Source organism: Nansenia antarctica (assembly GCF_963989245.1).
Source record: "Nansenia antarctica genome assembly, chromosome: 5".
Lineage (NCBI taxonomy): Eukaryota > Metazoa > Chordata > Actinopteri > Argentiniformes > Microstomatidae > Nansenia > Nansenia antarctica.
The window spans coordinates 21100417-21244595 of NC_137690.1; the positions used below are offsets into that span (position 1 = coordinate 21100417).

The window sequence follows — 144179 nt, forward strand, 5'->3', positions numbered from 1 at the left end:
CAGAGCCACTTTCAAGCCATCCATGATCTCCTGACCACGGCTCTGAACCACACACTTGGAGAACCACCTGGAAATCAAGAGGAATCAGTTGGTACTGGCTACCAACATTGGTGGTAAAGAGCACATTCATAACCCAAGGCCATGCTTCTCCATGCTCATCCACATACCTGGACATGCCCTTGTTGAGACTGGCCACCAGAGCTCCAATGGACCTCTTCCCTGCAGCTATGTCGTGGTAGCAGTCAATGCCCACGATCATCAGCTGCTGGAGCTGTGAAACAGAGGCAGGTGAAGTTACACCTTACAAAGTTTGGTTTAGCACATGCTTCTATTGAGATACATGGGGTGGAACATAAGATTGTGGATGGAGATCACATAGGTGTGAAATGTGTGGTTGTAGAAATAGAACACGCTGTAGAAATTGTACCTGCACCCATGTGAGGTAGTCAGTCAGATAAATGTTATCCACATTAAAAAGGGAAAGTTTACCCAAAATTCATGTTCATGTGTATTTCTGGTCAATCCATAATGCATACCGTCTCAAACTATCATAATTTCAAAACGTATCATAGCTATCAAAACTCAAAGTCTATGTTTACTTCCTAAAAAAGCCCCAGAGTTAATATAATCTGGAATCGGGAATCTTGAGCAATTTGGAACATCAGGACTGATGACGGCATTCAAAGCGAGATATCTTGACCGTTTATATATATATATATATATATATATATATCTTCATCATTTTTAATGTGTCTATTGAATAATGAAAACAACAAATAATAAAATTCCACTTTAAACGTATCATGAGCATTGGTCTGTATGTGCACAGCCGTTTTTTTATATATTGGGCCCCAACAACACTTGTGACTTTGGGTTTATTTCAATTCACTGTGCGACTTACTGGGATCTCCACACTCCAGAGCTCTCCTCCCATCTTGCAGTTCATCTGCAGGGCAATCTTGGTGGCCACAGTCATGACGACCTGTTGGCGGGAAAGGGTGCGAGCCAACACACACTGGCTGGGGGTGGGACAGTCCACACACAGGTACTTCTTCACACTGTCATACTTATCCTTCCTGTTGCTGGGGAGGATCACCACCACCTGAGGAGGTAACACACATGCTTTAGTCCTCATTCAACACCTAGAGGTGGTTACCTGGACACAGATTAAGACGATTGCTAGACATGTTATGCTCAGAGACTAACCATCTGGGTGGTCTCTGTAACGTTGTGCTGCAGAGCCCTGAGCAGAGACTCCTGGCGGTCCTCGTACTCCACCCTGTACACAGACCAAAACTGTCAAAGCACTGGGACATCTAACCAATGGGACTTCCACTGATGATACCATGTTCATTTTGAGATAACACCCAAGTATGATTGGCAAAGAATACTCAAGGCTTTGTAAAACACCTGTGGTACAATACTGCAGCTTAAAGTGCTCATTAACTCAAGCTTGGAACCTTAATTCTAGCTGTGCCCATTCACAGCTGGACTCACCGTTGTAATTAACTTAGGTATCATATGTTGCTCCCTGACACTAGGTGGTGCTATAGCACTGTGTGTGTGTGTGTGTGTGTGTGTGTGTGTGTGTGTGTGTGTGTGCCTCCTTCCAGTCTCCTCCAACCCAGAGTGAGAACTCACATAACAGGCCTCTGCATGCGGATGCCCATGGGTGGGGACACCTTATTTAAGCCGTCCAGGAGGGCGTGGGCTACGTCAGCGTTGCGGTGGGTAAAGAACATGATCCAGTTGTCCAGTGGCCGGCTGCTGATCAGGGGGATCCCCCTCATTTCTTTGGACCAGTCTGCTGCCAAAGCGTTGTAGTCGTACTGGGAGACAAAAGAAAAAGGAAAAAAAAGGGTTTTGAGTTTGTTGCAATCACAGATTATGACAGGCATATACATGCAAATACATGACCAGCAAACATTCTTGTTTGGAGCTAGATCAGTACATGTTGCAGTAAAACAGAAATGTTTAGCAAGAGCTTCAAACTGCAGGTAACAAGTACTGTAATAAGCCACACTGGGGACATCATTTCTGATGTATTCAATACCGATCTGGATCCTTGGATAATCTTCTCAGTAGGGAGGACTCTGCCTGTGAGGTTCAGGAGTTTGTTGTCAAAGTTGAGCCCCCAGGTATTAATTTCAGCCTCAGCCTCAGGGTTCCTGCAAGGTGGTCAGTTTTGCAATCAACGTTGTGATATCAATATTGTAACCACTTAAAGCTGGGGTGTAGAGTCAACATTACATCAGTGCAAGGCTGCCATAGTCAAACCATATAGAGTGTGACGTACTTGTGGATGTTATTGACAAAGCGATTGAGACGCTGCTCCCTCTGCTCTGGGTTCAGTCTGGTGTGGGTGGCCAGGTCCTTCATGATGTTGAAGTCACTGCGCATCTTGTCCGTCAGGCCTATAAAAAAAAAAAAATAGCAGTGTATATAATACTAAAATAAATACTGTCCATAAGTAGTGTTTGTGAGGTTTCTCTAGTGTCAAGTCAGTGGTACCTGTAAGGTAGCAGAACTCTGGGATGAGCATGGCTGGGCCAGGGGGCGGCCCCCCAGAAGGGCCCATCTTCTTCACATGGCTTACCAGAAGGGCCTGCCGGTTGTCGGTGATGTCCAGACTATATTGCTGAATGAAAGTGTTAAATCATAATGAGTTCAGTGGTTACTGTGACACATGGTCAGTGATATGGTCTGATAGTTTATGAGACAACACCTACAGTTTTGTAGTATTCTTTGAAGGAGATGTCAGAGTCCCCTCTCTTGAATGTGTTAGTAGGAGTGTGGTCCCATGCGATATCATCAATCCTGTAGGTCTTGTTATTGTACCTGAGAAAAAATTCCCATAGACAGTTGGTTGTTATAAATGTGAATGTTTCTTTGCAACAATGTAAAAGTGGTTATTATAAGGTTGAATAAACATTTCGTTATTTTTTTACAAATAAATATGAATATGCACAAATCAAAGTAGAGCTTAGTGCTTAGTACCTACTCTGCATTACTGTAAAGCGTTACCGTAGAGAAACAACAGTTGTATCTCTGCGTTCATCTAGTGGTGGGTCTTACTTGGTGAGGACAATTTGGCCCACCAGCTCCTTGGTGCAGGCCTCCATGAAGCGCTGGTCCCCACACTGCTGCTTGAGATTGCCCATGAAAGCGAGCACTGTTTCACTGCGCAGCACCTTGTGGCTCACATCCATACTCAGCATGATGCTCGACTCATACTGCAGGATGGTGGTGGTGAAGCCAGGCCAGATGGTCAGTCTGAAGAGCACATGCATACAACATGCCACACAATGAAGGACACAACAACATCTTTATTCTGTCTCTTTTGTCTTTATGGGTAAAACCACTGCCGAGACAGGTAAGGCACAGACCTGTGCTGGGGGATATTGAGTGGTTCATTTGGGTCGTAGTAATGGCGTCCAATTTGTTGCATGTTTAGCATCCGCAGCACCCTAGAACAAACAGAGAAAAACATTTTTACAGACAATGACGGAATAGAGACCGACAGAGAAACGTGAGTTTGTGTCTTATTATAGGTCAACACAACCATAACCTTTCACTGGGTGCTCTGACCTTCTGAAGATGATGTTGTAGAACTGCAGGCACACTGGAGAGGTGGGTGGCAGCTCATTGGTCAGAGTGATCGTGATCTGGACATCCTCTCCATGGTTGGTCCGAGACTGAAGTACAGTCTCCTACAAAATACAATGGAAGCTCTGTGTCAAGGTTTCTCAATGAATTACAATTAGAACATGCTTCTCAAAACAGCATGTGGGAGCTGATCCATCAGCTTTAGATCATACTGTAGTTAGTATGTTTTTCACTCTTGCTCCAACAATTAACAGTTAACTACTTTGACAAGTTCTTACATGCCGTTTGGTAAATTATGATCTTAGTCTATCACAAATCCGAGTGATAGAACCATCAGAAGAACCGAACCCTCTCGTGTACTGTACCCGGTTCTCAAGTCTGTGAGGCAGGAAGAGGAGGGCTCCATCAAAGGTGCGGGCTGAGCCTAGCGTCTCGTTATGATGATACAAGAGGGCAGAACGCATGCGGCGGGACTCTATGGGGGGCTTGTAGTCCACATGGTACTGGTAAAGCACCCACTGAGGGCGGGAAAGGATGCGGAAGAAGTTGGCTTTCAGTTGAATAGGAGAGCCAGAGGACCCTGAAGAAATATCACAGATGACAGCATTATATTACAGAAAACAGAACAATGACATTCTTCTGCAATGGGTTTAATGAGGATTTCATATATGGATGTATCATGTTGTTCATTATTCTAAAACTACACTATAATTGTGACCATATAATGGCTGGCTAACACACCAGTCTTGGATTCCTTGACATGTTCCATGGCCTGCCTGGTGTTGATTCCTACATCATGGAAATCACCACGGCGTCCACCCCTCTCTCCGATCTTCACCTGCTGAAAGCCTGCAGATATCTTAAGAAGATCTGTGGAAACAAAGGGCAGAGAAATAATGCAGTTTCACTCACTCTCATTTCACATTAAACACATTGATTGAACACATTTCAAATGTAAAATGTTAGGCTTGACTACTGGTATAGGAGAGGAAGAATTAAAAGTAAAAGTGCACTTAAGGCTCGACAGGTAGACCATATGCGCAGAAAGACATGATTAATCAATGCTTGCAGTAACGTTTCTGTTCACTGTTTTCGTTCCCTCAACTCTCAAATCCGCTCGCCATGAACAAACATTTGAACAAGTTACAGAAGCAACTGCGTTCCAGACAAACTGGACCTCCGACTCAATGGAACGCATCATACACTGAAAATTCACTGGTGCATATTGAACTGTGGATGGCGAACCATACAGTTCAATATAAACAGAGAACCGTTGCACCCCTAATATGCATTAGCTACTTTAAATGACCATAGAACACAGCACCTTCTGAGGACACAAGTCCCGGGGCAATTTTCTGTCTTCCACGACCCACAAGTTGACCCTCAGAAGTGGAGTGAACTGGCCGTGCTTCCTCCTGAGGGGGAGCCTTTAAGAAAAAACATTAAAATGTAATCAAAAATACTTTATTGAAAGCCCTTACCAGTTCCTATAATAACTCATGTTTCATATCAACAACACTCCACAAAATGACTGTGAAAACTCATAAAGGTAAGTGAAGTAATCTTAACCACTCAATTAGCAGTGCAAGAGCATTCAAATACAGTCAGAACTGAATTAATGATATGCCTAAAAACTATTACAGTGACAGAATACAATAGTGACCTTATAAATTCAGCATTACATTTGTTGTCTTCTGGCAGAGATAATCATAGGATTATTTAGCCTGATCCATTCTCATCCTATTATATTTATATCGAGGATACACTACACAATTTATAAAATCTTCATACCGGAAAACCTCAGACATTTTGTGATCACCCTTGCCCAAATTATTGTGTCTTGCTGTTGCTCTCTCCAAGATCAGGGGTTCTCACATCACACATTTAAATGTATACATTTACATAAGATTTGACCATCAAGACCCTACAGTAGCCTCCCTCAATTCATACAGCCATGTTGGTACAGCCATGCGTAACGGCGAAATCCTGTGGGCAGAATAAATTCCTACAATATGTTGGTAATTGATGTGTATAAGGATTATTAATGAACTCACCGACACCGCCCCTGGTGGCCCAGTCTCTTGACCGCGTGCAAGACCCCTCGACCTTGCTCTGGCTCGACCCGTCATTTTAGGTTTTGGGTTACGGTAACACTGGAGTGGAACTGGAAGAAACATACAAATTAAACTTCTCATTCTACAATTTTAACATAGCAAAGTTTGACATGACTACCACGTGTACATTTGGAACACAGTTAAAGACAGTCACGAGCACATGTCGTGCGTGACCACATACTGGCGCAAAGTGCTGCTGCACGAGGCAAGAGACCAGACGTAGCTAGCTAACTAACAACCACTTTGTACTTCATACATTAGCCAATGGAGTCATCGTTGCTTCTGTAGTCTACAGTTAAAATTCATTGCTTTAGATGTATTAATTACTAACTGGCTAATAGTATTGAACATTTAAACATTGCGTTAGAACAGGCGGCCTGTCTAAACTAGCTCGTCACAACGGGCAACTGGACTTGAAACCATCTCGTGTGGCTCAATTAAAAGCTTATATTCTTTAATGACTTTGACAGTGATTATCTGGCAGCATGTAAGGTCATAAACATCGTGTAGCTAGCTCTATTTTCTCACAGAACACATTAGATGTACTTACATGGTGACTTGACTTCTTTCAACTCTCAACTGTCTGCTAAACGAACTGCGTCAGGTGATTTATAGGGCTTCTCACTCAGTATCACTGCGCACTGCGTATCACTGCGCACGTCTATACAGATGGGTAGGAGAGGGACTATTTTCTGGTAGTGTAATGGCGCAGTAATCACTGAGTATCACTGCGCACGTCATCCAATTCTCCTGTCATTCATTGGTTCACAGAATACTGAATTCTATAAATATGTTATTTATTGAATACACGACGGGCATTATTTTCGACTCAAAGGAAGTAAAACAAATGTCTTACTAGACACTGTACACATACTCATTGTATAGTGGGCTATAGTATCTAGTCACATGCGATTTGCTCCAATCTAAACTATGTCCACTAGTTGGTATAGTCCGGTTAATATGTGAAAAAATAGTTCACTTTTTCATAAAAGCACCAAACTTGGTACACTTGTACAGTTTGTTGTCCTGAACATTTTCAGACGTGGAGCCCTCGCAAAAACTCCTCCTAGTGGCCATGGCGGGCATTTTCCTTTCCGCCATAGCCGCATTGTGCTTCATATCTCCTCAACCAAACATGATAACACAGAACAGGTGATGTCTACCCCCATGTTTTGAAGGTCAAGGATTACAATGATACCATATACAACATCATAAAATGTTCTGGTGAATAGTTAGTGGTGAAATCAGTGACGTTGTGACTGAGAATGATTAAAATGAAATCGCAGTATCTGAGAATATGCATATTCAATTTTCATAATATATTTCATATAATAATTTATTTACTATAGTTCTCTAAGTCCAGAATTGTCTATTAGGCTATGAATGTAGGTATTTCAGTTGTTGCACCTTACTTGGAAAGTGTTGATAGAGTGGATGTGGTGTGGGACTGCTATGAAGCATTAATTAATTAATTAAAAATTAAATTAAATTACAATTAAAAATTATAATTAATTAATTAATTATTAAGCAAACAGCTTAAAGTCCCAGACAAGACAGAAGCGAGGAACGGGCACAAGAACAAGAGTGGATGCAAAAAACAAGATACCAACCAACTGGAAAGGCTTTCTGAGAGTGGACGAAAACAAAACAGAACTGTTTCACTTCCTGGCCAGGAACCTTGTGGAAATGTCAACGACCAAACAAGTTGTTTCCAGGTACGGACCCAATGCTCTGTCAACTCACCCACTACTAGACACACATCATCTTTCCCCTTGCACACATGAGGAGGCAGATACAAGGATGCTACTCCATGTGGCGGATGCTACAAGAAAGGGGTATAGAAAGATCATCCTGCGCACTGTGGACACAGTTGTGTTGTGGTGCTAGCCATTGCACACGTGTCTGAGCTGGACATTGAGGAGCTGTGGGTGGCGTTTGGGACTAGTAAGAACTTCAGGTACATACCCATCCATGAGATCAAATCAAAGGCTCTTCCTGTGTTCCATTAAACAAATTAAATCTATGTTAAATCTATGTTCTGATAAATCATGCTGTGTCTCTGACATGATCTTTGGCATTATTCATTGTGGCTATGTGGATGAGACACGGCATCCTCTGGGGTCTTCTTAGAGGAACAATCAATGCTAGAACTGCAGAAATGCTGCCGTTGTTGTTGTTTTGTTGATGGAATTAAGGTAGTGATTCACTGTCTGCTACTCTATTATGAAAATAAAGTATATTGTGTGCAATGATCAAGTCAAGTCAAGTTTTATTTGTATAGTGCATTTCTCACAAGATGTGATTCAATGCGCTTCACATGATGACAGAACGCAAGCAGGCAAGGGTAAAAAATCTGTACACTGTGCATCCAGGAAAATTCCCTTGCTTTTTTTGTACTCATAGAGCAACTACTACCAGTTTGCCTACCAGTGCACAGCAGTGGCCCCCAACCCCCCCCCCCCCGGGGGTCCCAGCCGCCCCACACACCCGATCCGGCCCAGCCAACCAAGCACAGACCATAATAGCCCGCATCAAGCTAGCTGAACCAGGTGCCCCAGCGAGAATAAAAGTCAGATTTTTAATTTTTTTATTTTTTTTTATTATTCTGAAAAAAATAATTTCTGAATAAAAGTCTGAAAAATAAAATTTCTGAATACAAGTCCGAAAAATAAAATTTCTGAATAAAAGTCCGAAAAATAAAATTTCTGAATAAAAGTCTGAAAAATAAAATGTCTGAATAAAAGTCAAAAAAATGTAATTCTGAATAAAAGTTTCGGAATAAAAGTCAGTAAAAAGCAAGAGCAAAAAACCTGTGCACCGTGTATCCAGGAAAAATTCCCTGCATCTTATCAACGTACACACTGCCCACAAATAATTTAAAATTATTATTACGTCGTCGAAACTGCTTTGTCCAGAGATCCTGGTACAGGTCCTAGCGCTGGTACAGCCTTGTACTTCAGCACCCAGGTCCTGTCAACAGAAGATCTCAAGCGCAATTATGATGCAACAACACAACAACACTAACAACAATACAACCTGGTGCCGGTCCTGGTACAGCCTGATGCTGGTACTGGTCCAGGTGCCACTGGCAGCTATCAGTGCCCCATCAGCACCCAGGTCCTCTTTTCTGTCAACAGAAGATCTCAAGTGTAATTATGATGTAACAGCACAGTAATCCTAGTTCTATAATCCACAATTTGCCAACTTTCTCCCTAGTTTCAGAAGGCGAGATTGAATAAGTAGGTTTTGAGGTCTCGCTTAAATATTTCCAGAGTTTTGGACAATCTCAGGCTCTCAGGTAGGGTGTTCCACAGTCTAGGAGCATATACTGAAGGCTGACCCTCCATATCAGATTAGTTCTGTGGAAGTTTGTTGTTACTGTAGGGGATCAACTTCTCCAGAATCGATTTAATTGAGTCGTCACTTACAAGCGAGTTCATTCTCAACGAGACGTCCTTGATATCACTTCTTAAGATAATATGATCCAATCAAATATTAGGCACCACTACTGAACTGTTCATTAAAATAATATTTATTTAAGCACATCAGCAAGCAATAATAGTTCATTTCCATGGAAAAGTGGTCCCATCTAGTTTCACCTCTGCAGGCCCGTATCAGCTAGCCGTCAACAAGTTAACTGCAGAAGCTCCACCAAGCAAGAGTCCCTCTCGCCTTCGTACATAGTCCTTTATCCATTTGATTTAACATTTGGGGCTGGGCTGTCCTTCCCCCCCCCTATCTGGTAGTTTTTTAGTTGTCAGCATAAAATCTGTGGCAGCTGCGAGCAAGTGTTCTAGTTAGCGTGGCCTTCAACTCCTCTTCTGTGTGGGTGCGAGAGTGTACTGTGTGTTATCTCCTTCTGGCCTCCCGTTGTCATGGTGATATCCGTACTTGTGTGAGCAGAGCAGTGTGTCCTTATCAGTGGCATGTGAATAGCTTGTGAAAACATTTGAACACAGTCCTATGAGTTTAGGATTCGATTAACAAGTTAACATATAGTATAGAAGAATAGACTTATCATTAATCATTAGTTATGAAAGTATAAAATCAGTACAGAAAAATAGAATATCATAACAGTAGGTATAAAATGGTTGTTAGCACATAGGTAAAAATAAGTAATTTACAGGCAGTTTGAATCATAAAACGTTCTTTTAGTCAGGAGCTTGTCTTCTTGTCGCTCAAAAACAGAACCTCTCTTTTGGCTTTGCGTGACCTTCCTATTGTTCTCAACTGACCTCAGTCACATATTATTTAAATGAGCACATAGTACATGATTTATCACTTCTAGTTATTTTAACTAGATTATAACTGTGAATATAACATGTTTAAGAAGAATGATCACACTTTATGTACTTTTTCACTGTGGGAAAGTGATTAAAGTTTACTGCCAGTAAAATGATCAACAACAATGATCACATTTTTCAGGTGTGGGTGTTTTTTAAAGTCTAGGTTGAGTGAATACAATGTGTTGCCTACGTTGTGAAATCATGATGAGAAGTTAAACATGCAATACAACTCTTTCCCGGAATTGTTTGCTTTGGTCATTGGTCTGGTCTTTTTATCTTAACAAAAAGATAAGGGCACTTTTCTGGTTCGGCATTCGGGTTCTGAGGAGGTCCTGGTCAGTAATCATATCACCACCAGATGGCAGTAGAAGTGGAGAAATAAGGAGGTCTCCACTTCATTGTCTTCATTACCTCCTTCTCCTTGTAAAAGAAAAAAAGAAGAAAAAAAAACGAGTTGTAGGAGTCTGAATGTAAGTTTGACACAATGACATAGTTTTCTGTGGAGCTCTCTGGATACACGTACTCTGCCCTACTCACTAACAATAAGACTGGGGCAACAGGGGGAGACTAGCGGCTCACTGCATGCGCAATCTATGCCTGTCTCTGACCCATTGATGAGAGTCTCCTGACTCAATTGAGACAGATTGGATCCACAGCATCTGCTCTTCCCACAGCAACCATCACACAGACACACTGCTACCTTTTGGATACCTTCTCTTTTCAATGCTGAAGAAGACCGGAGGAAAGTACAGCAATAAGGAAAAGTGTTTTTCTCAAATAGTTTTTTTCAAGGTGGTTTTACAATATTCATCCTTCCATCTGAATGAGCTTTTCCCCAACTGGAATAATGTCTTTATGTGGGTGCAAAGGTTCATGTTTACCAGTGGTATTTGGAGCTGTGCTGGTGGTGCTAGCAGCTGGTAACACAGGGCCGAACCAGGACAGGGGACAAGCTAGATCATCCTGCTTCGGGGGCTTTGACCTCTACTTCGTTTTGGACAAGTGAGTTTGTCATTCTCTTCTACCTGTCACGCTCACTTGGGGCAAGCATCTGTCGGGGAACTGAACTGTGATGGTTGCTGGGGTCACCATGCAGAACCAGTGAACTTCAACAGTAAGGGTATGAGACAGAACCAGTAACCAGCATCAGTGCAACCAGTTGTTCGATTTCAGAGAGTTGATTATAGTTGCTGGAATATGGTTGAAAGGATATCATGCCAGTTGACATTCTATTCCATCGTGTTTGGCATCAATACCTGAGCAACTTAAACAACGTCAGCAATCGAAGACACTTGCTAGTTGATTTTACCTGTTGAATAGTGTTTAGGTACAGGAGAAGACAGTGGTTGGTGGTCTGCACAGGCCCATTGGCTTCTATCATGGCTGTCATATCTGCTAATTCCAGTCTCAATTATGTCAAAGGCTGTCATGATGTCAATTATTGATACTTACAGGAATGGAATTGTTATTACCACGCCCCCTGGAGCAGCATGACGTAACTCATTTGTTATCGTGTCTAACTGGTCACGTTTAGATCAGAAGTTATAATGACAAATAATAATACATGTAACAGATTTAAGTATACAATTTGTTTTTCTGATTACTTAGACATTAATTTGTTATTGGTTAAAATAATTTATTTAATCATCCTGCCACAAAACAGAACATACAGAACAAACATTTTGATCAAGCAGTGGGTCCAACTCTTGTGATTATAGGTAAACGGCAATTGAATTAAACAAATGTCCCATTTGGGCAGGTATGGGAGGAGTGAACAGATGATCTCATTTAAAGGCCTTAGGCTACACTTAGTAGACATGTACACTCAAGATTACTGGTGAATAGTGGCAGATTTACATAATAAACCCCAGAAGCAGTTGTACAGGCTGAACACTATTTGAACAGTCACACGATTTTATGTTTTCGCCATTGATGCCTTACTACATTTGGGCATAGAAACTAATTGCAAACAGACTTGACTGCTCCATTTGGGGTAGGTGGCACACATGGGGAAACACTTACATCAGCATCTTTAAAACTAATCTCAAGAGCAATGTTTACCTGTCCAAGTACATTAATCTGGAAGCATGATATCCACACTGTTTGTAATTGTGACACATGTGGAAAAAGTGAAAAAACATACTTTAATTATTTTCATTCTCTGTTATCTTTGAACTGATTCTCAGTGATAAATTTGTATACATCTGGTTCATGACTTAAGACTCGTGCTTAGCAGTCCAACCACAATCCAATACCTGATGTATATTCCTGTATGACGTTTACTAGTTTAGGAAGACTTTCTCAGTCACCTCTACCTACAGTAGGTCTCCATCATAGCAACCAGACTGTGAAAGAGAAAGACCTAATTATTGAATAGACAAATCGAGCTCCATCTGGTCCATGTGGCTACCCTCTTGACTGCAATACTTTACAATCACAATTATTACGTTAATGTCTGCCTGATAATGTGTTTAATGTGGATGAATGGATTAGGCCTACTGCTTTTTGCTCTCACGTCTGTCTCCCTTTCCCCCCCCTCCTCTGTTTCTTGCTCATGGAAGGAGATGGATTTTCCATTTGCCCTACATCAGAATACCAACTCCAGGCAGACATTTCTGTGGTGGCACAGTACTTAGCTTAGTGGACATTCAGCAGAGATCTGGAAGTGTAGGATCCAAAAGACTGATGTAGAGAGTGTGAACTCTGTGTGCTATGCTTTTCCTATCATATAAATATGAATGCAACTCCATTCTAGATATTGATGCACAGTGTTTTATGTCGCTCTGGGTATTTGCCATTCCTCTGCTTCTCTTCATTCTCTTCATTCCTCTGTTCTCCTCAACTGCTCCAGTCCAGACCTGATGTTTCTCCCCTGAACTGTCTCTCTGCACTCTGTCTGATCTAGTCTTTCTTTGTCTTCTCTCTTTCTCTTCTCTGTGTCTGCAGAACCCTTTCCCCATTAGGTCCAGATGTTCCAACGTTTCAGCCTTTTGGCTCCTCTGTCTGTTCTGGGACTCGTATCTTGGTAACAATGGAAAAAAAGGTGTTTTGAGAAATGCTGTGAGAAGGAGATGGGGAGAGCAGGGAAATATGAGCAGAAGTTAAATGACAAACATAAATACCTAAAAAGATAAGAGTAGATATCTATTACTGTAACTAATCTGTAAGAAGGATTGACCCACGACTACCTCTTTTCTATGCCATTTTTCCTTGATTTCCATAACTACATTGCTGAATTTCCCACTCCCTGAACCCTATATCCCTTTATCCTCCATTCCCATATATGGTGAGAACATTATGCTAGGAACAATTATTAGGGTTAGAGTTCACTGGGTGAAATATAACCATTAACGAAACATAAACACTTATGAACTCAATCAAGTTAAGGACAGTGAGGTTTAAACCATAGCGTTCAGTGATGAATTGAGAAAAATCCATATTATGACATGAAAACAAACAGTCTGGGCCTCATTGTGTCAGCTATGAGTAGGATAAGTGGTGATGTGTTAATTGTAATTGTAAATACTGAACCACTCAGGAATTTGGGATAATGATTCATCATTTACCTGACTGCAATAACATTGAGATCATTACTGGTGCATTATAAAGACGTTGACAGTAATGTGAGGAAAATTATGTCACTGCACTCAACAGCATGACATCATTTGAGCTGTCTGAGAATGGCAGCTATCTAATCAGTCAGGATGAAATGTTGCACTGTTGCTATCGAGCCAAGCTGGTTCCATGCTCTAATGGTGTGAGTACGCCAGAAGCAATGCTCTCCTCTTCAGGCAAGTGGAAACAACAGACAGTGGTGTCTCTGCAGTAGAGAGGCAGACAGCTTGAGAAACTGTACACATCCATGTCAAGGCATCTCAACAAATAGTGGTACAGTCGATGGGAAAAGGTGTGGATGTAGAGTGAAACATAGAATATAAACTCAGGGTAGTTTTTATTATGTGTAATTGGATAAGATTATGTCTGGGTTTACTTATGATTGCCTCGGCTGCAGATATTGACATTCAAGATCATTTCTAGAAACAGTACACTGGCCATGACCCATCCAGATCTCACTCTCTTATGAAGATATTTCTCATTCTTTGTAGATCTGGGAGTGTGCAACACCACTGGAATGAAATATATCACTTTGTGGAACATCTGGCTCAAAAGTTCACAAGGTAAGAAAGAAAAGTATGTCACTGTGTTATGAATGGCAAATACATTGTACATAACTGTATATCCTATACCACAGATTTATTAGAGATTAAGTGTAAATTAGGTGTTTGATAAAACAACAAGCTGTCTGAGATTTGTTCATTTCTGTCCATTTCAGTCCACAGCTGCGCATGTCCTTCATTGTGTTCTCCACAGAGGGAAGGATACTGATGCGTCTTACAGAAGACAGGTGAGTGGACACTCTTGCCCCCAGCACAGTTATGTCAGGTATTTCGACGACAGGTTTTTTTTTGCCATCAGGAAGGAGCAGTCCATATTGAGCATAGATACTGAACTGCTTATCAAACACCAGGGTCAGAATCTAGACACATACAGGGTACTTTATGATTCACTTCTGTTACCAATAAGAGACAGCACGATACTCTCTCAACAGACTGGGTTTAACTGACATTGCTGTCAATCTGGCAATAGACTTCAACATGTGGTTCTCAATATATATTTCCTTGCAAATGTCTCTACTATTTCCTCAGGCACAGTTTCAACATAGCCACAAACATCTTTTCAATGTTTATGGTCTTCCTGCTATCTCATTTCACACAAGACTCATTTACAAGTTTCATTTTTCAAATCTCTAGGACACATAAATCTCACTCCTTGAAAGGGGATGCCTTCTCAATATATAATATATTATGACAGTCTTCGTTTGAGTTGTTATAGTCTTTGTCATTTTATATACCGGTACTACGTATATACTGTATATGGTCAGTTTAGAGAGGTAGAACACCTGATCACGTGAGACTAGGCCTAGGGAGAAGGCTGTGCCTCGTAAATGACATTCTTCACAAACAAAATAATCTATAGATGTCAGTGCATGGTTACATTTTTTGTGAAGTAATGTGATTCACAATCATGGTCAGCTAGGCAGGACTATTCTGTGCCCACGGTTTGAGTTTCAACTTGGGGCTGTACAGAGTCAGACACATCAGGAATGTGACTTGCTCTCTCTATGTATTATGTTTGCTCAGGGAGCACATTCAGAAAGGCCTGGAGGAGCTTGAGAGAGTACTTCCAGGAGGAGACACCTTTATGCATGAGGGCATCCAGAGGGTGAGCTGTCTGCTCTTAGCTGAGCTTTGAGCTGGAAACTATCTCCATTCTGGCTCAAGAACAAAGACCATGGTTCAGAGCCAAAATGGCACCTGTGTCAGTATGGAAGAGTTACTTTATTCACAGAGCAGGTTTAGTCTGTATCAAGTTTCAATCCAATTCCTCTTTTTTTACAGGCCAGTGAGCAGATATACTATGGAAACTCTGAAGGTGTGTAGTTCAATGATAGTACTTTTTAGAGTTTCCTGCAGAAAGTCCTACATAACTTGTCTTGTTTCGCACATCTGACTGTTGGTGTTCTAGCTTTAAAGCAAAGCTCTTAGCAGCATTAAAGCCCTGATTGAAAGTTCTGTGTTTGTTGTCTGTTGATAGGCTACCGCACTGCCAGTGTTATCATAGCTCTTACAGATGGAGAGCTGCACGAGGACCTCTTCTATTATGCTGAGAGAGAGGTAAGAAGACACAGGCTTAGAAAGACAGGGAGAGAACAAAAGAGAAGATTGAGAGAAGAGAGGGACAAATTGTAAACAGAGAGATGGGGATCTGTTGGCATAGATCAAACATCACCATCATATACATCACATCAGGAGCACTTTGATCCTCTCTTTTTAGTGAAGGAAAAGGTGGTCAAAGTGTCTGTCAGATTTATATCTCCCATCTGCCCCATGAATGAAACAGGCCCAGTTATTTGCCACACATCTGCAACAGAGACCAGTGATTTATCCCCCCAGACTGGGCTGGGATTGCAGGTGGAAGAGTGCAAAGGCTCGGCTGTTTAATCAGCCTTGAGTGCCCTGGCTGGGACACATGCGCAAATATCTCTCTCAGTAGCTTTGAAAAATTGTGAGGAAAGAATGACTTACCTTGAACAGTGTGCCTCATAATGTATTAGGCTTCATGCCATCACTCATATGAATGATATTGTCAGGTCAGCTCTGTAGGGTCTTTTTTTAGAAGCTAGGTCTCTGTTGGGCTCTGAAGTACATGTTTCTTCAATTTATTGTGATTTTTAGCAATGACATTATACTATTATTAGTCAATAAGAAGCTAATATCTGTCTAATCTCATAGTCATTTGTCCAATCTTGGCTTCAGTGTTCAGAGCAGCTAACCCAGTGAATGAGTGAATGTGTTTTGGTTGACCCCATGCTATGCAGTGCTGTAATTGATTCCATGTGCCTTAAGAGTCTTTCCTGTTTTTGATCTCATCTGTGAATACCTGACAGGCCAACCGCTCCCGGAGTCTGGGTGCCTCAGTGTACTGTGTTGGGGTGAAGGACTTCAATGAGACACAGGTGTGTGTGTGTGTGTGTGTGTGTGTGTGTGTGTGTGTGTGTGTGTGTGTGTGTGTGAGAGTGTGAGTGTGAGTGTGAGTGTGAGTGTGAGTGTGAGTGTGAGTGTGAGTGTGAGTGTGAGTGTGTGTGTGTGTGTGTGTGTGTGTGTGTGTGTGTGTGTGTTTGACTGTGTGCTCTGATTTGGCATGGTGTATCAAACTGTTTCCAAACAGACAATCAATTAGACAAATTAGACTTCTATTTCATTTTATTTTGCAATGTGTATCAAAAAGATTTTATGTTTTGACAAAAATGTTAACTTAACTTAAGTAAACTTAACAATTGTGAGGTTTTGTGATCCATATTGTATCTTCATCATTTTATTATACCCAAATGTACTAATTCATTTCTCTCAGCTGGCCAAGATTGCTGATAGTAAGGACCATGTCTTCCCAGTGAACGATGGCTTTGAGGCCCTGCAGGGGGTCATTGATTCGGTAAGACCTTACTATTTACACATGGAATGTCCAAACAGTATCTTTAATATGCATCCTTCACTAACTGTACTATTCATCCAGAGAGGGGTTTGCTAATCAGATTATAGCTAACCTGTCTTGGAGGCTCAGAGGAAATGGTTCTTCATGGAACTCATATCATTTACCTCACCACTTCTTTCAAACTATTAACACATTGATCAAATAGTGCACATGAAATAAGAGAAAATAGGATGAGAGAACAATAAACAGAAATATTCCATCCCTCAAGACTCACCAGGGACAGTATTCCAGGAAAACCTGCTGTGACTCTGACTTGCCTGCGTTTGATCCGAGCTACTGGAGTCTATCCAAACACGATCAAAGAATGAGCACTGTATCTTTAGCTTCCTCCTCAAAGGTATTGACTTCTATTTGTATCCGCTCGGCTGAATGAAAAAGATGAGGGATTAAAAGAGTTGTCATGAAAAGGTCACTGTAGCCAGTGGGGAACTTGGTTTCTGTAGCTGGGATACAGTGGTCAGACCAGCTGACTGATCTGGTGCCGATTAACAGCACGCTGAAAGCTATTGGCTCAGATTCAAGGAAGCAGGGCAGTGTGTCGTAAATCAGTCCAATCTTCAGCCATACAGCGCATACTTTCCTGAACAGTAGGGGTATAGGACGCTCAGAGCACATGGAGAGAGAAGGGCACAGAGACAAAAACAGGAAATATAAAACATGCAGTGGAGGCTGGTGGAGGTAGAGGACGGGCTCATTTTAATGCATAGAATGGAATGAGGAATGGTATTAAACACGAGTTTGATACCATTTCTCATCCATTTACTGCATTACAATGATTTCTTCCTCCAAAAGTTTCCCCTGCAAACAAACTACTATCAGAGGCTCACAGTTTACAGGATGTTTGATGCTGTTAATGAAATGACAGGCATAAAGAGTAGAGGAAGTATAATATAACACTCTCAACAATACAACATAGTTATGCATACAGGTATACATACATATATTAGGAAAGTACAGTACTGTATGTATACAGTTGTTTGTTTTTTTTACTATGTTTTTAACTTATTATGTTTTTAGGTTGTTTTGTTTTTAACTTGTTATGTTTTTAGGTGCAATACAAATAAAATGCATTATTATTTGTATTATTATAGTACTGTGAGAATGGCCACAGTAGTTTCAGATCATGACCTTTTGGAGTTCCATACTCTCATCCATGACCCCTCTCCCCTGCATCTCTCAGATCCTGAAGAAGTCCTGTATTGAGATCCTTGCAGCTGAGCCCTCCAGTATCTGTGCAGGAGGTAAGTCAAGTTTATGAACCTCTGGCCTGAATGGCCTCCCCATTCATCCTCCCAGGCCTCTTAGGTCGTCACTAAATCACCTCTAAAGCTCTCTAAAGCCCCCCCCTTCTGTTGGCTGCAGGAAGTGAAGACACACACTGTCTTGGCTGGGCCATGGCCAGGTCCAGGGGCCTGGTGTGCAGTAAATAACCCACACACAGTAGCAGCAGCTTAATTTGTCAAGAATTATTTAACCCTGTCCTGGTCCCAGTAGACTGTACTCTTTTTTTTAGACTGTAGACTCAGGACTCTTTTTGCTGTGTAATGCTGCTGAGTCATTGTCCGTTCTACAGTCTTACAACCAACCACTTTCCTCAGTGTAAAAGGAAGTATTTACACTTCATGTTTTCTGGGTTATGTGGTCTTGGCTCCAAAGGGGCCTCTATATCCACATGTCTGGACAACTCCAGTTGAAGTCTTGTTGACCACAGGATCTCTCTTCTCAAAGCATCCAGCTGAGATATTTCTTTTCAATAACCACTATGGTCAGGGCATGGTGGTTTTCAAGGAGTGTGTTGTTGGCCGAATCTAGAATGTCAGATGCTGAGATGACAGACTTGGATGTTAGCTTGAACTGCTATTATATGTGATGGGACAACCATACTTGTCCATTGAGTTTTACATGGTGGCTGGCTACAAGCCCTCTCACTTGCTGTTGTGTTCCTCCTCTCTCCTTCCAGAGACCTTTCAGGTTGTGGTGAGAGGAAATGGCTTCCTACATGCTCGGAATGTTGAGAAGGTCCTGTGCAGTTTCCGAATCAACGGCACACTCACCAAGAGTAAGTTGAACATCTGAAAACGAGTAGACAGGGATGCTGTATTCATTTATTGTTAACTTCCATGTTGAGATAATACCCACTCACAATGGGTATAGTATTACCATATTTAAATCCCCTCCTGATGAACAACATTTGATTGAACATACACATGCATAATTACTGCAGCTCCAAACACAGCTGGAATGTTACAGACCTTGTGTGTTATGAGTTAGAAGCAGTAAAAAATAAGTTTACATTGACGTCTCACAAAGCCTCGCAAAAGTCAAGTGCCATTCAAGACCTCAGCAAAGAGTGCCTATGCCATTTGTTCTTGGTGTTGTTGGTTTTAGTTTTTTAAAGGGAGCATTTTGCTTTAACAGCCTGAGAAAGGGCTAGAGACAGAAGATGAAGAGAAAACAGTGCCACACATAAGGCAGTGAGGGGAAAAGTCCTTGAGGCACATCCAAGTTCCCCCCGTGGTCTTTACAAGTGGCCTAATGGATGTGTGAGACCCACCCCCTCTGATGCATGCCACCATCTAGCAGTGGGAGGCCCTGCTCTAATTACTAACCAAAAGGAAAAATGCCATGCAATGGCACAAACAAGTCTGGCAGTCTGAGCCTAAGGGGAGAGCTGTGATGTTTACCCTGGAAGTGGTGGTCTATACCCTTAAGTAACTGATGAAATGTTAGGACTGAGGATGCGGCCACAAAGACACTGATGCAAAGTTAGTGTCCCTTTTAAGCTACTGGTAGGTTTTTAGTGGTAGTTGAATTGATGACTGCTTTTGACATTGTATGACTTTGGGGTTCTCGCTGTTACTGGTTTAATTAAGATATCAAAGATGTAGGAAGTGCAGTGTAGATCTATTCTGAAGGGACATCTAAAACTCTTTTGACCACAAATGATCTAATCCAAAATTGAACCTGAGAACAGATACTGTCAGCACAGTCAGCTGTCTTCGATATTACTTTGTTATGTAACTTTTGTAGTATGGCCAGGCACCACAAATGTCTTTTCTACTCCCATTTTGACTGAGGATGGTTTAAGATGACCTAGAATGTTAATAGTTTGTGCGTGATTAAGCTCCCCACAGACCAGTGGAAGACATGGAAACAATTAGGAAAGATTGCCTCCTTGTGTCCCTCCCACAACCCTTTCCATAGACTTCCTTCTCCTCTTCCTACCGTCAAACATCTGTTTACTCACCATCCAGTGGAGCATGTCAACCCAGCTCATCTAATTCAAATGCTCCAGTGGCCACCTATAAAGGGACACAATTGGGCCACTGTGGAATGAGTGTTTTCTGTTCACCCTGCCCCGTGGTTCCCTCTCCCTTACTTCTTGCCGAGTGTCAATATTCCACCCCCACCCTCCAAATGGCTCTGGCCCTCATAGGAAAGAGGCAATGTGTAGCTACATGTGTTCAGCAGCTGAATGAATGTCTGAGTATGTCTCCAGGAAAAGCACTAGCAAATACAGGCCATTCTGAGCTTTGGCAGTGGAGAAAATGTCCTGAGCGTTTCATCCTTTTGGTGACAGATGTTGCAAGGGAGGCTCGAGTGAGCATGATATTTCAAGAATGAACATCAACAGATAATGGTGACGATAATACTTTAGAATCTTACTTGACAGACATGGGATTGGCTTCATTTCAATTGCGATCCATTCAGGGATTGAAATGGATTTGCAACTTTATCTTCTTCCATCATGGGCATTTTTTCAGCTCAAAACATGAGCCCTGAATTTCCTACCATCTGAATGGCATTGACCCTGAGCGTGCCATGTCTGAGGATACATAATGGTTAGTCCCTCTGAGAGGCAGGGTCTTTGATCAACAAGGTCAGTGATTCATTGAGTAAGCGTAGACCCAGGGCGCATGTCTGCTCTTAAAAGTCAGAACTGTGCAGAGAGTAAACAAAGCTATAAAGTTTTGTGAGATGAAGTATCTTGAGCTCTATGGTATTAAACAGTGGAAACACGGGCACTCTTGACATTTGAGCCCTGACATCTCTTCGCTGAAGCCTGTGCTGTCAGTCAGCCTTCTAGAGGAGGCTCACAGAGGCCCACATCCCATTTGTTTGTGTAAGTCCATGCAGAGTTCAAGGTGGGTGACCGACGCCGAGGTGAACCCTGAGTGGGATATCTGGCTCTGTCTGAGTTTGAGTTGGCCCTGAGCACTGTTTGGCAGGCAGTAGTATTGATCCCCTCTTGCACCCTGCTCTCTTTCCCTCCCCTCCCTCCCTCCCCTCCCTCCCTCCCCTCCCTCCCCTCCCCCCCTCCCTCCCTCCCCTCCCTCCCTCCCCTCCCTCCCCTCCCTCCCTCCCTCCCCTCCCTCCCCTCCCCCCCTCCCTCCCTCCCTCCCCTCCCCTCCCTCCCTCCCCTCCCTCCCCTCCCTCCCTCCCCTCCCCTCCCTCCCTCCCCTCCCTCCCCTCCCTCCCTCCCCTCCCCTCCCCTCCCTCCCCTCCCTCCCTCCCTCCCTCCCTCCCTCCCCTCCCTCCCTCCCTCCCTCCCTCCCTCCCCTCCCTCCCTCCCTCCCTCCCTCCCTCCCCTCCCTCCCTCCCTCCCTCCCCTCCCTCCCTCCCTCCCCTCCCTCCCTCCCTCCCTCCCTCCCCTCCCTCCCTCCCTCCCTCCCTCCCCCCTCCCCTCCCTCCCCTCCCTCCCTCCCCTCCCTCCCTCCCTCCCTCCCCTCCCTCCCTCCCTCCCTCCCCTCCACCCTGTATGGTGTTTCTGGAGAGAAGCATCCACTGACGAGTGCTCATGTTGATTTCCTCAGTGCTGGGGTATGTTCACCCTGAGCCAGGATAAACAGGCAGCCTTGGGCGACGACGCTCGCTGGATCTGTTTTCCAAAGAGCAAGTTTGACCCAGGGAGAATGTGGACTCTCCTCACAAACAAAGGCTTTTTTAAACCGTTGTGTTTGTCTTGGGTGTACTCGTCTAGACTAGGGTTAGCAAACCCTTTTCCTCAAGCACTATTTTACTATGTTCTGTTGGTCTGTTAATTGAATTACTATCAGAGATATGACATCACCACTTACTGTTGTCATCAGTTTGTCATGTCACTGCCCAAAATCAATAATCCAATTAGATTATGTCATTTAATGCTCACCGGTCAATGAAATTCAGACTCGTTTGAAACTAGTATTTGCGCTCCAAAACAGCCGCTCCACTATCAAAACAGGTTAATGGTTCCTGTTGTCTGAAACAGGAATTTGATCTGGACATCACACCATGGGTTACAGTACAGAACTGGAATGGTTTGTGTAACCCTGCTTTCTCCTCTACTCCTCTAGTGGTGAAGCCGTTGATTGTAGAAGATACATATCTTCTCTGTCCTGCACCCATTCTCCAAGATGAGGGAATGTAAGTACAGTAGTACAATGACTGAATGAATGACAGGACTTAATTTCACTCTCACTCTCCATCTTTCCACCCTCCTCACTCCCCCTCCCTCATCCCTCATCCACACATCAGTAACACTTGACCATGTCTTTGTGTTCCAGGACAGCCAACCTCTATGTCAGCATGAATGATGGTCTCAGTTTCATCACCAGTTCTGTCACCATTGCTACTGTGGGCTGTGTGAGTCAGATGAGGCTTTCAAACTCTGCACCTTAACACTGGGCTATTCATATCCCCACCAAAGAATCACATGACTATATCTGGGCGGTGACTTTTTCTTAAAGAATGACAAAAGCTCTGTTACTTCCTGATAGAGACGTTCACACATATATTTAATTTCACTTTACATTGAGATGTACAATGACCACATTATGGCAAGCATGTTTGAAACATTACTCAGTTTACTTGGCTTAGCACTATTAGAACTAGACCAGGTGAGACTGTGCTACATCCCTGTTCCTCTTTGTGTCCCAGTCTGATGGGACCATCCTGGCCATCGCCCTGCTCATCCTGATGCTGCTCCTGGTCTTAGCTCTACTCTGGTGGTTCTGGCCTCTTTGCTGCACTGTGGTGAGTTCCCCTCAAAACAGGAGTCATGTACACTAACACAGGCCACGTTTTCATCTGAAGTGAAGGTATCACATGTCTATCATATTTAATATCTTGGCTATGGTGTCTGTCCAGAGTAATCCTTTTCTACAAACGACAATGTACAACTTAAATCTATACTCAGAGTTACTGTTTTGAATCCTAATTGCTTTAAAAATATATAATAGATAGTGTATACTCCTGGTATGCAGTGGCTTTGCACACAGATGATATGGGGTAATGTCTTCTTTGAACAAGGCATACTTAGCATTCCCAAGCCACATTCCTATGGTGAGAGGGTTATATTCAGTTTAATTCAGTTTATTAGGATCCCCATTAGCTGTTGCAATTGCAGCAGCTTCTCTTTCTGGGGTCCACACATAACAACAAAAAACACACAATACATTTGCAGACTGAAACAAAAACAATACTGCATTAAAATAAATAAAAGTCATACACAGTTAGCACTCCGAGCAACAAGACACTTACAGACTTTGCATATTTACAGTTAGTTAGTGACATAATATGTTTCTAGGGGTGTTTTTTTAAAGGAGCCATTCTGTTTGTGTGAATAAGCAGTGGTATTGCATGTTGACAGGTGGTAAAGGTGTGTTAAAGTAATTAGTTCCTCTGTTGAAGTAATGTTTGGAGACCAAGGGCAACATGCTCCTCTACTACTCTCTGGAGGTCAAGGGCAACATGCTCCTCTACTACTCTCTGGAGACCAAGGGCAACATGCTCCTCTACTACTCTCTGGAGATCAAGGGCAACATGCTCCTCTACTACTAGCTGGAGGTCAAGGGCAACATGCTCCTCTACTACTCTCTGGAGACCAAGGGCAACATGCTCCTCTACTACTCTCTGGAGGTCAAGGGCAACATGCTCCTCTACTACTCTCTGGAGACCAAGGGCAACATGCTCCTCTACTACTAGCTGGAGACCAAGGGCAACATGCTCCTCTACTACTCTCTGGAGGTCAAGGGCAACATTCTCCTCTACTACTCTCTGGAGGTCAAGGGCAACATGCTCCTCTACTACTCTCTGGAGGCCAAGGGCAACATGCTCCTCTACTACTCTCTGGAGGTCAAGGGCAACATGCTCCACTACTACTCTCTGGAGGTCAAGGGCAACATGCTCCTCTACTACTCTCTGGAGGTCAAGGGCAACATGCTCCTCTACTACTCTCTGGAGGTCAAGGGCAACATGCTCCTCTACTACTCTCTGGAGACCAAGGGCAACATGCTCCTCTACTACTCTCTGGAGGTCAAGGGCAACATGCTCCTCTACTACTCTCTGGAGACCAAGGGCAACATGCTCCTCTACTACTCTCTGGAGGTCAAGGGCAACATGCTCCTCTACTACTCTCTGGAGACCAAGGGCAACATGCTCCTCTACTACTCTCTGGAGACCAAGGGCAACATGCTCCTCTACTACTCTCTGGAGGCCAAGGGCAACATGCTCCTCTACTACTCTCTGGAGGTTTGTACAAAGGCAGCAATTGTCGGTAAGGTCGGTTAGGAAAGATATTTGTGCATATTAGCTGACACACTTTTTGAAAAACAATACTCAAAACAAAATCCAACAATACTCAAAACAAAATGAAACAATACTCAAAACAATATTCAATTTAAAATGCTGTGTGTGACAATGCTGATGCACTTTACAGATGATTGAGGACTTTACAGATGATTGAGGACAATATTGGTCAAGGATATCAGAATTTCTGTGACATAATGATGTTACAAGATGAAATGATAGAAAGAGAAGGAATGTAAGCCTTTATGGAAAGACATCCTGTGAGAGAAGGGGGAGGTTTAAGAGAGGAGAAGGACGTTTTCTACATCATCCAGATGATATTATGTGAAGTTGGTTACACAATCACATCTTCATAACCAAAGATCAAATTCCTTGAATGCAGATATTGGTCACCTGATCCTCCTGTCCATTCGATCATGCTACAGTAACTATCAGGAACTGAATAGGCTTCACGAAATTGATCTGACTGCTTTGGTCTCTTCCATGGAATTGAAGAGGGTAACGTCCCCAACAAATCTGTTTTTACAAGTTTGGAAACAGAAAAATTGGCAAAAAGCAGGAAAAGATGTCAGCTTTTACATCATGACTTTCTCTCCCTACCTTTTGAATTCACGTCAGTTATTTTCACTAGAAATCTCTGCCCAACACTATTTAGGAAAGCAATGCACAGTTGCCATGGGAAAGGAGCTTGGATTCCAACCCTTGGAGAAGCACAGAGGAAAATAAGTCTAATTTCAAATGATGAATATTCATTCGCCTGGCAGTGACCTTTTCCAAAGAGGATGTACAGTGCCTACAGCTTAGCCAAGCATCATGTTAGCTATGAACACAGTTGAAGCTTGGATTTACAGTAACTGTACTGTGAGTGTCTCACCTTAATCATGATTTATACAGTATTATTCTGATGTCTAGTATTCTGTCTATTATTTAGATAATAAGAGAGAAGTATTCTGATATAAAACAATGATCACAGGGCTTTGCTAAAACAACACAGGAAGAGCTGACAGTTAAATCCCCACATGCTAGTGAACCTTTTTAAGGTGTCCTTTTCCTGGAGCTCGTTTTACACAGATGTCCTCAGACTTCATCTTTGTTCCAAAACAAAGAAAAAAAATCAGGGTGGAGCTTACTAGTGTGTCATTAGTCTTCCCCCTATCCCCACCAAACCAACAACAACCAGGTTAAGCAATCTGGACGGCAGATTTCTAGGTCAGTTCAGCACCCTTTTAAATAGAAGAAAAAAGGGGAAAACAATTCCTCAGCCATATGGTTTTGTGTAACCCAGTTTTAGGCACACATTGAACACATTACTGTGACATGTAGATTGAAAAAAAAACATTTCTTCATGTGTGTAAGTGTAATATACCTCCCCCTCACATCTCTCTCTCTCTTCCCCCCCACTGCCCCCCCCCCTCTCTCCTCTCTAGATAATCCATGCACCACCACCACCAGTAGTGGAAGACAGTTCGGTAAGAAATTGTTTATGTCTATTATTGTTGCAGTGGGTTCACACTGTCAGTCTTTCCCACTTAATGTTCACATCTGTGACAGAAGACAATTAACTACTGTATGTCTCTGGAAGAGTAGAAACATCTAGCAATCAACAATATGGTTGCTAGTTTAATGGAAGCATACTAAATATAATACAAATGTTTTTTTAGGTAAAGTAATATATTTTAGTCTATGAATTACATGTTATTCACTGTCCACTGGAGAAACACAATGAAATAGTGAAACGACTGTGGCATAACAACAGAAACATACCCCCACAGAACACTTTATTAGGAACACTATACTACACTACGGTAATACTGGGTAGGGCCTCCCTTTGGTCTCAAAGCAGCCTCAATTCTTGGTGGCACTGATTCCACAAGATGAAACATTCCTTTGAGGTTCTGGTCCATGATGACATGACAGGAATCACACAATTCCTGTAGATGTTTCAGGTGCACTTTCATGGATTCAGATCAGGTGACTGGGAAGGCCACTGAAGAACACTGAACTCATTATCATGATCATGAAACCAGTTTGAGATTATTTTTGCTTTGTAACATGATGCATTATCATGTTGGAAGTAGCCATTAGAAGATTAGTACATTGTGGCCATGAAGGGATGCACATGGTCAGCAACAATACTCAAATAGGCTGTGGCATTCAAGTGATGATTGATTGGTATTAACAGGCCCAAAGTGTGCCAAGAAAACATTCCCCACACCTTTACACCACCTGAATGAATGAGATGGTGTACAGGCGTACCTAATAAAGTGTTCAGTGAGTGTAAATTACTCCAGATCTCAACAGATGTCAAATGTCAACAGAGTTCAGACCAAGTCCAATTGTACTAATTTTATGATATTATTTGTTCCTTTTTACTGCTCTTACTCGTTTAATACATGTTTCAATACTGTTCTTGTTTGTTCAAACCTGTTATTCCACTTGATGTCTTTTAAGTGCTCTATTAGCAGCAATCACATTGATACAGACCAACACTATGGCTGTAAAGTCAGGAGGGAATAAAGGGCCAGACAAAAAGGAATGGCACAACGTGCTTGGTGTCTGAACTGATAGGTGTGCAGGACACTACTGTACCATTGAATAGGTGTTTTCATCTCGATCTCAAGATCACTTAATTCCTTCATAATTAATTTAATTTCCTAAGTAAGAGTGAAACACCCTGTTTTTGTCACGCATCTTCACTATTCCTACTGTATATTAAATTAGAACTCATAGGAGGTTCTTTTTGGCCTCTTCTCTCTGAAGGTCTTGAACCCATTGTCAGCCTCTGTGACGAAGTGAGCGATGGCGTCAGCCTGTTGTTATGGCTGCCTCCTCTCTGGTGTGGCGTGCTCTGATGGATTAGATTAGTCTGCGTAGTCTGATTAGTCTGAGTGAAACTGGGCCTATTAAAGAGCTGTAACATGAGAAAGTGGGCCAGTGGCCAGATCACTTCCTTGATCTGACGCACGCTATGGATGGGGAGGGAGAGATGGGGACTGGAGTCTGACTGGGATGGAAAAAGGAAATCATACACAGGACCTGCTGTGATGTTAGATTGAGAATGGGCACGGTATGATGGGAAGAGGATGTGCACCAGCAGGCCACGGCCTGGATCAGCCCTGAACTTTGATTAGCTGTATGAAGCTTTGTGCAAGATTTACACCTCTCTTTACACTGTCTCTGTCCCACTATCCCAGGATGAGGAGGAAGATGGGGTCCCCAAGAAGAAGTGGCCTACGGTTGATGCCTCCTACTATGGGGGACGAGGGGTGGGTGGTATCAAAAGGATGGAGGTGAGCTTTCCTGGAGCACTAGATTGAAACTTAAACCAGCTCTGATTCACACTGCTATGCTGCATGCCCTCCTCTAAGCCTGGCAAACAACCAAGTACACACTTAGTGGTTGATCTGGCTGCAGGAATCTGCCAGGCTGAATGAAACTATACAGGGTGTGCAAACCTCTGGTTGTTATTCCTCAGGTGCGCTGGGGTGAGAAAGGATCCACAGAGGAGGGGGCCAAGCTGGAGAAGGCTAAGAACGCCAGGGTGAAGATGCCTGAGCAGGAGTATGAACAGCCCCCCACTCGCATACTCAACAACGGCATGCGCAAGCCCCCGGGCCCACGCAAGTGGTACTCACCTATCAAGGTATTCTACACCACACCAGAAACAATAGGAAACTGAGCTTCTGTAGCCAGATATGATGTATATTCTCCGCCTTTATCCACTAGACAGCTATGCCAGACATTATCATGTGCAGTTGGAATGCTACGTCAACAAGTTCAACGAGTTCAAATGCATTTCCAGCAGTTCTCCAGCCATCTCTTTTTGTCAAGTGGCCATGGGTAGACAGAAGAAATGCATTGAAAATGCATCAGTTATGTGTTGGAGTTGATTCTGTAGGCTTATGTTTCATATGGGATATTATGTAACTTGTTGAAGTAATTGTCATTAGGTAACCACTTGCATAGAGACCCTGCTTCCAGAGCCAGAAGTGGGTTAAAGGTATTGTTCTATACGTCTTCGCAGTCAGCAGGGGACCACTAATAGAAACCAGATACATGCTGGACTGACCTCCAGGGGACAAGTCCTGCAGAGCCAGCAGTTTTGTGAAGAAAAACAGATTCTTTTTGTTTCTGCCCCCCCTCCCCAACCTCTTAATGGCTGGAGGATTTCAAAATTCAAAATGAGCAAACACCCTTTCTTCAGGCTATGGCTTTGAAGGGGATAATTTCATGATGTAGGTCAAATGTTTTATCTGTGAATTGGGGTTTCACATCAGTAATCAAATGCCCTTATTGGTGAAATAAGGCATGGGCACGCATCGGAGAATAAAGCAGTGGTCTGAGGTTTTATGTAACCCCTGCTGAGGGTTCGGTTTTTTTCAGTAATCTAATGAAACTGTTGTGCTGCTCTAGGGTAAGCTGGATGCTCTGTGGATTCTGCTGAGGAAGGGCTATGACCGTGTGTCTGTGATGAGACCATACCCAGGTGACAAGGTAAGGAGAGCCAGGCAAAATAAATTACAAATATGATTCCCTGTTACAAGCATTCTCAATCTTAAAAACATATCATATACAGTTAAATTATCACACATGTTAAGTGCCATATTTAAGTCTGTCAGACAAAAGGTTGTGGCTCCAAACTATTAAGATACAAGATTTTAAAAGTAGGTATATTTTAAAAGGGAATTATGAAATCCAAGGGAGTTTTAAGTGTTAACATTTTTACTTGTTGCATTTGCAAAGAGGTAGTCCATTAATGCAGATACGTACTATGTAGGCCAGCACCCACTCCTTCTCTATAAACCAAGTCTGGGTTTTTATTTGGTGACGCCATGTATCAGGCTTTACATAGCGGTTGGCAGTAGTACATTTTGAAGCAACAGAAAATATAGCGAAAATGTACAGCTGTTAGCAATAAAGTACGCACAGAAAGAGAGGCTGCTGGGAAGACGTGTGGTGAGCTGACACGCAGACTGCAGAGACTAGGCCCAATTTAAAGAATTCACTCAAGTCTGCTGAAGTCATTCTGAAAACGCAAAGGTACCCCCCACCCCAAACCTTAATCTCTGGTGTGACTGTTTGACCTCCTCTGTTCAAAGTCTGTGAGGATTTGGAAGACAGTGTTGAGAGCTGTGGTCAAGGGGTGGAGGAATGTGTCTGAATTTCAAAATCAGTCTGAATTTGTCTCTAGCTGTTCAAGCCAGAAAGAAAATGCCCTGTCAGCAAAGTTCTCGTCAGTTCTTGAGGGATGGGATCGAACAAATCATTCAGTTCTTGAGGGATGGGATCGAACAAATCATTCACCCATCAATCGTACTTACTGCATATGCATGACTGTAGAGAAGTCACAGTATGTTGTGCAATGTAGTTGATTTGTTTTTCTGTTTACATGTATACAAAGCCATGAGGTTTATTGTGCAATGCATTGATCATTTGAGGAGATGACACCCAGCAGGGAGAAGGGAAGCACTAGGGTCTGATGTGGGCCCATGAAAGGCCTGGGACAGAGACTACACACATTAACACCAAAAAGCCTTTTTATACAGTCTGATGTATTTCTACACACTGTAGCTCGGTTGACCTGTATCCAACACCACTAATTGGTAGAGAGAGACACAAACACATTTGTGCAGAGCTCTGAATCCATAACAGTACATGATGGCACATAATAGCTACTGTACAGTCATCATAAGTGTTGCTAATAGACTCTGTGCTAATGAGTTTTCACACATTAAATTAGTGATTTAAGCACCAAACAGTCTATAATTAAGAGTAGGACTGAGTGAAGCCTCATTGGAAGCTAGGCAGAGACTGCTGCAGTTTTCTTGATGATTTTCAGTAAACACCGCTCTGGTTACAATTAAGATCTCAAGTTGAGGCACAGCTTTTATAGTTTCCCCCAAATCAACACAGCACTGGGAGGGAGAGAATTTGGAGCATAATCAAAAAGTCCCCTCCCCAAGACATAATGGCCTCATCAAGCCAGTACCCCTCTACCTAATGCTTTGAGTGGGTTAGTGGCTAGAGAACTGAGACTGTTTCGTGTCTGTTGCTCTTTTATTGGGTCTCTATTGACTTGGTTGTAGTGTTTTTGATTAATGGCATTATGAAAACAATGTGCCACACACAAAAGATTGCATCAGTATCCCCCCCCCCCCCCCCCCATCAGTTATTCACATTTAAGGAACATTTGGTCTTCATAGTTTGTTTTTTAAGATTCATCTGTCTTTGAAATATCCCACACGCTGAACTCAATGATGAAAATTTACCTTTTTAAGGAAGGACTATAGATATCTATTGTATCTATGTGAAGACTGATGTACTATTTAGAAAAGAGGCTACAGAGCAGCCAGCAGTATCATTATGCTATACATACTGATAATATTAAACTATGCATTTTACTTATTAAAATATATTTTCTGTTGTCTCATTAATCGGAAGAGTAGATTCATAATATAATTACCAAATTAACATATAATAAACCAATGGAACATTTACCTACAACTTCAAGTGGGATACCATAGAACTTACAGCAAGATATGAATAACATATGTACGATTCCATGACCCCACTTGAAACGTTAACACATTGGTAGCACTATCTGGCACAGTGGTACCACTATCTGGCACGGAGCGCAAAGTATCAATGGACGTGTTATTATTCAGTGGCAGTGAAATGCAGGTCCTCTACCATTTAGAATCCACAACCTTGCATTTCCTTTGACATTGTCACATTTTAAATAGATAACATGCTACATGCTACATAGATAACATGCTACATAGATATTACATACAGTAGATACCATAGATATTACATACAGTAGATACCATAGATATTACATACAGTAGATACCATATATATTACATACAGTAGAAGCCTCGAATAACAGGACTTTTATTTTGAAATATTTTTGGGGGGACTTTTATTCTGAAATTTAAAAAAATCAGACTTTTATTCAGCAATATTTTGGGGGGGACTTTTATTCAGAAATATTGTTGGGGGGACTTTTATTCTGAAATATTTTTTCGGGGACTTTTATTCTGAAATATTTTTTGGGGGACTTTTATTCAGAAATATTTTTGGGGGGACTTTTATTCTGAAATATTTTGGGGGGGACATTTATTCAGAAATATTTTTGGGGACTTTTATTCTGAAATATTTTTGGGGGGACATTTATTCAGAAATATCTTTGAGGGGACTTTTATTCTGAAATATTTTTGGGGGACTTTTATTCTGAAATATTTTTTAAAGACTTTTACAGGGTTCGACATTAAGGTTTTTTCCTACTTCCTACTTTCCTTTTTCCTACTTCCTTTTCCTACTTCCTTGAGTGCTTCTCAAATCTACTTGCCCCATCTACATTTTTACTTGCCCTGCCTACCGTTGCCGGCTGTGCGGTGCATAGATTTCTCTCACAACATACTTCTAACTAAAACCCCACATGTTTAATGCCGGGTCACAGTTCACATTAGGGGTGGGTAACTCACGATACAATAACCTTATGATATTTTGCGCCCCAATACCGATGGTATCACGATATAGCGATGCGATATTCGATACATTGTCAAGTCATCAACGATACATCATGATATCTGTGTTAACTGAAGAAAAAATACCATTATAAAGGCAAAAAGCAGGAATTATGTTTTTTATTCATTCACTTTGTTGTTGCTGGTTGTGAACAATGAAACAAACAATAAATTAGGCCTAGCCTACATCTTTCTTACTCGTCTCTAACATACACAAACACTGACTGCCACTTGTCCATGTGTGACTGCCATCATACAAAATAAAGTGCTAAAAGGCCGAACTGCCCGGAAAGATGGAGTTAAAATGTTTAAGCATTCTTTGTCTTTTTGCCTCGTATGTTGAATGAATTAATGAATTAATTTATTTATTTGACACGTTTTTTAAAAGGGGTATCGGTATGAGGGGTATCCAAAGGAGCCTAAAAAGCATACACGTATACAATATTATATATATATATATATTCTTGTATTTTCATTTATTTTTTCAATGTGCTGTTCTGAAAATTCAAAGGGCAACAGAATGTACTTACTAGTTCCATCTCAGGAATCCCTGAAGCAGAGTTAGTGAAGGCTTGTACCAGAGGGTGTCATGCCGGATTTAGTCCACCTGCCAATATGTGTCCTAGGGTGATACACTATTTGGCCCATCAGTCCAGGAATGTGCGGAATGCACGTCGGTATAGCAACAGTGTTTGAAAGATATGATTACATCACCCTAGGATACTTATTGGCAGGCGGACTAAATCTGGCATGACAGAGCCCCTCATGACCTGCCCCATCAGCCCACTCACAGCCTGCTTCACATGGGTTGTTCCACAGTGGCTTTATGCTGCTGCTGCTGCTGCAGCTGCTGCTGCTGGGTCATGATGGTCTGACCCATGATGACCCATGATGGTCTGCCTTATTTGAAATACAGTTTCACAATTAGATTAGATCAACTTTATTCATCCCCCAATAGCCCCTCATGACCTGCCCCATCAGCCCACTCACAGCCTGCTTCACATGGGTTGTTCCACAGTGGCTTTATGCTGCTGCTGCTGCTGCAGCTGCTGCTGCTGGGTCATGATGGTCTCCCAATAACCCTCTGTCCTCAGTTTATATTATAGGGATGAGACTGGTGGCAGATTGATTTAGATGCCTTCGATACATAAGTGTTTGAATACACAATATTGTTACTGACACTATGCAGACATGAAATATGACTCAAAATCACAGCATGTGTACTGGTTTCCCAAAATGTAAACAACCGAGTCATACAAAATGGAAGTGTAGACGCCAGACACTGCAGAACACTAGCCTCCTGAAAAGTTGGTTGTCATACTATAGGAACATCTGGTGTAGCAATCAGTCCGTTGAATTTGAATAAGAAGCAAGAGACATTTTTATGCCTTTAGCTAAATAACCTGACCAGCTCAACTGACAAATAAATAAATTGTGTGTTGAATCAACGCAATAAGACAGGATAGGTTGTGATATATTGTGAATGTCTCACAGACAAGGGGTCTCACTGCCTTATTTGAAATACAGTTTCACAATTAGATTAGATCAACTTTATTCATCCCCCAATAGCCCCCTCTGCACATAAGAACAGGACAATCAATACAACAGAACAAAACAATTGCATACTCACAACAATTACAACCCTATCCAATATAATAATTATCTTCATGTTATAAATGAATGTGTATTATTCTGTTAGTTCAGAAGCATTCTTCACCCCTCTCATATCTCACCTCCCTCTTGTATTTCAGGGCCGTTGCATGAACTTCACCCGGGCCAAGTCCAATCCTCCTCCTCGCTACCCACCCTACAACCAACACTCATCGCCCATCTACAACCCTCCCAGAGGCTGCAGTCCACCACCTCCCCAGGGCCTGCTCCCACCCCCCCCCAGCAGTCTTCCATCTTCCCCCTCCCCATTCTCTACCTCCACACTGCCACCACTCCCCCCAACACCTCCTCCTCTTGCCACCACTCCTCCCATCACACCCCCACCATACACCCCTCCTCCGACTCGAGCTCTTCCTCCAACCGCTCTGTATATACCCCCTCCGCCTATGTCTCCACCCTCTGCATCCCCGACAGGCTCCCTCCCTCCTCCCCCACAGGCACCGCCCCCTGGACGAGCCCCACCCCCTGCGCGTCCACCCCCACGCCCCTCCCTGTAAAGCCACAGCGGTGACTGGGAGAGAGGGACACAGGGCTCAACAGGAATCACAGATGTCTGATTGTCCCCTGTCTTCAGCTGCCAGCCAGGATCTCTGTGTGGCTCACACCACAACTAACCAACTGAGACACCTCTGTGTGGTGGAGACAAGGAGCCACACTTGTTTTCAGCTATTTGTCTACAGTGACTTATGTATACATCTAGCACAACAATGCAATGACATTGTGTGTGAAGTTACACAGACTTTTCCTGACAGCTCGCCTCAAACATAATGGCCAGGTATGCACAAAAACACTGTTACCTTGGCATGGCCATGATGGCTACCACAGGCTCCTTTTCCCTCCAACAACCAACAGAAGAATGGTTGTGACAAAACAAAGCCAGTTGTTGGATTGTTGCCTCTTTTATAGTATGACTGGAGGCTCTTGAGAGAGGGTTAAGTTGTGTGGTCTCATAAGAAATTGTGAAATGTCTCCAACCAAAAATGAATGAGGTGGAGGTTCTGCGTCTTATGTTTGTGTCTCACAGATTGATAGATTACTAGCAGAGAAAGGAGTCCTCCCTTTTAAGGAAATTACTTAAGAGGTTAGCTGAGTAACTGAAACAATGTATATCTGATATAATAACAACAACATGTTTGTGACTAAAGAAAATGTAAACCTTTGGTAATGAATCACTTAAGAATCCAGGTCATGCAAATCACTCTGCAGTATTTTGCAATGATTGTCAAATGGAGGACATGTTTGTATAATTCAGGTTTATCACGTAACCAGGAGGATGATTTGGTCTAAAGTAATAAATGTTATAGCATTGAGTTCCAGGGGCTTAAGCAATATGGTAATTCATGTGATGATGTTCAAGGCATTACACTTGTGTTAATTAGTTGAGTTCATAGCATTTCTCCAATGTTATACATACAGTATGTGCTGTATAAATATTTAACTCTGTATGCTTTAGTATTGTTCAGTATTAGCTCATGTTTGTATGATTGTTGGGGTGAAAGAAAGCTTCATTGTGAATAAATAACAGTAAATGTGTCCATATGAGTCAGCAATATCTGAGATGCTTACATCAATGTGGTTCAATCGCATCATGTGGTCAATCGCAATCTTTACCGTATTACCTATTCTCTTCCCAACCAATAAAAGACCATAGCACGCACCTAATCATTGTAAATACTGGAATCAGGGCATAATACTGTAACATAAAACACTGATAGCAAAGCTATGGGCAGTCTATGAAAGTCTTGGGGCAGCTGGTAGAGAGGTAAAGCCGGCGTCTAATGATTGGAAGGTTCGGGAGATCGGCGGTTCGAACCCCGGCTAGCCACATGTCGAGGTGTCCTTGGGCAAGACAATGAACCCTAAATTCCTCCCAATGAGCGGGCCAGCACCTTGCATGGTAGCTTGCCACCATTGGTTTGTGAATGAATGGGTGAATGAGAGGCCATTGTAAAGCACTTTGGAATAAGGAGCTATATAAGTTAGTCCATTTACCATTAAAGTGAGGGCAGAATTCCAAGCACAATTCCGATTATGTCATGCTTCTCCTCTCATATCCCAGAGGATGTGTCTTATGTAAACACCATTGATAGATAGCATTATATGTGTGTAGGATTACATGTCTAATCCTACTCAAACACACCTACACACATGTGGGTAAGTCAGGGACTGTGATCTTGTCCACAGAATGGCCTCAGAATCATCAATCTTTAACCCTCCAGATGAGGTATAATGAACTCCAGGCTGTCTATGCATCCATAACAGGAAGATTGGAGAACCACTCATGGAAAGTTGGTTTTGTGTTCAGTCAATTTCCTAAAGTACACATTGATGTGGAGATTTTGTACAGCAGAAGGTGCATCCAATGATCTAACATTCTGAATATGTGGAGCCAGAGAGAGAAGCATACTCTATAATGGTGGTGGGTCTAGATAACTGGAAGGGGAGTTACTCACTGAATGAAGCCTCTCTGTTACAGTATGCTTCCATTGCTAGCAGTATGCTTTCTATACTATCTTCGCTGTTCTGGTTGGGGATTCAAGTCAAAAGAAATGATGTGGCCTTGAGACCAGATATAGGATCTAGTCAGTTTAGGCAAAACTGATCATATTCACCATGCAGTACTTACTGTGTATGTACACAGTGTTGCCATTTAAACGTTGAAGTAATTTAAAATTGTTTTTTTTTAATGATTGGTGTGATTTACAGTACATACTGTATATCTGTGGTTACTTGACATTTATTTATAGTTACAATTCATGACCTGTGAAGTGTACTATTTTGATTTACTTCATGTTACTCCTAGTGACAATGTGAAAACAGGCATTGACACATGATTTTACATTATCATCATTATCATCATTAGTGGCCTGTAAAGATATTATTGGACCTGCATACCTAGCATATCGTTAGCCTCATAGCATAACTGCCCAAGTCATGCTTCACTTGTGGTCAGCCGAGCCATCATTGTATGTTGTGTCAAAAATGCCTATGTCAAAGAGATGACTTGGGCAGATAGTGATTTTGGAATGCATTCTGATAGGCTGATAATGCACAGGCATAATAGGCTGATAATGCACAGTGAATCAGCAGTGTTAGGAGAGTAGAGTTAGGCAGATACAGTTAGGTCCATATATATTTGGACAGACAGATTGTTTTTTATTTTAGCTGTTTAACAAGGCATCTTCAAGTTACAGTTATATAATGAATATGGGCTTAAAGTGCAGACTCTCGGCTTTAGGGTAAGGGTACTCACATCCAAATTGAAGGAAGGGTTTAGGAATTACAGCTCTTTAATATGTAGCTCCCTCTTTTTCAAGGGACCAAAAGTAATTGTACAATTGACTCAAAAGCTGTTTCATGGGCCAGTGTGGGCTATTCCTTCATTATTCTTTTATCAATTAAGCAGATAAAAGCAGAGCAGCAGAGTTGATTCCAAGTGTCGTCCACGGAAGACAACAGTGGTGGATGATCACAGGATCCTTTACATGGAGAAGAAAAATCCCGTCACAATATCCAGCCAAGTGAAGAACAGTCTCCAGGCATATCATTATCCAAGTGTACCATAAAGGGAAGACTTCACACAAACAAATAGAGAGGGTTCACCACAAGGTGGAAGAAAAAAGTATGGAGAAGGCTTGGAATGGCTCATGATCCGACACATACCACATCATCTATAAAACACGGTGGAGGCAGTGTGATGGCATGGACATGCATGGCTTCAAATGGCACTGGGTCACTAGTGTTTATTGATGATGTGACAGAAGACAGAAGCAGACGGATGAATTCTGAAGTGTTTAGGGATATACTGTCTGCTCAGATTCAGACAAATTCAGCAAAGTTGATTGGATGGCGCTTCACAATACAGATGGACAATGACCCAAAACATACTGCGTAAGCAACCCAGGAGTTTTTTAAGGCAAAGAAGTGGAATAGTCTGCAATGGCCGAGTCAATCACCTGATCTCAACCCGATCAAGCATGTATTTCATTTGCTGAAGACAAAACTAAAGGAAGAAAGACCCACAAACAAACAACAACTGAAGACAGCTGCAGTAAAGGCCTGGCAAAGCATCACAAAGGCATTTAGTGATGTCCATGGGTTCCAGACTTCAGGCAGTCATTGCCTGCAAAGGATTCTCAACAAAGTATTAAAAATGAACATTGTGGTTGATTGTGGAGGCCTGCGGCCTCATACCTACGACCGAATCACAGCTGTGCTGATATTCAGTATAACAGCACTCCCTCTCGTGTGATATTGCTTAATTATGTTAATTTGTCCAATTACATTTGAGCTCCTGAAAATAGGGGTTGTATGTATAAAAATTGTTGCAATTCCTAAATGTTTTATACAATATTGTTGTTCAACCCCTTGAATTAAAGCTGAAAACCTGCACTTCAATTGCATCTCCCAGCATCCACCGCTGGGTGCTGGTAGGCAAACTGGTTAGTAGTCGCTCTATGAGTAGAGGGCTGCAAGGGAATTTTCCTGGCTACATAGTGTACAGGTTTTTACTTTTGCCTGCTTGCGGCTCTGTCAGTATGCGCATTGAGTTGCATCTTGTAAGAAATGCACTATACAAATAAAATTTGATCTCGATTGTTTCATTTCAAAATCCATTGTGGTAGCATACAGAGCCAAAATCATGAAGATTGTGTCACTGTCCAAATATTTCTGGACCTAACTGTATCTCAATTTGTCCAAAATATGACATAGGCAATTATGCTATGAGGCTAACAATATCATATATCAACCCCTTGTCACTCAAATCCAAGCTGCATAAAATACACACTTCAAAATCATACTAAGAGACATTCACACATCAGTATCAGCGTTAGCAATTTATTTACAAAATAGATTCATTATAGAGATTAATTTCCTGAAGTTTATTTTAATGGCATGATCACAGGCCCTTTCTTTTGAATATTATGGCCCAAAATATTGTTTCATGAGGACGTGGGACAGTGGAGTGGCATTGTTCACAAATAATGCACCAGTTTTATGTGTTAGAGAGTGACTAGAAGTGCACAGACTGTACCTCGCTCTCTCAATGAAAAAAAAAAATGAAAAAAAACGCAGTGATTCTAACAGCATCCAGATGTTCATATGTTGAATTATGTCACATGCACAAATGGAGTGAGCTATCTTGGAAAATATTAGACATAATCTAATCCTCAGGAAATGTGGACAGGCTGGAGGAAAGGCGTTCCAGTGTTAAATGTACATGGCATAGGCTACATTTGTTTTGGGCATAGTTGGAGGGACATAAGGGACAAAAAAGTAACCATTGTTTACTAGTGTCCTCAATTAGAGATACAATATCTTTATTTATTTATTAACCAAATATTCCAAAGCAAACCATGGGACAATTGTATTCCATCCCTTTTGGTTAATGTGTGGAATATGTAGCCTACGTCCATGTACAGTATGTCCTTGCAACACAGAGAAAGGAACTTTAACGCTCAGCTGCTTTCATTGACTCCTCCCATAGCAGCCTCACACACAATGCAAGAAATGTCTTGGCAGTCATTTCATTCTTTCCCCTCTCCATTTCTTCCAAGTCATTACAGCATGCGGGCATCTGTGCTCCCTCAATGTTGAAACTCACAATGCAATGTCCTGAGAAGGCCAGCCCGCATTCAACTCCATTGCACCTCCAACACTGTATCGGATGGCCTCATCCTGGATACACCAGAGGAGATAAAGCACTGAACAACTGAACATCTCACACATCAAAATGATGTCCTTCGTCCATAAGATATTTTATCTAGTAAAAGACTATGCATTTCCTATTGACAGACTTTGTGTATCACTTTAGATGGTTGATGTCAGATGTAGGCTACTGATTACAGAAGTCAATAAAGAGCAACAAGCTGAGCTAGGCCAACATACAACAGTCCCTGACCCACTTTTAGCTCTAGCCAGAGATATAATCAACACATCAACAAAGTTTCAAAACTCCCTTACTGCTCCTTCTTACTGCCAATTAGCTTGGATAGCTAAGTATGAAAAAAGCTTGTCCTAAGGGCACAGAGATAATACTTTCCAAAGAGAAATTGGTTAACCAATTCCACAATGGTGAATGAATGCCAAATCATGAATGAATGAATGAAAGCATTTATTTCGAACATGTGTAGAGAGAAATAGTTATAACAACAAAAGACAAAACAAAAACAAGGAAAAAAAGAAAGAAAAACAAAACAAAAAACACTATTTACTTCACATGTCCGAAAAGGAGTAGGAAGAAGCATAAGCTTATTTAATCCTACCCCTTCTCCAATAAACAGAGATTAATAATTAATAATCAGCAGTTGACTTCAATATAAATAATATATATATATATTAAATTAAATCAAATTTATTTACATATTTACATATTGACCAACAATAGAAAACAGATCATGTAAATAAACAAATAATCTGTGAAAACAACAACTATCAAAGCCCTTCTTCCTCCCCGTACCTAGTGAAAACCATGTTTTTATACCGCTTTTTGAACTGGGTCATGCTTGGACACCGCTTTAGCTCCACACTCAATCCGTTCCACAACTTCACTCCACATATAGAAATACTAAAACTTTTTAACGTTGTACGTACATAAATATGTTTTAAATTTAACTCCCCCCTCAAATTATAACTCCCATCTCTATCAAAAAACAATTTTTGAATATTCCTAGGGAGTAGGTTGTTATTTTCTTTATACATTATTTGTGCTGTTAGAAGGTGGACCAGATCCGTGAATTTTAATGTTTTTGATTTTAAGAATAATGAATTTGTGTGATCTCTATAACCGGAATTATGAATTAACCTTATGGCTCTTTTTTGCAATATTAATAGTGATTGTAGTCTACATTTATAAGTGTTGCCCCAAACCTCCGCACAATAATTTAAATATGGTAAAAGCAGTGAGCAGTAGAGAGTGTGGAGTGATTTATGGTCCAGAACGTGTCTTGCCTTACTCAGTACTGAAATGCTTCTTGACAGTTTATTTCGGACATTTTTTATATGAGATGACCAGCTTATTCTATCATCAATTATCACACCAAGAAATCATGATTGCATGTGTATCACAGGAGTATCACCAAAACATGGTTACCACTTGGAGCCTATAGTAGGAAATACAGTATTTTCATCAGATGAGTTTAGTAGGACTTTGTTGGCTCCTGAGACCATGAATATCTTTCCTATGTATTACTGTATACATTTCTGTCTCTCAAAAGATCATTATGTACCATGTGACTCAACAGAAACTACTGTAGCTGACAGTCAGGCATTCTCCTATTGTAATAAAAGTCATCCACTTAACTCCTTAGTTGAGCACATCCAGCCAGTGAAATGACCAAGCGCATACAATCTATTTTCTTCAATTACACAGTGAGCTCTGTGATAAATACAGAAATGTGAGCAAGACACACAACACACTGAACTGGTAGGACTGTAGACTCAGACCCGTCACCAGGGCCCAGTCTTAGGGTGGGCCAATGAACTGCATGGGGGGGCACAATTATTATTAACTATTTTTGATAATCCAATATGCTATGGTATTCGTCATGCAACACTGACATGCATAGGAGGTGGCAGAGGCTAAATTGGACACGTAGCCTACTGATGAAGATTAGACCTAAAATTATCAGAATGCAGCAAATAACATAACACAGGCGAAGCTGGTTTATTACAAACCTGTCATCTATTTTCTGTGTTTTATTTTTTAAACCACCCCTTTATAGCATGGAGAAGCCAAGTTGTGCATTACAATGCACACAGGTCAATAATTGGCACCAACCCGGCACACTTACAAGAGCAACAATTAAATAAAATAACCTACGTAACTAAAATTACGAGACTGGCACGCAATCAGTAAACTTGCAAAAGGTATACAGTATGAACGACCGATCGTGTGATCATCACATTAAACCACCCATCTACAGCAAATAGGATCAGCCAGATACATCAATCCTCATCATTGAACACGTTATACACAAAGCACATTAAATATAGCCTAACCATGCAAACAGCCCATCTCTCCAATTGAAAAAGCTGACGAGAATACAACTAGCAAAACATCACCACGGCGGGTGCCTACACACACACGCACACACACACGCACACACACGATATTAACTTACCCTGAATTCGCTGCACTACCCTACATTTCCTGCACGCGTAGCAAAACGCGGCGTCCTTTTTCAGAGAATACTCAAGCCAGTCCCTGTTCCAGCTTGAGGCCAATGATCGTTTTTTGCACCAAACATTCTGACTGGATATTTGCTCAAAATAACCTGTTTAGGCTGGTCCATTCCAAGGTCATACGGCTCCACCACTAATCCAACAGGAACAGTAGTCGTCGGGGGGCTAGCAAGGCTAGCCCTAACATTCGTCGGTGGGCTAGTAGCTAAACTCACGTTAGTGCTAGTAATAGTCGGGGGGCTAACATTAGCAGCAAGGGTCACGTTGCTAGTAGTAGCAGTCGGGGTGCTACTAGTGTCAGGCCCACAGTCGCTACTGCTGGTGCTATCTCTCTGTCCATTGGGGTTGGGTGCAGCTGCACCTTTCGAGGATTTAATCCACTTTCGTATATCCATCTAGGCAGGCCTAACGTTACTACAAAAAGCACGGACTTTGCTCGACTGAGTCGGCTCACACAGCTGAAATGGTGGTAGCAGCAGCATGCAGTAACGTGCAATATTTCAACTTCTTTTCAAATGATTAGTTGTCACTAGAATCCCTTCCAACAAAATGAAAAACACATTATTGTTTCTCAATTTTTATGTCTTAATTTAACATAAAATATAGAAGATTAATAAAAAAATATATATATATTTTTTTTTTAATATCTGGCCGCCAGTTGGGGGGGCACCAGCACGTCTGTAGGCGGGCCTGGCCCCCTGAGGCCCGCCCATAGTGACGGGCCTGTGTAGACTGCTGCTCATAGTCTTCATAAGTAGCCAGTCACTCAGACCAGTGTTGTGTGATGTCAAAGAGGAGTAGCAATACCAGCTGATGATAGTTATTCAATCAAAGCTTTTTGCCCCTTTTGCCACTAAATTGGACACATTGGCCATGTTAAATCAGATTGAACACTGATCATTCCACAGCAACAATGGAATTCTTGAGGGGAATGATAACATTGAACATCGCTCGCTTTCCAAAAATGACATCCTCAGCTGCAGTGAACAAAGGCTGTTTCGACCATAAGAGAACTGAAAGAAGTATGTTCACTCTAATCCGAGGATCAAGACATTGTGGCCCTGTGCTGAAAGCTTTGGTTGCCTTTCGTAAAAGGATACCTCCTGCACTTGAGGCCATTGCAACATTATGTCAATGCAATGAAAAAGTCCTGGAGGCTGCACTTGTTTTTACCAACTATTTTGCCCATTTCCTGTCAGCCTTATTGAACTCCAACACAGCTTTTAGATTGATGCTGTTGTCTATGATTACACATGAGGACTGTAAACATGTGGACTCCGACATCATTGATTGTTGGCCATCTGTGTGGCCATTTTGGAGTGTTCTGACTGGGGAAAGCTTCAAGTCGATCCAATCAACACTGAACTCATTTTCAGGTCTTTGTCAATGCTCTCTGTCAGTTTGCTCTGCCACCTTGGCTCTCAGCAGATGCATTCACCCAGCGTTGTCAATCCTGTTGGCACTCTCTGGCTATATCAGACCTACTCTCTCTGCCATTTTGTCTCTATGTGGATGCATAAGCTCAATGCTCTCTAACATGTGGACCCCCACTGGATACTCTGCAGAGGCACTTGCCATGTTTTGTCATTGCTTAAAGAAAGTGCTCCTGTCTCCCAGTAGCTGATCCTAAGGAAACCCCTTCTGTGTTTCTGTGGCCTAGACAAGTTGCCCCACCAGCATTTACCTGGTTGTTTCTTAGACTTAACCTGTTTTTATTTTCTTAAATGACTTTTAAACCTTTCATGCTATTTAGCCTTTTTTTTATTTTTTATATATGTTTTGTTCAATTATTGTTATGCATCACAGAATGACTCATGATTTGAATGGATTTAATAAAATATGCAATATTCAGATGCATCTTTTCGGATGATGTATTGTATTCTGCAAGTACTCAAGACATCTGAACCAACAATCACAGATGAGCTTAGGGGTAAGGGTAAGTTTGTAGCATCCAGACAGATGCAGAATTTCAGTAAGTCTAACATGTCTCAAATATTAATTCCAAGCAATTTTCTTGCAATAATTTTACTGACATCATTGTAATTTAAAATCTGAGCATGATATGCTTAAATATGGAGGGCACTGAATCTATGAAAAAGATAACTCTTCAGGTTACTAATGTGATGTTACAGAGAAGTTGGAAGAAGCTAATCCCATTATAAAGAGTATCACTTGAACCCCCATAAAAAAAACACATGGATAGAGAAGTACGTGACACTTTATTGCATCAGTAATAATAAATCAGTTCATAAATAGTGTCCCATCCCCATAATAATGACTCCCAAAAGATGGTGCTCGTGTTAAAGGGGCAATCTGGGATTCAAACAACAAAGTGATCCCCCTGCTACTTTTTTGGGAAACAGCTGAGAGTTAAACACACTTATATTTTGCATTCTGGTGTAAGATAAGATATACTTTATTATCCCCCCCGAGGAAAACTTGTCTTGGACATCTAATGACAGTTGAATTAAGCTCATGAGGCATTTATACATTACATTCTTCAAGAATCAATCGCTATTTATCATTCAGTTCAAAATGGATGTACTAATCCCAGATTGCCCTTTAACCTTTAGTGCAGTTCCCATGTCGATACTTCCAGTCTAAAAAACCTGTCAAAACCCTGTATTTGGGTTACTAAAGCACTTCTAAGAGCATTGTCCAGTTTAAAACCACCTCACTAGGATCTAAGACAACAAAGGTGCTTACACTGGTTCAACGCAATGCAATGAAAAAGAAACAGACACAACGACTAAATAAAGATACCAATGTTAGTTATTTTGCCTAAATACAGTTTAAGACTTGATTGTAACAGAGAGATGAGCATCTTAATCAACTGAAAAATAAGAAATCAACACAAAAATATATTCCCCATAAATTAGTATTTTGTTTCTCTCTCTGTGACCATTTTGCATACACACATGAACAACTTTGCTTTGACCTTGGGGTATAAGAATGACATTATTAGACATTAGGGGAAAAACACAGCTGACATCTTGAGTTCCATCTAAAATAGCAGCTACATGGTGTAACAATACTCTATCGTCTTATATGTCTCCTCTGGGCTGATCACTAACACACAAACCTCTTTCAACAGCATCTCTAAAAGACACGTTATGGTTACAAAATGTAAAATGGTAATAAAAGATGTTTTGGTTTCTTCATAAGCCTTTGTAATTATGGTGATTGTTTGAGCAAAGGGGCATCTTACATGTCAGTCACATTTGAATCAAGGAAACAATATTGATTAAAAAAAAATCAATCTACCAAATGAAAAAACACATCAAAATCAAGAAGGAAAAAAAGGAATACTATGGTCCCAAAATTGCAATTTGGTGGCAGGTTATGGGTAAGCAACATGTTAGTGAAAATTGCACCATGGTCAGTAACTTCATTTGACTTGGGTCTTCTGTAAACCAGAGACTCAACCGTGGCAACAGGGTCTTGTCAGCAACATGGCAAAAAATAAATACACAAAGAGAAGAGTTGAGTAGTGATGCATATCCACTCGGACACACCCACACACACACACAGTAATAACTGCTAATTGTTCCTCTAGGTCACTAAATATATCTTCAGAGAATGAGTTGGGTTAATGATATCACCACACAACACAAACTCTTAGCAAGAGAAACTTCAATCAGTTATGGTTGATTTAGCCAACTGTTAAACAAATCTGATGACTGAAGGCTTGCTATGTGAAGTCTACCTTATGAAGTCTGCCAGACCACAAGAACTGCATTATCATGAGACTCTTTGGACTCAAGACAATTGATCTATTCATCTACATATGCAATTGTACACAATTGTAGTGTACACAAGCAGTCTCCTCTATGGTAAGCTCCATGTGGGCCTTTAAAGTAATTTAAACCTACAAAACCCCAATCAATCAATACTCCAATCAATAGGCCGTTGGAACTGGTCAATAGACTCAAAGGTTACGTTGAGTCTAAGCCCAAAGCCCTCCAGATGTTAGACAACTATGGCTTGGAATGATTTAACACTTTACTCAACATATACAAGAGTAACAGACAAATACATTTCAAATAACTAGCTGCCAAAAACCCCAAATAAACAGTAACTAGTCCGGTTTTCCAACACAGACTCTCCTCTTCAGCCAACAGCTGAGTCAGTGGCAAGTCACCAAACAAAAGTATGTCCATATTCCACATGGAAACTATCAGCATGGTTGTGAATGGCTCCAGCCTTGTGTCATCCTTTCCTTCAGATGGATGATTACCCACAGGACTGTTTTTAAGAGTCCAGTAACCCCACTGGGACCACTGAGATCAGCCAACATCACTGCCAACCCACAACTTGCCACCATTGACAAAACAACAATGCAATTGATTACAATATGACAACAACGCCTTCAAATGTGTGTTCTGAAAGGAGAGACAGTGAGAATATATATGTTTTGGGTACAAGAGTAACAATTGCATTAAAAAGAGCCATGACACAAGACACATGAAACAGGAAAGATGTTTTCTCTCTTAGCTCTTCGTATCTGTATGCCACCTGCTCCTGCAGTGCGCGCGTGTGTGTGTGTGTGTGTGTGTGTGTGTGTGTGTGTGTGTGTGGTGACAGGGCTGTTTTGGGGCTTCAGTGGTGCAGTTCACTCTACAGTAACAGACTTGGCCAGGTTTCTTGGACAGTCCACCTGTAGAAGGGAAGAGGAGGTAACATTTCATAAAATGACAAGCAACAACCCTGAAAATGGATCCCACATTATCAAGGCCTTTCAGTTTTGATGAAGTGCTACAACAAAACTATGCAAGTAGGATTTAACAAAATCTACAAAAACCCTTTTATTGCAAGTGTGAGTGAGTTTTGTGAGTTAGAGCAGCAGCAGCTTAAGATTTCTGGCTTCTTATCCCCCTGATCGTGCAGTTCTGTTCAGTCACATGACATCATGACATTTATGAACCTACTGCATCATCTAAATTGCCAACCCCACGAAAGTGGATTCCTGTGGTGGGAGGGTTATTGAATCACTGTAAGTGTGTGTGTGTGTGTGTGTGTGTGTGTGTGTATATACTGTATGTGTTTCACTCCTCCACCCCCAAACCGCTTGCCTCTGTCAGCAAAACAAACTGAACTTGGAAAGTGCCTAACAGAATTACTGTTTATGTATCATGCTGTACAGTAAACAACACTAAAGTGTTCAGTGGAACAACAAAACAGGCATTCATTGCTTTTCACGACCCTTTTCTCTGTCCAGTTCTCCTGAGGAGACTGTGTGAGGCCCATGTATCCCTCCACCTGGAGCCGACTGGAGGAGGGGGGCCGGTGAGAGGAGAACTACCGTGACGGTACTCACGTCGAAACCCCTGAGCACAGCCAGGTGGAAAGAGAGCAGCTGCAGGGGGATGACACTCAGGACGCCCTGGAGACAGTCCACGCAGTGCGGCACTTTGATGGTACGGCTCGAGTTCTTGATGGTCTCGTAGTCGTCCTTGTCACAGATCACGATGGGTCGGCCCTGTAAACCAAACAAGCAGTGTTAGATTTCCGGCGCAACGCTGCGCTGTTCCTTCCCCTTAACCTGGAGCAAAAAAAAAGAAAAGTAATCAGAATCTGATACTCAGTTCCTCCCTCTGAAGATTACCTGCTTTGACTTTCCTTTTTCATGCCTCAAACGCAATGCTTAAGTCCACATCTCCACATCTGCAGCACATCACGGAGGGTGATGATGTCATGCAGGAATAACCCCTCCCTTGTACTTTATTGTGGTGCATGGAATGGCAGGGTCTTGTGAAAGTAAACAGCTGGGTGGTTGCTAGTGTGTGTGTGTGTGTGTGTGTGAGATTGACTCTCACCTGGCGAGCCACCACCTGCTGCAGGGCGTTCTGACACTTGTTGTAGGTGAGGTCTCTCATGATAATCATAATGACCGGCATCAGCTTGTCCACCAGGGCCAGAGGGCCGTGCTTCAGCTCTCCAGCCAGGATGCCCTCAGAGTGCATGTACGTGATCTCCTTGATTTTCTACAGGGGGACACAAAGGCCTGTTAGATAAGAGACCACTGACATAGTCCTATACACACACTCAGGGGTACAACCAGTCTGAACACGGATGGATATCCTCTACATGTAGCTAGCTATCTAAAGAACACTCAGGGGTACAACCAGTCTGAACAGGGATGGATATCCTCTACATGTAGCTAGCTATCTAAAGAACATGAATGGCCTACATCTCCAACTCCCTCTAGGTCCGTTCATATTGGCTTGGAGAATCAGGTCATTTAGGAGCACACTGATCCAAAGTCTTTCCGCTTCAAATGTGCGTCTGTTTTTTCTGCACAGGCATTTTGCAATCACTCATAGTGGCCTTATTAAATGCTTCATAATTATAATTTTTTGTGGTATCATATCACACTGATTGGAATTTCATGCATGAGACTTGGACGGTTTTCAGGTCTGAAAAGATCATATGAAGTAATTTTAAGGAGTGGGGGGATGGAGGAAGGGGAGGGAGGGTTAGTGTGCTGACCAGTGCCCCCTCCAGGCAGGTGGCGTAGTGGTAGCCTCGGCCCATGATCAGCACACTCTTCTGTTGGTACAGCTCTGCCGCCAGCCTCTGGATCTCTTCATCCAGGCTCAGCACCTCCTTGATCAGATCTGACACGCACACGCACACGCACACACAATATTGTTATAATAAGGGTTATACATGAGATGATGACCCCCATCAAACCATTCTCTTCAACCCAGTTCATGGTTGTATTTCTGTAGATTTGAGTGAAACCAAAGTTAAAAGGGTGTTTACAAATATTTTGAGCTGAGTCTATCTCTACGCCACGTCTGAAAATGCCTTCTTCCACCAAAGTCAAACTCTTGCATGAAAAAAAAGTAAACAGTAACACCCATCCTATGACACCATCAGGCCAGCATGCACAAGTCCTGCAGGCTGGGGTCAACGAGGACTCTTGGGTCAACGAGGACATCAGGCAGGGAGGGCGGACTGAGCAGGGGCCAAACATTCCTGACCTCATACCATGAGGAACACCCCAGCTGATACTTGAGGTCCAGAGGAACGGGCCAGGGTTAACAGCCAGGACTAGCACAGCTGAAGCGCCCTGCCCCCGCCTCCTCTCTGATTTCAAAGCACATTGCTTAAACAAAAACAAAAACAATCCAGAAAACTGAACTAGTTTCAGGGAGGCCAATGAAAATGACTCTCCCGTGGCCTGGGGTGGTCCAGTGGTCTACAGTGCACACATATGCCCATGTCGGCATGGGTTCGAATCCGGCCCATGCCCGGCTGACATGCCCTCTCTCCCTTCTTCTCCTTACTTTTCCTGTCTGTCTTCACTATATCTGTCCAATAAAATGGGACTGCCCCACTCAGAAAAAATAACTTTATAAGAAAAATAAGAAAAGAAAATGACCTCCTCTCTATCACTTTCTTAACTCCATGACGTGCTGCTGATCAACATTTACAGTTTGTCTTTTGATTCATGTGTATCTAAAAATCTGCACCCCCTGTATGAATCCATGCCAGCGTGGGTGGGTGTGGTCTGTGTGTGCCAGTGTGCAGTGGTAGGGTATTTAGAGAGGGGGGTGTGGCCTACCTGGCAACACTCGCAGGCCCTGAATGATCTCACGTCGCCGGGGCTGCATGGAAATCCTGTCGTCGCACATCAACAGCGCAAACATGATGAGAGCCACAAACTGACTGGTGTAGGCCTGGAGGAGGACAACACACACACACACACACACACACACACACACACACACACACTTACAGTTTACAGAGGAATCAGTACAGTGGAGTATAATCACAGAGCTAAAGCCATGACAGCTGGTTCTCTCAGAGGGATGAGAGATTAACACACCTATAGGGCGGCCGTGTGTCGAAACAAAAGAGCATCACAGTCCTCTTGGCATCCTGGGCCAGAGATGACAACAACCATGAGCTCAGCAATGACTCAACGTTGTTTGCATTTTCAGCACACTTTCCGGAGCCGTAGCTTCTTGTCCGCGCCTGCATTATTTGCCAAAGCTGCACCAGCTAATAATGAGCACCAGATGAGAGGAGGATGGAGAGATGGGCTGCAGGACGGACACATGTACACAGTTTATGTTCTAGGCAAGGGGTCCGCCACAGACGGCGACCCTGGAGCAATTAGGGGTTCAGTGCCTTGCTCAAAGACACAGGTGGCCAGCCGGGGTTCGAAGCGCTGAACTGCTGACCTTGCGATCATTAGGCGCCGGCTCTACTTCCTGAGCCACAGCCGCCCCCACATCTGACCAAACATGTCCCACAGACCCTAGTATTATCACAAGTAGGACAGGTCAAGCACTACTAAAACAAATCTAGGGAAGCTACAACGGTTTCAAAACAGAGCAGCTCAACTTGCCCTGCAGTGCACAATGAGAGCAAATATAAACGGCATGCATGACAGACTCTTTTGGCTTAAAGTTGATGAGGTTAAAAGCATCACTTCTTTCATTTGTAAAAAATATGAATGTTCTGAAAACCCCTGTCTGTTTGTATAGGCAGCTTACACTCAGCTCTGATGCACACTCATACCCCACCAGACATGCCACCAGTGGTAACATTGAAACAATGTACAGTGCTGTATAGAGCTATGGCTGAGTGGAACGGCCTACCACGTCATATCTATATACCTCAAAAACCCAGAATAAAATCAGTTTAAAAAAACAAGTGAAGCAACACATCATACGCATTAGATTTGTGTAGTTGCCGTGAGCGTTGCTGACTTTTACTTTGTTTTTATTTTTGTATGTTGATGTTTTTCTCCTTTCTTATATGTTTCGTGATGTTATGCATGTTGATGTTATTCTTCTTTGTTCTATGTTTTTATGATGGTTTCTTGTATGTTTTGTGTGGACCCCATGAAGAGTAGATGATGCTTTGCATCAGCTCATGGGGATCCTAATAAATAAAATAAAATCGAACACACGCATGTGCATATTCTCGCACACACACTCTTCTGTAGAGGGGCCCACACTCTCACAGATGAACACATCTGACAATAAGACACTAACACAAACAGGCAGCATTAAACCACTAGTGAAGCCTCAGAGACAATAAAGACATGTTTTCTCGTCTCTTTTATGAAGAAAATGTCACCCCTGGGCCACTGCCGTCATCAACTCTCTCAGTCCATTTTTTCTCTCTCTGTCTCCCCCCCTCTCTCTTCCTTCATTCTAGGCATGTTTGGAGGCTTTCCGTGCCCATTTGAGAGATTCAATCAACGTTCTTCAAAAGGAGCCAAGTCATTTGAAGGCACCCTCTGGACTCTGCAGTGCCATGACTTGGAGCCAAGGGCATGGTTGTAAAACATTCACAGTTATTTTCCCTGACAGCACAGTAACCACAAACCTTCATAACCACTAGGTTGTGGCTGTGCATCTAATCCACACATTAAAGCTAAAGCTAGGGTCCTCTGCTATGTTAATGGAAACATCAGTCCATCCATAATGTCGTTGAGGAGTGCAAGTCACACTACACGCTTAAATGCCTCACACACTGATGCAGCTGTGACCCTGAGAGCCCTCCAACGTTCGTCACATGCCCTTCAAGTCGGATCCCGCCTCTCAAACAGTAACATGGAAAAAACCCCAAATGCTCTTTTTCCTTTCAGACAAAGGCTACAGGTGGCTCTCGTTTGCTTGTATTCACTCCACTAATTTTCTGTGTTTATCCAAGGGGAAGACACATACACACGTCAATGAGTGGTGTGTTCTCAGGCTATTCCCCTCTCATTCTCCCTGACCTGATTTTAGCAGCCTTTGTTCTGGAATACTTTGACTGTAGGAGGAATAACAAGTAAGCAAGTGAATTTCCCCCCCTGAAAGTAAGTTAATCAGAATTGTGTCATTGTCATAACCAGATGTCAGAAAGAGAGACAGGAGACGCATGCAAAAGGCAGTTGATGAAACATCTCCTGTGACATTGTGAGCTGTGCTGGGCTGGGCCGAGATGTGCTGGGTGTGGGTGTGTGGGCCAGCCAGGCAGTAAAGCATGGCGTCTTCGAGGCGTACACTCCAGGCTCTCTGAGCTGGAGCCTTGGACCTGCCTGAGACTCTGTGAGCCAAGCCTGAGAGCCAGAGCAGGGAGGGACCTGCTGCTGCCCCTTCCCCCTTTCTCCAGCTGGGACTGAGGCTCCACTGCTGAGTAGGACTTGCTCCAGCCATCTCAAACCTCACTCTGGCAGCTCTGTTAGCTCACTGCTCAGAGTAAAGGAGGAGGAGGGGAGGCAGCAGTGACAAGGATCTCTACTTTTTTTTTTTTGTAAAGATGAGAATATCAGGCTTCTCAACCACTCTAGGGGATCTGTATTAAGCTGATTGTTGCAATATAGCTATTTCCAAAGGGAGGCACACATCCTACATTAAAGCGCTCTCTTTTGAGATGTGGATGAACCACATGTGCTATGCATTGACATTAGTGGCCAATTTCTTCAGGCCTCACATTAATATTAACTAGGAAGAAAACCCCCAGCGCAGGATATTGGCTTGAACCTATGTCCTACTATAATTAGTGTATTGTGTTATACAGCCTATTAAATAGACCAAGCCATGCGAAACTTCCCCTGGACTACATAGCTGTGCACCAACAAATCTCTGCGCCCATTAATCTCCATCACCTCTAAAGCCATCTGAGCAGTTAAGACAGTCAAGAGTGAGAAAGCTGGAATTCCCCTCACCCTCACGACTAATACTCCACCCTGAAAGGAAATCCTTTCCAGATACATCAACCTGCCCGCATTTCTTGTTTTAACAAACTCAAGAGAAGATGGTGATGGAAAGGTGTCCTGTTTCAGCAGCCGAGAGTCTGTCAGACGGTATGTGAAGAATGAGGGTATGGGAAAGGCATCAAGATGAGGGAATGCTACAGTATGAGCTAGGTCTATAAGAGCTGAGAGAGGTAGCTAGCTCTCTGCCAGCCTACTCCTCACCTTGGTGCTGGCCACCCCGACCTCTGGCCCAGCGTTGATATGCACCCCACAGTCGGTCTCCCTGGAGATGGAGCTGCCCACGGTGTTGGTGATGCCCACGGTCAGAGCCCCCCTCTCCTTACAGTAGCGCAGGGCCATGAGGCTGTCTGCTGTCTCTCCTACAGGAAACCATAAGACATGCCACCATCAAGAAAGGATAGATGAAGTTGAAGACCATCAATACTTGAGCTATGTGAAACCTGAAAACAATATAAGACTCATTAAATGCCAATCAGTGTACCTATTCTGCATCTATACTGTACATGAATTCAGCAGTGGAAAAAGGTCAATGGAAATGGCATGTGGTTATTTGTGTGGGACTTGGCTAGTAAACGCTCTTTTAGTGTGGGAGAATGTGTAACCACAGGCACAATGAAAAAAGGAAGAGGACTGTCTGCATTTATTTGAGTGACGGTGGCAGACACAGTGGCAATTTTCAAGTCCATGAAGAGAGGGAATGGAACTTGCACACTAGGGGTGGGAATCGCAAGGTAACTCACGTATCGTTACCGTACAATATTTTCCCGCCCGTACTACCAATAGTATCGCAGTACATCGATTCTGCGATAATCTATACATTGTAAGACAATTCATCAACGATATATCACAATATCTGTGTTAACTGGTATTTCATAACGTGGTTCCGGTGTCAGCAGCATTCGGCAGAAACCTTCGTTTTCCACAACACTGTACAGGCAAAGGTCATTGCAAATAAACCCAGATAGACTTAGTAATAGTCGTAGCCCCTCAGGAAGTTAAAGGGAAGCCTCGTTTTGAAATATAATCGTTCCAGACTTTAGATGTCAAATTTGTTTCCCCCCGCTTTACGCCATTTCAGCCATTCATCTTCTTAATTTTTAGAACATCACAACATGCTGATAGAACATCTACATGCTAGAAACACATAACTACACATAATTAGATGAAAAATAAAAGTATTTACTAAAGTCTCCCTTACCAGTAGCCTATGGCAAACGAGAATAGTGAATCCAATCCACAAATTATTTAGTGATCGTTAAACTGTTGTTTATTATATCGAGTGGGTACTTTAAAACTTTCGCTTCGTTTTATGAAAAAAAAACGAGTCTGCGAGTGGTTAAGCCCTAGGCTGCGTTTGTAAATTCGCTCTGGAAATCTGATCAGCAGTCATGGAATGCCTCGTCCAGCCCAGTGTGCCCTCCGGCGCTCGAGACTGGCCCGAGACTGGCTCGCGTACCCCTTTACCTAGCTTACCCTGCTGCGACGCTGCTTCTATAACATCAGGATCAGACGCAGGGGGAGACTTTCAAAATAAACCTTTTTAATGGCTTCTGTGTGCTTAAGACTTAGAATCGATTTTATTTAGAAAACGTCAGACTGGAAAATGTATTATTGTCGCCAGACCCACAGCGTGGGAATACGATGCGTGCGGATGAGAGACAACATAACAAATACATTTAATAAAACGTATTGCTCGCGTTAAGCTGCCGCCAAAAAAGCATTTATGTATATTTTGCCACGTGAAACGATAATCGTATCGCGAGAGGCCACGATACGATAATTGCTGTATCAATATTTTGTCCCACCCCTAGTGCACACAAACAGAACCCTGCACCAAAGCGATCCAGATTCCGCCGATCCGCCCACCTGATTGACTGATGAAGAAGCAGACGTCGTCACGGAACACCGGCGTGTTTCTGTCCAGGAAGTCGCTGGCCAGCTCCACCATAACAGGCAGCTCAGTCAGCTCTTCCAGCACCTGGCGAGTCTGCGAGGAAACATCACCACTCCTCATCATCTGTGTAGTACAAGCCTCCCCCACTACGGAACAGTTCCCCCACTACGGAACAGTTCCCCCCCTACACTCCAAAGCACCAACATCCATCTACATCCTTGTTTGTTCTTTTTCCTTTTCTATCTTGGTGTATTACAGGCGTTTCAACAGATCTGTTTCCATCCTGGTGATTCAGTACTAACCGCCACTCCAGCATGGAAGCTGGTTCCACAGGCAATGAGGATGAGCCGTCGACATCTCTGGATCTCTTTGATGTGATCTTTCAGTCCGCCCAGGGTCACTGTGTATGCAAACATAAACAGCCACAAATCAAAATGCAGTATATCATCTATCCTTTCCCATCTCATAGAGAGAGAGCGAGATAAGAAGGACTGCATGAAACCTTGACAGTGGTTAGGTTAGGCCTATTAAATGTTTCATTACGGTTGTGTCCTCTAACCTGTGTTGTCATCAAAGTTGACTCTTCCTCTCATGGTGTTGACCACAGACTCTGGCTGTTCAAAGATCTCCTTCTGCATGAAGGAGCTGTAGTTACCTGCAGGGGTTGAAAAAAATACATAAATTAGTCAGCACCCTCAACAAGTTCATTTTATGCCTTTTAGAACATCAGAATCAGAATCGCTTTTATTACATCTTACTGTACAAGTACACAACAGTAAAGTTCTTTGGCTTTGGTTCCTCAACATTGCAACATTCAGATACAAAAAACACAATAATAATAAGTAACGTAAGTAAGTAAGTAAAAAAGTAACCCTACATTGAAAAAGTAATAAAGTGATGGATTTTACAGTGGCTTCAATAGTGCAAAAATGCTGAGCAGAGTATGATGATATGAAATGCAATATAATATAATACAGTAATAAATTAGTCCAATGGTATGCAAGTAATCCAGAAGTGTGCAATAGTTATAATACTGTAATATGTTCATTGTAGTGTGCATGGGGTTGGACACTGGGGGTGACAGTCTTTTGTATTCTTCTAGTGCATTTCTCCAGGTGGTACTAACATGGTGCCAACATGAGGCATTATGAAAAGGGCTTTGTGGACGCACAGCAACCGATTAAAAGAAGCCCACCGTGAAAAAGTTGTTTTGAACTTTTGGGGCATTGGACTGCACATGAGAAAATCGTGACTTCAAAGGAGATTGCTCTGTAATACAGACAGCTCGTAACTTATCTCTTCACTTTAAGAAAACAAACAAGTGCCTACAGGGAGATGGCGGTTTCCTCACACAGCCATTTGTGACAGAAGAAATACGAGTGTTTTGCAGCCTGCCTCTAACAGTAATTTAGGTCATGTGAATTTTGTTCTTTCTGCAGAGCTCCTGGAACTGAGACTAAGGAGGAGAGAGGGGCTTTAATGACAGGACCGCAAAGGAATGTCTTCCAAATGATCAATAACAATCTACCACTGCCCTCTGCTGGATCGCTTGGGTAATGTCACACAGAGAATAATCCTCAGAAGGCCTGACAACATGAAAGCTTTAGTCACAGTGTGCTTCACAGGAAGTTAACGTTTCCAAGCAACAAGCTCTGGAGCTGCTAATGACCCCAGTGGTACAGTGCTGTGTTTATCGGGGGCTGTGGAGGCCTCCTGGAGATGGAGCAAGGATGGCTGAGGCCTTTCATTTTGATGCAGGGCTCTTGCCTTGGGCCTTGAGTTAACCAGGCTGGTTCACAAACACCTGGCTGTGAGTGACAAAGGAGGCCCCACTACGGGGGCCTCAGAACCAGGTGAGCAACATAGCATACTGCTGTTGTTTATAGCTGTACACTACAGTAATAACAGGTTCCTGTGCAAAATTACAGGGCAGGGTAGTACTTTCACCATGTTGTTACAATATTGTTGCTACATTGTTACTGCAGGCAGGGGAGGGCAGAGTAGAACTTTCTCATCTTACATGCTGTTATATTGTTATCTGTACTGGCAATTAGGGGTGGTAATTGCCAGGGATCTCACAACACTATTATAGGCTGCGATTCAATACATTCTTGATTTATTGCGATTCAATAATACAATATATTGTGATTTAGCATCGCGATACTCAACTCTATAGATATTTCCCCCCACTATTCTGGATCAGCTACCAACTCATCTTTAGAGAGGGGTTGAAGCTCTACTGTGCCGGGATCCACCCGTCCACTCACCCTTCATGATCTGCTGCAGCTCCATCTGTAGGGTCTGGATGGCGCGGGCAGGGTGGTCCCCAACCGTGCGCTTGATACGATGGATGGCGAGCCGTCCGTCCATCACCGCCGCCACATCATCGTCCTCCAGGAAGATTACCCGGTTGGTATGCTCAATCACCGCGCTGCCATGACAACAGAGGGTCACATCCAACTGTCAATTAAATTTAAGATCCTAATATAATAGATTAAGTTGAAACCCACTTTCCAAGGAGGAAACTGTAGCCAAACAATTCAGGCCAAGAGAGTGAGAGTTGTACCAAGCAGTCAGCTAGTCCTGGGTGCTATATCAGTATGAACGTGACTACTGGTATTATGTTGCGCCACAATATGGATTTTTCTATACTGTGGATACCGTTCCAATTTTGCATTCATATTGTTTTGTTCAAAATGTCAATTGAGTGATAGTAGCTATCTATTTTTTAGTATCAATAAAAAAAAAATAGTATCAACTAATTTTTTTTATTAAAAAATACTATCTCTCAAGGTTCTCACAGAAAAAAAGTAGCATGTTAATATGTTGACCTAGACGTTGGTTGCTCGAAAGTAGCAACACACAAGCGTGCATAGGCAGCTGCAGTTTGCGCACACAGTGAACAACTCATGAGATTGAACTAAAGGTTATAAGAATATATCCCATATAATATATTATAAGTGCAAAAGTGAACCATCAAAGCTGAGCGAACATGCAGAAAGTGATGTTGATCAAGAGGACAAAAAGAAAGGGCTCTGTCGTTTGGAATTAGTTTGGGTTCAAAATCTCAGACCTTGACCAATAAACAATACACAGTGTCGCTGTGATGTTTTAGCCAAAGGTGGAAACCCCAGCAACCTGAAAACAAATGTATATCTGTCAATGAGGAATGCATCTGAAAGCATGCAACAGTTAGCCCCGGAGCACGCCCGAAGACAAACGCGACTCCCACTTCGCAATCAATCATTCATTCACTGACGGTACTCGCAATGACAAGATGAGCAATGACACATTTTTTAAAATATGTTTTTGTCTTGTATAGCGTGATATCATATCAATATCGTCCGGACAGTGGAACATATTGTGATATGGATTTTAGCTCATATTTCCTACCCCTACAGTCAGCATATCAAATAATGGTATGGGGCAAGTGAACGGTAAGCCTTGACAGATGGTAAGAGTGAGGACAGTCAGGACTGACCTGGCGTCAGAGGCAAAGTAGTACTCTACAGACTTCTGGTCCACAGGGAAGAGGCAGGTGTCCTGGTCCGTCCTGGGCAGGATGGGGCACCCCTTCTTGTCCTTCCCAGCTGAAGAGATACGAGAGACACACTAGAGCTCAGAGCTGCTGATTGGATCTCACCCTGACAACAAGGAGAAAGGAGGGACTCCAGACTTACATGAGCGGTACAGGATAGGAATGTGATCTGTGGACAGCTTGTGGTCACATCTCACTCCAATCAGCAGCGGACCTCCCCTCCTGGAAACATAAACATGGATAATCACAATCACCATGCATCATGAGGGTGAAGGGTGTAGAAGTCTGCTGGACACGAGGGGACACACACAGTTCCCTGTCTCCTACGCCCTTGGTAATGACATGATCATCTACAGCATATTATGCTCTGAGATTTTGAAGGTGGTAGAACTCCTGAGAGGAAATTAAAGGTATTTGCAACAGCAGACATAAATGATTACAGTACTGCATAGGCCTTGGTAGAAGCACCAGCAGTATAGTAAGTGCAGTAGAAATGTACCTCGTGGCTACAGCCTCGCCTGGGTAATGGACACTCTTGAAGACCAGGGCAAAAGCTCCCTCCTACAAGATAAGATAAAACAGTCGTAATCGTGACACAGACCAGTGAAGTTATCTCTGGACCACCTCAGGAGTAGTGCTGAGGATGAACAGGCTCTTACCAGCTGCTGGGTCACCCTCTCCACCAGCGTGGGAAAGCTTATGTCATCACTCTCACGGTTGTCATACATGTACTTCACCAGCTTGGCGATACTCTCTGTGTCTGTCTCAGACTCAAACTCATATCCTTTGCTCTCCTGTGGAAAGAAAGAAAGGCTGTAATGGCATCCTGGTAACTCTTGTCAGTATGTAAATATAGTTGAAAAAAAGTTATTTGCTAACCAGGAATTTCTTCAGGTCTTTGTAGTTAGTAATAATTCCATTGTGAACGACGATGAACTCTGTAAATGAGAAAGGTCATCATGATAAAATACACACACTTAATCAAAATGCATGAATCTTCACTCTCAATGCCATGATGGGCACAAGAGATATTGGTATACAAGACTGTATGAAATCTAGCAAAAATGGGCTTCGAAGTCCTAATGGCGAATGCTAATACTAAGTACTACTTGAGGGATATCACTGGTACTGACCATTGCTCTTATCAGACCTCTGTGGGTGGCTGTTGACAGGGCTGGGTTCCCCATGGGTAGCCCAGCGAGTGTGAGCGATGCCAAGGTGGACATCAAACTCCACATCCAGGTCAATGTCCTGTTGTTCTGTAAGTCACCACAAGGACAAGACAACATGTTACTTCTAAAAATTATACATATCCACATGCAGTACTCAACTATTTTTGGAGGCATACATTCTATTCCTTTCAATCAGCTTATCTAATGAATAAACATAAATGCTAACATGCATAAGCCCCAAAGACGCATGAACAAAGACTTACTATGGATTTCCTCGTCAAGCGCCTTCACTTTTCCACGCTGCTTGATCAGCTGGATGGATCTCGCTTTTGTCTCCCATTCCTTGCCGTTCCCACCATCAATTCCCACACCTAAAAAAAGAACATTTCATTTCCACAAGGAATGCCAATGGCTAAAGAAAGGCCTATAGGGCCTCTTAAAGCTTTGTGCAATGAATATGTCGTCTATCACACCAAACATTAATACAACCACAGTTTAAAATGCAAGCTTAGCAAAAACAATAGACTGGAAAGGGCTGCTCACTGCTGTTTCAAAAGAAGAGAAGTGAAGAAAACGATTAATCATTGTTTGAAAATTAAGAAAGAAAAACCAAAAACATAGCCGATATATTATATTATCTGAATAACCTTCATGCAGGGCCAGGCCTAAAAGGCAGGCAGGCAGATGGGCAGTGAGAGGGAAGAGCAGCTGATAAAAAGGCAGACAGGCTGTGTGTGTTGTTGACACAAGCCGTCTCCATCTCCCTCACCAGCAGAGTCGTAGCCCCGGTACTCCAGGCGCTGCAGGCCTTTAAGGAGAATCTCCAGGATGTCGCGGCGGGTCCGTGGCACATGGTAGTTCAGATAGGCAAATATTCCTGAGGGAAGGGGTGGAGGGACATTTGAACTGAGGGACACAAAATGACAGAAAATGTATTTCACTTCAATTAAAAGTAGCCTAATAATACCTTACGGGTAGAGGCCAAGCAAGATTAAGACAACAAGCCATGTGTTGGAGAGGCTGGAATAGCCTATATGTAGATTAAATTGCTGGTGCTATATTGCTGCAGGCCGTATATTAATCATACACCTGACCTGACATTTAGTGTCAACAGTATGTCAACACAGACAATGGGACAAAAGAAGAAACCAGAATGACTAGTCTAATCTCTTTTAGGGAGGTAGTGTTGGGTCTATGGTTCTAGAGCTGACAGTTGGTACTGGTATGGTAAGAAACAATATAGTTGTGCGGAACACAGTTCTCACGCCCATCTCTTCCTCTCATATCCCGGCACCGTTTGAATGTTATCTGTTCCAGGAAAGTTAAACAGGGAAGAGGAGAGTTGCCTTCAGACATGGACAGTGGAATAGAGTGTTCTAGTGTTGGGTGTCCAGGGGGAATTCATACAGAATGATCAGCTGCAGGACACTAGCCTATAACTCCTGTATTTCTTGCAGTTCATTCAGTGTTCAGGTTGAGCATATCTGAGAATACCTATATGACAATTATGAATACAGTTAGGTCTTTACTGCAAAAAAAGAAAAAGTGTCATAACGTTTAGCTTACAATAAACCTTTGTTCAACAAGCCAACATATGTTATCTTCGACATCACCTACTATTATTCATAATTTCTTAGACAAGTAGGCTCATGTTATGGCTTAGGACTAAAATTGCTCACAGTCAATCAAACTTCAATGTAGGCCTAGAAGTAGAAGTAGCGAGTAAGACGGGTTCTATGGAGTATGGAAATAGGCTCCAACCACCAACAAGGCACTAATACCCCAATCCACATAGATTAGCTCTCCACAATAACAATGACCGCATACTAGTCAGAACACAAGCCATTAACATGATGAAGGCCAGAGTCAAGAGCTGGTGTGTGAATGTGAGTGTGAATAGGTGAATGCGAGGCCATTGTAAAGCGCTTTGGATAAAGGCGCTATATAGGCTAAATGAAGTCCATTTACTAGAATGCTGGAATTGAAATTCTGATCTTTCCACACATTTAGTGCAACACTCCATGACTCAAGATCCCACGTACATGAGGATATTTTGGGGGGAGTGATTCAATAAAGAGGGACTATGTACTGACCGAGGCACTCTGGGCACACAGAGCAGCCATTGAGAGCAGCTGGGCAGAGTCAGATGGAGGAAGGTAGTAGGGGGTGAATGGCCAATGCAAGGTGGGTTCAAACAAGGCTCAGCTTTGTTCAAAGAGAGCTAGGGTTAGCCTAATAAGGATGGAGTAGAAGATATTAGGACGTTTCGTAAAATCTCTGCTCATGGGGTAAAAATGTAATAATAGAACATCAGTAAGAGCAACTATTTTTGGCACGCCATTAGGTTTGAGTTTGTCCTTAGACAAGAGAAACACTGAGAAGAGGCAGTGTTCCTCCTTCTCGGGTGACCCTTCTTCTAATGGGATTTCTCAATGCCAAGTTCACCCTCATCCCCAGAAGGCAAATCCTCCAACCAAAATGTGAATTTTAGATTAGATATTCAACTTTATTGTCATTGCAGAGTATAAGTACCAGACAACAAAATGAAATGCAGTTTAGCATCTAACCAGAAGTGCAAATAGTGATATAAAACATGATAGTGATAGGTACAGTATGGCAAGTAGGCCTACAGCAGTTAGAGATACAGGAGAGGATAGCCGTAAGCTATGCAGTTAAGGTAGCTATAGTATGGTGTGTATACTGCACGGTATTTATACAGATGTATAAATAGAGGCTATACCAGAAAGAGGTATGTACAATGTGCAAAAATATGGTATGTGCAAAGGTAGTATTTGTAAACATTCAAACACGAACCATTCAAAAACACAACAGTGTTGAGACAGTAGAGGAGAGATGACCAATAATCAGACACTCATGTTGAAAACGAATGTCAAGAACATGTTATTATGGTGTGTGGAGTATACACAAGACAATTCCCATACAGATGTTTCTAGGGCAACATTGACTCCCTTACTTGAACATGTATCTTATATAGTAACATCATGTCATGTATTCCTATGGAGCTGGAACTGAGCGAAGCCCGTCAGTGATGATGACCCACTAGGATACTGGCGCAGTGCGTGTGCCCCTTTTCCACTCATACTAGGAACAGCCTAGGTTATGATAGCTTACAACTCCGGTTGACAACAGCACTAGGGCATTCATTACGGTCATTTCGCAATTCGATAGTAGCTTCTCTTGTGGCTGTCAAGCGACATTTGGTCGGATTTGCGCCGAGCTGCCCTCTAGCTAGTCCAGATGATGGGCGTGTGTTCAGTAGTTACAACTAGCGGGGCACATCCAATAATAGAAAACTCATAGCTACTCAATTCTGACAACCTTATATTTAAACATGATCAGGAGGAATCAGATGGCACAACTAATTCACAAGTTCACCTAGACACACAATAAGAACTCATCAATTCCATCAGCTGGTGCTAGCAAGCAAGCAAGCGAGCTATTAGCTAACTTATTTCGGTTGGCAAGCTTGAAGCTTTCTGGCTGATGATGCCTTGCCTAACAAATTGAGACAGACTTCCTTAAAAACTCTTCCGTGTTCATCAAACAACTGGGTATAAGTTACCCTACATATATACTAGTGTAAATTGTTACAAAGGTACAGATATTATTTTATATTCTATGTAATACTCACCACACATGTCTACGCCTCTGTTGCCAAGCAGTTCCTCATCTGACGTCGTCTATCACGGAGGATCCGCCCCCGTTAAATTTCATTGAATAAGAGCCAATTACTCCCCCTCGACACTCTTCTCCGATTGGTGCAACGGCTGTCACTCTCTTCTTACCTGCTCACGGAGACACTCGTGACGTGGCAGTAGGATGCAGATCCGTTTGTGAATGCAGACCTCCTGTCTGTCAGGGTGGTCTTCATCCAGAATAAGTCGTTATCAGTGATCATCAGACATCATTATTGAATTTCATACAGCATATTGTTCACTGTTTTACCTCTCCATAGGTATAAACAGAGTGTAGTGAATGAAACATAATAAAGTCATAGTTTTTTATTTATTTATTGCTCATCAATAAAATTAAATTACATATTTTAGTGTAACAGACTAGTGAAAGAAACAGATAAAGGAACATCTGGGCAAATACATTGATCACCTACAGCGGTGCAGCACATTTGGAATATCTGACTGTGCTGCATCTTCATCATACATTGTGTAGTGTGGTTGTCAGATTGGTCTGATTCATATCTTCTTCACCACCAGACAGCTGGCTCGCAAGAAAGTGCTGGTGACATCACAAAATTAGATTATTATTGAGGTCACGCGAATGCAAAACATATACATACAAAATAGGTACATGCCCAATTCCAGTGTTCTAAAGTCATGTCTGATATAATTTCACATACTAGTCAAGAGATAAAACAATATTACCAGTGATGTAGAAAAACAAATACACGTTTTATTCAGTATACTTTATTTACATTACACAATGTATATTTGTGTTGTATATGGATGTGTAAATGTTTTAACAAATAATAACTGAGTTTGATGCATAGTGTGATAACCGGAAGCAATAAATACATTGTCAGCCCAAAAGGTCAAGTTTGAGTCTTTCCTTATGACAGCCTTCCAAGGCTTAGACCAGAACAATATCCACTGAGCCCAATTGCCAGGGCATAAAAGGAGTTCTTCTTTTGCCACCTCTTTACTGTAGAGAAGCCGAGATCCTCATTTAATTCAGCTAAGGGACAGCTGCTGTGGGGTGTGAGGGTGAGAGGAATGAATGTCCATCGGGTCTGGGTTACCATTAAACTCAGCCTTGAGCAACTCCCTCTCCCTCTCCCTCTTCCTTCACCTGTGAAAGCACATAAGAAATGTACAATAAGTATTTTGTGAATAAGAAACAGAATCTGACTATTATTCAAACTGCCCCATTTCAAAGTCCTCCCATAGAGGTACAAACCTGCTCAACCCCTTCCACCTCAGGGACATAGAACTGTAACATATTCTGGATCCCGCTCTTCAAGGTGATTATGGAGCTGGGGCAACTGGTGCAAGAGCCCTGCAGCTTCAACTTCACAATGCCATCCTCAAAGCCACAATACAGGATATCTCCCCCATCCTCCTGCACTGTGGGCCTGAGGGAAGCCACAAGAGTTCAACATCCTCAAATAAGGCAAGGGACAAAGACTTTTGAAAACATACTGTGAAAAGGCAGCAACAACAACAAAAAGCCTGTGCACACAACCCTGCTTAAATAGTACCTGATTCGAGTGTCCAGAAGCTCCTTGATCATAGAAACCACCTCATCGTCATCATCTGAGGGTGCTGCAAAAACAAGAATGTAAACATATTCCTTTAGATGTTAACTTAAATAGAGCATAGTGAAAGAACATATAGAACATATTATGTGAAAAAGTAAGTACACCCCCTGGAAAGTTAACTTTGAAAACCCTTTATGCAACTGAAATAAACAGAAATGCAATTTCCTTATGTGGAAAAAGTTAGTACACCCCTACCTTTACCATCACATAAAATGTCTAAAATGATAATCAGGTGCACATTATCAGAAAATCATTAGAGTGTAACTTGGGAGGGTCCAGCCTTCCATAAATATAAAAAACTAGGCCTGGTTCGGGGTGTGTGGTAACACATCATACCAAGATCAACAGACCTATCCGAGGCCCTCAGAAGAAATATTATTGATGCCCATGAGTCTAGGAGGGGTTACACAGCCATTTCCAAGCAATTAGAAGTACAGAATTTCACTGTCCGACAGACCATCTACAAAGGGAGAAAATTACAGACCACTGGCCATCTACCCAGGACAGGTCGTCTCACCAAATTCATTCCAAGAGCAGACCAAAAGATGCTCATAAAAGTTTATAAGAACCCCAGGGAAACATTCAGGGATCTACAGGCCTCTCTTGTCACAATCAATGTCGAAGTGTATGAGTCAGAAGGAGACTGCACAAACTTGGCCTACATGGGAGGTCAGGAAGGAAGGAGCCTCTGCTCTCAAAAAATAATATCAAGACACAACAACACCTGGATAAAGACCAAAACTACTGGTACAATGTGCTCTGGACAAATGAGTCAAAGGCTGTTTGGCATCAATGCCACACGCTATGTTTGGCAAAAACGAAACACTGCAAAAATGACCGTGCCCGACTTTTTCACCAGACCCTGTCACAAAGAGTTAGTAAAATTCCTCAGTCGATGTAAGAGACAAGAAATGGCTACATTAAGTTATTTCAGAGGGAGCAGCACCAGCTATTGAAGCTAGGGGTGAACGTATTTTTTCTGCACTATGAAATTGCATTTCTGTAGATTTTTGATGAATAATTTAGAGCAAAGTATAATCTTTCAGTGTTATTTGGTAAATTAGGTTACCTTTATCTGCCGACGGTGTTGAAGTGAAGATTACATATCCATATACAAATATGGATTAAAAAAGAAGAAGAAAAGCAAATAGGGTGTGTACTTACTTGTGCACATGACTGTACAAGTCTTTTGATGCAACCATCCTAAACACTTAGCCTATACAAATATAGCATCTAAGTGATTTCTTATCATAAAAGTTATTCCTGGTATACCAAGACAACAAGTTCTATTGTGTTGTATTTGTCTGGGTAAATTGGTTCCATCCATGCCTGTATCTGCACGAGGGGTGTCCTCATCATTGACAACAGGGAGTCCAGAGGTAAAGAAGTCCATGATGGCAGCAAAGACGTCAGGTTTGATTACCTTCCACTCCAGATCTACATCTGTCTGCACAGAGAGACAGAGGGAGAATCATCCTGATTTCCCTCCACCCATGGTTCAGTCACATTTGGATAGGCCTAGCCTATATCTCCATTATATATATATATATATATATATATATAAATATAAAAATCTAAAATGTATTGTAGTGTTACCTTAGTTATGGTAATGAAGTCAGGGCCCAAAAAGACACCCTTAACTCCATCAATTCGAAATAGCTGCCTAAAGAAAATAGAGAAAGACAAGGACAATGTTCCAGGTATTTAACAACATTCTAAGTGCTTGGATAAGACAATATGTCTGACTGCAATTGTTATTTGCATTTGCGAATGTACATAAAGATGGCAGCCTTCATACATGCACAGTGCAATGTGAACATTTTGGCACTGCATCATTTTCTTTACTTTTTTACTTTAAAAAAAAGTATAACATAGCATTGTGGTATGTGTGGAGGCCACCGTCTCTGCATGTTGATTAACCTTGCTAGGGGGGAGCTGTAAGCATCTCTGGGGGCAGCAAAATCCATTGTTCCTGCTTCAAGAACCATGCGACCAGGCAGAAACTTCAAGCTGTTTGGGTTTGGTGTGTCTCGAGTCTGAATGAACATTGTCCTTGCTGGAAAGTGAGGGATAAAATACTGTCAAGATGATGAATATTTGTTTCATAGCTTCTGCATCATGAGGCCATTTCTATGCAGTGTAGACCGTTTTCATGCCTACCAGAAACAACTGAGAATGGTGGCTGTGGCCATCTCCTTGTGACGAATATGTTGCGAGGAGTCCAATGCAATCCAGCCTTCTGATACCCACGAACAGCAAGGCCAACGGATGTTGGGATAAAACTGCGACATTTTAAAAACAACAGCACATGTGCCTCATTGAATTAAGACCATGTGGGGTTGTGTACCTATGTAGGCTGTGTTTGATCCAGGCAAAATAAAATTCATTGCTCATTACAAAAATCATTATGCGATTTGCCAATGCCATGGTCAGCCCAGATTTTCCATGTTGTACTCAAGTTGGTAAGTATGATTGTAGCCTAACAATATCCGATAGTAGCCATAGGGCAGCCTCTACCAAGAGAAACAAGACCAACATGTTAGATAATGTGACATAACATTACCCATTTTTGGGCACAGGAGGACTAAATAATAATAATGTGTTGAAAATGTAGACCACAGGCAGTCATTGAACATTGCAAATCCAATCCACTTCCCACTTATATTATTAGGTCAATGAGCTAGTCATCTGCGTCACGTCACACCTCCTTGACATGGCTTTAGTTCGGCACAAAGATAGCTAACTAGCTAACGTAACATTAGCCACGAAAAAAAGGTTTCCTAGACCTCGACAAATAGCTGTTGCTTACAGAATGTACAACTTACGGACTTGAAAGTCTTGGAGTGACACCAAACAACCTCCCCAACTGCCTGTAAGTCGCCATATTTGTTGATGGTTTTAATTCTGCTTCCGTAGACAAGCGGAAACCGTCGGTGTATTATGTCCCTGTAACTACAGTAGCATAGGAACTCAGTTGTCATAATTATGTGTCTCAGTGATCTAAACACTATTAATAGATCAGTGGTGGGGGGAAAAAGTGCGACACAAAATAAAATAAAAAATAACACGTTTGCATTCATTTATTCACCTTTACATGATGACATACAACATATTTATGATAGTTTTTCATCAAAGGCAAGCTTTGGATGACTCAAGTATTATGATATGGGTGCCATAGGTTTCAGCAGGTGAGACTTGCTGTAGAATCAGCCACCACACTTCCCTATACAGACGATAGTCAAAGACAAACGACACATTATTTTTCTATTACGGTTTCCAGTAAAGGACCGTAAAAAAAACTTGACAACACATGCAATTGTTGAGTACATTATCATTGCTGATGCAGTGTGTATTCTTCATTTGCACTGGAGCTCATTTGATTTATACATTTTAGGAAGATAATTATTACTACTCTACTTTGAATCAAGTGATTGTGAACTTCTGCATTGGTCCCCACTATAACCAGGGAATGTGCAGAGGGGATTGCAAACATTGAAAAGTGCTCTAATATTCTACAAGTCAGCATAAGACCATATCATCATTTCAAATGACCAGGGAAACAAAGAAAAAAATAATAATACATGGAATACAACATTTGGTGTGAATGAGCAAAAGTTGGATTTATGATCAAATGAGACGATACAATTCACTGACACTTGGAATTGTCTCTGAACACATGTAGCTCAGTGTGTGACATTAGAGGCAAGTGCTGAGGGGGAGAACTGTGTGTGTTTTGCCGTAGGTGCTTGCAAAGTTTCTCAGGCTACGGTAGACATGGAGTGAGACCAGCCACCACCTAAAGAAGCTACATGCATAGCATTTGCACATTTTAGAAGGGAGTGCAGGTGTGTACTGTAGAAGTGCCGATGTACATGGTTATAAATGAACAGGAGTTGCTGCTCGTGTCTGAGTGAGGTGGTGTTCCTAGAGACTTGGAGTGAAGCAGTCAGTGTTGACTGTAAGAGTGGAAGATAAGGCCTCTCCTCAGAGACTTGTGAATCATAAAACACTACTCTCTTCAAAACAAGGTAATCCAAGAAGACATTAGCAGAGGTACCCACATGAAAAGAGATTACCAACCACATTAACAGAATCTCTGTCATTTAAACTCAGTGAGGTGATGCCCTGCAGGTACATACAGGTAGATACATACATAGTGATAGATACATAAGGCTGGCATTATACATTGGGTAAATGTATATTCCAAACAAACACAGTGCTATCCATGTTGACTGCAGCACAAAGATACATAAGACCACATATAAGACTTGACAAACGACTCGACAAACGACTAACAGTGACGACAAGATCAAAACATTAAAGGCTAAAATGTGCAACATAATCCAGCATCTGATTAATATTATTATACATTACCAAATATGACAACACTGCCAGAGGTAAATGCTATGTATCCTACCTAGTAAAAAGATGAGAACAAACCATCCCATTGACTTAAAAAATTGTAATTGTCATTCAGAACTTCAAAAATATCATGATAGACAAGATGAAGGGGGAATTCCCAAGGCCTCTGTAAGAGGATAACCCTTGAAGGATGGTAGTATCATCAACAACAGAGACCTCATTGAGCTATTAAACATCAACTGAATGAAGGAACAGGTCGGGTTTCATGGAATGGTAGAGCCCCAGAAGGGGACATGTGTGTTGTGTGCTGTCTGCATACTGTGATTTAAACCTCAAAAGCTGGCTGCAGTGTAGAAGCTCTCTAATTGAGCAATGTTTGAGCTCTGATAGGAAAACGGTAACTGAGGTAGGCAGAAAAAATAAAATCCCACTTGACTACTAAAGATGAATTATGACACCAAAGGATATGATGGTAAACAGCAGAGCCGACTGGGAATGACCTGAATTGACTTACTCTTGAACAGCTTGAACATGCTATGATGACCTTTTGCTATCACAAAACAGATAGTAGGTGAAGATGAGATTTTTTATAGATTTTTTGTTCCATGCAGCCCTGCAGTCTAACCCCGGCGCTGATGACATCATGCAGTATTGCCTGCTTTAGTTGTGCACACAGGTTAGTGGGCTCCAATGCTGCCTCCCCTGATCTGCACTTGTATTCAGGGCTTCTCTTGTGGGGCCTTGTGGTGAAAGGGAGCAGAGACAAATGGGTCGACAGCGCTCACCTCGGAGGTCCAGGAGTGTAGGGGTCCCACAGGGACTGAGCCTACGGCAGCTTGCCTGCTCACGTTGGACACCACCCTATGGGCTGCTACAGGCTGCTGGGGCAAGGGGCCCTCAAAATGTCGGGAGTATTTAGCCAGGGCCTGTGGGCGGAAAGGCTGCGGGGCCACCTGGCTCAGGAAGGCCTGCTCAGGGCCCACAGGGTGAACCATGACTGGGTGAGGGTACTGGGGCTGGGGGGTAACTCCCATCACCTCCTTTCTCTTTCCAAAGGGGGCCTGCAGGAAAACGTCCGGATGCTTGAGAGCCACAACAGGAGGACGTGGGAAGGGAGCATTAGCAAACACATCGCCGGTCTCCTCTTGTCCAATCCGAAAGGGGGCTTTGGAGAAGACATCAGGAACAACCTCAGAACCTCTGGACTGCTGAGGTATCTGGTGGGAATGATTCTGGCTATGGGTGACTGGAGTAGGTTGATATGATGGAGTGGTGGACTGTGGGAGAGATAAGGGTAATACTGACCCCTGCTCCTCCTCTTCCTCTGAATCCAGCAGCAGAGGTTGGGAGCCACTGCAGTCATGTGCTACCTCCTCACTTTCACCGGCCCTCCTGCCGTGCTCCTCCTCCTGGGCTTCCTCTTCCTCGTCGTCGTCGTCGTCATCGTCATCGTCGTCATCATCACTAGAGTGAACACATCCCTCGTCCCTCGTCTCGGTCCCTCCGTCCAGCACAGAATAGCCGTTACTCTCCCCTATCAGCTCTGCAGGAGAACAAAAGACAAGAGAAGATTTCAGATGGGTAAAGTAAGACGATGAGAAACCGTCTCGCTGCTTAAAACACCACTGACAGTGGTTCCTTGGTGTAACAGAGCGTTGATGACTCAAACACTAACATAATGCATCTCTACTGCACACACAAGTAAACACCAAGTCAAAAGCGAAACAGCAAAATGGCCCAACTGCAACAAGCCAGCACAGCACAATTCCATCAGCAACACAACAAACATGTTCTACTCCGTACAACACAATGAACGACACAACAGACACTACTATTCAGCGCTACCACTACAACATAAATGTACCTTGTTTCCACAAATTGCTTTCAGGAAACCTGCAAGATCCTCTAAGTATATACACTTAAACACCTCATCAAGGCATGTACTGTATGAAAAGGAGCAACACTGGCTGGTTTAGGGAGTTAGGGTTGTGTTAGGTTAAGTAAATGTAGAGGGACCTAATGAGGAGAGTGTGGACTGGTGGAAACAAGGGGTGAGAGGACTCACCAGAGTCCCAGCAGGGAGTGAGTGGTTGACAGGAAGGTTGAGACTGACAGACAGACAGACAGACAGACAGATAGATCGATAGATAGAGATGAGCAGAACCAGGGGAAGTCTTACCTTGGCAATGCAGGTAGCAGGAGTTAGCCGGCAGCTCCAGTGGGAGAGGGGTTAGTGGCAGCCGTTTAGAGCACAGCCCAGAGACAGCCAGAGGGCATTAGAGATGGGCAGGGGGTGAGTAGAAGGGGAGCTTGTAGCTTTGAGCCACTCAAACCTTTTAGTGGAATATACACCAGTAAGGCAAGAGGGAGAGCTCTTTAGTCAGTGAGAGCACTCAAACCCCTGTTAAGAGTGCAGTGATAGGAGTGTGTTTGTTGCACAACTCTGTGAGAGCCCTGAGGCCTGGCAGAATGAGAGGCTCTATGACCCTGTTCAATGACATTATACTGTGGGGAAATGTAAGGAAAGGAGCAAAGAGAAATTCCTTCAATGCGGAGGCCATTTGCGCATTCCTATCTGCCAATAGTGAGGCTTGATATTTCAAGGGAAACGTGTGCATAATGCATACTGTATTTGCGGCAGGGTGCAACAGTCCACAGTTTTTCTAATCAGCGGATCCACAACAATACTCTTCCAATAATCACACTAACGCTATTGCTCAAAACATACTGAGATCATAGGCCTGTGGAATGGACATTGTATTAATGAATAGAAAAGACCCCAAAGAGACTAGTTACATTCACATTTACATGTTTATTTAACATCCCTTTGTTTTTTAATTCTTTTTTTTCTTTTTTTTTTTAAATCCTCATTTCATAAAAATAGAAGGTACCGGTACACACTAGATAATAACTCTTTGCTCTCACATATGGACATTTGCTGCCAAGTCATTTCAAACAGTCTTGATATAATCAAATTGATTATCAACGTTTGGTCCCAGCAAACACATCAGTTTCACAGCAACACAAGTAAAACTCTACTGGCAAGGCTAGACCTCTACTGAATACAGCACTGTGGTGTCTAAGAATAATATGATGCACTACTGTAGAATTGCATAGGTTAGCCACACTAAAACCTGCAAATGACTGAACTGTACAACACGTAGATCAGAGAGGAAATAAATAAAAACAACAAAAGTGGGTTTACGGATTATCTTTCCACACAAGCCAATGACTAGCCTAACCTTTACAATATGTGGTTTGGAACGGTAAGGTAGATCTACATTTTATTTCAAAGAAAAAAAAAAAGAGATTAACTTTAACTTAAAGTATATATACTATCCTAGTAGTAACATCTCAATGGAAATGTATCTTTTTGATTTGTATATTTTCCAAGTACGGAAACAAGCGTTTTACATTGAATTAATGCATTGGGGGGTGAGGGGGAAGGGTTAGTGGTTATGCTACAGTTTGAATTTCAGTGTAGTTTCTGAAATTCTGTATCATCTTTGATATGCTGTTTTTAAATGTAGATTCAAACAATGGAATGTTCCTGGCCTAAATCACAATGGCAAAGGTATGTCAAGAGTAATTTTGGTTTTGTTTCCAGCAAATGAGAATGATCTTATGTAAAAATGGATCACAATAAAAGGTATCCAACTCATGAACTGTAACTTGCATGGTAGGTAGCTGTGCAATTAGGATGTGCTATGCTTGTGTTAGGCATTCAGGGGATTGCAGTAAAGGGGGATGAATCTTTAAGATGCTACCCCGATGACATAAGGTAAGTCACTAGCCCAGAGATGTTCTGTACTCAGAGCACCCCCAGATCAGGAGAGATCAAACCCTGAGTCTAGTAGCTTCCCTAATATACTGCCTGCCTGTATAGTAGTCGTCTTCCACAAGATCAATAAGGAGAGATTGACAGAAATACATAAAAAAAGGGACACAAGATCTTTGCACTCGTAAAATACAGCCTCATAAAATAATGTACACAGAAATAAACCTTTAATCTTACTATATGTACTCGTTATGAATCTTATATATTTCATATTAATACTCACTTCATACATTCATTCTATAGTACTATCGATAGCCACAGTTATTCATACCATGATATATGACATGTCATTTTAAATATTTAACACTTTTAAATTCACTTTCACTAGGCTACTTCTTTACAAGGGGAGAATGAGGAAATTGAAACAGCGGTTTTATATACATACAAATTTGTTGGTGTGGACATCTGTCCAGATTGCAGTTGGACATTGCACCAGGCCAAGCAACATCTAGATGTGTGTGGTGTGGATGGGTATAATGGACACAAGGGAAGTGAATATGAATGGTTGTGGGTGAACATGTGCCACTTCAGCACATGGGACAAACAGAGAAACCATGAATGCTTGTAGGGACCACTTCAGCACAAAACAAGTGGACATATAGTACAAAGCCCTAACTGCGCCCATTTCTCTCTATGCTGGCTCACAGTGAAGCACCCACTTCTCCTGACCAATCACTACAGAACATGGCCGATGCATTCTGCATTGCCCAAGCTCTAAATGGGACTCACCTCTATCGTTTCAGGGCTGTAATTCGCTGACCTTGCCAATGGACCAAACAGAAACCAATAAAGTCAAAGAGAACGTAGAGACAGTATAAGCTCTTATTCAAACGCACTAGTATTATCGATAGACTGTTTCATGCATTCTGTAGCAGATGCCCAAAAGAGAAAGGTGTGACAAACTCCTAGACAAGGCAGCCAAACAAATGAATCACACAAATTCACAATAATACCAGGGCATGATTGCATCAACAGTTTCCACGTAATTCTTATACTGTACTTAGAGGTATAGTCTGAAGGAGAATGCACCAGCTCAAAAGAGGGCGAGAGGAAATGCACAGGACTGAAACAGTGACACCAGGGAACTACAATATTTATCAAAACTGCAGTTCCTATGTAAAGCCAAGATAAACATTGGTTGCACAAGGAGATAGACCTGAATAAAGGAGCATTTGGAGTTTATATAGATTAAGCAGATATGTGCATCATAACAGCGCATGTTGCACAAGCGCATTCGAGCTCACAATGACAGAGATACATTTGAAACTGGCAGCCAAACATTCCCAGGGGCCTGCAGGGAACCATAGCAGTTTGAGAACAGCTCATTACACAGCAGGTGCAAGAAATGACAGCTTGTCATCATTGGTCATCTCCGTATGTCTGTCCAATGCAAGCAGCTCTAGATAGTTTAGTCAGGGTATGTTTTCTAGGCCAAAAGCTTCGATCTAGCTATTAGGTCTATACTACACTAGCACATCGTGAACGTTGCTAGGGTAAAGTGCATAAAGATAACCAGGTGAGATAAAAGCATTGTACTTCTTCTGCATTACATTGTCAGACCCCCCTGACACAATGAGTTTGCTAGGGGTGGGTTGGATTGTGTCAGTGAAGCTTAAACCCTGAACAAACAAACACAGCAGAGACAATGATGTTATGACAAGCCAGGCAATATGAGCATTTGGGTGGAGGGTGGATCTGCATGATAGGACCATGATAGATGGGAGACAACATGATAAAGACCATAACAGTGCAGCCAAGACGGAAGCAGACAATGTATCAAGGGTATAAAGCAATGTTGTAACCAATACCAACATGAGGATGACAATGGCCAGACTGAATGTTTGAAACCAGCGCATCAGGCAAGGAAGAGATGGAGTTGGGGGCAAGGAGGCACACGAGAGAAAGGTTTACTAGTCCAACAGCTGGCTCATCAATTTCACCTTGTAAGGTGCTACGCAAGTGCCTGTGTTGCCCCCCCTCTCCATCCCCCACATGTTACGCTTGCACGCTGCCCCTTCGACCTCTCCCACCCCCCTAGAGGTCGATGAGCTGATCCACCAGCAGAAGGGAGCGGGCCAAGTTGGGGATGCTGGACTCTGAACTGCCACTGTTGTTGCGCGAGTGACCACCTGAAATGTGCCAGAAAGAGAGACAGAGAGGGGAAGACATGGAGAGAGCAAGGGAAATAAAGAGGAATAAAGACAGACAAGCAGGGGAGGGAGGGAGGGTGCGAGGGGGAGAGCGAGAGTATCAGAAGAGTGAGAATGTGAGTGTTAAAAGGAGAGAACAGATAGAATATTGAGAGAAGGAGGAGCATGGCAAAGAATTTAAAGTTGGTGAAAGAGAGAAGCAGACAGGAGTAAATGAGGGATGGGGTTAAGAAGAGAAAAAGAAAGAGAGAGAGTAAGCCCAGGTTATCTATATGCAGCTGCAGCATTTCAGGGAGGAGTGCTATCCTCAAGAATCGCTCTGTCTTTCTTTTTTTCTTTTTTTAAACAAGCTCTGCCTTTGCTGCCCCTGATAAACTGAACAAAGTTGAAGAACTGCAGAATGGAGGATCCCTTTCAGGGGAACAATTACTGCCAGTTCATATTATTATCGCAAAGTTCAAACAATGAAAACCACTGATGTGAGAGCATGGTGCCATGAAAAAAGGGCTAATGTTACACCACATCCAGCCAAGGGGGCTCTCATCAGCGTTAAGTGAATGAACTAGGGTGTTACGGTCTCTGAATGATGGAGTGCGCTCATTCATTTACTGGGAATTTAGTGGGTGGAATGAAGGGGGGGGGGGGAGTAGCTCATTCTGTGGGATTTAGCCTAGCAGTTCTGTGTGGCTGAATGGATCAACGAGAAACATGTATCGAACACTATCCAAGTTCTACCGGCCTTACCTTGACTGGAGTTTTTGGAGATAAGCACAGGGATGGGGTCAAACTCGTCCTCAGTGCCCTTCTCCCCACCCAACATGAGGAAACCAGAGTCTGCAGTGGAGGGAGAGCAAGTGGAGGGGGTGATGGAGGAGGGAGGTTAGCGCAGCCCAGAAGAGAGCGAGAGGAGGAGGAGGTGTGCAGGGAGTACAGAGATAGAAGCAGCCACAGCAGTCAGAGTTAGAACTAAGCCATGCGTCTGATGTGGCTTTAGGTTTTAATACAAATAGGTAAAGGGTCTGCAGAATGTCGGCAGCTGTGTTCCACGCAAATCTCAGTGATAAACTAGAGAAAGGGCTTTTGATGCAGGCTGTCAAATTATCAGGATCAATGCATCTGTACCAATATTTCAATCAGACCTTTTGAATTATATTTTCTTAACAGATTTAATTTGGTGTTTAGATCATCTTAAATCATGATTTCAATTGTTATTTGCCTTAAGCCTGGTACACACAAATATTTTCTAAATCTTAACAGATTTTTTATCTGAGAGAGACCCCACACATGAAGATAAAACACCTCACACCACAGGATAATCTTGTAGGATAATCTTTAGAGCCATCCGTTAATCAGGTGTTTGCTGTCCTTGGTCGGAAGGGGGGATATCGGGCCAAAATCGGCCAGATTATCTTTATGTGTGTACCAGGCTTTAGCCACAGCTTGGTGAGACCAATAGTATCATCAACTTTAAAGCTGAGAGATATTGTGGATTTGTGGTGCAGTGATTTGGGTTGGGCTAAACACATGTCAGAGGTCAGACTGACTGTGGGGTGTTTCACCAGAGGTAACAGAAGGAGAGAGCGAGAGAGGGTCTTACCGGGAGCCGGCTGGGCAATGCCCAGTGAAACAGGAGCCAGCTCGTCCAGACAGGAGCCACAACCAGGAGGGGCAGAGGAGCAGGAAGAGGAGGAGGAGGAGGAGGTAGGGGGTGCAGAAACAGATTGGGCTCCAGGGTTGGAGGGGTGTGACAGAAGACAGCAGCCTAGCAGAGAGTCCTCTCCAGCCAGAGGGTCTGAAGGACCAGGAAGCAAAGACACAGGGACCAAGGTTTAGGATGGAGGGAGGGGAGCGAAGAGAAAGAAGGACATTAGGTCAAGCAGAAGAGAAAGCAAAGTTGGTCAGCTCACCATTATACCTCAGGGAAAAGTTCTTAAAGAGAATGTGAGATTCTCATGCCCAGATATTCAGCATTCCTTTACAAAACCTCAGAAGGGGTATATGTAATCTGGTCAAACAAGTCTACTCGTAGTGGCAGTGGCTCTTTGCTGTACAGAGATGGCCTGACAATTGTCTACTGGTTCCCTCTAGTGGACCGGATTCACACCTCAAACAAAGGCAGAGAGCTGGGAGAAACAGTGCAGAAAGGTCAAACCCAGGGGCTGTAGTCTCCATGGCTCAGCAGTAGCTGCCTTTTCCCCAGCCTCCATTCTCTGGCAGCAGGGAATGTCAACCATTACAGAAATATTCAGACTTAATTGTGAGCAAAATCAGCAATGCTAATGAACAGCGCAAACTTTTCCTATTTGCCCTCAAGAGTGCCCCAAGGTAACAGATCAGTGCAAGAAAAGCTAGGCACCAAGACAACCATTCCAGACAGTCTGTTTGGCAGCACTTGCGATACATGAAAGGGAATATTAATTTTGGCACAGAAGCCAACTGCCATGTATGGTATATGTTTGTGCAGCTCTCAAATAAATGACTTGATCCTTTCAACACCAAGCAATACTGTAGTTAACAGAGAGAAAACTGCTCCTGAAACAAGGGTCATGGCCTCAATGTTGTTGATGTTCAGAGCAGCGGTTACTCCGGCTGAAGTGGGTCCTCCTGGTGTTAAGCCCCACAACTGAGGAATGGCACGGTACGAAAAAATAACAGTCCACCACTTCCTCAGAGCGGAGAGCATACAACCTGTTTTCAAATATGCATGCCAAATGATGCATCAGAAAAGTAAAGAATGTAATTAACTTTTAATTTATTTTTTCAACGGGTACTAAAGACCAGTGAGTATGTACTGTGCAGTGCACTAACCTGGCAAGCTGGCTGAGACCAGTTCTGGCTGGGCTGGGTGCCGCTGGGCCTGGGGGAGCTCCAAGCCTGGGATCAGAGAGTCCACACACATCTCAGCATTAACTGGGGAAAAAGGAGGAGGAGGAGGAGAGATGGTGAGATAAGAGAATGAATAAGGATGAGGGGAAAAGCGAGAGAGACTGACAGAGAGAGATAGAGGTGCAATGAAGGAGGTAGTGCTGTCTCACTGTCTGCAGAGCCTGACTTGATAAAGCTAACAGAAGCCCATCTCATGTATGGCGGCTGGAGACGGGAGAGAGAGCCATGCAGACAGGCAGGCAGGAGAGGAAAGAGAGGAGAGGAGAGCCTGTTACCATTGCTAGAGCCATCTGCAGAGCCGCTGAAGGGGTCAGCCAGGGGTAACAGGTCAGGGAGCAGCAGAGAAGTCTCAGGGGACTTCAGTCCCTCAATCAGTTTCTCTGTGAGGCATCCAGACAGAGATGGAAAGAGGAGAGGGAAGGGTGACAGAGAGGGAGAAAGACATGGAAAGAAAGGAGGGTAGCATTTGCATATGCAGAGAATAGAAGGGGGAGAGAAGCGAGAGAAAAGGATGTAAGACTGAAGCAAAGGGAAGCTGTGTACCATTTGATACAAAGGAGAACATAAGTAATGCTATCTAGGTTAGCATTAGACACAGTGTTTCCTCTACATGCATTTCATCGTGGCGGACCGCCACGATGGAATTTCCTCCGCCACCATTCAGATTTCTCAACCCCAAAAAAAAAAAAATTTAGGCCGCTTTTCAGACCTTCACAGCGCTAGACACACCCACAAGCGCTGAAACTGGACCAGTCCGTGTGTGTCGCGAGTATTGAACTTGAGGCTGCGTTCGTAAATTCGCTCTGAGAGCCCCGGAGCGCACACTGGGTTCAACGTCATAAAGGGACCAAGTCATTTGATTGGACAAGAGGCATTCCATTCCGTGAGTGCTGATCAGATTTCCAGAGCGTATTTACGAACGCGCCCTGGCTGTCACCCGAACACCGCGAGCTAGCGTAGTGTAGTGTAGTATAGGATGCGTAGTGTAGTGTAGTGTAGGATGGAGAGAGAGAGGAGAAGCCTCTCTATGTGTTACCTATGTCCAGTGTACTAGAACCACTCTAACAGGAGTGTTTGTCCGTGAATAACACCGGCTATGCCCGGGGTAGAAACACAAGACTATAGCTGGATAAGGTCTACACGGTCATTTTAAGCCGTCGACCAGCCCTCTACGACCACGGGAAGTCATGTTAAAAGTGAAGATACTTCTGTTAAACTAAGCTAAGCTAAACATCGCTAATCGCTAACTCCCTCCTGGGCTTAAAGTGACAAGTAATAACGTTGTGAAAAAAAACGTCAGATCAGTGTTTTTGTTTTTATTGACAACGGAATTACATGCTGGAAAAACATGCAGACACAGACAATAAGAGACACACGGGAGAAGTACAGGAAAACATTTTATTTTTTTGGGCCATCCTTGAGTTTTGGCTGAAATTACGTCGTTGTTTTGAGCGCGCGTGCGCGTTTCATGCTGCGCGCGCGCGGTCAGCACTACCCGCCACCATTGTAAAAATTCCTGGAGGAAACACTGAGACAGTTATGGCCAATGTGTCAAAGAGGAAGCAGATATTATATCTTGGATTATTGGCTGGGTCATGTTCTACCATGGGAAATGGTATGAGGACACAAGCCTTCATATTTCCCACTTCATTAAGCATAACAAGGGTTAAGAAACACAAATCAAATCCAAGTGCAATGACATTTAAGTGTAAAGACCATGCTTAAGGGTGGGTTTGTTCTAGGTGGTCCCACAGGGTGAATACGATTCAAGTCCAATAACACAGGTAAGTGAATTGAGCCCCCATGCCATCAGAGGTGTGTAACCAGCACCGGCACACCTATCAACCCATCAAACCACAGGCAAACACATACCAGACATTACTATTAGTCTTCATACCTATCATTAGTTCACACTTAAATGCAATACGCCAAACAGAAAGAGAGCCATGTGTAACCCATGGTCAGCCACCACAGCACTTTCCCCCCCACTCACTGAACTGTCACTGTTTCCACTCTTCTTACACTAATCCTCTCACACCTTCTAAGCCATGTTGGAAGTGCCAGTACTGACAGATACTGTACAAGGACGCCCTTGGTGAGTCAGCTTTGCGAGTCACAGTCTCTCCACCGGCAGAGCAGGAAGGTTGTCTTCAGGATATGTGCCTCTCAAACAAGCATTAGTAGAACGTCCAAATAGGTTGAGTGCAAACCAGATGCATGCGTGTGAGTATCTTCTTGGTTAGCTCCTCCTAACCATACATACTTACAGGTGACTGCTATGGGGGTACGTGGGGGGGAGGGGGGCAGAGGACCTGAGGCAGGGGGGTGAGGGGCTCAGAACATGACACAGCAGAGTTGCCCCTTTGCCCCCTTCACTAAGGGAGAGAGGTCACAGGTCAAAGGTCAAAACTGCTGACAAACTGCTACTGTATGAATCCTCACACACAAAAGCTATACAGGCCTCATTCCCTTTGTCAACAGCATGCAATGAAAAATCTGCAACATCATGTCTGTAGGCCACAATTCTATTAACTATCTATCCATCTCTCGATCTATATATCTACTTCTGTTAGGCCTAATTCTAACACAGCAGATTCACCATCCTGTTTGGTTTACAATCCACTTTAATACTGATTGGCATGAGGCCCTAATCACTAGACTAGATATAGTCATCCCTCTGAACTATGCTAAGGAGCTGGGGTTATAGGAACTGTCCCACTGACACCTCTGTGTAGTGCCCACTCCTCAGCAGAGGGTGCTGCAGGTCAGTGATACAGTGTGCTACCTGTGCTAAATACGCATGCAGCAGGCTGTGTGTGTGTGTGTGTGTGTGTGTGTGTGTGTGTGAGAGTGAGAGTGAGAGCTGGGAGAGGACAGAGAGGATTAGACACACCCTGCTTATGTAACAGCCGCAGCCTTTTTATCCCCTCAGCTCAGTCCCCACTGACAAGTCTGGCATCCAGTGACTGCAGAGGCCTGCACAGACACAGTCTTTGACACACTCTCCTCTCAGTGACTGAGACTACAGCCCTGATGGGAGACAAAGGAACTGAGGAGAGAGAGAGTAGAGTGCCCCCCCGCCCCCCGTGCCAGTTGCAAAAGCAGTCAACTACCAAGCGATAAGGACACAGAACATGGGTTGCTCTGACACCTTACTGCCCCTACGGTTGTGTGGCAGAGCAGAAACCACCTCCAGAGGTAGAGAAATCCAATTAACAAAAGACAATTTGTTCTTGAAGTTACCAGGCAACAAGTACAGAGACACAGGTTCACAAGTGTGAGGTGACCCAGCTATGGTCTCTATTCAGAGGAAGTGACAAGGAGCCAGTGTGAGAATATGCATGCTGAGCTGACAGGACCGGACCAGGGGGGTACAGAACAGAGCCATAGACTCCAGAGTCAGTCAATTCTAAGGGACCTAAATGACATAACATACTGTGTACAGTGTACACTCCGTTCGTGTCTCAGGAAAGTCAAAGTAACCGAATTGAACCCTTGGCAAAGCCGAGGCCCGATGATGATCATCCGATAGGGATCCCTGTTGCAGAAATGACAAGTGGAAGGAAACCATCCCATTCCACACAATGCTGCATGCAGACAGAGACAGGGTCATTACCTGGGGTGTCAGACAGAGACATGGTCATTACCTGGGGTGTCAGAGAGGGATAGGGTGTTAAAGGGGTCCGGGATGCTCAAAAGAGCTGAACCAGCATCCAAACCCAGGATGTCGGCAGATCTTTCAGCTTAACGTCATACAGGGGGAGAAAAAGAGAGGGATAGAGGGAATGAGGGATAGACGAAGAATAGGAAGGGAGGGAAGGATAGGACAGGACACTGAGGTTTAGAACAGCTCTTTAAAAGAATAGTAATCTAAATCAAACTCCTAAGAGGACAATACTGATAAGCGAAGGAGAACAAAATACAGCCCTGTAATTGGCTTTCTCTGGCTCAGTGACGACAAATTGGCTCAGAAAGATCCTAGGACAGGCCAACTTGACAGCTGAGACTGATACATCTTTCTAAGAAAGATAAGAGTTGCACAGAGCAGAAGACTGCTACCAGCTAACCATATAATGACGAAACATGTGGAAATAAAGGAGAAGGGTATTTAAGGCTTAGGTTAAGCAGTCCAAGAGACAACCAGAGAGAGAGACTGGTTAACATGGAGAGCCTTACCTGGGAAAGCCTTGCCTGTGGCAGAAACTGGTGGCAGTCCTGGGATGAGGTTCTCATTGGATGTGCTCGCCCTCTCCCCTGGTTTGGCTGTCACACACAGACACACACAAACAGCAAAGCTCTGTTTAAAACTATTATCTATCATGGTTGTATGTTTAGCAGATGTGTACAAAAGGGGGGTGTAACGGTAAACGTATTCGTACTAAACATTTTCGGTATGGGTGTTTCGGTTCGGTACGCGTGTGTACCCAAGGAATACAGCGTTGTTTTAACCACTGCATGTGCAGAACATTTTTATGTTGAATCACTAGTGCCATTCTGAGGTTCGCCTTGTGATTTGTTCGTCTTAAAACCTGAAATATACGACCGCATCGAACTAAATGAAAATAAGTGGCATTGAGAAGAAGCGAATGTGTGTTCACGCGAATGGCACTAGTGATAGGCGACCCATAATGTACGCTATAACATCGACCATAATGAACTACCAGAGCACTTAAAAACGTAATAGTTTACAAGTAATACGAAGGGGAGTCGGATTCTGTGGGGTGAGTCGGAAAACGGCACAACACCGGGCCAAAGCAATAACATAGGTGTTTTTATAGCAGCGGATATGCGACCATACAGCACAATTCAAGTAGGCCTACATTCTTTTTTTATTTATTGGAGAAAATATCTATTTTTATTTACTTTTCAGTAAATTGTACTTTCGTATTAGTACGTTGCAGCTGGTGGTCGGATCAATATTCTAAAAATGAATGTTCTGCCAAAGCTGTTGTATCTATTTCAGAATATTCCTTTGCCCCCTCCAACATCGCTCTTTACAAAGCTTAAAAGAATGTTCACTTCTTTCATATGGACTGATAGACGCCCCAGAGTTCGCTTATCCTTACCGTATCTTCCATATGACAGAGGAGGTCTCCACCTGCCTAATATCCAGTGGTACTACTGGGCTGCTCAGCTTCGCTCTACTATGTATTACTTTAGCTGTGACTACATCCCTTCGTGGCTAGATATTGAGATGTCCTCTGTTACTTCGAAACTACCCCTTAATCTATTTATCTACTCAGCGGATATTAAGAAACTGAGAAAACAAACAAACAATCCCTTTGTTCTTAACACAATTAAAGTCTGGTATGATGTGCGGAAATTTCTTGGTGAAACACAATCTCCGTCAGGTTTCACTCCTATTTGGGGAAATCAAAGTTTCATTCCAGGGAGAGAAGATTCGGGTTTCCAAATATGGGCCAGTAAGGGCTTAAGGAAAGTACAAGATTTATATAAAGAAAGTACTTTCATGTCATTTGAACAACTTATTGCTACATTTGATATTCCTAGAAAACACTTTTAAAAATATTTGCAGCTAAGGAGCTTCCTCTCAACTGCCCAGAATGATTATTTAAAAGAACCCCCACTGTCCACTTTAGAAAGAACCATATCGTCCAATTGTAACGGTAGGGGAAGAATATCCGCTATATATATCATGTTAGAGACTGGCTCATCAGACTCGTCCATAGACAAACTAAATGCTTGGAGGGAAGAATTTCAGGAGGATATCACTTTGGACGAATGGAGTAGTATATGCACAAAGGCTCAGACAGACTGTGAACACACGACTAAAGCTATTACAATACAACTGGCTGATGCAAACTTATGTGACCCCTGTTAAATTAAATAAGTTTAATAACAATAATCCAGATGTATGTTTTAAGTGTAATACATGTAAAGGTACTTTATCTCACTGTCTCTGGGACTGCGAAAAGATCAAAGATTTTTGGAAGAAGGTATCTCATTTACATTTACATTTACATTTTTGGCATTTAGCAGACGCCTTATTCCAAAGCGACTTACAATCAATACATTTGAATACTAAGCATGTGAATCAGCAGTCCACCATTCGTTGCAGGAAGAGTACTCTAGCTCGGGCCCGGGGCCACTGATAGGAGGAAAAACCTTCTCCCTATTATCGCCTTCTACTAATTTATTTATTTTTATTTTTATTTTATTACTGGAGAAACTGAGAAACAGTACAATGGGGGCAATAGAAGTTCTAGGGACACAGTAGAGGGGAAAGCGGGTGTCTTTAGGAGACGTAGTGGTGAGGGTCGGAAGATGTCTCACGAGGAGCAGTTAAGATGTAACCTGAAGAGATGGGTCTTCAGTCTACGACGGAAGATGGGTAGTGACTCTGCCGTTCTGACAGCCGTGGGGAGCTCATTCCACCAGCGGGGAGCCAGTGTTGTGAAGAGACGTGATCGGGCAGCCCGACTGCTGTGTAGAGGAGGTGGGGCCAGTCGGCCAGCCGAGGTGGAGGAGCGGAGTGAGCGGGCAGGGGTTTGGGGGGTTACCATTTCCTTCAGGTAGGCAGGGGCTGTCCCTTTAGCTGCCTGGTATGCAAGCACCAGGGTCTTGAATCTGATGCGAGCTGCTATCGGGAGCCAGTGCAGGGTGCGAAGGAGAGGGGTGACATGCGAGTATTTGGGGAGGTTGAATACCAGCCGGGCAGCAGCATTCTGGATGAGCTGCAGAGGTCTAATGGCTGAAGCGGGGAGCCCAGCCAGGAGTGCATTGCAGTAATCCAGGCGGGAGATGACCAGTGCCTGGATCAAGAGTTGCGCTGCCTCTCTGGTAAGGAATGGTCGTATCCTTCTGATGTTGTAGAGGAGGAATCTGCAGGAGCGAGCCGTTGCTGCAATGTTCTCCGCACAGGATAGTCGGTTATCCAGGATCACTCCAAGGTTCTTGGCTGTCAGGGAGGGGGTTACAGTAGAGTTCTCCACTGTGATGGAGAAGTCTTGGAGAGGGCAGGCTTTCCCGGGGATGAAGAGGAGCTCAGTCTTGTTAAGATTGAGCTTGAGATGGTGGTCAGCCATCCAAGTTGAAATGTCAGCGAGACATGCTGAGATACGGGTTGCCACGTGTACATCAGACGGGGGGAAGGACAGGAAGAGTTGAGTGTCGTCTGCGTAGCTGTGGTAGGAGAGCCCATGTGAAGAGATTACCGAGCCAAGAGACTTGGTGTAGAGGGAGAAGAGTAGGGGCCCTAGGACGGAACCCTGGGGAACTCCAGTGGAGAGGGTTCGTGGAGAAGATAGCGATTCTCTCCAGGTCACCTGGTAGGAGCGGCCCGCCAGGTAGGAAGAAAACCAGGAGTGTGCGGTGCCAGAGATGCCCAGGTCTGAGAGGATGGAGAGAAGGATCTGGTGATTGACTGTGTCGAAGGCAGCAGACAGGTCAAGGAGAATGAGAACAGAGGAGAGGGAGGAAGCTTGGGCAGAGTGGAGGGCTTCCGTGACAGCAAGGAGCGCAGTCTCAGTGGAATGCCCAGCCTTGAAGCCGGATTGGTGGGGGTCTAAGTGATCCATCTTCCGGAGATAGTCAATCAGTTGTTTAGATGCCGCGCGTTCAAGGGTTTTGGAAGGGAAGGAGAGAAGGGATACCGGTCTGTAATTGTGGACAGATGATGGGTCAAGGGTAGGTCTCTTGAGGAGAGGCTTGACTCTGGCTATTTTGAAGGCCGCTGGGACAGATCCAGTGGATAGGGAGGAGTTGATTAGGGTGGTAAGGTAAGGAAGGATGTCGGCGGAAATGGATTGGAGAAGGTTGGAGATTGGAGATTGGAGATATCATCAAATGATATTCCAGATAACATCGGTCTCCTTACCTCTCACTCCTAAAGTGTTTATCCTGGGGTTGTACCCAACTCATCTTCGTCTACAGCAATACCAACAAACACTCATAAATATGAGCCTGTTGCAAGCAAAACGGTTAATAGCTTTGGCTTGGATAAATGTGAACAGGCCCAGTATTGCCCGGTGGCTTAGGGAAATGTCATCCTCTTTAACAATGGAAAGGATGACATACATGATTAAAGGTAAACAAGACTCCTTTCAAAAGATATGGGGACCATTTTTGGAATATGTCCAGCAAAATGATGTGGGGAACTTATTAGCTAACGAGGGGAATTCTGGGTGATACAGAGAGCTCTATGCACATTTACACTTCTGACAAGGCGCTCTACTTGTAATATATCACAACCAACCTATGCCCTATTTTTACTTTATCAAAATATTGTAAACATGCATTTTGTTTGTCTTGCCCTCTGGTAGCACCTGTGTGTGTTTTTGCTTGTTTGTTTGTTTAGTTGTTGCTTTCTTTTAGTTTTTTGTTGTTTGTTTGTTTGTTTTATTTTTTTGTTCTGTTTTGTTTTGTTTTGTTTGTTGCTGTTTTTGTTTTATTTGGTTTTTCTGTGGTTTTTTTGGTTTTGATTTGTTTTTCCCAGATTGTGATGTGGGTATTATTGTGTGTCTGTCTTTCTTTTTGGATGTTGTGTTGTCCTAATCTCAAGAAAAATAATAAAAATTTTTGAGAAAAAAAAAAAGTATGTTGCAGCTGGTTGCAGCAGTATTGACAGACTTTAAAAAAAAAATAGGGCTCTGAGAATCTGTTTCTTTACCCCGCTGTACGAAAACATACCGAACCGTGACTTAAAAACTGAGGTACATACCGAACCATGATTTTTGTGTATTGTTACACCCCTAGTACAAAGTGGGAATAGCGGTCTTACTCTCAGCCAGCTTTGCAAAGTCCTTGTTGAGCAGCTCCTCAGCAGTGAGCTTGGAGAAGTTGTCGTCCCCAAAGGGGTTCCAGCTGGGCTGGGCACTGGTGCTAGTGGGCGCTGCTGAGGGGGCACTGGCCTCACCTGGCTGATACACACTCTGCTGGGAGGAGCAGGGGGAGCCAGAGGGGGTGGTGCTGGCTGACCTACAGTGGACACACACACACACACACACACACACAGAGACACACACACACACGCATGCACACACACACACACACACACACACACACACACACACACACACACACACACACACACACACACACACACACACACACACACAAATAATGGTTAGAATTGTAGGCATGCTATACAGGCTAAAGAAGAAATCTTTTAGCATGTACAGAAAGTTACTGTCAAATGTATAGAACACATATGCAATTATGGGTGATTGAAAAGCCAATTGAGCTATTTGCAGATTGATGAATGGACTGTTCATTCCTGTGTTGGACTCTCTTGGGAATAAAAGGACTGTGTATTCCTCTGTAGGGTTCAATGAATGGACTGTTCATTGCTGAGCAGAGCTCTGGGTAGCATGAATGGACAGTTGATTCCTCAGTTCATTGAGATGACTTTATTCCGCTCACTTGGACTTGTTGAGGCTGGCCTCTGCTGCGGCGGACTGCAGTAGCTGGGTGGACTTGCTGACTGGAACCCCAAACACAGCACTGTGGGTGACATCACTCAGGATGCGCCTGTGGCCGCCCCGGGAGGCCATCTTTGGGGATGAGGGGGGTGTCAGGGAGCCGACCTTGTGGAGCCCACGGCCAGGAGCCTGGGGGAGGGGAGAGAGGGGCAGAGAATGATATAGAGTTAAGAGGAATACAGAACATCATAGAGAGAAGATGCAGATTGATGAAATTGACAGAAATAAAAAAGGCATTATAATTTATAGAAAACATTTCCACTGCATCCCTAAATTCAGGGAAATGTTGAAGAAGACATTGAAAGACATTAGTTCTACTGGTGAGGAAACATTATTCATTAGTTAGTGACAGAGAACCAATGGGAGGACTTCAAGGTTATCCCTTATTGATTCAAATTTCAAATAAGTTCAAATAAAAACTCTATATTTGTTCTTAATGTGGTGGTCTATTATTCATCACAATAGAAAAGCATGAAATAAGTCTTGGATATTAGTCCAGTTAGAAGTATGAGAGACAATAGACGATCTTTACAAGATTTGGAAGCACCTTATTGCAGCAACGGGTCAATGGATTCAGGAGTAGTCTAAGAGCATGCGTTTCTAGACCATAGTTTAGATAGTTATGGAACCATTTCCAATGCAAATGTTGTGCATACAGAGGTAGGGTTAGGTCATAGAAGGCCACAGACAGCAAGAAAGAAGATCTCTTAGCCACCCTGTCCCACAGAGCAGTAGGCTGCGTGTAGGGGGTTACCATGGCCTCAGGGTCAGCTGCAGGGCTGGGGGCTGCAGGCTGAGCTGCTGTTTGGGGGGATGGAGTGATTGCTGCAGCGCCGGCTGTCTGCTCCTCCTGAGGCAGAGGTGCAACTGGAGCCACAGGCTTAGCTTTGGGTTGCACGGGCACAGAGGCCTGCGGGGCTGGCATGGGAGACTGCTGCTGCTGCTGTTTGTAGAGATTCTGCACCAGCTGATGCTGCTCAGGGATACGATGGAAGGAGAAACAGCCAATATTTAGGACAAAGTAGCCCTCATGTTTTATTTGGCCCAGTTTTGTGGCGATTTATTGCTGCTCTTTGGCAAGCGCAAGGGTCCGGGGAGCTCCCTAGATGTAAATACAGTGCACTGTTCTCTCTCAACATCAATATTGAATTCATTAGAATTATACTGCTTAACGTTTTTTATAACATTTTTGTGTGAATGCTTGTCACATATTACATTGAAGCTGTTGACTGTCAATTTGAGGTCCTTATAAAACACACATCTGTGTAGTAACTTTGTAGCAAACAACTACACCGCTTTAAGCACAAAAGGAGATATATAGACATTCTATGCATCACCCTCTTTTTGATGATGATATATGTAATGAATAAGGCTTTGCAAGCTGATAAGAGATAGGCCTACCTGCTGGTTAGCGTGCAGCTGTGGACTGAAGAAGGCTGCAGCCTGCGGTTTCATGAAGAGTTGCTGATGTTGGGGCGTGGCCTGTGGCTGCGATGGGGTGGTCTGGGGGTTAGGGAGTGTGGCCTGTGCAACAGGCACCTGCTGGGCTGATTGGACACTGGCAACAGGCTGGGCAGCGCCTAGGCCAACACCTGTAGGGTAGTGAATACCATGGTCTTGTAACGGCGGAATTCGTAACAAAACATTTCATGAAATGTACCATTTTTATAATTATAGCAACCTCTGCTTTTCCCAATCATATAATGGACACAGTTGTTAGTTTGAACAAAAGTGGGGGATCCATAACCATCACTGTTCAGATCTAAACAAAACAGTGCGAGGCTAAATCATCTGGATGGCAATTGAGTGAAACAGACAGGCCCTCAGCTCCAATCTGTCTCTCTAAGAGCAGGCAAATGAATGAACAGGAGGGCTCTGAGAAACTCTAGGTGTCAGAGGGCTCATTAATAGACAATTGAAAGCCCACTGAGATTACAAGGCTGTGTTATGTCAGTCAAGGACATGAACAGAACAGTTCAATACATCAAGCTCAATAAAGGACATCTATCCTACAGTGTTGATGCAGGATGAGAGAGAGAGAGAGAGCACACATTAGGGCCAGATTTCGTTGCTAGCAGGCCCCACAGCCACCTAACCTGGCCCTTAGCCAGCCCAAGCAGACTTAAGCAGAGGAGATCCAGAGGGCTGTGCGTACCTATGGCCTGAGGGCCCCCAGCAGCCGCGTTGGGTCTCTTGCGTGGAGTGAGGGCAGGCTGGATGGGTAGGATGCCTATTGGTTGGGGCTGGGCCCCTCCAGGTTTGGGGCGTGACCGAGGAGCAATGGAGGTCTCCATGGTGGGGACGGGGTCTGTGAGCCTGGAAGGGAGAGAGGACGGGGGAGTTAAGGTCATCAAGTGTTAGGGTTCACATTTACCATCATAGAAAAAAATCACCAACTGTGCAAGCCCTCACTCACCTGGTTTTGCTTTGGTTTTGCTTTTTGACCACAGCTTCACTGGCTCTGATTGGCTCAGGGAGTTTTGCAGGAATAGAGACACTCTGAGAGGGTGAGAACAGTTACAATGCTTAGATGAACAACTCGATTAAACCAAGCTGAGCTTAAAGGTTAACATCTGTTCTTGTGGTGCAGCAAAGGGGTAGTAGTCTGCCAAGCCAGACTTGTTGCCGACCACAAATAACAAATCGGCTAACCGTCTGCTCAACAATAGGCTTTCATGTCCATAGAAGGACTGGGAGGTACTGTACAAATCCACGCGTACACACACAGGTCATTCACAGATGCAATAACCTTCAATCCGATACCGATATACTGTAAGCTTGTATTGTAACTTTTTTCAACCACATTTTTTTATTTTAATCACTGAGTTCCAACCAGTTAAACAGACAGACATTTACTTTTATCAGTGGACTGGCATCATATTGACTGAGACGGAAACAATCTCAATACAATGTTAAAGTAACGTCAACATAGAAAGGATAACATGAACTGTACATCAGGGGAGGCTTGTGTATGTAGAAATCGTAAGACACAGGCTCATTGCAATGTGAAGAATGGAATGGAACGTGTTTCACACCACTCCTTATTCTGTTACATGCATTATTTAACAGCCAGTCAGAGAGATGTATTTAACAGCCAATCAGAGGGCTGTATTTAGCTCGACATTACAGCACAATAATCAATCACGCAGACAAGCAGGTAGACACACACACACATGCACGTGTAATTCGGCTCATTAATCGTCTCAGATTAATCCACTGATTACCTCCTTTTGATTCTGAGCCCCACCACCTACCCAACCTTGTGATTTGTCTGTAGAAGACTTTCCCTAGGTGACTCTGTGACTACAACACTGACCCACGACAGATTGCATGAATGGACCTTGAATGTCCATTTTGATGGTGCTGTGTGAATGTGGTTTGAAATGTGCTGCATCAGGTGATTGAATGCTGACATTGCTCTGTCAATACATTGCAAAGGGGCCTAGCGGATGGAGGGCAGCCAACTGGCAAGACCCACAGAGCTTCCTGTTCTGTCATTTTGGGCTGCACTTGCATAACTTTCCCCCAAAAAGACAGAGATAAAACAACTACTGAGAAAAATGTGAGACACTCCAGTCCACTATGTTGAGATACTCTAGACAGTCCACTATGTTGAGACACTCTAGAGTCTAGACAGTCCACTATGTTGAGACACTTAGACAGTCCACTATATTGACACTCTTAGACAGTCCACTATGTTGAGACACTTAGACACTGTCCACTATATTAAGACACTTAGACAGTCCACTATGTTGAGACACTTAGACAGTCCACTATATTGACACTCTTAGACAGTCCACTATGTTGAGACACTTAGACACTGTCCACTATATTAAGACACTTAGACAGTCCACTATGTTGAGACACTTAGACAGTCCACTATATTGACACTCTTAGACAGTCCACTATGTTGAGACACTTAGACAGTCCACTATATTGACACACTTAGACAGTCCACTATGTTGACACTCTCAGACAGTCCACTATGTTGAGACACTTAGACAGTCCACTATATTGACACTCTTAGACAGTCCACTATGTTGAGACACTTAGACAGTCCACTATATTGACACTCTCAGACAGTCCACTATGTTGTGACACTTAGACAGTCCACTATATTGACACTCTTAGACAGTCCACTATGTTGAGACACTTAGACAGTCCACTATGTTGAGACACTTAGACAGTCCACTATATTGACACTCTCAGACAGTCCACTATGTTGTGACACTTAGACAGTCCACTATATTGACACTCTCAGACAGTCCACTATGTTGAGACACTCTCAGACAGTCCACTATGTTGACACTCTCAGACAGTCCACTATGTTGAGACACTTAGACAGTCCACTATGTTGAGACACTTAGACAGTCCACTATGTTGACACTCTCAGACAGTCCACTATGTTGTGACACTTAGACAGTCCACTATGTTGAGACACTCTCAGACAGTCCACTATATTGACACTCTTAGACAGTCCACTATATTGACACTCTTAGACAGTCCACTATGTTGACACTCTTAGACAGTCCACTATATTGACACTCTTAGACAGTCCACTATGTTGAGACACTTAGACAGTCCACTATGTTGAGACACTTAGACAGTCCACTATATTGACACTCTTAGACAGTCCACTATGTTGAGACACTTAGACAGTCCACTATGTTGACACTCTTAGACAGTCCACTATGTTGAGACACTTAGACAGTCCACTATGTTGAGACACTTAGACAGTCCACTATATTGACACTCTTAGACAGTCCACTATGTTGAGACACTTAGACAGTCCACTATGTTGAGACACTTAGACAGTCCACTATGTTGAGACACACTTAGACAGTCCACTATGTTGACACTCTCAGACAGTCCACTATATTGACACTCTCAGACAGTCCACTATGTTGAGACACTTAGACAGTCCACTATGTTGAGACACACTTAGACAGTCCACTATGTTGACACTCTCAGACAGTCCACTATATTGACACTCTTAGACAGTCCACTATGTTGACACTCTCAGACAGTCCACTATATTGACACTCTTAGACAGTCCACTATGTTGAGACACACTTAGACAGTCCACTATGTTGAGACACACTTAGACAGTCCACTATGTTGACACTCTCAGACAGTCCACTATGTTGACACTCTTAGACAGTCCACTATGTTGTGACACTTAGACAGTCCACTATGTTGACACTCTTAGACAGTCCACTATGTTGACACTCTTAGACAGTCCACTATGTTGACACTCTTAGACAGTCCACTATGTTGACACTCTTAGACAGTCCACTATATTGAGACACTCTTAGACAGTCCACTATATTGAGACACTCTTAGACAGTCCACTATATTGAGACACTTAGACAGTCCACTATATTGAGACACTCTTAGACAGTCCACTATGTTGACACTCTTAGACAGTCCACTATGTTGACACTCTTAGACAGTCCACTATGTTGACACTCTTAGACAGTCCACTATGTTGACACTCTTAGACAGTCCACTATGTTGACACTCTTAGACAGTCCACTATGTTGACACTCTTAGACAGTCCACTATGTTGACACTCTTAGACAGTCCACTATGTTGACACTCTTAGACAGTCCACTATGTTGACACTCTTAGACAGTCCACTATATTGAGACACTTAGACAGTCCACTATATTGAGACACTCTTAGACAGTCCACTATGTTGACACTCTTAGACAGTCCACTATATTGAGACACTCTTAGACAGTCCACTATATTGAGACACTCTTAGACAGTCCACTATGTTGACACTCTTAGACAGTCCACTATGTTGAGACACTCTTAGACAGTCCACTATGTTAAGACACTCTTAGACAGTCCACTATGTTAAGACACACTTAGACAGTCCACTATGTTAAGACACTTAGACAGCACTATGTTGAGACACTTAGACAGTCCACTATGTTGACACTCTTAGACAGCACTATGTTGAGACACTCTTAGACAGTCCACTATGTTAAGACACTCTTAGACAGTCCACTATGTTAAGACACTCTCAGACAGTCCACTATGTTAAGACACTCTTAGACAGTCCACTATATTGAGAAAACAGTTGTCCAGTGAAGTGATAGGTTTGAACTTGAGCTCTTTTTTGTCTTGGGTTTTTCTTGTGTCTATGTCTGTAATTGTTGATAACTCACATGTACGTTCTGGATAGGGCAGTCTCTTCTGGCCATCTTAAAGGCGAAGTAGGACACTTGGTAGATGTCTGGTCTCAGTTCAGGGTCCGGCTCCAGCATGTATCCTGACAACGGCAACATGAGATGCGTTAGTATTGATCAGTTTCTCCAACTAATAAAATTTGAACCGAAGGACAATCAAAACAAAAGAAACACCAGAGGAAAAGACATGTTGACTGAGTCTCTCTTACACATACAGTATGCTCAGAATGGGGTGCTGAGGAACAGGGCTACTCACTAATGAGGCAGTGCATGTCCTGGGAGTAGCGGGAGTTGTCTGGTATAGTGAAGCTGCCATCACAGATGGCCACCTGGCTCTCTCCAAAGGGCAGGGTGAAGTAGCACAGCTTATAGAGCAGGCAACCCATGGCCTGCACACACACACACAAGCACCGTGGACATCAGTATAGAACAGTAAATTCACATTGACTGGCAATGTCAGTATCACTGTACTTGGCATCAAGCTGACATAATTCTATGGTGGTGTGACATCAGTCACACAGCCCCTTGTGGCAGTTTAGAAGCAGGCAAACTCACCCAGACGTCTGCCTTGGTAGTGATGACCTTGCCACCGTAGAGGTTGACCATCTCAGGGGCACGGTACGATAGAGTAGTGTACCTGTAGACATGGTGACGGAGAATACATTCATCAAACTAGTTTTTAGAGTAGTTCAGTCGAGTTCAGTTCAGAATAGTTCAGTCATTAAATCTCCCAGTTTGCAGGGCAGGCCCTTCAGAATAACTTACTTCTTGATTTCTTCATCCACCAATGGCACCCCCTCTGTCTGAGGGTTCTGAAAGCGGTTGGTGGCGCTGCCAAAGTCACAGAGCACGTAGTGTCCCCGGTCATGGAGCAGGATATTCTCTACCTACAGAGGAGAGAAAGAGATATACCAGTCAAGAGACAGACTCCTGGACAGAGGTGTTACTTATGGGGTCCCCTTGCCTTTCTGTACTCTGAACCAAGCAGAAAGAGTTTAAACTTAATAAAATGTTGTCATGATCAACTTATAGGTCATTATGGTATTTCACAGACGGTAACATGTAATGCAGAGCTGGGACAGTCAAAGCCGAAACGCAGAGAAGGCCAGTGTGGCCAAAGTGTGGAGGGTGTGCGGCACAGCACGTGCCTTTAGATCCCGGTGGATGATTGGCGTCTTGCACTGGTGAAGGCGGGCCACGGCTTCGCAGGTATCACAGAAGATCTGCAGCACCTCTGCCTCTGTGAAGCCAGTCTGCAGCCTCTGGTTCATCAGATTCACCACCTGCCCACCTGCACAACACAATACAACACAGACAAATGGTGAACTGACATTCCAGGCCTCAGTGTTTTGAAGAAACTTGGCATCACAAACATGAACACACACTGACAGCCACCATGTGACCCATGCTCGCAAGCCAGAATGTGTTTTGAAACAAAGAAGCTAAACTCTCAAAAGGGGATTGAGTTGGAAAGAGAGAGAGAGTCAGGATTACCACGACAGAAGTCCATGAGTATGAGAACTTCCCAAACATCGCCTGCTCCCACTGCAGTTATACTGGAGTCCAGGAAGCCAACTATGTTCCTGTGGCCCACAAGGTCCTTCTGTGTATACAAACACACATTCAAACACACACAGGTTAACATTTCAGAAAATATAGAATCGTGTATGTCTTTGGTTGACCTTTAAACTCCAAACAATTCGAATCCCAGCTCGCCAGATCCGGATATGGCTGGGGCACACACGGAGAGCGGCATATTGGGCGGCCGCTCCCGAGGGCGGGTATAGGAGTATTTCCGGACAAGGATCCGTCGCGCAACACCGCCCCCTAGGTGCCGGAATAACGGTGCTGGGCTCGAGGAGCCAGTCAGCTAGTCTGCCTGGCGGCCACCTCTGGGACTGCCGGCCACGGGGTCGTGCGGCGGATCCTATGCAATAGGCAGGGGATAATTGGATGCTAGGTTGGGTTCAATTGGCTACCAAATTGGGTGAAAAAGGGATAAAATCTTTTTATTTATTTTTTTTTAACTCCAAACAAGCCTCAGTAAGTGAATAATTGCATGTCATCAGGGCAAAGCAAAGCCAGCGAGAATAAGCCAAAGGACTGGAGGTAATAATGATAACCATCCTGTAATAATCATCCCCCACAGGGTGTGGCTGCAGGAGCTGGTTAGCCTACAGCATGGCCTCAGGATAGGAAATGGTGGCGTGGCGGAGTTAAGCTGCATAATGCCAACTCACCAAGAGCAAATAACTCCCCACAAACCCTTGTACTCCCTCCCTTTCTCTTTCAATTCTTTCTTTGTTTTAGTTGGTTATGTCACGCCCTCCCCCTCTACACAATCAGCAATTAACTTTCTCCCACATAACATCCTCCGTTAGCAAAACACAGCCCGCCTCTTTGATTTGTGTAATACTGCTCTGTGACTCTCGGCCCTGTCTGAAATCCTCACTGAACCCATAGGGGCCCATGAGGGTGACGGTGTTCACCATGATCTGGATCTCCAGCTTGCAGATCTGCAGGTCGTGCTCATTGTTGACATACATCCTCTTGAGGGCACAGCGCACCGACTGGTGTGTCCGCACCAGGAACACAATGGCAAAGCCTCCTGTAGAGCCAGTGAGAGAGAGAGAGAGAGAGAGAGAGAGAGTAGACAGAGAGAGAGAGAGAGAGAGAGAGAGAGAGAGAGAGAGAGAGAGAGAGAGAGAGAGAGAGAGAGAGAGAGAGAAGAGACAGAGTAGACAGAGAGAGAGAGAGACAGAGGAGACAGAGAGAGAGACAGAATCCATGAGTTTCAATTCAAATGCATGACTTCTTAACGTGGCAATTCTGCTATTGAATGGAGCTTGGTTCCCACAATAAAACAGCCTCAACAGTACAAACAAAATGCTCTTTGTGACACTGGTTTTCTTCCCACGGCCACTTTGAACTTGACAAATGGCAGTGACAGTGTCTCTGCCCAGAGTCAGTCTCTTTGCTCATGCTGCTCATGCTGCTGATACTGCTGATACTGCTGAGTGGCTCTGAGCATGCTTCCTCCAGTCTGTCCATTACCTCATCATGATAACATTACCACAGCTCGGGCTCACACATCAAACACACACAAACCCATAAATGCATGCACACGGGCACGCACATTGCAGTGGATCAATAAAAGGAATGTTGTGGAATGTGTGTTCAGTAGGGGTGCAACGGTTCAGTTGGCCCACGGTTCGGTACGGTTCGGTATTTTGGGTCACGGTTTTCGGTACGGTTCGGTTCAGAAACAAATGCTACTATTTATTTACAAACTGTTACTTTACTTTATTTTGCTTATACATAATATGGAACTTTAACATACACATGTATATGTTATGTATATAATGTATATATAATTGTATATAAACAAAAAACACTTTCAAATGTCCAAAAATAAATAAACACTTTCGAAAGTAAAAGTGCACTTTAGCCTTGACAGCTGGTAGCCCGTATACAAACAGGAGGAAAACAAATTCACACTACAAAAGTAACACTTTCCACATAGCGTTCCAACATGTCATGTGTTGTATTCCAACGAGTTGCGACATCGTGGATTAATTTGTGTTTTGGTAAGTCTAACATATCTTGTTTAATTGTCAGAATATGGTGGGCTGTGGTGCTTTTGTGGAAGAAAGTGACTGCATGTCTGATCTTACCCAGGAGGCGGGACACCGGGGTTATTGCCACTGCCTTCTTGGCGGCGAGATTTACGACGTGCGCAAAGCAGCCGATCTGTGGCCCCAGTCCACCAGCTTCATGGATCGCATTTACGATATTTGCTGTGTTGTCTGTTGTTACGGGAATTGTTATGTTTGGCCTCTCCAACTTCCACTCAGTCACTGCATTTGTTAGTTCCTCTGCCAGGTGCGCGCTGGTATGGCTTTCGTATAGTGGACGAGTTTGCAGTACTGCGCTCTTCATCTCCCAATCCGGTGACATGTAGTGGACCGTGACAGTGAGGTAACTCTCCGTTGCCCGGGAGGTCCAACCCTCCGTAGTCAGTGCAAAGCTCTGTGTTTTTGCCAAATCGTCTTCAATGCCTCTGCGCGTTGTTTGGTAAATATCGGGGATTATTTTGGTGCTGAATGATGTACGGGAGGGGACACTGTAACGGGGCTCGAGAGTTTTTATCAGATTTCAAAAACCCAAATCTCCAACCACCGAAAAGGGCTGCAAATCCTTTGCAATGAACATCCCCACTGCATTGGTTATTTTTTTGTGTTTCTCTGAAGTGGTAGTGTACGTCTGTCCGAACGCATCAGAGAGAGACTGCTGTCTGCTCACTGACGCTACCTGACTGGCTTTCCTGCTCCCAGTCAGTGTTATCGTTGAGTGGTAGCGGCGAATATGCTGGTTCATGTTAGAGGTGCAACCATTTGCATATGGCACACGCTTTAAGCAGAGCTTGCAGACAGTAATATTTCTGTCCACTGTTTTCCCCCCCTTATTGTCGTATTCAACGGGAAAAGCGAAATGACCCCACACCGCAGACTTGTAGGAATCCGGGGCTTCCTCAAACTGTTGCGGCGCTCTCAGAGCTAATTTACGAACGCAGCCAAATCGCAGCATAAACCGAAAACCGTCACGGTTCACTAGTGAATTGAGCCGTGGAACGCAAACCGTACCGTCCGTAAAAAAACCGAGAACCGTTGCACCCCTAGTGTTCAGGGAAAAGCTGATTAGACGCTCTGATAAGGGGGATCTCAAAATAGAGTTGTGTGAGTCAGCAGGTGGGCTGAGGGTAAGACTGGGCACTAGAGAGAGGCGAGAGTCCATCACTCCGCCATTAGAGGCACATTATGCTGACACACAAGGCAGAGCTCCAAAACATCCCTTTTGTCTGTGGCCCTCCATGACTTTCCCTCTACCCCACCAATTTAGACATATAAAACAACTACTAATTGTGAACTTGCTTTTTCAAGCACGCACCGACAGACACGCGCGTGCGCGCGCACGCACACGCACACGCACACGCACACGCACACGCACACACACACACACACACACACACACACACACACACACACACACACACACTTGCTTTGACAAGTGTCAGCTTGGATTGCTCAAATCCATGGGGGCTACTACACTGGGCTCATTCATATCCATCATTGATAGGAGAAGCCTGCACTTCTGTTGAGAAATGTAACATCCCAGAATCACAGCAGGCTCTGCAGCGTTGCTACATTAGGCCTGTGTAAAGTAGGAGTAGTGGCCGTGTCTGAGTGAGTCCCTGACTATGAAATACAGTGGAGGTGAGCTAAAGCTCTGAGGGATTGAGGGCTCTGCTGCTGCATTGATTTCTTGCCGCACACCACCGAAACCAACATTGAATCTAGTTCAGAGGTTCTTTTAGCCTCCATATTTAAGTTAAATAAATCAAATAAGTACAGGCTTTAGTTCCCCTGCACAAAAACATTGCCCATATATGCCAAATGTCACATATGCAAGAATAGGCTAGGTCAATTTTAAACTGTTGACAAAGTATTGTCTGTTGGGAGTGGGACATGATGGTCTAGACTAGAGGCAGTATGTTATACAGAAACTAACGAGTACCTGTGTGCTATAAGAAGGTCTACACAAAGCGGAAGAGGGTAGATTAAATTCACCGGCCAACTGCCTCTTTGTTTACCTATATTTTGGAGCATTTAACCCTATTGTGAACCACTGTTTTGATCAGTCACAGACTGCTACAGACAGCACCAGAACGTTGAGTGCCTGTGCCATGCCTTGGGCGTCATCCAGCTAACATCACACATCAAGCCAAGGACAGCTCCACGTGATCTGTTTGTTTTAGGTCTGAGTAGGCATTTCACCAATGCTTCCACTGTTCAGTACGAGCTGTACAATTAAGCAAATTAACGAGGTGTGATGACAATAAGCAGCATGTTCTGTAAAATACCAAATTGCATATTGTCTAGGTTAGGCTATATCTAAGATATGCATTGACTCCAATTTTCTATTCCTGTAGACGTTACACTATCAGCACTGCAGTAACCACATAAATCAAAGACGGATGCGGGAGATTTGAGGCCTTAAAATTATGCTGCCCATCTATGGATGTACATATTTGTGATACAGTCCTGAGATATTGCTGCCCCAACATGGCCTGCTATGAGTCATAAAATGCTTAATGCTGATAAAACAACAGAGCATTTGCAAAGCATTGCATCTCAAACATGAACACAAAAATTGTTTAGTGTGCCCGCCCTGTGCCGAAATGACATTGCTTTGAGCTGAGTCAGAATTAGCTGTGTGCCAGGCAGGCACAAAACAAAACAAACACACACAGAGTGCAAATAGAGTGTGTGGTCCTCTCTGAGCTGACGTAGGTTTTGCCAATCCCCTGCTGTTTAGTGTTGTCTAATCTTGGACACCTGTGTAAAATAAGCGGGATTATAACCTTTGTAAGCAGCAGCATGGGAGCAGCACACTCTCACTCTCACGGGCTAACAAGGAGAGCTACAAATACACCTCAGCCAGGATGACAGCCACTGTCCAGTGTCCACTCAAACTATCGCTCACACATCCCTAAGCCTTGTTGCTCAAGGTGCAGTGAACAGTATAGCCTTCCTCATCACTGCTTTATATTTACATTAACAGCATGTCATAGAAATAAACACATGGCTACTATATTGCTTACAGTCGTGTTCACGTAGGAGTCTGCATGACTCTCCCAACACTGAGAGGAGAAAACTTGCAACGCCTTGTAGAATTCATAAACCAGAGTGTGCCAGGTAACTTCATGAATCGAAAAAACGAAAGGCAGTTGGTTTAAAATGCAAGCCTTGCATTTCCCCAGCATGCCCCAGTGGCAGCATTGTGGTCTGTGCGTGTGTGCGTGCGTGCGTGCGTGCGTGCGCTTTGGTTTAGATGTGGTGCAGCAGAAGGCAGGCTTCCTTGATAACGATGCTGCGTATAGAGCACTGGAGAGGGCTAGTGTTACAGCAGTAATGTTACACAGCCAAGCTGAAGCTGTAGAAAACAATCCTCCTTGTTGATGTTGTGAAGAGAAGCTACTGAAAATACAAATAAATATTGTGACTTTCTTACTTAGTCTGTTTGAATAAATCAATAACCCTGAGAAGCAATGGCTAACAAAGGACTCTGGCACCAAGCCTACCTGGTCAGTCTTAGTAAAGTCTCTCCAATTATTTCAATGGCGAGCGCTCAGTGGCTGCTGGTGTAGCCATCTTACCTACACTGCCCTCTAAGGTTGGCAACATCTACAGCTACTGTACCTGACAATCTGGCCCACAAACCTTTACATCGTCCGAATAAGAGAGGATCATGGTGGTGACTGAGAACTGACTTGCACTACAATACTTGACAAGGACTGTGATTCTCTGAAAAGCTATTTGACTGCACACAATCACTGAGGAATTTGGATCTTTTCTTTTCAGAGCCATGGTTCTGAGCTCTGCAAAATACAAAGCTTTGAATCCATTTTAGGAAGGGTTTGCTATGAAACTGCAATTTGTGCAAAAACCTTTCCTGCAAATGTTACCTTATTGCAGCAATACCTCGTAATCACAAACCATTTGAACAATCAGGCTAGACTAACTGGACAAAATCAGGAGAATACCAGTAACAACCTGAGCCAGAAAACATGATCCCGGCATGGAAAAACATTCAAATGCAGCCAAATTTTCGTTGGAAAGGAATGTGAAAATTATAATTCAGTTCAGAGATAGTTTAGGGAATGATTTGGCTGGTTGCACCAAGTTGTCCATTGTTTGAACTCCACTGGTCCAAATCCTGTGGACCAATCATTAGCGGAAGATCAAAATCTAGGCCTAAATCTAATTGACTGTTGCACTTGCTTGATTTAACAATCCAGCCCCATGCCTTCAGGAGAGTAAATAAGTAGGATCTACTCTCACTTTCATAGACGAGTAGGCTAAGCTGGCTGGGGACTTGAAGTGGAGATATGCAACAGGCATAGAGGCGTTCAAACAGGCATGGTGTTGGTGTGTGGGCCGACAGATGGTGACCATCCATAGAACTGTTGAATAAATCACTCTATCCATATATTATTCAGCAACAGGCCCTCTCAGCTGACAGGAGAATGGCACACTCACTATGACAGCAGACCAGCGTAGCATTGTCCCCAAAGCAGAGCATCAGTGTGTAGGACACAGTATCGGGGCTCAGTAGAAAGTAGAAACTAGACGGCAATGGGCAGTAGGCTATAGCTTCAATGATGAGTGCATGAGAGCAGAGCTTCAGGGCTATGATGTGAAAGTAGCAAAATGCAAAATGAGTGAGCCTAAATTAAATTGTCTAGACTGTTACTATTTACTAGGCTACTACTATTAAATGTAAATGTAAAGAGCATACACTTGGAGCATTAGTATGAATCAATTGGAAAGTGTATTGGAAATGGTGTCACTATTACACTACATGTAATGTAAAAACAGTAGGCTACATTTGTTGTTGAGGCTACAGTTCAGGTCAGCATGGGAAACATGAGAGCAGTGATACAGGATGGTAACTGAGATGGTTTGTACTGGGGGGGAACGAAACCTTGAAAAATAATGAGAACAATCCATCAACTTATTTCTGAATAGTCCCAAACAAAGGAGCCAACACAGTTCCAGTGGAACAAAGGCTAATTCTGTCAATAGTGTTGAGAGATCAGGCCTAAACCTAATTGATTGTTACAGCAATAAACATGACCGGGTCTATATTTGGCAAATTACAGTATGTCTAGACTAGTAGACATATCTGCATTACAAAGCTACAAATAAAAAATACATTAAAAAAAAAAGTAGTACAGAGGTGTCAGAAATTCTGTTAGGGCTTTAGTTGAGCCATATTATGTGTTGAATAGCGGGACTGCCGACGTGAGGGCCCGAGGTGTTGGGCCTAGGCTACATGATGATCTTTTGCAGCTATCAAGAGACTGACATGACAAATATACTCCTATTGTGACAATGGATGACAAACCAACCATAAAGTCAGGTGAAGTGTGTCAACGTTCAAACCAAACCTGGCTGTGACACAAATAAACACATCCACATCAGTCAATCAATAAGACGCCCAGGTAAGACTTCATTATCCATCTAGTGACTCAGCACAGTTCTAAGGTGTGTACCGCCTTGAGAAACAGCACACAGGAAACTTGTGCCTTGTTCCTCACACAGTATTGAGCCTAGAGGAATGAGGGTTAGACATGCGATATAATAAGATGAGCGTCCAATTCCAGAGCTGTTCCTACTGTGAGAAACCGAACCCAAGCCAGTCTGGCTTAAAGATGAACATGTTTGACACACCCTTGTAGCATACTGTACATGCCAATGGATCCCTGTCTCCTGTCGAATGTAGGCTGCCTACATTTGTGAATCCCACAGTTCCTTTGTGGCAGACCATATGACTTATGGCACCATGGTGACGATGTCAGCTGTCTGAAGTGCCCACAGCTGACACAGCAGTTGCAGACCACAGCCTCCCTCCTTAAGGTCAGACTACTTAGCATAACATAGAATGCTCTATAAAAATCAAGGTAGTTAGTTATAGCATCATTACTCTGTGGCACATTAAAATAGTAATGGGGGGCTAGCTATATGGCTCCCATCCCCAAACAGGGGCCTACTTGTCAATATGACAATTGTATGGATATCATAGTCTATAACTATATACACACACACACACACACACACACACACACACACACACACCACTTTGTGGCAATGTGAAACAGGATTATTAGATTATTGTTCTACCTCACCTTCAGCAACAGTTTCCTCCACGGTCACTTGATACCGTCCGATGGTGAACACCCGTCCGATGAAGCTGCCACCGCCGCAGCTGGACCCACCGCCTCCCCCGCCTCCCCCGCCCGCTCCAGAACCGGGCCCAGAACTCACAAGTTCCCGGCGTGTATCGAAAAACTTCTTCATTTTCAGTGTCTTATCCAAGTGTCAATTGTTTTTGCAATTACCTTATAAATGCCACAAGGTTATTCCTCGATGTTGTTGAATAATGTGGCCGTAGCCAGGGCAGCCAGCTAGAGAGCTAGACCTCTCAATCCAAGAATGGACAGCTTTAGCCACCTCAATAACTCATGCTTCAGGGGAATGGTTAGATCAAATAACTAACTAGCTAGCCGCCTACCTAGTTAGCGAGCTAAAACGACCAGGCTTGTGATAATGTCCCACACAGTCACACATTCAGGGTCACCGTTGACACTCTCACGGTAGCTAGCTAAGCTAACCAACTAGCTGGCGGCTACCAGGTCTAATATCTCGTCCGATTATTAGGCTAGTTAGATAGAGTAACTTACTGAACTAGCCAAGAGACGAGAGAGCTGACACGATGTAGTGGTGGTTATTGCCGTCACACAATTGCTGTGAGAAGTACAAGCAGAAATTGCAAACAAGTCAGCTAGCTAATGTTAGCTAGCTAGCACACTAACGTTAGCCGTGTCAGAAGCCTCAGCGACAGTGACAGTCGCGTTGACAGCCGGCCAGCTAGCAGAGTGCTTTTTACACATCTCCACCCATTTCCTTTGAAGACAGAAGCATTTTATTTCACCCGTTTTCCCGAGAGGTCTTGATTGTAATGTTACTTGTTCTCTCCTGAATCCTCCTCTCCCTGGTGTCTTTTCGGCTTTGGTGTAGCTAATTCATAACCCGTTTTTGCTCTTCTGTCGTCTGTGCGGAGAGCAGCTGGTCACTTCCCCATAGCAGGTAGCTGCGGCCGGTAGCAGCGAGCTGTGTGTCTGTCCAACACCGGTAGTAGTGAGGAGCTGTGTGTCTGTCCAACACCGGTAGGTAGTGAGGAGCTGTGTGTCTGTCCAACACCGGTAGGTAGTGAGGAGCTGTGTGTCTGTCCAACACTGGCGTCAATGGAGAGGGCGACCTCTGCCTGTCTTCAGACAATATATTATTAACGCTTGGACTGGTTGCAGACCTCAAGTCAAGCTAGTTCTATTTGAGGTTCTCATTATCAGTAGCTGAATTCGGAAGAAAAAAAAAGACAACAGTTATACTTTGAGTTACGTTCTAATTTGAAAGAGCAGTGATTGCAATTGTAATTGTAGTCCCATAGTTTTGGAGATGCAGAAGAAACCTGGGGGTGAATCTCATCCTCAATAGTCTGAAGTCAAGAGGCTTCTTCCTCCTCTCTTCTTCACTGATCGGAAAGCACAGAAGAGGTGAAATAAATCTTTCATCAGAGCACGTTTCTATTTATGTTTTCCTTTATTTATACAAGCTTTGTTTTAGATAAGAGTACTATAAGCCTAAGGCATATGGGGATAGAATAAACATGCAGACAGTCAAAATCACCCAATAGTTCAAGGAAATAAAAGCGAAAGGGGAAGATAATGAAAATCAACAAAATAATGAATGGAAAGAAAGAAAATATTAACAACAATGATACATAAACTCTTAAGACAAAAGCACAATCTGAAGGTAAGCGAGGGGAGGAAGCTTCTTTGGACTATTAAGATACACCCCAAACCAGTGGCGGACTCAGGCTGTTTGAAGGGCAGGGGCGAAAAGAAAAAAAGGGCACCTATAGAGACACTGGGGTGTTATAGAGGTGTTATAGAGGTGTTATAGAGACACTGGGGTGTTATAGTGGTGTTATAGAGACACTGGGGTGTTATAGAGGTGTTATAGAGACACTGGGGTGTTATAGAGGTGTTATAGAGACACTGGGGTGTTATAGAGGTGTTATAGAGACACTGGGGTGTTATAGAGGTGTTATAGTGGTGTTATAGAGACACTGGGGTGTTATAGAGGTGTTATAGAGACACTGGGGTGTTATAGAGGTGTTATAGTGGTGTTATAGAGGTGTTATAGAGGTGTTATAGAGACACTTGGGTGTTATAGAGGTGTTATAGAGGTGTTATAGAGACACTGGGGTGTTATAGAGATGTTATAGAGACACTGGGGTGTTATAGAGGTGTTATAGAGACACTGGGATGTTATAGAGGTGTTATAGAGACACTGGGATGTAGTGCTGTCCCAAACGACTATTTTTCTAACGATTAATCTAGCGATTATTTTATCGATTATTCGATTAGTCTAACGACTAATTTATCGATAAGTCTAACGAAAAATTTTGTACTGTAAAAAAAAACTAAAAAAAAACGTATTTGTCTCCACCTCACTGCTATGTTTAGCCAACTTGAATGCCAACATGGCCATTTAGAAGTCTGTCCATCACCACAACACATAGCTAGCTAACGTTACTCTCACTGCTATGTTATGATTAGCTAAATTGATGCTAACGTAGCATGCGAGCTACGAGCTAGATAACGTACAGTAGGTGCTTGCACCACAATGACAATAGGCTACCGTAGCTAGCCAGCTACATAGCTAACGTTACTAACACCAGAAGACAAGACATACGAACTGTGGTGAGCTACATTGCTTGTGTAACATTAGCTAGTAGCTATCCATTTTTCACTCATACACTTAATTGTCTCGCCTGGTAAAATAAAGGTTAAAAAAAAAAAAAAAAAAAAAAAACGACATTTTGTTTATTTACGACTAACCGACGCATATTACGCTAACCGACGTATTGACGTAGTCGATGACGTCGACGACGTCGAATAATCGTAACAGCCCTACTGGGATGTTATAGAGGTGTTATAGAGACACTGGGGTGTTATAGAGGTGTTATAGAGGTGTTATAGAGACACTGGGGTGTTATAGAGGTGTTATAGAGGTGTTATAGAGACACTGGGGTGTTATAGAGGTGTTATAGAGGTGTTATAGAGACACTGGGATGTTATAGAGGTGTTATAGATGTGTTATAGAGACACTGGGGTGTTATAGAGGTGTTATAGAGACACTGGGGTGTTATAGAGGTGTTATAGAGGTGTTGTAGAGGTGTTGTAGAGGTGTTATAGAGGTGTTATAGAGACAGTGTGGTGTTATAGAGACCCTGATGTTATAGAGACACTGTGATGTTATAGAGGTGTTATAGAGACACTGATGTTATAGAGGTGTTATAGAGGTGTTATAGAGACACTGTGATGTTATAGAGGTGTTATAGAGACACTTGGGTGTTATAGAGGTGTTATAGAGGTGTTATAGAGACACTGTGATGTTATAGAGGTGTTATAGAGACACTTGGGTGTTATAGAGGTGTTATAGAGGTGTTATAGAGGTACTTGGGTGTTATAGAGACACTGTGGTGTTATAGAGACACTTGGGTGTTATAGAGGTGTTATAGAGACACTGATGTTATAGAGGTGTTATAGAGACACTGTGATGTTATGGAGGTGTTATAGTGACACTGGGGTGTTATAGAGGTGTTATAGAGACACTGATGTTATAGAGACACTGTGATGTTATAGAGGTGTTATAGAGACACTGGGGTGTTATAGAGGTGTTATAGAGACACTGTGGTGTTATAGAGACACTGTGGTGTTATAGAAACACTGTGATGTTATAGAGGTGTTATAGAGACACTGATGTTATAGAGGTGTTATAGAGACACTGTGATGTTATAGAGCTGTTATAGAGACACTCGGGTGTTATAGAGGTGTTATAGAGGTATTGTAGAGACACTGGGGTGTTATAGAGACACTGTGGTGTTATAATCAGAATTGCTTTATTACATCCAATGTACAGGTACACAAGAGTAACATCCGTAGGCTCAGGCTATAGTGGGGGTGCTATAGGGGCCAGTGACCACTGGGGGTGCTATAGAGGCCGGTGACCAGTGGGGGGCGCTCTAGGCACACTTGAGCAGCTTGTTGATGTTGTTCTGGCGTGCGGCGGCGGCGGCGCTGTCTGGTTTGACCATCGCTGGGAGGTCACCGGATATCTTGATGTTAAAGTAGAGAGCTGGAAGAGGGGAGGAGGATGGAGGGGAGGGGAGGGGAGGGGAGGGGAGGAGGAAGAGAAGGAGGAGAGGAGGAGGGAGAGAAGGAGGAGAGGGTAGGAGGGGGAGGGAGAGTGGATGTTAGAACTACATTGATTGTGGCAATAAGATGTTTCAGTTGAAGGACGTTCAGTAGATAAACAGGTCTAGGGACGGTAGAGCAGCAGCAGTATTCAACAGATGCTAAACGTCAGGGCTCTGGGTCAGAGTTAGGAGTCAGGGGTCAGAGACTCACGTCCTGAGAAGAGGAAGTAGTCGTATCCGTCGGCCTTCTTGGGGTTGGGGAGGGACAGGGACGACGTCACGGGGGAGGGGACGCCCTTCAGAGACAACCTGACGTTCACCTCCGCCCCCAGGCGCAGGTCTGACAACAACAACAACAACAACAACAACAACAACAACAACAACATTACAGCCTCGTCTGTGTGTGTGTGTGTGTGTGTGTGTGTGTGTGTGTGTACACCCACCAGTGTCTCTAGCGGAGGGTCTCTTAGTGTAGTCGGAGGTCTTGGTCTTCCTGCCACAGGGGGCGCTGTTGCGGGGGAAGGTGAGCTTCTGCATGCTGCCTCCTACACAACAACATGACACACGTGTCAATGGTATCCTTTTAAAATAGAGATGTATATAATATAATAATAATAGTGATGATAATAATAATAGTAATAGTGAGAGTGAGAGTGAGAGTGAGAGTGAGAGTGAGAGTGAGAGTGACCGGGGGTGAAGAAGTAGAGGGTCTCAGGTCGTTTCTTGGTCTCAGGCACAGCCAGGGCAGCTGAGAGGGGTCCTGACAGACCCCCGAACCCTGACTTCAGGCTTTGGGGGAACCCCGCCTCCGGCACCCCGAGACTGTCCAACCTCCAGTACTGATCCCCCTGGGGGAGGGGAGGGGAGGGGAGGTTTAATACAGCAGGCTAGTTACCATGACAATGTAAGTAAGCCTTGAGAAGAGTTGGTTCTGGAGCCTAACGGCCCTTAGGGGGGAGGAGTCTATCTCCTGTTTCCGTAGCGTGAGGCAGCTTGAAGTACACCCCCTGGACATGAGGCTGGTATGTAGCTGGGTCTGGCCCCCTGGACATGACGCTGGGTCTTACCCCCTGGACATGATGCTGGTATGTCGCTGGGTCTGACCCCCTGAACATGACGCTGGTATGTAGCTGGGTCTTACCCCCTAGACATGAGGCTGGTATGTGGCTGGGTCTTACCCCCTGGACATGACGCTGGTATGTCGCTGGGTCTTACCCCCTGGACATGAGGCTGGTATGTAGCTGGGTCTTACCCCCTGGACATGAGGCTGGTATGTGGCTGGGTCTTACCCCCTGGACATGACGCTGGTATGTCGCTGGGTTTTACCCCCTGGACATGAAGCTGGTATGTCGCTGGGTCTTACCCCCTGGACATGACGCTGGGTCTGACCCCCTGGACATGAGGATGGTATGTCGCTGGGTCTGACCCCCTGGACATGAGGCTGGTATGTAGCTGGGTCTTACCCCCTGGACATGAGGCTGGTATGTAGCTGGGTCTGACCCCCTGGACATGAGGCTGGTATGTCGCTGGGTCTGACCCCCTGGACATGACGCTGGTATGTAGCTGGGTCTTACCCCCTGGACATGAGGCTGGTATGTAGCTGGGTCTGACCCCCTGGACATGAGGCTGGTATGTCGCAGGGTCTTACCTGATCCAACCCTTAATGCTGCCACGGGAGGGTCTTTGTTTTGACTCGGCCAGGGATCAAACTCACGACCTCCCGACCTCAGGACGGACACTCTAACCACAAGGCTGGTTACCTTGGTGATGTAGGTGTGTATATTATGGGCTGGCTGGTTACCTTGGTGATGTAGGTGTGTATATTATGGGCTGGCTGGTTACCTTGGTGATGTAGGTGTGTATATTATGGGCTGGCTGGTTACCGTGGTGATGTAGGTGTGTATAATTATGGGCTGGCTGGTTACCTTGGTGATGTAGGTGTGTATATTATGGGCTGGCTGGTTACCTTGGTGATGTAGGTGTGTATATTATGGGCTGGCTGGTTACCTTGGTGATGTAGGTGTGTATATTATGGGCTGGCTGGTTACCTTGGTGATGTAGGTGTGTATATTATGGGCTGGCTGGTTACCTTGGTGATGTAGGTGTGTATATTATGGGCTGGCTGGTTACCTTGGTGATGTAGGTGTGTATATTATGGGCTAGCTGGTTACCTTGGTGATGTAGGTGTGTATATTATGGGCTGGCTGGTTAACTTGGTGATGTAGGTGTGTCTATTATGGGCTGGCTGGTTACCTTAGTGATGTAGGTGTGTATATTATGGGCTGGCTGGTTACCTTGGTGATGTAGGTGTGTCCCAGGCAGTTGCAGCGTGAGAAGACGGCGTCGACGGGGGCGGGGATTCCCAGCTCCTCTGTGATGCTGCGGGCGGGGGAGGGGACGGGGCCAGAGCCGGGGGGGGCGGGGCCAGAGCCGGGGGGGGCGGGGCCAGACAGGTCCAGGGACCAGAAGAACTGGCCTAGAAGATCACATCACATGACACATCTCATGTTCACATGGATAAAAGTGTCAAATACACAACAGTCTAGCGTTTGTTTGTGTGTGTGTGTGTGTGTGTGTGTGTGAGTGAGTGAGTGTAACCCTGGGTTTCTAACCTTGTGTACCTCTTGTTCTATTTATATCATGTGTTATATCTCTATTTGCACTCCTGGTTGGATGCTAAACTGCATTTCGTTGTATTGTACTTGTACTCTGCGATGACAATAAAGTTGTATCTAATCAACAACAGCAAAAAGTATATATTTATGCATGAATATATAAATAATATAAAACAAGATTTTAATTGTGTAAGGAACCCGATTTATATGTGTAAATTAGTAAATAGCAGGGCTGCAGACTTATTGGATTGGTCAGTTAGTCACTAGGCCCGCCTTTGGGTTTCCATGGCAACAGAGAGTAACGTCTTTTCCTGGTTTTCCCTGAGCGAATAGAAGCAACGGCAGACTGGTGTAAATACTGACCAGAACTGGACAACAAGGAGAAACTAAACGTGATTTGGTTGAAGATACAGTTACAGATGATAGAATTGGAAGATGTCCTCGGTGAATCTTAAAATAAAAGTGTAAATACTAGATAACTGTCGTAATGGATGTTCTGGCAAGTTAGCTACACATCGCGCTAGCTTTAGCCTCTCTTTAGTTAGCTACACATCGCGCTAGCTTTAGCCTCTCTTTAGTTAGCTACACCTCGTGCTAGCTTTAGCCAGATTTCTAAAAGACTCAGCTGCCTCCATTACCCCAATCATCACCCACATAATAAACCTCTCCATCAAACAGGGACACGTCCCCCTTGACTTTAAAATAGCAAGGGTAACCCCACTGTATAAAAAAGGAAGCAAATTAGACCCAGGCAACTACCGACCTGTTTCTATTCTTAATTCCATCTCGAAACTTATGGAAAAAATAGTTTATGAACAGGTTGATAGGTACCTTACCGAAAAAAATCTGATGTATGAATTTCAATCAGGATTCAGAACATCCCATTCCACTGACACATGCCTTCTCTATTTGAACGACCACATCAACCATGAGGTGGACTCGGGCAAGTACTGCGGCATGGTCATGCTGGACCTCCAGAAGGCCTTCGACACAGTAGATCACCACATATTGTTAGATAAACTGAAAGCAATTGGGTTCGATAGAACATCGGTGGGCTGGATGCAATCCTACTTAGAGGGGAGGGAACAGGTGGTTAGTGTGAACGGAACACTGTCCCCCCCCTCCCAGTGACCTGCGGCGTTCCACAAGGAAGCATATTGGGACCTTTACTGTTCCTAATATATGTGAATGACATGTCATCAGCATGTGATTGCAATTTGTTCCTGTTCGCGGATGACTCGGCTCTGCTGGTCTCTGACAGGGACATATTGCAGGTGGAAAAAGCGCTAAGCACTGAACTGAGTAGAATCTGCATCTGGCTAGCTGACAATAAACTATCAATACACCTAGGTAAAACTGAAACCATCCTATACGGATCCCCATCTAAACTCAGAAAGGCTGAACATTTTAAAATAAAAGTGGGTAACATTAATATCACAAGAAAAGAGGATATTACATACCTGGGCTCTATCTTAGAGGCAAATCTTTCCGGAGATAAAATGGCAGCAAAAGTAATCAAAAAAGTGAACCATAGAACTAGATTCTTGTACAGGATATCCTCACTTGTCAGTAAAAACACACTGAGGACCCTATCAGGAGCTCTCATTCAATGTCATTTCGACTATGCCGTAACATCATGGTACTATAGAACCACAAAGGCCCATAAAACAAGACTCCAGACAGCCCAAAATAAACTGGTTAGGCTTCTGCTAGGCCTCAACCCTAGGACACATCTAACCGCTGCTCATTTTTTGAGCCTTGATTGGCTACGAGTAGTTGACAGAGTGCAGCAGCTTGCACTGGGCCTGGTCTTCAAGATACGCTACACCACAAAGACACCCAAGTACCTGTCAACATACTTCCAAAAAGTGAACAACGTCCACACATACAACACCAGAGGAAGCTCCACGAACCACGTTCAACCGCGTTGCACCACAAACAAGGGGTTAAACTCGTTTGCAAACTATGCAGTAAAAATGTGGAACGCCCTTCCTATAATCTTAAAGGAGTGCAAAACACTGCCCACCTTCAAAACCACTCTCAAAAAACATTTACAGGAGGCTGCAATCCGTAACTGGACCCTCTAAATCAAAAATCAGATTAAAAGACCCGAACTACCCACTGTACATACTTTGTGTTTTGTCCCCCGCCCCCACCTGTGGTGTATGTCCCCACCTGTCCTACCCGCTGTACATACCTGATGTTTTGTTGTATTGTATATCTAGTATGATGGATGTATTTTTATCTTGTAGATAGTAATAGTTATTTGTCTGTATTATCTTGTAGATAGTACTAGTTTTTTTTTCCTGTCTGTCTTACATGTAACGATGAATTGAAAATCAAGGACCCCAATTGAAATAAGCCAGTGGCTTTCTTGGGTTTTTATCCTTTTAGTTGACCTTGTATGTAATATGTACTTTCATGTACCTACTTCTGCAAATCTTCTAATAAAGTTTTCAATCAATCAATCAATCAAAGCCTCTCTTTAGTTAGCTACTCATCGTGCTAGCTTTAGCCTCTCTTTAGTTAGCTGCACCTCGTGCTAGCTTTAGCCTCTCTTTAGTTAGCTACACATCGTGCTAGCTTTAGCCTCTCTTTAGTTAGCTACACCTCGTGCTAGCTTTAGCCTCTCTTTAGTTAGCTACTCATCGTGCTAGCTTTAGCCTCTCTTTAGTTAGCTACACATCGCGCTAGCTTTAGCCTCTCTTTAGTTAGCTACACATCGTGCTAGCTTTAGCCTCTCTTTAGTTAGCTACACATCGCGCTAGCTTTAGCCTCTCTTTAGTTAGCTACACATCGTGATAGCTTTAGCCTCTCTTTAGTTAGCTACACATCACACTAGCTTTAGCCTCTCTTTAGTTAGCTACACATCGTGCTAGCTTTAGCCTCTCTTTAGTTAGCTACTCATCGTGCTAGCTTTAGCCTCTCCTTAGTTAGCTACACCTCATGCTAGCTTTAGCCTCTCTTTAGTTAGCAACTCATCGTGCTAGCTTTAGCCTATCTTTAGTTAGCTACACATCGCGCTAGCTTTAGCCTCTCTTTAGTTAGCTACACATCGCGCTAGCTTTAGCCTCTCTTTAGTTAGCTACTCATCGTGCTAGCTTTAGCCTCTCTTTAGTTAGCTACACCTCGCGCTAGCTTTAGCCTCTCTTTAGTTAGCTACACATCGCGCTAGCTTTAGCCTCTCTTTAGTTAGCTACACATCGTGCTAGCTTTAGCCTCTCTTTTGTTAGCTACTCATCGTGCTAGCTTTAGCCTCTCTTTAGTTAGCTACACCTCGTGCTAGCTTTAGCCTCTCTTTAGTTAGCTACACATCGCGCTAGCTTTAGCCTCGTGACCGACCTATTTGACTCTGATATGAGCTGCGTTAGTAACACATTAGGTCACAGGTCCGGACATGAAAAACAAACTCCTGGTACAATGTTACTACTGGTACTCCGTTTTCATCCGGTTTATTTAGAAATTAGTGAATGTGAATTAGACATTATTATTATTATTATTATTATTATTATTATTATTATTATTATTATTATTATTTCCATTATTTCCTTCTGTGACACAATAGAATTGATTTATAGAGACCGAATGTATTCGATGTGTTTTATTGAATGTGTTTATTGTGTTCTATTATCTGTCGCCGGTTACACTGCCACTGGTCTCTAAAGGAAATGTCAGTATATCTCAGTGGCGGCTGGTGCTAAAATGTTTGGGTGGGGCACAGGTTATGGGGGCATGCTCCACGGGGAAGAATATCAACTTTAAAATCTGGATTTACAGTCAATTTTAGCATGAGAATAGCTCTACCCCCCTGTACAGACCTCGCCATCCCCTCTACCCCCCTGTACAGACCTCTTCATCCCCTCTACCCCCCTGTACAGACCTCTTCATCCCCTCTACCCACCTCTACAGACCTCTTCATCCCCTCTACCCACCTCTACAGACCTCTCCATCCCCTCTACCCACCTCTACAGACCTCGCCATCCCCTCTACCCCCCTGTACAGACCTCTCCATCCCCTCTACGCCCTGTACAGACCTCTCCATCCCCTCTACCCCCCTGTACAGACCTCTCCATCCCCTCTACCCCCTGTACAGACCTCTTCATCCCCTCTACCCTCCTCTACAGACCTCTTCATCCCCTCTACCCTCCTCTACAGACCTCTTCATCCCCTCTACCCCCCTGTACAGACCTCTTCATCCCCTCTACCCCCCCTGTACAGACCTCTCCATCCCCTCTACCCTCCTCTACAGACCTCTCCATCCCCTCTACCCTCCTCTACAGACCTCTCCATCCCCTCTACCCCCCTGTACAGACCTCTTCATCCCCTCTACCCCCCTGTACAGACCTCTTCATCCCCTCTACCCCCCTGTACAGACCTCTTCATACCCTCTACCCCCCTGTACAGACCTCTTCATCCCCTCTACCCCCCTGTACAGACCTCTTCATCCCCTCTACCCCTCTGTACAGACCTCTTCATCCCCTCTACCCCCCCTGTACAGACCTCTTCATCACCTCTACCCCCCTGTACAGACCTCTTCATCACCTCTACCCCCCCTGTACAGACCTCTTCATCACCTCTACCCCCCTGTACAGACCTCTTCATCCCCTCTACCCTCCTCTACAGACCTCTTCATCACCTCTACCCCCCTGTACAGACCTCTTCATCACCTCTACCCCCCCCTGTACAGACCTCTTCATCACCTCTACCCCCCCAGTTTTCTCTACAATTTCTACAATTTTCTCTCTACAGTTTCTACACGTCAACGTGTACCGAAACACTTGTTTCCAACGTGGTCCTACGTTTCTCCTACACCAAGACACATACAAAGAGCATAGAAACATACAAAGAGCATAGAAACATACAAAGAGCATAGAAGATACAATCAGAATACAGTCTGCCATTCCTTCTCCCAGCATCGATTTGGTTTTCCTATCATGACTGAAGGACAGATGATTCACTTACTTACACAAGTTTGACTTCGGTAATAGGTCCAGTTGCAATATCAAGTTGGGAACAAAAGATGCCTCCTTCTAATCCATTTGTTCAATTTGTTTACAAAGTCCGGTAGTGGAAAGCAGAACAACGCATTTGTTACTTCACATCCCGCTAGCCATGTTTTCTTCTCATACCAACCCCTCGTAAATCCTCGGTTTTACCGTCACGAACGTGACGCCGGACATGACGTAAGCACGTACGATTCTTTGTGCATGTCCCAAAACCCCATAGACAATCGACCGAATGGCCTGAAGTTACCAAAATAGATTTTACATGCAAGTCTACGAGAACAGCCTAGTGCAACTTCGAGTAGACTGAAAGTTGCCCCGAAAGGGGCGGGACTTGAAGCTGATTGGAACATACTCCACAGAACACTAGCTGATTGGACTATGATATACTCCACAGAACACTAGCTGATTGGACTATGATATTCAGAAGCAACACTGTCTAGAAGTCATAGAAAACAAATCTCTCTCTTCTCCCTTTGGTGGGGCATTGCACAATTGCCCCTAATGAACCAGCCTCCCCTGGTATATCTGTAACAGCTAATATATATAGGGCCAGTTTCACAGACAAGGCTTAAGCCTAATCCTGGACTAAAAAGCATCTTCAATGGAGATTTTACATTGAAAGTGTGATTTAGTCCAGGACTAGGCTTAAGCCTTGTCTGTGAAACCGGCCCATAGGGTTAGAGCTACGGTTGTAACCCAGGATTATGTGTGTGTGTGTGTGTGTGTGTGTGTGTGTGTGTGTGTGTGTCGCCTCCTACCTTTGAAGATGAGGATGGTCCCGTTGGCCAGGGTGGCGAGGCCGTCGATGGGCTGATCACTGCACAGGTCTGGACCTGCTGAGCTGGCTGCTGTTAGGGCCTGAGGGGAGGGGGGGGAGGAGGGCCCTGTTAGGGCCTGGTACAGGTCAGCCAGGGGGGAGGGGGGGGAGGAGGGCCCTGTTAGGGCCTGGTACAGGTCAGCCAGGGTACTGGAGGGGGAGAGGGGGGAGGAGGGGCCTGTTAGGGCCTGGTACAGGTCAGCCAGGGGGGAGGGGGGGGAGGAGGGGCCTGTTAGGGCCTGGTACAGGTCAGCCAGGGGGGAGGGGGGGGAGGAGGGCCCTGTTAGGGCCTTGTACAGGTCAGCCAGGGTACTGGAGGGGGAGAGGGGGGGGGAGGAGGGGCCTGTTAGGGCCTGGTACAGGTCAGCCAGGGGGGAGGAGGGCCCTGTTAGGGCCTTGTACAGGTCAGCCAGGGTACTGGAGGGGGAGAGGGGGGAGGAGGGCCCTGTTAGGGCCTGGTACAGGTCAGCCAGGGGGGAGGGGGGGGAGGAGGGCCCTGTTAGGGCCTGGTACAGGTCAGCCAGGGTACTGGAGGGGGAGAGGGGGGAGGAGGGGCCTGTTAGGGCCTGGTACAGGTCAGCCAGGGGGGAGGGGGGGGAGGAGGGCCCTGTTAGGGCCTTGTACAGGTCAGCCAGGGTACTGGAGGGGGAGAGGGGGGAGGAGGGGCCTGTTAGGGCCTGGTACAGGTCAGCCAGGGTACTGGAGGGGGAGAGGGGGGAGGAGGGGCCTGTTAGGGCCTGGTACAGGTCAGCCAGGGGGGAGGGGGGGGAAGAGGGGCCTGTTAGGGCCTGGTACAGGTCAGCCAGGGGGGAGGGGGGGGAGGAGGGGCCTGTTAGGGCCTGGTACAGGTCAGCCAGGGTACTGGAGGGGGAGAGGGGGGAGGAGGGGCCTGTTAGGGCCTGGTACAGGTCAGCCAGGGTACTGGAGGGGGAGAGGGGGGGGGAGAGGGGGGAGGAGGGGCCTGTTAGGGCCTGGTACAGGTCAGCCAGGGTACTGGAGGGGGAGAGGGGGGAGGAGGGGCCTGTTAGGGCCTGGTACAGGTCAGCCAGGGGGGAGGGGGGGGAGGAGGGGCCTGTTAGGGCCTGGTACAGGTCAGCCAGGGGGGAGGGGGGGGAGGAGGGGCCTGTTAGGGCCTTGTACAGGTCAGCCAGGGTACTGGAGGGGGAGAGGGGGGGGGAGAGGGGGGAGGAGGGGCCTGTTAGGGCCTGGTACAGGTCAGCCAGGGTACTGGAGGGGGAGAGGGGGGAGGAGGGGCCTGTTAGGGCCTGGTACAGGTCAGCCAGGGGGGAGGGGGGGGAGGAGGGGCCTGTTAGGGCCTGGTACAGGTCAGCCAGGGGGGAGGGGGGGGAGGAGGGGCCTGTTAGGGCCTTGTACAGGTCAGCCAGGGTACTGGAGGGGGAGAGGGGGGAGGAGGGGCCTGTTAGGGCCTGGTACAGGTCAGCCAGGGTACTGGGGGGGGAGTCCCCTGCTAGGCCCTGGGAGGCAGAGGGGGGGGAGGAGGGGCCACCGGCCGGTCCATGGGAGAGGATGAACTGGATGGAGAGAGGAGCTCCAGGGGAGGAGGGGGTCTGGGCACCAGAGTTACCCACCGAGGGGCCACCCTGGCTGGGCATGGGGACGGAGAGAGGGAGCGTGGAGGGGATGGAGGAGAGAGGGAGGGAGGAAGGGAGGGACGAGAGAGGGAGGGAGGAGGGGGGAGGGAGGTCCTCCAATACGACGGAGGCTGCGTCACTCAGAGCTGCAGAGGAAGAGAAGTCAACAGGGAGGATGTCAGGGGGAGGGGCAACAAATATCATGAATGAATGAATGAATAGTTTAATGACCACACGACCTAGGTCGGTGGAATTTGTTTTCGGTACAGCTCATCATCAGTCAATCCAATTTAGCCTTTGCACGACTGCTCCCTCTAAGTACTGTACTAGCCATACTGTACCTATCACTATCATGTTTTATATCACTATTTGCTCGGCTAGTTGGATGCCAAACTGCATTTCGTTGTCTGGTACTCTGCAATGACAATAACCCTAACCCTCTAATATAGTCTGATGTAATCCATCAGGCTCACCCTCCATCACAGAGGTGGGGCCAGGGACCAGGGGGTAAAGGTCAGGGGTCAGCGGTGAGGCTTTAGGGATGAAGGAGGCGGGACCTTTGGAGTCTGTCACACACACACACACACACACACATACACACACAAGTAGCAGAAATTAGTGGTGTGTGTATGTGTTCTCTTCTCTCCTTCCCTTCCAAAACCCTTGAACGTGCTGCATCTACACAACTGACTGACTATCAGCTGCATCTAAACAACTGACTGACTATCTCCGTCAGATGGAACATCTGGACCCCCACCAATCCGGCTTCAAGGCTGGGCACTCCACTGAGACTGCTCTCCTTGCTGTCACGGAGGCGCTCCACTCTGCTCAAGCTTCCTCCCTCTGCTCTGTTCTCATCCTCCTGGACCTGTCTGCTGCCTTCCACACAGTCAACCACCAGATCCTTCTCTCCATCCTCTCAGAACTGGGCATCTCTGGCTCTGCACTCTCCTGGTTTGCTTCCTACCTGGCGGGTCGCTCCTACCAGGTGACTTGGAGAGGAGCGTTGTCTTCTCCACGAACCCTCACCACTGGGGTCCCTCAGGGCTCTGTCCTAGGGCCCTTACTGTTCTCCCTCTATACCACTGGGGTCCCCCAGGGCTCTGTCCTAGGGCCCCTACTGTTCTCCCTCTATACCACTGGGGTCCCTCAGGGCTCTGTCCTAGGGCCCTTACTGTTCTCCCTCTATACCACTGGGGTCCCTCAGGGCTCTGTCCTAGGGCCCTTACTGTTCTCCCTCTATACCACTGGGGTCCCTCAGGGCTCTGTCCTAGGGCCCTTACTGTTCTCCCTCTATACCACTGGGGTCCCTCAGGGCTCTGTCCTAGGGCCCTTACTGTTCTCCCTCTATACCACTGGGGTCCCTCAGGGCTCTGTCCTAGGGCTCTTACTGTTCTCCCTCTATACCACTGGGGTCCCCCAGGGCTCTGTCCTAGGGCCAATACTGTTCTCCCTCTATACCACTGGGGTCCCCCAGGGCTCTGTCCTAGGGCCCCATCTGTTCTCCCTCTATACCACTGGGGTCCCTCAGGGCTCTGTCCTAGGGCCCTTACTGTTCTCCCTCTATACCACTGGGGTCCCTCAGGGCTCTGTCCTAGGGCCCTTACTGTTCTCCCTCTATACCACTGGGGTCCCTCAGGGCTCTGTCCTAGGGCCCTTACTGTTCTCCCTCTACCACTGGGGTCCCTCAGGGCTCTGTCCTAGGGCCCTTACTGTTCTCCCTCTATACCACTGGGGTCCCTCAGGGCTCTGTCCTAGGGCCCTTCCTGTTCTCCCTCTATACCACTGGGATACCCCAGGGCTCTGTCCTAGGGCCCTTACTGTTCTCCCTACACACCAAGTCACTTGGTTCTGTAGTCAGTCAGGGTCAGGGTCAGTTAGAGAGAGGTATGTGAGAAGTGAAACAGGAAACAGAACCTGTTAGTTTCTTCTTCTGGTTCTTCTGGGTCACAGTGGTGGTCGCAGTGGTGGTTACCATGGTGACGTCTAGAAACAGATAACAGAGCACTTATTCACCTGGTCTGGAGGTATCATTCACCTGGTCTGCAGGTATTACTAAGGAATTCTGCTCTGGTTTCAACGTCATAGAACTCTGAAATAGTTCATTTACGAGGTCAGTTAAAAGTCTTTACAAACTAACTGTAAACACGGTGGACACCAATGATAACATTACCATCATGTCGCTGGCGGCCAACTAATTATTTCTTTCTTCTTCTATCACGACGACTGCCAATGGCCCCTGGCCTGAGCTAGATTACTCTTCCTGCTACGACTGGTGGATTGATGATTCACTTGCTTTGGAATAAGGCGTCTGCTAAATGCCAATAATGTAAATGTGTGTGTACATGGTGCTGTATGGCCATTGGTCTAGCAGGCAGATAGACTACAGTTCCACCAGGTAGTTAATTCTCTATGGTAGGGTTAGGAACAGGGTCACGGTTTGGGTCAGGCCTAGGGCTAAGGTCAGGGCTAGGGTCAGGGCTAGGGTTAGGGTCAGGGCTAGGTTCAGGACTAGGGTCAGGGCTAGTCAGGGTTCTACAGACCTTCCTCACTCTCGCTGACGGCTGGTTTCTTCTTCAGCTCTGACTTCCTGTTCCACAGAGCCATGGGGGGCGGAGCTAAAGGGATTCATTAGAACACAGGGTTTGGGTCAGTTAATACATCACCTCTAGTCTGTAGGCGATCAGTCAGGGTCAGTTACAGAGAGGGTGTCAGACAGGAAGTGAAACAGGAAACAACCTGTCTTCTGGTATCCTCTGGTATCCTTACATGTTCTAAATCACATCAGGATAAGATAGTATGAAGCTATCTCAGGATAAGATAGTATAATAAGCTAGTATGAAGATATTTTGCAGTTTCTCTGTGTAGGAGGCAGGCTAATTTACAAGACGGCGCCAACTAGTGGTCTTTGTGTGTAAATAGCAGCTTCCCATTGTAAAGACTATGGTCATTTGACCCCTGAGGCGGCTCTTATAGTAGGTAACACACACACGGCTGTTCTAGTGTTAAACTCTTATAGTAGGTAACATAGACACGGCTGTTCTAGTGTTAAACTCTTATAGTAGGTAACACAGACACGGCTGTTCTAGTGTTAAACTCTAGTAGTAGGTAGGAGTTTAAACTCTTATAGTAGGTAACATAGACACGGCTGTTCTAGTGTTAAACTCTTATAGTAGGTACCATAGACACGGCTGTTCTAGTGTTAAACTCTTATAGTAGGTACCATAGACACGGCTGTTCTAGTGTTAAACTCTTATAGTAGGTAACATAGACACGGCTGTTCTAGTGTTAAACTCTTATAGTAGGTAACATAGACACGGCTGTTCTAGTGTTAAACTCTTATAGTAGGTAACATAGACACGGCTGTTCTAGTGTTAAACTCTTATAGTAGGTAACAGACACGGCTGTTCTAGTGTTAAACTCTTATAGTAGGTAACATAGACATGGCTGTTCTAGTGTTAAACTCTTATAGTAGGTAACATAGACACGGCTGTTCTAGTGTTAAACTCTTATAGTAGGTACCATAGACATGGCTGTTCTAGTGTTAAACTCTTATAGTAGGTAACATAGACACGGCTGTTCTAGTGTTAAACTCTTATAGTAGGTAACACAGACACGGCTGTTCTAGTGTTAAACTCTTATAGTAGGTAACATAGACACGGCTGTTCTAGTGTTAAACTCTTATAGTAGGTAACATAGACACGGCTGTTCTAGTGTTAAACTCTTATAGTAGGTAACATAGACACGGCTGTTCTAGTGTTAAACTCTTATAGTAGGTAACATAGACACGGCTGTTCTAGTGTTAAACTCTTATAGTAGGTAACATAGACACGGCTGTTCTAGTGTTAAACTCTTATAGTAGGTAACATAGACACGGCTGTTCTAGTGTTAAACTCTTATAGTAGGTAACATAGACACGGCTGTTCTAGTGTTAAACTCTTATAGTAGGTAACATAGACATGGCTGTTCTAGTGTTAAACTCTTATAGTAGGTAACATAGACACGGCTGTTCTAGTGTTAAACTCTTATAGTAGGTAACACACACACGGCTGTTCTAGTGTTAAACTCTTATAGTAGGTAACATAGACACGGCTGTTCTAGTGTTAAACTCTTATAGTAGGTAACATAGACACGGCTGTTCTAGTGTTAAACTCTTATAGTAGGTAACACACACACGGCTGTTCTAGTGTTAAACTCTTATAGTAGGTAACATAGACATGGCTGTTCTAGTGTTAAACTCTTATTGTAGGTAACATAGACACGGCTGTTCTAGTGTTAAACTCTTATAGTAGGTAACATAGACACGGCTGTTCTAGTGTTAAACTCTTATAGTAGGTAACATAGACACGGCTGTTCTAGTGTTAAACTCTTATAGTAGGTAACATAGACACGGCTGTTCTAGTGTTAAACTCTTATAGTAGGTAACATAGACACGGCTGTTCTAGTGTTAAACTCTTATAGTAGGTAACATAGACACGGCTGTTCTAGTGTTAAACCCTTATAGTAGGTAACATAGACACGGCTGTTCTAGTGTTAAACTCTTATAGTAGGTAACATAGACACGGCTGTTCTAGTGTTAAACTCTTATAATAGGTAACATAGACATGGCTGTTCTAGTGTCAACTATGAATGAATGAATGAATGGTCTTTATTATCATTGATATAGTACAGGTACCAAACAACGAAATTTGGGAGGGGGGGGCTCCCCTGGTGCTAGGAAAAAAACTAAAAACAAGAAGGGAAAAGAGCTGGTTTACATAAATAAAGGCTATGTACACTATCCACTATACTATACTATACAAATAAAACACTGTGCTGTACTCTATGCTATGCTATACCTATTCTAACATTTCCTATTCTCTGAACCTTATGTACCCTAGGGTTGTCATATTGCACATAGTGTTATTGCACATTCATTTAAAGTGTCGCAGTTTGCAGGTTTGAAATGTACACCGTTGTGTTTCAGTATTACACTTGATTTCAATCTAGTAGCTGCCATCAATTTGTCTAGATTGTCCAGGGCCTAGAACCTAGGTCTTTGCTGTGTTCAGGGCCTGAATGGCCCTGGGGTAGAAGCTGAGCTTCAGTCTGTTTGTCCTTGCGAACATGGTCCTGAACCGCGTGTTCGAGGGCAGCCGAGCAAAGTGTTCGTACCCAGGGTGGGATGGGTCTCTGGAGATCTTGGAGGCCTTCCTGAGGCAGCCAACCGCGCTAGGCGGTATGTAAACACATGTAATGTAGCCAGGTTAGGTTAGGTTAGGGTTACGTACCGCAGTGCTGCTGGTAGTCACGGCAACAGGTGTTGTAGCGGGCACAGTCTGGGTCACACTCACACACCCGGCCTCGCCTGAACCCCTCCCCACACCGCCCCCTGCAGGACGCACCTGACACACACACACACACACACACAGAGACACACACAGAGACACATACACACACACACACACACACACACACACACACACACACAGAGAGACACATACACACACACAGAGAGACACATGCACATGCACAGAGACACACACACACAGAGGCACACGCGCACACAAATGAAGGACAAAACAGAGATAATTGTATTCGGTGCACCTAACAAAAGATCGAAAGTCAGTGCAAAACTTGATTCTCTCTCTTTTCAAACTAAAAAACAGATCAGAAATCTTGGTGTAATTCTAGACTCCGATCTAAACTTCAACAGCCACATAAACTCGATAACTAAATCAGCCTACTATCACCTGAAAAAACATAACAAGAATGAGAGGTTTCATGTCCAAGCAAGACCTTGAAAAACTCATCTATGCATTTGTTTCGAGCAGACTTGATTATTGTAATGGTCTACTAACAGGCCTATCTAAAGGAGCTGGTCTACTAACAGGCCTATCTAAAGGAGCTGTTCGTAAATTGCACGTCTGGGACGTGCATACCAAACATAATCTCTGACTACCTCACCTGGGACGTGCATACCAAACATCACCTCTGACGACCTCACCTGGGACGTGCATACCAAACATCACCTCTGATGACCTCACCTGGGACGTGCATACCAAACATCACCTCTGATGACCTCACCTGGGACGTGCATACCAAACATCACCTCTGACTACCTCACCTGGGACGTGCATACCAAACATCATCTCTGATGACCTCACCTGGGACGTGCATACCAGACAGGTGGTGAGAAAGGCACAGCAGCGCCTCTTTCACCTCAGGTGGTTGAAGAAGTTTGTCATGGGGTCTGAGACCCTGCGGTCCTTCTACAGAGGCACTGCTGAGAGCTTCCTGACTGGGTGCATCACCGCCTGGCACGGCAACTGACCTGCCTTCAACCACAGGCCTCTTCCGGAGCCTCAGGGCCAAAACTCAGAGGCTAACCAACAGCTACCTCCCCCAGGCTAACCAACAGCTACTTCCCCCAGACTAACCAACAGCTACCTCCCCCAGGCTAACCAACAGCTACCTCCCCCAGACTAACCAACAGCTACCTCCCCCAGGCTAACCAACAGCTACCTCCCCCAGGCTAACCAACAGCTACCTCCCCCAGGCTAACCAACAGCTACCTCCCCCAGACTAACCAACAGCTACCTCCCCCAGACTAACCAACAGCTACCTCCCCCAGACTAACCAACAGCTACCTCCCCCAGACTAACCAACAGCTACCTCCTTGTCCGGATACTGCTATATCCTGTCTTATTATTTGTTATGCCTGTTGCCTTATTGTCTTGTGCTGCAATGTCAGGAACCGAAGCCTAAGCATTTTACTCTCTTACACTTGCGTAATGTGACGTAACAATAAACTTGAAACTAACCCTAACTAACTAGCTGGTCTCTCTACTATAACTAACTAACCCTAACTAACTAGCTGGTCTCACCTTGAGCAGCAGAGAGGTTAGTCAGGCAGCAGGCCAGCACCAGTAGAGCAGCCAGCACAGAGGAGGAGGAGGAGGAGGAGGAGGAGGAGGGTGACATGATGAAGGCTTCCTGGGATCAACGCTTCGGCAGATGGAAGAGGAGTTCCAGTTGAGCTGAGTTGTCAGATATGAATCACCTGGTCAGAGAGTCTGCCTGTCTGGGCTTCTGTAGGGCTTATATAGAGAGGAGAGAGGGGGGGGAGGAGGGGTGGAGGAGGGGAGGGGAGGAGGGGGGTGGAGAGGAGAGAGGACGTGTTTAATCAGACCAGTACAGACCAGTACTACAGACTCATTAAACCTCCGCTGATGCAGAGAGCCGGGGGAAGTCCTCCCACACTGACAGGAAGTGGTTCCAGTGGTGACGGTGATGACGTCACAGACTTACTGATACCCCGTCTGTGGATGTAAGGATGTCTGGCAGCTGTTTCATGACCTTTATTAAGGTTGTTTAATAACCGTGGTTATGAGCGCGAGGTGAGAGCTCGACCACAGGCGGCGGTCACGGTCAAGGCAGGTTCAACCCCAACATGACCACATGACCATTACACCACAGAGGCTGTTTCCTGTAGTCCAGGGAGCTGTGATTGTGTGTGTGATTTATTATGTGTGTCTGTGTGTGAGTCAAGTCAAAGCATTGTAATGCAATGGACTATGTGTTAGTATTAATATAATACTAGGTGTTAGTATTAATATAATACTAGGTGTTAGTATTAATAAAATACTAGGTGTTAGTATTAATACAATACTAGGTGTTAGTATTAATATAATACTAGGTGTTAGTATTAATACAATACTAGGTGTTAGTATTAATATAATACGAGGTGTTAGTATTAATATAATACTAGGTGTTATATTACAACATTTTGGTTTGACTAGCGAGTGTCATTGACTACGTTTACATTGACATACGATTAAGACCCCTGGCATATGCCTGTTAGAATCTGAATATGTTGACATGTAAACACCTTAAGCGGCATATATGACCCTTTTCGGAATATTCAGTTACGTCTGCGCATGCCCGATTCTCCTCGAGCTTGCAATCCTGGGTTGTGTTGTTGCTAGGGACAGCTAGATACACTCCTGGGTTGTGTTGTTGCTAGGGACAGCTAGATACACTCCTGGGTTGTGTTGCTAGGGACATCTAGATACACTCCTGGGTTGTGTTGTTGCTAGGGACAGATAGACACACTCCTGGGTTGTGTTGTTGCTAGGGACAGATAGACACACTCCTGGGTTGTGTTGTTGCTAGGGACAGATAGACACACTCCTGGGTTGTATTGTTGCTAGGGACAGATAGACACACTCCTGGGTTGTGTTGTTGCTAGGGACAGATAGACACACTCCTGGGTTGTGTTGTTGCTAGGGACAGATAGACACACTCCTGGGTTGTGTTGTTGCTAGGGACAGATAGATACACTCCTGGGTTGTGTTGTTGCTAGGGACAGATAGACACACTCCTGGGTTGTGTTGTTGCTAGGGACAGATAGACACACTCGTTCGCCATTTCTTCTCGCTCTTGTCTTCCAATGTTGAGGACAAAGTGGACCAGCAGGAGTGTAGTAGTGTAGTATTAGTAGTAGTAATAATAATAATAGTAGTAGTTGTAGTTAAATTGTGGTTCAAAGCGCAGTAGGAGAACACAATAACGGAGGACTATGTTGGAAACAAGCATTATGGCTTATCTGTGGGTTAACGCCCACTCAACGACCACAACCAAGCTACCAACACTAACGTTACTATAGTAATAAGCTACCAACACTAACATTACTATAGTAACAAGCTACCAACACTAACGCTACTATAGTAACAACTATTTCCGGATTAATTCATCTGATTTTCTTGCCGAACCACGGGAATATGTCAGTTAACATGAACACAGAATATACCAATTGCTACAGCGCATATAAACACCTTTACAGAATATTACAATAACATGAATATTGACCTAAATTAGAATATGGTGTGCATGTAAACAACAACATTGACATTTATTTACATTTTTCAGAATAAAAGTGAACATGTTGGCAACCAACATGATTGGTTGCCAACACCAACCAGCTGCTGTCACATGTAGTGCAAAGTCATTTTTATGTGTGTGTGTGTGTGTGTGTGTGTGTGCCACTCATCATGAAACTAGAAGCAGTCAGACAAATAGCTCTGGTCAAGGTTCAGCATCTGTTTTCTAATGTACACATTCCACGCAAGTCTCTACGTGAAATGAACGATAAGACCGTACTTTTGTTTAGAAAATGGACTGGACTGAACACTCATACCACACGTGACATCATATTCCACAGCAAACAGGAGGGCGGACTCGGAGTTCCTAACTTTGAGTGGACTTATTTTGCCACCAGACTCAGCCATCTCCTGAACATGCTGAACAGTGACGACCAGTGTGTGAGGGAGATGGCTAGAGCCTCACTGTTCTTGGACTTACGGAGATGCAAGGTCCCCATGGCGCGTCCATCAGAGTCTAGTTTCCTGGGATTTAAGAGGAAAGCCAGTGGAAAGTTGGACACTCACTCCCCTGGATTCGGAGTGTGGTCTGACTGGCCTGACCTCAACGATCTCTGCGGCTGGAACAACGTGGCCCTGGAGTGGGTGGGGTCAAACTCAGTGGCGGTGGCTGTCTCTGAGGAGATCATCACTGACCCCAGCATCTCAGTGAGGGCAACCATTAACATCTGTGGGACAGATCATCTTCTCCCACCAGTCAATACCCGGGGACACCTTATGATGGCGCTACGACAAAGACAACGACAGCATTGGACTGAACTGAAATTGCAAGGGAAGCTGGCATGTCTCCCTGCTGCTGATCACTCTGTCTCTCACGCAGTGTTCAAAAGCGTAACTCTTGACGAGTGTATTGTCACCTTCACTTTAAAAGCTAGGCTGCAGGTTTTACCAACGAAGCTAAACCTTCCATCTGGCTTCCTGACAGTCATAGCCCACACTGCATACATCACAGTCACCAGCAGATAACTGAAACCATGCCCCACATCTTAAATGGTTGTCATGCGTATAAAGGGCTCTACATATGTAGGCATGATCGAATTGTGGATCTGATTTCAGAGGGTGTCTTTTCCATATTCAGACCTGCCGCAACGCTGTACAAGCACTCCACTGTAAAGCCCCACATGTTCCGTTTGTGTAGCGACGAAGAGTCATTAGGAGTGTTCTCCAATATTTCAGCAAACACCCCTGATATTGTAATTGTCAACGAAAACCACAGAGAGGTGCTTATTTTAGAAGTTGGCTGCACCTTTGACCATAGCCTATAGGAAGCCTTTTTAACCAAAATCTTAAAATACCAACAGCTGGAGCAGGCCATATCACAACTGGGCTACAGATGTCAACTTTTAGTTTGTATATTTGGCAGCCTGGGCCATGTTCATAAGTCTGTTGTTAGAGGCCTTCATATGGTTGGTCTTCCTAAGAGAAGGGCCAAACAGTTAGCAAAATATTGCTCAATATCCGCTGTTATTGGTTGCCGCTCAATATGGAGAAGGCGGTGCTTCGTGTACCCATGAGCGGGATACTGTCTGTCTTATAGTATTGATCAACCCACTGGTCTTGTGCGAATAACATCCTGTGTGTGGCAGAACTGGTTGTTGGCTCAGCATTATTGTAACAAATTGTTTCCAGGATGTCAAAATGCACTGTTAGTATTTATGTCCTTTAGAATTGTACTTTGTATGTGGACATAAATAAAGCATTTAAAATGTGTGTGTGTGTGTGTGTGTGTGAGAATGAGAGCTCTGGAGGAGGACCAGATGTTCTGACTTCATTCATGATGAACAAAACAAATGCTTAATTAACTGGCAGAGTTATTAACACACACACAGTCACACCCCCCCCACACACACACAGTCACACCACACACACACACACACACACAGTCACACACACACACAGTCACACACCGCACACACACACACACACAGTCACACACCGCACACACACAGTCACACACCGCACACACACACACCGCACACACACAGGGTTAGGGTCAGGCTCGTTAACGCAGGAGACACTCCTCAACATGGTGTGGTTTACACTGCACAGGAGGGGGGGGGAGAGAGAGGAGGAGAGGAGAGGGGGGGGGAGGAGAGAGGAGAGGGGGGGAGGGGAGGAAAGGAGAGGAGAGGAGGAGGAGAGGGGGGGAGAGGAGAGGAGAGAGGGGAAGAGAGGAGAGGAGGGGGGAGGAGAGGAGGAAATGAGAGGAGAGGAGGAGGAGAGAGAGGAGAGGAGGAGGAGAGAGAAGAGAGGAGAGGAGGAGGAGAGAAAGGAGGAGGAGAGGAGAGGTCATGTCATTCAGTGGGAGGTTGTGGGGAGACTGTCTGACCTCATGTCTTGCACACACACACACACACACACACACACACACACACACACACACACACACACACACACACACATGCTGTGCTTAAACACATGTTTCCTCACACACAGACCAGACCCAGGCCATCCACGGTTTATCACTCCCTGTTTTAATTGAAAGTCCAATAAGACATTTCTCAGGTTAGATGAAACGCTTTCCATTTTGGCAGCTGCTGGAAGTTTTTTTGCGAGAGCTCGTTAACTTTGAGGTCTCAATACACCCCTTCAACCCTGACCCTGGGCTCACTGTGACCCTAACCCTCTCGTTAGGGTTAGGTGGGGCTACACCTCTCATCTTTCTGTATTTGCAGCAGAGCTGCGCACATTTGGCGATTTTGACTATAAAAAAATATTGGAATCATACAGCCTGTATAACATACATACATACATACATACATGACATACATACATGACATAAATACATACATACAATACATGAAATACATACATACATGACATACATACATACATGACATACATACAATACATACATACATACATGACATAAATACATACAATACATGAAATACATACATACATGACATACATACATACATACATACATACATACATGACATACATACATACATACATACATGACATAAATACATACATACAATACATGAAATACATACATACATACATACATGACATACATACATGAAATACATACATACATGACATACATACATACATGACATACATACATACAATACATGAAATACATACATACATGACATACATACATACATACATACATGACATACATCATATGATACAGAAAGGACATTTATAACACAACTCAGTGGACTTATAGATAATATACGTATGGAGCATGTAGGATACTAATATATATTATTAATATATAAGTATGGATATCTATGGAGCATGTAGGACACATTAATATATAAGTATGGATATCTATGGAGCGGACACTACCCGCATTTCTCGCCGGAATGATATGAACGCAGTTTTGTTGCTGGTCGGATGGAGATCACAGGCGGACCAAACATAGTGGCTGCTGCTCACACGTTCCAGTCTTGGGTTTGGGTGACTTCTGATCTCTTTAGACCCATTCTGCTCGTTCCCAGGTGAGATAAAGCTTCATCATGTTGTCTGTTTGAACCAGCAGTGTCCGAGTTAGAATACTAGCCCCAGATACTAGTGATGGCGAGATAAAGCTTCTTGAACTGTTGAAGCTTTCCATCAAATTGCGTCACACATGGACCGAAGCTTCATGTTGCTTCATTTGCTCTACTGCGCCATCAAGTGGACAATAAATGTATAGCAGGCAGAGTGATAATGACACCGTGGATTTGGTGTGTGAAGCTTTGAATTGAATAAATGTGCTTGTGTTACTAGGAACAACAACATTTTATTCATTTTTATTTAAAAATAACAATTTCCCCACAGTGCTGGGCTTCAGGCGGTTTCTTTTTTTTGAGACGATTTCACCTGCTTTTGAAAATATCCTTTCACAGGGCACAGATGAAGCTGGGGTACATAGATAATTAACGGCAAGTTTATACAAATTAGGATACACATGTTTGTGTTCTTCCCAATACTGTAGGGGGTTCTGCATCCTTTCGATGTTTGGTTCAGCCAGGTCGGTATGGACCTCCACTGTTGCGTCTGCAGTTACATTTTGGGTCCTCGCCTGCAGGACTGTGGTGTCTAAACGACGCCACAGTTTGTTACCTAAAACAGACAAACAGGCTGTCAGTGTCAGTGAATATATACAATAAGACAATTAGAATGTATCCAGTATACATTACCTTGAGTCACAGGCTGCGAAGCTTCTGATATGGGGGGTTGTGATGACGAGGAGGAGGAGGAGGAGCCAAATCCGAGCCACTTCCCGAATCGGTCACGTGCTACGGCCGGAAGGCGAAGCTTCGCTCTTACCACATACGTCATCAACACACGCCTCGTTACGCGCTTCACAAAAATCTTCCTCTGTTACTCGACACACGCTCCGAAGCGTCGGCTTCATCTCGCCATCACTACCAGATACTACCCTCTGTCTGTACTACCCTCTGTCTGTACTACCCTCTGTCTGTACTACCCTCTGTACTGTACTACCCTCTGTACTGTACTACCCTCTGTCTGTACTACCCTCTGTCTGTACTACCCTCTGTCTGTACTACCCTCTGTAGTGTTCTGTGGTTTAGGGCAGCTCAGTTCTGTACCAGGCAGTGATGCAGCCTGTCAGGTTCTCTGTAGAAGGTTCTGGTTAGAAGCCCCGAGGATCTGAGGCCCTGGGATGAGAGGTGTGTTCACCCCAGATGAGGTCGTTGGTGAACCCCCAGAAACTTAATGCTGTTGTGACCCTCTCCACAGGCCCCCCCTCATCCTACAGCCCCCCCCTCATCCTACAGCCCCCCCCTCATCCTACAGCCCCCCCCTCATCCTACAGCCCCCCCCTCATCCTACAGCCCCCCCCCCTCATCCTACAGCCCCCCCCTCATCCTACAGCCCCCCCCTCGTCCTACAGCCCCCCCCCCTCATCCTACAGCCCCCCCTTCATCCTACAGCCCCCCCCTCATCCTACAGCCCCCCCCTCATCCTACAGCCTCATCCTACAGCCCCCCCCTCATCCTACAGCCCCCCCCCTCATCCTACAGCCCCCCCCTCATCCTACAGCCCCCCCCTCATCCTACAGCCTCATCCTACAGCCCCCCCCTCGTCCTACAGCCCCCCCCCTCATCCTACAGCCCCCCCCCCTCATCCTACAGCCCCCCCTCATCCTACAGCCCCCCCCCTCATCCTACAGCTCATCTTACAGCCCCCCTCCTCATCCTACAGCCCCTCCCCTCATCTAACAGCCCCCCTCCTCATCCTACAGCCCCCCCCCTCATCTAACAGCCCCCCCCTCATCCTACAGCCACCCCCTCACCCTACAGCCCCCCCCCTCACCCTACAGCCCCCCCCTCACCCTACAGCCCCCCCCCCCCCCTCCCTCTGCTCATAATGATCCAGGCTGCCCCGGGTGTCTATATCGGGGGCGTGTCCGACCTGAGGGACCTCCAGGGATTGGCTGCTGCAGGTGTCACTCACATCCTGACGGTGGACGCGGAGGAGGCCGCCCTGCCTGAGGGGTCAGAGTTCAACAGGAAGTTCGTCAGGATGACGGACGACCCCGCCTCCGACCTGCTCAGCCACCTGGACGCCTGTCTGGCCTTCATCCACCACGCCCTGGGGGCGGGGGCGGGGGCGGGGCCAGGGGCGGTCCTGGTTCACTGGTGGGTGGAGCTATGTTTGGGGGTGGGGCTAGTGTGGTAGGTGGAGCTAGTCTGGTGGGAGAGCTAGGTTTGGGGGTGGGGCTAGTGTGGTGGGTGGAGCTAGTGTGGTGGGTGGAGCTATGTTTGGGGTGGAGCTAGTGTGGTGGGTGGAGCTATGTTTGGGGTGGAGCTAGTGTGGTGGGTGGGGCTAGGTTTGGGGGTGGAGCTAGGTTTGGGGTGGGGCTATGTTTGGGGTGGAGCTAGTGTGGTGGGTGGAGCTATGTTTGGGGTGGAGCTAGTGTGGTGGGTGGAGCTATGTTTGGGGTGGAGCTAGTCTGGTGGGCGGTCCTGATTGGTGTCATGTGATAGTTGGGGAGAGGAAGTGTGTGTGGGTCTGTTGTCTGTAACTGTGTGTGTGTGTGTGTGTGTGTGTGTGTGTGTGTGTGTGTGTGTGTGTAGTCATGCAGGTCAGAGTCGCAGTGCTGCCGTGGTAACAGCGTTCCTGATGCAGCAGGCCCGGGGGGCGGGGCCAGGGGAGGGGGCGGGGCCTGGGGGGCTGGACCACGCCTACTCCCTCCTGCAGAAGATCAAACCCGACGTCAGGTACGTCCTCGTCACCATGGTAATAACCTGGGTTGGTTACGGTGTTGTGTGTGTCATGTTTCCATGGTGACAGGTTCGTGCGTATCTCACGCGTTGTCATGGTTACATATCGCTGTCTGTAGCTCCTGTGTTGTCACAGTAACGGTGCTATGCGGTGGGTATCGTATCTCCATGGTAACAGTGCCGTGTGTGTGTGTGTGTGTGTGCGTGTGCGTGTGCGTGTGCGTGCGTGTGTGCGCGTGCGTGTGTCCTGTCTCCACGGTAACCAGCGTGAACGAGGGCTTCAGGGAGCAGCTGCGTGTGTACGAGGCCATGGGCTGTCAGCTGGACGTCAGCAGCCCCGAGTACCGCCTTCACACCCTGACCAGACTGTCTGTCTGTCTGTCTGCCAGCCACACAGGTACACACCCTGACCAGACTGTCTGTCTGTCTGCCAGCCACACAGGTACACACCCTGACCAGACTGTCTGTCTGTCTGTCTGCCAGCCACACAGGTACACCCTCACCTGTCTGTCTGTCTGTCCGTCAGTCTGTCTGCCAACCACACAGGTACACCCTCACCTGTCTGTCTGTCTGTCTGCCGACTACGCCAACCACACAGGTACACACACCACACCCTGACCAGACTGTTTGTCTGTCTGTCTGCCAACCACACAGGTACACCCTCACCTGTCTGTCTGTCTGCCAACCACACAGGTGTCTGAACCAAGGGGTATAACATGTGGGGTGCCACAAGGCTTCATTTTGGGTCCACTTTTATTCCTTGTTTATGTGAATGACCTGCCAGCTGCAGTGAATTGTATGCCGATGATTCTACATTAATAGTGTCTGGGAAGGATGTCCTCCAAATTGAAGCTACTCTTAGCAAAGAGCTTGAAAATGTAAGTGAGCTCATAGACAACAAACTCTCACTGCATCTGGGAAAAACTGAGTCCATTCTGTTTGCTACCAAGGGTAGGCTTCAGAAGGTAGATAAGATACAGGTAACGTGTGGGGGAATGAAATTGTACCCAGAGCTAATGTCACGTACCTGGGCATCACACCTGACCAGTCACTGTCAGGGGACTCTGTCTGTCTGTCTGTCTGTCTGCCAACCACACAGGTAGACACCACACCCTCACCAGACTGTCTGCCGACTACGCCAACTGTCTGTCTGTCTGTCTGTCTGTCTGTGTATGTGTATGTGTATGTGTATGTGTATGTGTATGTGTATGTGTATGTGTATGTGTATGTGTATGTGTATGTGTATGTGTATGTGTATGTGTGTGTGTGTGTGTGTGTGTGTGTGTGTGTGTGTGTGGAAACCCAGAGGAAACCCAGCGGAAAATTGGACACTCATTCCGCTGGTTTTGGAGTTTGGTCTGATTGGCCAGACCTGAATGACCTCTGTGTCCGAGCCGGGGTGTCCCTGGAGTGGGTGCGGTCTGACTCTGAGACTGTTCGGGTCTCAGAGAACTGTATATCTGACCCTCTCACACAGGTCAGGGCAACAGCCTCCTTTGCTGGACAGAGCCACCAGCTAACATCTAGAGGGGCCAGACGGACTCTCATGGACCTTCATCAACATCAACAACAACAACACTGGACTGGTCTGAAACTCCAGGGAAAACTGGCATGTCTTCCCACAGCTGATCACTCTGTTTCTCATTCTTTTCTAAAAAACACTGCGCTCGATGAGGACATTGTCATATTCACAACCAAGGCCAGATTACAAGTCCTTCCTACCAGACTCAACCTCTCTATTTGGTTTCCTTGCACTCAGGTTCCTCATTACTTGCACCACACCACAGAACAGGTTACAGAAACACTATCACACATCTTGAATGGCTGTTATGTTTACAAAGGAATGTATATAGCACGTCATGACAGAATTGTGAGCCTTATAGTAAAGGACATATCACTCCACTTCCCAGTTACAGTGAAAATGTATACACATGCTTGTGTCAATGCATCTATGTTCAATTTCTGTAATGACCAATGTCACTTTTCACAGTTGTCTGCTAACACACCAGATGTTGTTGTTGTTAATGAAGAGTCCAGAGAGGTGTCTGTATTAGAGGTAGCATGCACCTTTGATATAAGCCTAGAGGAAGCCTTCATGACTAAGGTCATGAAATACCAGCAGCTTGTAGATACCATCTCAGAGCTAGGCTATAGGTGTACGCTATTAGTCTTTATATTTGGCAGTCTTGGACATGTGCACAGATTGGTTGTCAGAGGACTACGTCTACTGGGAATGTCCAAGGGAGAAGCAAAAAGGCTCAGCAAGTATTGCTCTGTCTCTGCGATTATTGGCAGCCGCCATATATGGCGGAGACGGTGTTACTTGTACCCGTGAGTCTTGTCCTGTTGTATGTGAAAGACATTGTCCATGTCTGTTTGTGAATGCATCCCATCTGTGCCTTCATTATTTGTGTCCCTGTATACTTGTTTCTATGTGGACATAAATAAATGATTAAAATGTGTGTGTGTGTAACTACGCCAACTGTGTGTCTGTCTGTCTGTCTGTGTATGTGTATGTGTGTGTGTGTGTGTGTGTGTGACACAGATCGACACAGTCAATCACCAGATCCTTCTCTCCATCCTCTCAGACCTGGGCATCTCTGGCACCGCACACTCCTGGTTTTCTTCCTACCTGGCGGGCCGCTCCTACCAGGTGACCTGGAGAGAATCGCTGTCTTCCCCACGAACCCTTTCCACTGGAGTACCCCAGGGTTCTGTCCTAGGGCCCCTACTTTTCTCCCTCTACACCAAGTCTCTTGGCTCGGTAATCTCTTCACATGGGCTCTCCTACCACAGCTACGCAGACGACACTCAACTCTTCCTGTCCTTCCCCCCGTCTGATGTACACGTGGCAACCCGTATCTCAGCATGTCTCGCTGACATTTCAACTTGGATGGCTGACCACCATCTCAAGCTCAATCTTAACAAGACCGAGCTCCTCTTCATCCCCGGGAAAGCCTGCCCTCTCCAAGACTTCTCCATCACAGTGGAGAACTCTACTGTAACCCCCTCCCTGACAGCCAAGAACCTTGGAGTGATCCTGGATAACCGACTATCCTGTGCGGAGAACATTGCAGCAACGGCTCGCTCCTGCAGATTCTTCCTCTACAACATCAGAAGGATACGACCATTCCTCACCAGAGAGGCAGCGCAACTCTTGACCCAGGCACTGGTCATCTCCCGCCTGGATTACTGCAATGTACTCCTGGCTGGGCTCCCCGCTTCAGCCATTAGACCTCTGCAGCTCATCCAGAATGCTGCTGCCCGGCTGGTATTCAACCTCCCCAAATACTCGCATGTCACCCCTCTCCTTCGCACCCTGCACTGGCTCCCGATAGCAGCTCGCATCAGATTCAAGACCCTGGTGCTTGCATACCAGGCAGCTAAAGGGACAGCCCCTGCCTACCTGAAGGAAATGGTAACCCCCCAAACCCCTGCCCGCTCACTCCGCTCCTCCACCTCGGCTGGCCGACTGGCCCCACCTCCTCTACACAGCAGTCGGGCTGCCCGATCACGTCTCTTCACAACACTGGCTCCCCGCTGGTGGAATGAGCTCCCCACGGCCGTCAGAACGGCTGAGTCACTACCCATCTTCCGTCGTAGACTGAAGACCCATCTCTTCAGGTTACATCTTAACTGCTCCTCCTGAGACATCTTCTTACCCTCACCACTACGTCTCCTAAAGACACCCGCTTCCCCCTCTACTGTGTCCCTAAGAACTTCTATTGCCCCCCTTGTACTGTTTCTCAGTTTCTCCAGAAAAAAAAAAAAGTTTTAGTAGAAGGCGATAGGGAGAAGGTTTTTTTCTTCTATCAGTGGCCCCGGGCCCGAGCTAGATTACTCTTCCTGCAACGAATGGTGGATTGCTGATTCACATGCTTAGTATTCAAATGTATTGATTGTAAGTCGCTTTGGAATAAGGCGTCTGCTAAATGCCAAAAATGTAAATGTAAATGTGTGTGTGTGTGTGTGTGTGTGTTTGTGTGTGTAACTGTTCTGTCTCTGCTGCAGAGCTGCAGAATATCCCCAAGGAGGTGTTTGCTGCTGACCCCGCCCACAACACTGGCCCCGCCCACAACACTGGCCCCGCCCCCTGCTCTGAGGTGGTCTACCGCTGCAGGAAGTGCAGGTGAGAGGAGGAGGGGGGGGGAGGGAGGGAGGGATGGGAGGGAGAGATGAGGGACTGGAGTTACATGACTTGACTGGCTTGACTAACAAGATAAAAGAAGCTTCAACATTAAGTGAGAGAAGGAGGAGGTTGTTTCCTGGTGTAACCTCTTCTGTCTTCCCCAGGAGGAGGTTGTTTCCTGGTGTAACCTCTTCTGTCTTCCCCAGGAGGAAGTTGTTTCCTGGTGTAACGCCCTCTGTCTTCCCCAGGAGGAAGTTGTTTCCTGGTGTAACGCCCTCTGTCTTCCCCAGGAGGAGGTTGTTTCCTGGTGTAACGCCCTCTGTCTTCCCCAGGAGGAAGTTGTTTCCTGGTGTAACGCCCTCTGTCTTCCCCAGGAGGAAGTTGTTTCCTGGTGTAACGCCCTCTGTCTTCCCCAGGAGGAGGTTGTTTCTTGGTGTAACGCCCTCTGTCTTCCCCAGGAGGAGGTTGTTTCCTGGTGTAACCTCCTCTGTCTTCCCCAGGAGGAGGTTGTTTCCTGGTGTAACGCCCTCTGTCTTCCCCAGGAGGAAGTTGTTTCCTGGTGTAACCTCCTCTGTCTTCCCCAGGAGGAGGTTGTTTCCTGGTGTAACCTCCTCTGTCTTCCCCAGGAGGAGGTTGTTTCCTGGCGTAACGCCCTCTGTCTTCCCCAGGAGGAAGTTGTTTCCTGGTGTAACGTCCTCTGTCTTCCCCAGGAGGAAGTTGTTTCCTGGTGTAACCTCCTCTGTCTTCCCCAGGAGGAAGTTGTTTCTTGGTGTAACCTCCTCTGTCTTCCCCAGGAGGAAGTTGTTTCTTGGTGTAACCTCCTCTGTCTTCCCCAGGAGGAGGTTGTTTCCTGGTGTAACGTCCTCTGTCTTCCCCAGGAGGAAGTTGTTTCCTGGTGTAACGTCCTCTGTCTTCCCCAGGAGGAAGTTGTTCCGTGGCTCCAGCCTGCTCAGCCATCCCCATGGCAACGGCCCCACCTCGTTCGGCCATAAGAAGCTTGGTGGCCTAGCGACCGGCGACCCCCAACGCTCCCCGTGCACCTCCTACTTCACAGAGCCCGTCCAGTGGATGGAGGAGGCGTTGCTAGGGGTGACGGAGGGACAGGTAACCGTGGCAACGTGAATCTGGGAGGGGGTTTATATATGATAACTCTGGGAGATTTTAGAGGCGTGTGGTCGGAGGTTGGGTGTGTTTTTTCGATAACGATGACGCGGACGCCCACACATGTACTGTGGTTTACTAATACTGTTCCTGTTACTAATGCTGTTCCTGTTACTAATACTGTTCCTGTTACTAATACTGTTCCTGTTACTAATACTGTTCCTGTTACTAATACTGTTCCTGTTACTAATACTGTTCCTGGTCACATTCAGTGCTGACTTCTGCTGGAGGCTAAATCTAATTATGAAAGCGGCAAATAACAAGTGTTCACATCAAAAAAGGTACACATGCATATCCTGGATGTACACAGATGAATAAGGTACACATGCATATCCTGGATGCAGACATCATGGAAGTGGAGAGATGGGGAGTTGACATTACTACTATGAACCAGCAGGCCCAGTGTAGCTGAACACGCGTGTTCTGGGCCTACCAGCAGGCCCAGTGTAGCTGAACACACGGCTCCGTGTGGCCGGAGATACAAACTGTGTTTCGTCGCCGAGGCCTCAGACATGACAGATGGTTGACTCTCTCTCCCCCCCTCCCCCTCCCTCTCTCCCCCCCTCCCCCCCCCTCCCCCCCCCCCTCCCTCTCTCCCCCCCTCCCCCCCCCCTCTCTCCCCCCCTCCCCCCTCCCTTCACCCCCTCCCCCCTCCCTCTCTCCCCCCCTCCCCTCCCCCCTCGCCCCCCCACAGCTGCTGTGTCCTCAGTGCCAGGCTAAACTGGGGTCGTTCAGCTGGGCGGGGGTCCGGTGTTCCTGCGGCCGCTGGGTGACGCCCGCCTTCCAGATCCACAAGAACAAAACAGACGAGATCAAACACGTCTCCATGACAACGGCCCCACGGCAACGTCTCCATGACAACGTCTCCACGGCAATGTCTCAATGACAACGTCTCCATGACAACGTCTCCAATAAACAGTTATCAATGAACACATCTCAGCACGTCTCCTGTGTTACCTGTCTGCCTGCTGCAGGAGAATGTTGTATGATTTAAACAACAAAAAGTGAATTATGTACACATAATATATATATATATATAAAATATATATGTAAATATATATGTATATATAATGTATATGTAAATATCTATGTATATATAAAATATATATGTAAATATCTATGTATATATATATATATATAAAATATCTATGTATATATATATATATATATATATATATATATAAAATGTATATGTAAATATCTATGTATATATAAAATATATATGTACATATCTATGTATATATATATATATAAAATATATATGTAAATATCTATGTATATATATAATATATATGTAAATATCTATGTATATATATAAAATATCTATGTAAATATCTATGTATATATATAAAAAATATATAGTATGTAAATATATATATATAAAATATATATGTAAATATCTATGTATATATATGTAAATATCTATGTATATATACAGTATATAAAATATATACTGTATGTAAATATCTCTCTATATATACAGTATATACAAAAAATATATGTAAATATCTATGTATATATATATGTAAATATCTATGTATATATATATATAAATTATATATGTAAATATCTATGTATATATATATAAAATATATAAATAAATATCTATGTGTATATATATAAAATAAATAAGTAAATATCTATATATATATGATAAATAAGTAAATATCTATGTATATATATAAAATAAATAAGTAAATATCTATATATATATGATAAATAAGTAAATATCTATCTATATATGATAAATAAGTAAATATCTATGTATATATATAAAATAAATAAGTAAATATATATGATAAAGAAGTAAATATCTATGTGTATATATATATATATATATATATATAAAATAAAGAAGTAAATATCTATGTATATGTTACGGTACATGTGGGAATACGGTTCATGTGGGAAAACTAAGGTTAAGGTTAGGGTTAGGGTTAGGGGTAGGGGTAGGGGTAGGGATAGGGATAGGGATAGGGATAGGATTAGGGTTAGGGATAGACATGCCAGCATGTACCAAGTCGACGTAGCACCTAACCCTAACCCTAGTTTTCCTCTGGTTGTTCACCAGCAGGTGGCGCCACACTCAGCTCTATTAGCCACGCCTGCAGTAGCCCCACACCAGGCTAGCCAAGCAGGTGCCCCAGCGGCGGAACAGACCAAGCAACCAAGGCGGCTGGGGGCCCCCAGAGGAGATGCCCGAGGACCACCGGCGCATAGCAAGCAAGCAAGGGTGAAAAACCTGTACACTGTACATCCAGACAAAGGTAAAAAATCTGTACACTGTATATCCAGGAAAAAAATTGTTGCGTTCAGCTTTTAAAATCCGGTGAGACATGTTTGGTCCATAGGGATGAGATGTCAAGGTGGTTAAGACCACAATTCACATTTCATCTCAACAGGTGGGATTACATTTGTTGTTAAACAAGATGGTGAAGTGGTTGAGGTATTGTGCGCTCAGCCACTTCACCATTTTGTTGAAAAGACGTATTACGAATTTGGCCTGAGTATGCACTCCCATGAGATAGGAGTATGTTCCTTAAAACGAGATGGCAAGATGAAAATGCTGACCCTCCTCAAAAGATAGGTGAAATGTTGACTTTGATATTTGCTTGTCATTCAGCCAGTGGAGGTCAAAATGTTGTTTCCACGTAGGCCATCAAGTTCAAAAAGATGTCCTTTGGTACGGACAAGCTGGTTGTCAGTCACATCCACCTTGAATAAAACACCATTTAGTCATGTCATCACGTTGATATTGAAATACATGTTAGGACTAAATTGACCTACATATGATTTAGTATACAGTACATTTAGTTGACCCTTTGTCTGTGTAGTAATGTTATATTTAATTTAGTAACACAACTCTTCTAAATAATGAGTCACTACAGTTATTACAAGTACTATCCATGGATCAAGCCACATCATGTAAAGTGTGACCAATAAATTAGTCCATTCTGGCATTTCAACACCAAATTAACACAGCACTTCTGTTTCAACTCTTACTCTTCACTGTTACTTATGCTGGTGTTAGAAATACATCACTAAAATGAAAACATGTGGTATATAAACTAGCTAGCTAGCTAGAGATTAACATTTGACTACAAATAGTTACACAACTAACTAGCTTGTTAATGGGGTTAAGAGTAAATGATTGGCTACAGACTAATATGAAGTCAATTAATAACTGACAATGGCATATATTCTCATGTGAAAAAGATCGTTCTGTACTTACCAAATGACCAGCTGATATGTTCTCTCTATAAATAGTGATTTGCAGGATTTGAGAGGAATTCAAACAACCCACGACCCTCTGACTTTGTAGCTTTGCTCCGTAGCTTGTAAACCAACACATGTCCCACAGAATTGTTGAATTGAACGTAATAAAAGTCAAATGCTATGACATCATCATAATCTCCATAGACTTCCCATTTACAGACAACACAGAATTCAAGTCTTCCAAGACATTCATTATTGGCTCTTCACACATTGCCTTTCCTTGTGTCAGGCTCATCATGGGAAGAGCCCATAATTAGTCATGTTGTTTCCATGTAGGCCATCACGTTCAAAAAGATGTCCTTTGGTACGGACAAGCTGATTGTCAGTCACATCCACCTTGAATAAAACACCATTTAGTCATGTCATCATGACTAAATGGTGTATCGCGCATTTCTCACAAGATGTGACTCAATGCGCTTCACATGATGACAGAGCCGCAAGCATGCAGGCAAAGGTAAAAAAACGGTACACTGTGCAGCCAGGAAAATTCCCTTGCAGCCCTCTACTCATAGAGCGACTACTATCAGTTTGCCTACCAGCACACACAGCGCCACCCAAACCAGCCGCCCCACACACCCGACCCGCCCTACCACCAGCACACCCGGCCCAACCAAGCACAGACCATAATAGCCCCACACCAGGCTAGCCAAGCAGGTGCCCCAGCGGCGGAACAGACCAAGCACCCTAGGCGGCTGGGGGCCCCCAGAGGAGATGCCCGAGGACCACCGGCGCATAGCAAGCAAGCAAGGGCGAAAAACCTGATGATCACATGATCAGCTGATATGTTCTCTCTATAAATAGTGATTTGCAGGATTTGAGAGGAATTCAAACAACCCACGACCCTCTGACTTTGTAGCTTTGCTCCGTAGCTTGTAAACCAACACATGTCCCACAGAATTGTTGAATTGAACGTAATAAAAGTCAAATGCTATGACATCATCATAATCTACATAGACTTCCCATTTACAGACAACACAGAATTCAAGTCTTCCAAGACATTCATTATTGGCTCTTCACACATTGCTTTTCCTTGTCTCAGGCTCAGCATGGGAAGAGCCCATAATTAGTCAGAGTTGCATTCTGGTTGTAAAGACCACAATTCACATTTCATCTCAACAGGTTTGATTACATTTGTTGTTAATTAGGCTATTCAAGAATTCTTCAACCTCAGGCACAGAACAGTGAAATATCAGTTTCATAAAAATAAAAAAAGAAGTAAATATCGGCAGATGTCTGTAATCTGAAAATGTTTCCATTTTGTTAATTATCATTATTAAAAAAATATTTGTAATAAATATTGCAATAGCCTATTTAACAATTGACAGCGCTAAGTACATTCATGGGTAGGCTTATCTTTACCTTCTGTATCAAACAAACTATTCTGCCATCTATACACATGTTCTGAAAGGTTTGAGCTCAGCAGAGCAGCTTTAATAACACCATGTTCCTACCTGATCCCTGGTGATTGGCCACATCTATACAGTGTTGAATACCTCTACCAGTTGAGAAGGTCAGTCCTGTGACGATTTGTCTTTTCCTCATCATTCAGCAAGCACATCTTAACCTCTGATCCTCCACCTAGAAATATATGGTAAAAATGCACCGCATAAGCCATATTGGTGCAGGTCATTAAGGAATCATACCCCACGATTTAATTAAAATAATAATAATATAGCCTAATAATTACATTAAAACAGCTATTAGAGGTCGGTACTGAATACGGTATGCCGGTCTAATTAAAGTCACAGCCAAGTGAAATAATCATTTGAAGTACTGTAAATTCTAAATGTGACCAGTTAGTGGGAACCAATGTAGGGTTTATACTCTAGGCCTCTTCTTGTTAACACTTTTGTTTACTATTGCAGTAAATCTATAGGCGGGATTGATTAGGGTTTGTGTCAAAGTCGATAAGGGTTTGAACTGGAAATGTAACACATTTCCCATACTGAGAATACTAAATAAAATGTGTACAATTGTTACAAATTGTTGACCGAGATTCTCTCAGTGAGAAAAATACAATGCATCCGCTATACTAGGCCTACTGAATACTGAAATAAACCCAAGTATCCAAGTATGGGGTATGAAAGGCAATTTGTGGGTTCTAGAGATAGCGCTGCCACCACCTTTTTTTACCGGGTTGGTCCGGGAAACATGTCACATGGATGAGAATTCAGGAAGCACACCAGGGTTTGGTAATAGAAAATACAACGTTCTTTATTTAACAATACTGTATAAAATTAATGTGACATAGCTGTTTGGGACAGGGCATAGACCTGAATGGTTCGGGCAAACTCACCCGCAACTAGCCCCGCCCACCTGGAGCCAAAAAGGGTATGTTGTTTAATAAGAGAAATAGATGAGAAATCAAAAGTCAGACCCGGGTATAGCGATCACAACACTCAAACACCGGCCTGCCACACCAGCCTTAAACACAACACAGCAAACAAAAAGGAGAACACTACCACTGTTCATTACATACAACTGACACAGCAAAGCAAAACAAAAGGGGAACACTGCCACTGTTCCTTTAAATGAAGTGACACGGCTCACGCTGCCCACACAAAAATACAAGACCCCCAATAGCCTACCAGTGTGGGCTGGCGTTGCGCGCAGAATGCTCTAACCTAAAGCCTACCCAAGTCCACCACTGCTATGCCAACGGAGTAGGCCTACACAATTGTTATGACACTATATAAAATACAAAAGATATAATACAGATACAATGTATATGATCTAAACACGGAAACATATACATTCAATGGATTATTTAGCGGATTTAGCGATGCGACCATGTATGCCGATAAATAAATAAAATAAAATTTTATTAAAAATGTCTTTTTTGTATCTGTAGTTAGATAACTGTCTTGGTGTTGTAGTTAGATAACTGTCTTGGTGTTGTAGTCAGGGCTGGACTGGCCATCTGGCATACCGGGCATTTGCCCGGTGGGCCGCGGTAGTTTTGGGCCGAGTCGACCGGCCCAAAAAAATAAATATTTTTTTTACCAGCCGGCCCGGCCGA

The 144179-nt window shown here is 44.4% G+C and overlaps 6 protein-coding genes across 7 annotated transcripts in view; 2 read left to right on the top strand and 4 right to left on the bottom strand.

Annotated features, from left to right (window-relative positions):
• The window catches only part of LOC308157104 (piwi-like protein 1), a gene marked incomplete at its 5' end in the record, with an annotated part of 7319 nt that extends 1584 nt beyond the window's left edge, over positions 1-5735 (bottom strand). The window contains 16 exons of the mRNA XM_080530587.1: positions 1-67; positions 168-271; positions 902-1102; positions 1207-1279; positions 1642-1829; positions 2054-2168; positions 2297-2414; positions 2512-2638; positions 2730-2838; positions 3076-3273; positions 3387-3467; positions 3589-3710; positions 3972-4186; positions 4348-4476; positions 4931-5033; positions 5667-5735. The exon at positions 1-67 is cut by the window's left edge and continues 4 nt beyond it. Coding sequence (XP_080386713.1) covers positions 1-67; positions 168-271; positions 902-1102; positions 1207-1279; positions 1642-1829; positions 2054-2168; positions 2297-2414; positions 2512-2638; positions 2730-2838; positions 3076-3273; positions 3387-3467; positions 3589-3710; positions 3972-4186; positions 4348-4476; positions 4931-5033; positions 5667-5735 — 2019 coding nt within the window. The remainder of the gene's footprint in view (positions 68-167; positions 272-901; positions 1103-1206; positions 1280-1641; positions 1830-2053; positions 2169-2296; positions 2415-2511; positions 2639-2729; positions 2839-3075; positions 3274-3386; positions 3468-3588; positions 3711-3971; positions 4187-4347; positions 4477-4930; positions 5034-5666) is intronic.
• A 4424-nt stretch (positions 5736-10159) lies between these two features.
• On the top strand, positions 10160-35372 carry LOC308159263 (anthrax toxin receptor 1-like). 2 transcript variants are annotated; one of them, XM_080533018.1, is made up of 18 exons: positions 10160-11008; positions 14113-14184; positions 14340-14411; positions 15208-15289; positions 15466-15499; positions 15662-15741; positions 16515-16583; positions 16979-17059; positions 18300-18360; positions 19080-19178; positions 22453-22522; positions 22663-22741; positions 23036-23131; positions 26113-26154; positions 27880-27975; positions 28161-28328; positions 29099-29179; positions 33966-35372. In XM_080533018.1, exons 1-18 carry the CDS (start codon positions 10830-10832, stop codon positions 34380-34382), a joined length of 1878 nt encoding a protein of 625 aa, XP_080389144.1. In that variant the 5' UTR covers positions 10160-10829; the 3' UTR covers positions 34383-35372. The 2 variants fall into 2 exon arrangements, with proteins under 2 accessions (XP_080389144.1, XP_080389145.1); XM_080533019.1 differs by lacking the exon at positions 10160-11008 and adding an exon at positions 11068-11126.
• Positions 35373-44275: 8903 nt separating this feature from the next.
• gfpt1 (glutamine--fructose-6-phosphate transaminase 1) lies at positions 44276-63085 on the bottom strand. The gene is made up of 19 exons (XM_080533012.1): positions 63052-63085; positions 60169-60276; positions 59663-59770; positions 59361-59486; positions 59107-59165; positions 58887-59021; positions 58727-58788; positions 58370-58449; positions 58171-58279; positions 56957-57120; positions 55249-55344; positions 54992-55089; positions 54662-54782; positions 52997-53154; positions 49640-49754; positions 48559-48686; positions 47886-48053; positions 47387-47548; positions 44276-46726 (listed from the first exon to the last, which is right to left on the bottom strand). The coding sequence occupies exons 1-19, from the start codon at positions 63056-63058 to the stop codon at positions 46682-46684; spliced, it is 2049 nt and encodes a 682-aa protein (XP_080389138.1). The 5' UTR covers positions 63059-63085; the 3' UTR covers positions 44276-46681.
• A 355-nt stretch (positions 63086-63440) lies between these two features.
• On the bottom strand, positions 63441-67597 carry nfu1 (NFU1 iron-sulfur cluster scaffold homolog). Its single transcript, XM_080532178.1, has 8 exons — positions 67518-67597; positions 66853-66974; positions 66613-66748; positions 66289-66355; positions 66022-66139; positions 64633-64696; positions 64332-64506; positions 63441-64223 (listed from the first exon to the last, which is right to left on the bottom strand). Exons 1-8 carry the CDS (start codon positions 67574-67576, stop codon positions 64182-64184), a joined length of 783 nt encoding a protein of 260 aa, XP_080388304.1. The 5' UTR covers positions 67577-67597; the 3' UTR covers positions 63441-64181.
• A 267-nt stretch (positions 67598-67864) lies between these two features.
• Positions 67865-103485, bottom strand: LOC308159072 (AP2-associated protein kinase 1-like; the record flags this gene model as incomplete). Its single annotated transcript, XM_080532828.1, has 19 exons — positions 67865-70597; positions 77851-77952; positions 78204-78308; positions 81576-81671; positions 82105-82191; positions 86669-86865; positions 87310-87497; positions 88093-88341; positions 88770-88960; positions 89524-89684; positions 89785-89867; positions 93545-93648; positions 93822-93954; positions 94121-94202; positions 94331-94448; positions 94710-94856; positions 95060-95168; positions 96055-96173; positions 103314-103485. The coding sequence occupies 19 exons, from the start codon at positions 103483-103485 to the stop codon at positions 69774-69776; spliced, it is 3267 nt and encodes a 1088-aa protein (XP_080388954.1). The 3' UTR covers positions 67865-69773.
• Positions 103486-131737: 28252 nt separating this feature from the next.
• dusp12 (dual specificity phosphatase 12) lies at positions 131738-138788 on the top strand (the record flags this gene model as incomplete). The annotated part of the gene is made up of 6 exons (XM_080530842.1): positions 131738-132009; positions 132448-132591; positions 132861-132991; positions 136606-136723; positions 137644-137827; positions 138579-138788. 6 exons carry the CDS (start codon positions 131738-131740, stop codon positions 138768-138770), a joined length of 1041 nt encoding a protein of 346 aa, XP_080386968.1. The 3' UTR covers positions 138771-138788.
• Positions 138789-144179: the final 5391 nt, after the last annotated feature.

What these genes read in the sequence shown, in the direction of transcription:
- LOC308159263 (XM_080533018.1), top strand. Translation starts at nt 10,830, where the DNA reads ATGAGCTTTTCCCCAACTGGAATAATGTCTTTATGTGGGTGCAAAGGT. An exon ending in ATGCGTCTTACAGAAGACAG is followed by an intron (nt 14,412 to 15,207) that starts GTGAGTGGACAC and finishes ATGTTTGCTCAG; the next exon opens with GGAGCACATTCAGAAAGGCC. An exon ending in CAACGGCACACTCACCAAGA is followed by an intron (nt 19,179 to 22,452) that starts GTAAGTTGAACA and finishes CTACTCCTCTAG; the next exon opens with TGGTGAAGCCGTTGATTGTA.
- gfpt1 (XM_080533012.1), bottom strand. An exon ending in CTTCTTCATCAGTCAATCAG is followed by an intron (nt 53,155 to 54,661) that starts GTGGGCGGATCG and finishes GGTTTCCTGTAG; the next exon opens with GAGAGACAGCAGACAGCCTC. An exon ending in CTGTGCTCAGGGGTTTCGAC is followed by an intron (nt 46,727 to 47,386) that starts GTGAGTACCGTC and finishes TCCCTTCTACAG; the next exon opens with GTGGACTGTCCAAGAAACCT.
- nfu1 (XM_080532178.1), bottom strand. Translation starts at nt 67,576, where the DNA reads ATGGCGACTTACAGGCAGTTGGGGAGGTTGTTTGGTGTCACTCCAAGA. An exon ending in TACAGCTCCCCCCTAGCAAG is followed by an intron (nt 66,356 to 66,612) that starts GTTAATCAACAT and finishes TATTTTCTTTAG; the next exon opens with GCAGCTATTTCGAATTGATG. An exon ending in CTTCTGGACACTCGAATCAG is followed by an intron (nt 64,507 to 64,632) that starts GTACTATTTAAG and finishes GGCTTCCCTCAG; the next exon opens with GCCCACAGTGCAGGAGGATG.